The sequence below is a fragment of the Salvia hispanica genome, chromosome 5 (assembly GCF_023119035.1).
Source record: "Salvia hispanica cultivar TCC Black 2014 chromosome 5, UniMelb_Shisp_WGS_1.0, whole genome shotgun sequence".
NCBI classification, from domain to species: Eukaryota; Viridiplantae; Streptophyta; class Magnoliopsida; order Lamiales; family Lamiaceae; genus Salvia; species Salvia hispanica.
In genome coordinates this window covers 7,554,954-7,686,409 of record NC_062969.1, presented here as the reverse complement: position 1 = coordinate 7,686,409, position 131,456 = coordinate 7,554,954, and the positions used below count along the sequence as shown (strand labels likewise).

At 36.5% G+C, this 131,456-nt stretch overlaps 15 protein-coding genes and 3 long non-coding RNA genes across 28 annotated transcripts in view; 8 read left to right on the top strand and 10 right to left on the bottom strand.

Annotated features, from left to right (window-relative positions):
- Positions 1–1,479: 1,479 nt before the first annotated feature.
- On the bottom strand, positions 1,480–2,108 carry LOC125188979. The gene is made up of 2 exons (XM_048086118.1): positions 1,701–2,108; positions 1,480–1,591 (listed from the first exon to the last, which is right to left on the bottom strand). Exons 1-2 carry the CDS (start codon positions 2,103–2,105, stop codon positions 1,490–1,492), a joined length of 507 nt encoding a protein of 168 aa, XP_047942075.1. The 5' UTR covers positions 2,106–2,108; the 3' UTR covers positions 1,480–1,489.
- A 200-nt stretch (positions 2,109–2,308) lies between these two features.
- On the bottom strand, positions 2,309–2,809 carry LOC125189320. The gene has a single exon (XM_048086607.1). It carries the CDS (start codon positions 2,807–2,809, stop codon positions 2,309–2,311), a length of 501 nt encoding a protein of 166 aa, XP_047942564.1.
- Positions 2,810–3,706: 897 nt separating this feature from the next.
- On the bottom strand, positions 3,707–6,785 carry LOC125188977 (probable beta-1,4-xylosyltransferase IRX10L). Its single transcript, XM_048086115.1, has 3 exons — positions 6,640–6,785; positions 6,164–6,552; positions 3,707–4,575 (listed from the first exon to the last, which is right to left on the bottom strand). Exons 1-3 carry the CDS (start codon positions 6,743–6,745, stop codon positions 3,820–3,822), a joined length of 1,251 nt encoding a protein of 416 aa, XP_047942072.1. The 5' UTR covers positions 6,746–6,785; the 3' UTR covers positions 3,707–3,819.
- A 3,027-nt stretch (positions 6,786–9,812) lies between these two features.
- Positions 9,813–11,366, top strand: LOC125188978 (phosphatidylinositol transfer protein 3-like). The gene is made up of 6 exons (XM_048086116.1): positions 9,813–10,166; positions 10,237–10,495; positions 10,578–10,614; positions 10,716–10,821; positions 10,902–11,012; positions 11,101–11,366. The coding sequence occupies exons 1-6, from the start codon at positions 9,999–10,001 to the stop codon at positions 11,215–11,217; spliced, it is 798 nt and encodes a 265-aa protein (XP_047942073.1). The 5' UTR covers positions 9,813–9,998; the 3' UTR covers positions 11,218–11,366.
- On the bottom strand, positions 11,119–15,655 carry LOC125188976 (glycine--tRNA ligase, mitochondrial 1-like). 4 transcript variants are annotated; one of them, XM_048086112.1, is made up of 11 exons: positions 15,457–15,655; positions 14,892–15,055; positions 13,924–14,306; positions 13,704–13,821; positions 13,306–13,500; positions 13,001–13,225; positions 12,742–12,801; positions 12,439–12,519; positions 11,896–12,301; positions 11,553–11,793; positions 11,119–11,213 (listed from the first exon to the last, which is right to left on the bottom strand). In XM_048086112.1, the coding sequence occupies exons 1-10, from the start codon at positions 15,578–15,580 to the stop codon at positions 11,576–11,578; spliced, it is 1,974 nt and encodes a 657-aa protein (XP_047942069.1). In that variant the 5' UTR covers positions 15,581–15,655; the 3' UTR covers positions 11,119–11,213; positions 11,553–11,575. The 4 variants fall into 4 exon arrangements, with proteins under 4 accessions (XP_047942069.1, XP_047942068.1, XP_047942070.1 ...); XM_048086111.1 differs by lacking the exon at positions 11,119–11,213 and having other exon boundaries at positions 11,310–11,793; XM_048086113.1 differs by lacking the exon at positions 11,119–11,213 and having other exon boundaries at positions 11,310–11,793; positions 14,892–15,047; positions 15,457–15,589.
- A 732-nt stretch (positions 15,656–16,387) lies between these two features.
- On the bottom strand, positions 16,388–20,405 carry LOC125187973 (glycine--tRNA ligase, mitochondrial 1-like). The gene is made up of 9 exons (XM_048084676.1): positions 20,208–20,405; positions 19,635–20,017; positions 19,402–19,519; positions 18,615–18,809; positions 18,300–18,524; positions 18,152–18,211; positions 17,782–17,862; positions 17,237–17,642; positions 16,388–16,823 (listed from the first exon to the last, which is right to left on the bottom strand). Exons 1-9 carry the CDS (start codon positions 20,373–20,375, stop codon positions 16,606–16,608), a joined length of 1,854 nt encoding a protein of 617 aa, XP_047940633.1. The 5' UTR covers positions 20,376–20,405; the 3' UTR covers positions 16,388–16,605.
- Positions 20,406–24,177: 3,772 nt separating this feature from the next.
- On the top strand, positions 24,178–26,693 carry LOC125187974 (mitochondrial import inner membrane translocase subunit PAM16 like 1-like). The gene is made up of 5 exons (XM_048084677.1): positions 24,178–24,339; positions 24,975–25,028; positions 25,517–25,604; positions 25,980–26,110; positions 26,227–26,693. The coding sequence occupies exons 2-5, from the start codon at positions 25,026–25,028 to the stop codon at positions 26,350–26,352; spliced, it is 348 nt and encodes a 115-aa protein (XP_047940634.1). The 5' UTR covers positions 24,178–24,339; positions 24,975–25,025; the 3' UTR covers positions 26,353–26,693.
- Positions 26,694–26,991: 298 nt separating this feature from the next.
- LOC125187972 (protein BONZAI 1-like) lies at positions 26,992–37,628 on the bottom strand. Of its 5 annotated transcripts, XM_048084672.1 has the most exons (19): positions 37,433–37,628; positions 35,961–36,008; positions 34,774–34,922; positions 34,641–34,689; positions 34,384–34,440; positions 33,803–33,988; positions 33,569–33,703; positions 33,218–33,279; positions 33,039–33,141; positions 32,847–32,961; positions 32,224–32,300; positions 32,008–32,145; positions 31,764–31,928; positions 31,456–31,569; positions 31,236–31,332; positions 31,068–31,142; positions 28,949–29,025; positions 28,715–28,825; positions 26,992–27,524 (listed from the first exon to the last, which is right to left on the bottom strand). In XM_048084672.1, the coding sequence occupies exons 1-19, from the start codon at positions 37,574–37,576 to the stop codon at positions 27,270–27,272; spliced, it is 2,157 nt and encodes a 718-aa protein (XP_047940629.1). In that variant the 5' UTR covers positions 37,577–37,628; the 3' UTR covers positions 26,992–27,269. The 5 variants fall into 5 exon arrangements, 4 of the variants coding, with proteins under 4 accessions (XP_047940629.1, XP_047940630.1, XP_047940631.1 ...); XR_007170686.1 differs by lacking the exon at positions 28,949–29,025 and having other exon boundaries at positions 27,452–27,524; XM_048084674.1 differs by lacking the exons at positions 26,992–27,524; positions 28,715–28,825 and adding an exon at positions 30,350–30,405 and having other exon boundaries at positions 28,948–29,025.
- Positions 37,629–42,537: 4,909 nt separating this feature from the next.
- LOC125190542 (transcription initiation factor TFIID subunit 5-like) lies at positions 42,538–49,992 on the bottom strand. 2 transcript variants are annotated; one of them, XM_048087870.1, is made up of 19 exons: positions 49,786–49,992; positions 49,401–49,479; positions 48,560–48,638; positions 48,391–48,488; positions 48,254–48,310; positions 48,016–48,103; positions 47,782–47,891; positions 47,037–47,144; positions 46,784–46,920; positions 45,741–45,851; positions 45,585–45,654; positions 45,464–45,503; positions 44,131–44,289; positions 43,977–44,053; positions 43,720–43,836; positions 43,354–43,619; positions 43,155–43,250; positions 43,008–43,086; positions 42,538–42,923 (listed from the first exon to the last, which is right to left on the bottom strand). In XM_048087870.1, exons 1-19 carry the CDS (start codon positions 49,959–49,961, stop codon positions 42,870–42,872), a joined length of 2,001 nt encoding a protein of 666 aa, XP_047943827.1. In that variant the 5' UTR covers positions 49,962–49,992; the 3' UTR covers positions 42,538–42,869. The 2 variants fall into 2 exon arrangements, with proteins under 2 accessions (XP_047943827.1, XP_047943828.1); XM_048087871.1 differs by having other exon boundaries at positions 43,008–43,062.
- Positions 49,993–54,320: 4,328 nt separating this feature from the next.
- Positions 54,321–55,473, top strand: LOC125190112 (trihelix transcription factor ASR3-like). Its single transcript, XM_048087312.1, has 2 exons — positions 54,321–55,068; positions 55,163–55,473. Exons 1-2 carry the CDS (start codon positions 54,450–54,452, stop codon positions 55,471–55,473), a joined length of 930 nt encoding a protein of 309 aa, XP_047943269.1. The 5' UTR covers positions 54,321–54,449.
- Positions 55,474–55,521: 48 nt separating this feature from the next.
- On the bottom strand, positions 55,522–57,389 carry LOC125190110 (magnesium protoporphyrin IX methyltransferase, chloroplastic). Its single transcript, XM_048087311.1, has 2 exons — positions 56,790–57,389; positions 55,522–56,209 (listed from the first exon to the last, which is right to left on the bottom strand). Exons 1-2 carry the CDS (start codon positions 57,336–57,338, stop codon positions 55,802–55,804), a joined length of 957 nt encoding a protein of 318 aa, XP_047943268.1. The 5' UTR covers positions 57,339–57,389; the 3' UTR covers positions 55,522–55,801.
- A 265-nt stretch (positions 57,390–57,654) lies between these two features.
- On the top strand, positions 57,655–65,693 carry LOC125190756 (probable alpha-mannosidase At5g13980). Its single transcript, XM_048088145.1, has 29 exons — positions 57,655–58,063; positions 58,566–58,649; positions 58,740–58,828; positions 59,019–59,193; positions 59,359–59,478; positions 59,578–59,664; positions 59,744–59,815; positions 60,012–60,125; positions 60,453–60,553; positions 60,633–60,726; positions 60,804–60,971; positions 61,074–61,163; positions 61,369–61,434; positions 61,541–61,597; positions 61,692–61,905; positions 61,977–62,107; positions 62,240–62,299; positions 62,389–62,448; positions 62,532–62,603; positions 62,782–62,829; positions 62,941–63,060; positions 63,178–63,243; positions 63,685–63,797; positions 63,955–64,039; positions 64,313–64,423; positions 64,505–64,597; positions 64,691–64,738; positions 64,895–64,963; positions 65,264–65,693. Exons 1-29 carry the CDS (start codon positions 57,866–57,868, stop codon positions 65,486–65,488), a joined length of 3,030 nt encoding a protein of 1,009 aa, XP_047944102.1. The 5' UTR covers positions 57,655–57,865; the 3' UTR covers positions 65,489–65,693.
- A 386-nt stretch (positions 65,694–66,079) lies between these two features.
- LOC125190757 (signal recognition particle subunit SRP68-like) lies at positions 66,080–72,869 on the top strand. Its single transcript, XM_048088146.1, has 13 exons — positions 66,080–66,371; positions 66,455–66,521; positions 66,675–66,785; positions 67,313–67,508; positions 68,136–68,221; positions 68,407–68,602; positions 68,782–68,893; positions 69,856–69,983; positions 70,153–70,359; positions 70,442–70,551; positions 71,010–71,139; positions 71,443–71,592; positions 72,376–72,869. The coding sequence occupies exons 1-13, from the start codon at positions 66,281–66,283 to the stop codon at positions 72,595–72,597; spliced, it is 1,806 nt and encodes a 601-aa protein (XP_047944103.1). The 5' UTR covers positions 66,080–66,280; the 3' UTR covers positions 72,598–72,869.
- Positions 72,870–100,925: 28,056 nt separating this feature from the next.
- Positions 100,926–106,307, top strand: LOC125187563 (auxin response factor 2B-like). Its single transcript, XM_048084178.1, has 15 exons — positions 100,926–101,312; positions 101,402–101,520; positions 101,817–101,912; positions 102,036–102,092; positions 102,174–102,329; positions 102,420–102,504; positions 102,661–102,751; positions 102,834–102,998; positions 103,271–103,390; positions 103,474–103,549; positions 103,656–103,827; positions 103,933–104,873; positions 104,959–105,149; positions 105,276–105,459; positions 105,766–106,307. Exons 1-14 carry the CDS (start codon positions 101,222–101,224, stop codon positions 105,442–105,444), a joined length of 2,529 nt encoding a protein of 842 aa, XP_047940135.1. The 5' UTR covers positions 100,926–101,221; the 3' UTR covers positions 105,445–105,459; positions 105,766–106,307.
- A 17,298-nt stretch (positions 106,308–123,605) lies between these two features.
- Positions 123,606–125,021, bottom strand: LOC125189319 (protein FAR1-RELATED SEQUENCE 5-like). The gene has a single exon (XM_048086606.1). It carries the CDS (start codon positions 125,019–125,021, stop codon positions 123,606–123,608), a length of 1,416 nt encoding a protein of 471 aa, XP_047942563.1.
- A 2,915-nt stretch (positions 125,022–127,936) lies between these two features.
- On the bottom strand, positions 127,937–129,240 carry LOC125191044. Its single transcript, XR_007171018.1, has 2 exons — positions 128,682–129,240; positions 127,937–128,589 (listed from the first exon to the last, which is right to left on the bottom strand). It is a non-coding gene; the product is annotated as an uncharacterized LOC125191044 (long non-coding RNA).
- LOC125191043 lies at positions 127,948–130,319 on the top strand. Of its 2 annotated transcripts, XR_007171017.1 has the most exons (4): positions 127,948–128,265; positions 128,334–128,399; positions 129,534–129,594; positions 130,047–130,319. It is a non-coding gene; the product is annotated as an uncharacterized LOC125191043 (long non-coding RNA). The 2 variants fall into 2 exon arrangements; XR_007171016.1 differs by having other exon boundaries at positions 127,948–128,399.
- A 395-nt stretch (positions 130,320–130,714) lies between these two features.
- LOC125191045 overlaps positions 130,715–131,456 on the top strand; it is a 1,089-nt gene continuing 347 nt past the window's right edge. The window contains exons 1-2 of one of the 2 annotated variants that reach the window (XR_007171020.1): positions 130,715–130,883; positions 131,196–131,282. This is a non-coding gene — a long non-coding RNA (uncharacterized LOC125191045). Of the gene's footprint in view, positions 130,884–131,195; positions 131,283–131,456 lie in introns of those variants that run through there. The other variant, XR_007171019.1, reaches the window with a different exon arrangement.

Genomic DNA, 131,456 nt, shown 5'->3' with positions numbered 1-131,456 from the left:
CTTCAGATTTCCAACTTCGACTTTTTACTTTCTTTTTTGGCTCATATATGCACATTTCTCACAAAACACGTCAAAATACCAAACTAGATAAAATATGCAAAATATGTACATGAATTGTGATTTTGACATCAAAAACTGACCAAATTAAGGCTTTAAAACAGTGCAAAATCCGAGCGTATCATTTTGGTTCATGAGATTCAATCTCACAGCTCAATTCTAGATGGATAATCATGGGATAATTAGTCATAGCTAACCTCCTATGACTAAAATAATCTCACAACTCAATCTTAGATTATATCTTGGCATTATTTTATCTAGGAAACCGAACACCACGTTATTATAGTGTATTAATAGTCCCTCCGTTCCAATTATCAACCATCTTACGCAATTCTAATTATCAATCATAAATGAAGTATCCTAGTTCCTAGCCAAGTATTACCTCCACTACCTCTTTCCACTCACATTCTAATAAAGGAGAACCAATAATTGGACATGATATATTCCGAGTTCCCCCCCAATATAATAGTACTTTCGATGGTCAAATCCACCAAAATATTAACCATGTTCTCCATGAAGAAAATAGAGAGTCGTCGACCCCCAGCATGACCCACCTAAGGATCGTGTCGTGCTCGTGCATCTCCTACACCACCTCCATGATCCCGTCTACCATGCAGATCATTATTGGGGCTCGTGCATTTGTCTCTTGCAAGAACTTCGTTAGGTCGTCTGAGACCCTAACAGGTGGCGAGGCGTCAGATCAAGGCATGATCTCCCCTATGGGGGCCTCATCCAAGTACAAAACTCCACGTGTCACATTAGGCCTCCACCACGACTCTTTATATAGTGTTTTCTATCATGCCACGCCTTCTCGGGCCCTAGAAGTCCAAAAATGATGTGGTTGAAATTTGTCTAGGGCTCTAACATACTAACATGGGCACAAAGAATTTGGATTTGTTGTAATCATTGGGAAGGGAAACAAAGATAAAACATGTAATAATGCCAAAAAATGAAGAGGAGTTTGCACACATTTCTTGCACCTATCTTCAAATTACTACTAGTTGTCCACACACAAACCTTTAATTATTCATGTTATTCCAATTTTGAGACAATTATTTCAGATGAAGAATAATTTTACTATACAAATAATAATAATAGTCATACATTTATATAAAATATTTGAAGTATAGAAGAAATTACTATCAAATCTCATAAATTTGGGAACATATTCAATGCACATGTAGATGTTTCTTAAAATAAGTACAATATTCAATCCACTAATGATACGATAATGACATGTAATAGGGACTGCTTCTAGCCTTGTTTTATGATTTTAAAGTTTCATTAGATTTGAAGAAGTGAATAGATTAGCATTTGTAACACTGCTCAAATAGCATTAAAAACAAATAAAATTCTTATACGGTGTAATCGATCTTATAGATAAAATTTTCATAATAAGAGTAGTAATATTTGGTGCTATAATACAATTAGATTAAGCAATAACTTCATTCACCCTGCATTCCCTCAACTTGACTTCTACAGATGTGCCAGTGCCACCCACGCCAACAACATCACAACATTCGCATCGATCCATCTAACAATTAAAGATAGAAAACAATAGTTAAAAATAGAATAAAAGATGAAAATGAAATTTAGGTGAATTATCAAATGTATAATCTATTAAAAAAAAAACACACATTTACCTCTTTCCGCTTATTTGGGGGGGAAAGGACAGTGATTTGGGAGATGAGATCTGGTTTATATTGAGAAGTTAGAGAGCAAGGCGGTAGGCCTCGAGGCTTGGCTCGAGAGTAGGTGGCGAGGATTCCCATTGAGACCTTGTCTAGTTTCTCAAAGAAGAAAACATGGGGGGCATGACATGAATCATTATAGGGTAATCTCGTATCGAACATATAAAACGGTCGTGCGGGTCTGGCCTTCAATGGCAGGAATGTCTCGAGGGGCTTTTGCAGGACGCTTCGAGGCATGATTGCCTGGTATATGTGGGCGGAGTAGCCCCATGAAATGGACAAGGACCAATTGCTCTCCCTATTGTAGCAAATGGTCTGCTGCAGCATACGGGACTGATCAGCAGTCGCCGCCTCCATGAGGTGGCGTAAGGACTGGTAACGGTCCATGCCCGGGAATATTGGTTCTACCAAGTCTAAATGATGTAGTGAGAGTAGAGGAAATTTTGGATGTGAGGATAAAAATTCAGAGAGGTCGCCGCGTAAATCGATCTGCCAAAAGGATATTAATGTGCAATAAATAAGATATTAGAGTGCTATAAATATAATGTACAACATATTAATTATAATACCTGATGAAATCCTTTGAGAGGAGTTAGATTGACACCAATATCAGCAATACAACACATAGTATGAGTATCAGATGCGACAAGTTGAGTATATCGTCTTAGACAATTCTCCATATCACTTGCAAGAGCTTTTGCAAGAGGATAGCTTAAAATAAATCCAGCCCCGCCATAACCTGTGTTAAAGGAGTACCAAAAATTGGCTATGATGAACTCTGATTGCCCCCCAATATAGTAGTACTTCCGATGATCGAATCCTCTAAGAACGTCGATCATATTCTCCACGAAAAAAATAGAGTCGTCGTCCCCCATCACGATCCACCTAATGTTCGCATCGCGCATCTCCCGCACCACCTCCATGATCCCGTGGACCATGCGCATATTTTTTGGGAACCGTGGCTTGGTCTCTTGCAATAACTTCGTTAGATTGTCCGAGACCCTAAAGGGGGGCAAGGCGTCGGACCAAGGCATAAGGTCTCCTGTTGGAGCCTCGTCCATGTACAAAACTCCACGTGTCACATTAGGCCTCCACCATGACTCTACGTACTCTTTCCTATAATGCAATGTCTTCTTGGACCCTATGATACCGAAAATGACGTGGTTGAAATTTGTATTTGTCTGGGGCTCTACCAAAGGAACAGAGAATATGGATTTGTGGTAGTCATTTGGAAGATAAACTAAAATTAAATATGTGAAAAGGCTAAAAATGAAGAGGAGATTGCGCAAATTTTTTATACCTAAGCTCATAACCGTTAATGAGAAAGTCATTGATTTAAAAAATACGACAGTTGAATGTAGGACACTCCATTTAAATAGTACTTAATTACTAGTGTTCCACACACGGTCCTTTAATTTTATTAATTTTTTTCCAATTTTGTGACAACGGTTTCATATTTCATTATATAAATAATAATCATATATGGGTATAACACAATTAATTATAGAAAAATTGCTAACAAATCTATAAATTTGGGAATAAATCAATGCACGTGCACGTTTATGATAATATACTATCTGAAATGAAAATTGGAGTACGTATAATAGGGATAAATGTGCATAACAAAAAATTAAGTATAGAAGAATAAGTATATTAGTAAAATTTTGTAATTTTTGAAATAAGTCAATATCAAATTTTATGTTTCAGACCTTTCACATTTCATATATGTACATTTATTATAAATCATAGATCTATTTAGAGAATTTCATCACAATTTTTAATATAAGATACACATAATATATACTGCTCCTACATTTATTGTAGCTAGTACCATATCATTGTCCCTCCATTCCAATTATCAATCATAACTTAATCAATAGTAGATAGGTACATTCAACTATATCTTTCCACTCACATTCTATTATAAAATTAATTATATAAAAATGTGACACATTCAATATCTTTTTCTAACTCACTTTTATATATATTATTAAAACTCACACATAATTCAAATGAGACTCCTATTCGCATATAGTTTTTAGTCGCATATGGGATTGGAAACATTGGCTAGCTACCACGGTTTAAGGTCGGCGAGGGGCCCCGCGGTCCAGTTCAAGAAGGGCTCCCCAGGCTTCAAGAAGACGTCGTCACGGTGGGGCAGCTTACGAGCAAGTCCATTCAAGATCTGATGGAAAGCATCTCCTGGCTGAGCAGGCTGCGGGAACAACATGGCCTGTTTCATGGATGGATTGGCGAGCAGCCGCTGTTTCCTCAATATCACATCAATGGGGATTGTGGTGAGGATCGTGTCGAGCTTAGGTACGTCTCTTTCGTGGACGAAGACTCCGATGTCCTCCCACGGGATGGCGTCCGCGAAGGGGAGGACAATGTGGTCCGCGATGATAACGGGGATGCACCCGAAGACCACGGCCTCTACGAGGCGCGGGCTCCAGGGCGCCCACCCGAGAGGGCAGAGGCAGAAGATGGCTCGCTGCATGTCCTCGTAGTAGGTGGGAGTGTGCTCTGTTGAAATGTCGAACAGAGGGTTGTTTTTGAAGTTCTCCCACACCGATGCTCGCGCCCCTCGTGCGTAGTATCCGCCTTGAGGGTCATTCCCCGCGTCATAAAACAGACCGCGGAAGTAGACGAAGATGGCTCGAGGAGTCGTGGGAGGGATCACATGGGTTTGCATTTTTTGTGGGGGAGCGTAGGGCGGGATCGTGATCGAGCCCTCCCTTTGGCACACGTGGTTCCGTTGTCCAAACGTTTGAACCAACGTGGCACGCTCTAGCAACGGAAGAATCCCCCTCTCCACCGCTATGTCCTCCTGTAAATGTCAGGATAGTTACTGTAAGGGTTAGCAATGCACACTCAAATTCTATATTAGTATAAGAGTGAACTACAAAAATGGTCCCTGGACTATGGGTTTATCTCGCCCATAGTCCCTGGACTTTAAAAATATCGCCAGTAGTCCCTGGACTAAGGGTTTATCTCGAAATTGGTCCTTTTAGCTTTTTTTGGTACGAAAATACCCTTTGATATTATTTTGGGGGTTTGGGCAATTTAGTCTTTTTACACTTTTAACATTTTAAATCTGATATTATTTTAGTTATGTACTAACTTTGATATTATTTCAAATTTATCATCCTTTTTCCCTTTTTTTATCCTTCACTTTGTTTCTTTATTTCAATATTAGATTTAATTTTATAAAATTTTAAATTTTAATTTTTAAATATCAATAAATTTTTTAATTATAAAAATTATTAAATAGCAAAAATTAATAGTTATAATCAATATTTGATAGTGTATAATACTATGTAATCAATAAGGTATGACAATGCCTTAGTTTTAATCAATATTTAATACTCTCTCTGTCTCACGTTACTTGAGTCATTTCTTTTTTGCACTCGTTTTGGAAAAATAATAATAAATAGTTAAAATGGAGAGAAAAAAAGTAAGAGAGATAATAATGTAGAGAAGAGTCTTAACTATATTATTTTTTTTTTACTTTATTTTCTCTTCACTTTAATTATTTATTATTATTTTTTCAAAACGAGTGCAAAAAAGAAGTGACTCAAGTAACGTGGGACGGAGGGAGTAGCTTTAATCATAAATAGATTATATAACACAATTTATTCTGAAATAAATATGCATCTAATGTAAGACTAATATAATTATCGTTTATTAATTTGAAAACAATCAAAATTTACTAGAAAATTTCAACAAAAATACTCCTATATAAAATTTTAAGTAGGATCAAATTTTTAGTCAACTTCATAATATTTAATCACAAGCAATTATAACAACCGAACGGAGGCTAAATAGAATAACTCTTATTTTTCCATCATGATTAATATTATTTTTCTGTACTTCTTCAATTCAATTGAATATTATGTTAAATAACAAAAATTAATAGTTTTAATCAATATTTATAGTATCCATGAATTAATAGTTTTCATTAAAAAAATTTATTGATATTTAAAAATCTAAATATTAAATTTAATTTTATATAATTAAATCTAATATTGAAATAAAAAAAAATTCAGTGAAGGATAACAAAATGGAAGAAGAATGATAATTTTGAAATAATATCAAAGTTAGTACATAACTAAAATAATATCATATTTAAAATGTTAAAAGACCAAATTGCCCAAACCCCCCAAAATAATATCAAAGGGTATTTTCGTACCAAAAAAAGCCAAAATGACCAATTTCGAGATAAACCCTTAGTCCAGGGACTACTGACGATATTTTTAAAGTCCAGGGACTATGGGCGAGATAAACCCATAATCCAGGGACCATTTTTGTAGTTCACTCTTAGTATAATAATACCCACCCAATTTGGGACCAATAAAGCAAATATTGCACTTATATATTGTTTGCACATTTTCTAACATGTACTCCTATTATCTTACTTGATAGTGGAAGCAGGCGCCAAAGTCGTGGGGCACGATGAAGAAGTGGTCGGCGCCTTGGGTCCGGTTCCAATAAGGCGAGGTGGTGGAAATGAGTTGGATGGCGCTCCTCATGACGCGGGGCGACTTGAAGGGCAAGGGGAGGCCGTCTCTGGTGAGGTCGCAGGTTGTGTAGACGGGGACGTAGAACCAGTCGGCTTCTTGGGGATTGAGAGTGCGGACGGGGCTGGATAAGAGGAAACGGTGCATGTATATCTCAGCTGCAAACATATGGTGGAGGCATCTCTCCTCCTTTTCTACCATCTTCTTGTTGTATTTGCTAGGGAGTTTGTACACAAACACTTTTAGCCTTCCCACTGGATCATCTTCCAAGACATCACCAGCACTTCCTGATAATATATTTTAAAATATGTCATACATCAATCTTTGTCATTTGGATACAAAACGACGTCGGTGATGCTGAAACACATTCTTACCAGAGATTCTCTCGGTTTTCTGACTCCTCTTGAGCTTGAAAGTTTCAGCCCTCAAAGAAGATTCAAGAAAGAAACACATTATCAAAGCCCATCTCAGATTCCTCATTTCTGAATCAACAGAAAAAATATATATTAACAAAAGCTGAAATGTGATACCTTTTCAGTGCGGAATTAGGGAATTAATCACCAATTTATAAATGCCATTAATGAGTGATTAAAGGAGGGAGCTTTTGTTATAGTTAGGATGTCACAACAAAGAGTGGTTGCAAGCAAACACTTTTCTTTCTGACTTTGCAATAAAATGAAATCTTGATTCAAGTGTTTTTTCGTTGAACATTTATAACTATAATGAGCGTAATCAAGTTAATCACAACTTTCACCGATTAAGAAGTTACTTGTAGTACATTTATAACTATAAATTTTTGCATCTGTAAAAATAAAATGTCTATATCAAGAAATAAAAAGAGTACCAAGTACAAATCAACATATGAGGAAAATTAAGCTAATATGTACAAACTTTTTAATGGAAAAGTTTTGTGGGTGGCATGTCTCAGAAACATTAATAAGTTCCATTCAATAGTTTGATCGATGATTTATCAAAAAATAAGTTTTGCAGTTGGCATGTCTCACAGACTTGAACTTAATATAGCTGTTTTTAGGGTTATTGTGGCAACATTTTAAGTGTCGTTCGATTACTATGACTAATTAACATATAATCTTACAAGGTAGCAGTGACCAATATTTATTTTGGGTCAATAGCCATTTAAATCATGAATTTGGTCAAATTCTAGTTTGTCCATGAACTTTAAAATTGAAAACTAATCACAAAGTTTCAATTTCCTCAATTGTTTCATCCATGCACCAAATATCGTCTTTTAACGATATTAAAAACAATGTGTTCCATTAAAATAAGTTTTTTGTCTTTTATATGCTTATATTTTCACATTTCTCTTCTTATTTTATCGAAATATTGTCATTTTTAGTAACACAAAAAGATGTCACTTTGAACATGGATTGGACAATTGAGAAAAATTGAAATTTCGTAATTTAATATTTCAATTTCGAAATTCATGGGACAGAACAGAATTTGACCAAACTTAATTTTTAAAATTGCTATAATCCCTTTATTTTATTCATTCATCTCTGTGCTCGTAAGAAATGCACCAACATTAATGAAATTGAAGAAGTATTAGTTTCTCGATGACCATCTCTTCTAAGTTTTAAAGTTGTCAATTTACATAATTCCCTGAGCAGCATGATTCAATAATTTGTCATCGTGGCTTCACCTGCCAAATGAAACTTCTTCATGAACTAAAATAGAAAATTATTCTAAACTTTTATAAAGAAATGGAAAGTTTCCTACCTTTATGGCCATATATATATAGGGAGAAATGATATGCTACATACCTTATACCTTATGTGAGCTCCTTATATGAGCACTACTCTCGTTTGACACACATTTAGGGTTGTTCGTTTCGATTTATCTATTTAGTTTTACTCTAATACATTAAAAAATGTTATTACAATTTTTAATTTCACAAAACTCATAAAAATCAAAGCTCGATTTGCTCGATTTCTCAATAATTTCAAATAAATGAATAAAATAATAAATCAAGCTTTGATTTTTATGAATTTTGTGAAATTAAAAATTGCAATAACATTTTTTAATGTATTAGAATTAAGCTAAATAGATAAATCGAAACAAACGATACTAAACGTGTGTCAAACGAGAGTGGTGCTCATATAAGGAGCCCACATAAGGCATGTAGCATATCATTTCTCTATATATAGGTATCTATATATATATATATATAGGGATGTATTCAGGTCAGAACGCTAAGTATAAGTAAAACTCAAAACACTTGCAATCCATTGGATCTTATGATCTAACGGTTAGATTAATGCCACGTGTCATCTAATGATGTAGAATTTTAGACTAATAATGTAGCTCGAATAATAATGTAGCACTTTAGTTTAATAATGTACAGTTTTAGTCTTACAATGTACATTTCTAGTCTAATAATGTACATCGGCTAATAATGTAGATTTTTAGTATGATAATGTAACTAATCACAACCATCCAATCTAATGATCCAAGGGCTGTGATTAGTGCTGTGTTTTACACTAAGATGTTGTAAGGACCCTAACACACCCCTATATATATATATATATATATATATATATATATATATATATATATATATATTAAGATCAAGCTCAAGGTCACGAATCCGGTGTCTTTACCATTTTGCTTACTTTGAATCTCCACCTAATCTGGATTTAAAACTGTGTTATATTCACAAAAGCTAATCAAATGAGTCCATCGATTTGGAATAAATCTAATACGAGTTAGTTAATTTCTTTTATATATGTTGTAAATTTTGGTTATGATCCTAATTTTCCATACATTTTATCATGTATTTCAAGCTAAATTGATATCTCTAGCACCTTAACACACTTTTATGAAATATTAAAAATTTTAAATATTCTTATAAAACATTAATTGAACTTCTGTGTCTTCACGGCTAATAATTCATATTTAGTTTTTTTATTTATAAAATAATAAATTAATTAATTTTAGTTTAACTCTTTTCGTCTCCAATGCGTCTTTTTTTTTTATGGCTCATGCTTTAAGAAATGTGAAAATATATGAATTAAAAAAATTACGTGAGACTCATTTTTACTAATTTTATGATGAGATATAAGTAGAATGAGTTAACGGAATGTGATGTCCAGTAAAATGAGACAAGTAACAGGGGACATATCAGAATGAGAAATTTAATTGCGGACAAAGATGATATATATGGAGTAATTTTTTTAAAATTTTATTGTCCATAAATTTTAATTATATTTTATCAACCACTAAATTTTAATAATTATTGTATAATTATTTAATATATTTCTTTTACTAATTTTATTTTATTTTTATAATTATTTAAGTATATATGGATATTTGCTACAGTATTCTTACTCAATCATTTGTGAAACTGGTCCAATCGGTCAAGTTGTGGATCAGTAATTTCGTCGGTTGTGTTATCAATCTCAATTGACTAAAGTTTAATACCCATAACAACTTCTAGAAAGCTATATTCCAAACAAAAAACATAGCATTAGCACCAAGACAGGAAAAATCAACACAAATTGCCAAACAAGTCAATAAATATGAATTTCCAAACTTGATGGCCAAATCACATGACTTTTCCTTCTCCCTTGAGCCCCCTACCTCCATCTTGCCTAAATGTAATTAATCTGCCTAAGCTCTTTCATTCTGTGACTGAAATTCATCACAGTTTCCAAATTCAATAAACACAACTACACATAGAATATTTCCATAATCTTACTTCATAATTAAATCCCAGATGGAGAAAACTTTGAATCAAGAAGTAGAAGAAAAGGAAGAAGAAACATTTTACTCTCCCAATTGTATAGAGGAGAAAAATGAAGAGATGCAAAGCAATGGTGATGAGGAAAAAAAGAAGACTCATCAATTGAGAGAGTTAGCTGCAAAGCAAGATCCAGCTTGCAAGGTATGTAGTACAGCATGCTCCAAACACACACACACAGAGCATGAGATAATGAAAACTGGAAATTATGCAGGAAGTAGATGAAGCGACATTGAGAAGATTTCTTCGTGCTCGTGATCTTGACATCGGGAAGGCTTCCGCGATGCTGATCAAGTACATGGCATGGAGGCGAAAATTCGTCCCAAGGGGCTCGATTTCAGCATCTGAGGCTCCCAATCACATAGCACACAACAAGGTGTTTATGCAAGGCACGGATAAGAGAGGCTGTCCCGTTGCACTCGTTTTCGGTGCTAAGCATTTTCCCAGCAAAGGAACATATGAAGAACTCAAACGTTAGTACTATACTTACATATATATTCTATTTTTTGCAACAACAGTTTATGAATTACTGTATTATTTTAATTGTTTTTTCAGGTTATGCAGTTTATGCTTTGGATAAGATATGCTCGAGGTAATAATGAATCTAGTCATGCTACATATTTCTGACATTTAGAAATTTCTATGAGCATTTTCTAATTAAGTACTAATTTGGTTTGGGTTTTTTTATGCAAGAATTCCTTATGGGGAGGAGAAGTTCACAATAATTGTGGATCTTGAAGGATTTGGCTACTCCAACAGCGATGTTCGAGGGTACATTGCAGTTCTTTCCATTTTACAGGTGCGAGATAACAATCGTCATCAAAATAAGTTTAGATTGCATTGACGTCCCTACTAACTGTTTCAATCCGTATGTGATAGGATTATTACCCGGAAAGACTCAAGAAACTATTCTTTGTTCATGTATCGTATGTATTCATGACGGCATGGAAGATTGTGTACCCATTTGTTGACAAAAATACCAGAAAAAAGGTCAATTTCGGCTTCACATAAGCTTTGATTGGAATTATACTATGCTTCTTTTTTGAAGAAATATATCTGATATTTTAGTGCTATGCAGATCACATTTGTTGACAACAAGAAACTACAAAGTGCTCTGCTGGAAGAGATAGATGTAGATCAGCTTCCACAGATTTATGGAGGCAAACTGGAATTAATCCCAATTCATGATGCCTAAATCAAGAAAGGCATATATTTATTAGAATTGTGTAATTGGTATAGCATGCTACATATTTGTAATAGTAACTTGTAAAAGGGGTAAGATATTGATGACAGATAACATCATCCCACATTAAGGAATTGAATTCATCAATCTTGCATGACTAATATACAAAGTTTAAGACAGGAATGGAATTGGCACAAAATGTGTAGTGACCCAAAAAAACAAATCAAAGTAGCTCAACCACTTTGGCTGAAAGAGAGATTGTGTGATTAGATAAAGAATGTCACTATTATTGTGTGAAAGAGGTAAAAGAATGATAACATTTAGCGAGGATTGTATGATAGGCCTACCTAACGAACCAACTCAGTGTTGGTCACGGCAAATGAGTTGGATACCTCAACAAAACACCACCCCAACTGACTGAGCCATCTGTCAGTTGCTTGACCACAGACACCACCTCATCAACCTTCACACGAATCTGCTGCTTGCTATCTCTCTCTCGAACAGTCACAGAGGACGTAGAATCAACTGTAATGGCAAAAGGAACTCCAAGCTCATCGGTCCTAGCATATCTCTTTCCTATAGAGGTCCCTGCATATTTTAGGTTCGCTGTAATTAGGGTTTATTGATCAACTATGGATAATGGAGTGTGCACAATCTTCAAGATAAAGATAACTCTCCACAAGAGAGTACCTGTTACATCAATCTTGTACGAAATTCCAGAAGCCGTCAGTGACTTGGCAATCTGCTTAGCAACCTCCTCATATTCTTGGTTCTGAACGAGGGGAAACACTGTGCATTTGATGGGAGCTACCAGTGGAGAGAAACGGAAGACGTTCACTTGCTCATCACCGCATTTACTAGGCCTCGTGTAAAAAGAGTGCTCATAAAGACAGTATATGATCCTTCCAATTCCAAATGATGGCTCGATGACCGATGGTGTGAAAACCCTTTGATGTTCCTTTCTCTTCTCTTTGGAAATGGACACCATACTATTCTTTATAGTGACAACTTTGTTAAGAGCGCAAACACGGAAGGTGGCCTCTCCCTTATCTTCCAAACTCGCTTTCATCTTCAATGCTTCTTTCTCGCCCATCACCTGATTTCAAGTTGAATCAGTTTTTGCAGAAGTGGTAAATCATGAGTAAAAAGATAAAGCAAACATAAATGTGATGCCTCATTGAGTAAATAAATAATGTTGAAACATGAGATAATACTACATATATAACAGAATACCTCTAATGCTTCCACCACCATCTTATGATCACCTTTGAAAGCAAGACCGAGCTCCTTTTTAACTGGAACTATGGTAAGTTTCTGAAGAAGATGAAAAAGTATCAGAAAGAAAGCTTGAAAAACAAACATATGTTTCTGAAGATAGGGCAAATCAATGCAATTTCTCCCAGTTATGAAGTTATGATAGTGAAATATGAAATGCCTGACACCCTCCGATTATAGAAAAAGACGGGCCTTTTGACACTTTAATCATGATCTCTATAAGAATGTGTGGTGTAGAGTGAACTAAGAGCGAAGACAGACCTCGACTTCTCTAGGCTGTTCATACTTTTCGTATGCCACCAAAGGTACACTGCTTCGATCCTGCAAAAGTAGAACTATAAACATCATATCTCTCTGTAGCATAAAGAGAAATATTTCTGCCTCTCACAATTATCACTTGACGAAATGCAAATGTTTTCTTCTAGAAATTGCTTGAGAAACGCTCTCTCACACAAGACATATCTGCCCCCAATAAATAGCACAGGCACAAAGAAGATTAGTAAATGAGGCGAACACTTACCGCATGAGCCTGCAGATCATATGCTGATCTATCGGCAATTCCAACACACTCGACCCAACCATAAGAGCTTTCTATTTCAGCATCCCAACAGTCTACGGAATAGTGTGCCATCTCATTTCCCAGATGCTGGCGGAAATGCAGACGATCTTTTGCAATTCCAAGTTGAGTTAAAAATAAGTATACTCTCCCTATATAATAACCAAGTGTTTCATTATCAATGATCCCCTGAGACACGGAAAGCACACTGGTGATATTAGGAGTGAGAGAGAGAGAGAGAGAGAGTCTCAGCAAGAAGATATAGAAACCTGAGAAACTGCTTCGCCAATAGTCAACCTTCTTGTTGGTTGTCCAGACATCTGGTCTTCTCTTGGGAATATAAATAATTCCAAGTCTGAAACCTCGGAAAATTTAGGAAAGGACTTGTCTTTAGGATCCACAAAATGTTCAATCTCAGCAAGCGTAAATTCACGGACCCTTAAAAGGCCTTGCCTTGGAGAGATCTGCAAAGTTCACATGTTGGTATATGCTGAATCGTATTAAAAGCAACTAAGAAAAAGAAGAGAAACTAAGACGGAAAAAAGGAATAGCTATCCATATAATTAGAAATAGTCGCAAGACTTTCTTTGTCTTTTTGGACATAAAATTGTATATTGGACTTTGTGGGTCGTGTGTTGTGCACTAATAGTAAGATTGCATACTAGACCTCATTTCTGAAAGCTTGACCAATCTGTGCAGCTGCAAAAGGAAGCTTGTTGCCATTATAGTAGTATAAGTCCTTAAAGTTCACAAATATACCTTGAGCCGTCTCCGGACGCATGTATCTGCAGCAAATTCGACTAGCTAAGTTAATCGAAGAGTGTGCATATCCATTTTGTATGTTTACGTATTGGTGGAAAATAAAAATCAGACTTGTAGATTCTCACCCAGAGCTGGATCCAGATGGCCCAATTGATGTCTGAAACATAAGATTGAAAGGATACGGGTTTGAGAGAGAGTTTTTAGTATCTGGAGCAGTAATGCGGTACTCCTTAATCTTCGCACAGATCTCCTCTGCAGAGAAATCATCCAAAACAGCGAGAATGTGTCTCAGTTCAGCTGCCTCCTCAGCGCTAAGTTCATGGTCTTTCTCTAGCTTGTCTTTGCAGAAATCCTTGAGCAAATGATCTGCTCGGTGACAGGCTCCTGTCTTTTCATCTTTGACCATAAGGTCAGTGAACTTATCGACATGACCGGATGCCTCCAGTACAATGCCTGGCGTGACACATGGGCAATCAACTTCTAACATCTTCTCTTCAAGTACAAAATGCTGTGAAATTCAAATAGTTATGAACAAAAACATCATTTATATTTTTTGTTTGTGAACAAATAACGTGACAGAATTAAGTGAACTCAGAGATGAATTGCAGTTTGCAAGTAAGAGTTTTACTATGTCAGGGAAGAACGAAATTTCAAAGAGTGTATATCCATGAAATCTAGTATTCTGTTTCAAATACAAAGACGTAAAGCGTGGAAATAGAAAACCTTAATATACAAATGCAACCAGTAATCTAACAAACATACAAAAAGTTAATACCAAAGAATCTCATTATATCTCGATTTTTCACCGTCAGTCCTTGCAGTCATCATATACACGGTTAACATCTTTTAGTCAATAAAATAACTACTGTAGGAAATGATTTATCTCAACTGAAGTGAAATCCTAATCAACATTGCAAAGGAATTGGTTGTAACATCTCCATTGTCCATACTAAACCAACATAAAATGACAATCACGTGGTCATGGAAGGAAAACTGAAACAATCTTAAACCATCAAATCAAACCATATCAAACTTCCTATCCTTCGACTATGACACAAACCAAAGTATATGGAAAAATGGGAAGTGTGCTAACCTGGCGCCAAAAGGCAAGGATGTTGGCCTTGACAGCGCAACCAGGTGGGCCATAATCGTAAAGTCCAGCAACACCACCGTAGATTTTGAAGGAAGGGATATAAAACAAACGGCGCTCTAGTGTGTTAACAACAGCTTGCCTGAATGCCTCTCGGTTCTGGGATTCTTGCACGGCATTTTAGATTTTCAGCATACAATAATAAGAATAAGATCTGAATCCACCAGTTTCCATCAAGAAAGATAGTAGTTCTTCACAAGAATAGGATTATACCGAGTTATGCAATCATTATTCAAATTCTAACCAAACTAAGACAGACATATCAACCTCAAAACATAACAGCTGAAGTCGCAGAGGATTACTAATTAATCATGTAATTCATGATAAATCAACATCGCATTTGACAAGCTATAAAAATTGAGTCTTGATCAGCAAAACAGTCTCCTTTTTCCCATACTCCACTAGAAAGTGTACATAAGCAAGAAAAGGGCTAAATCATTCCCAAAACTACAATTAACCTTAAACCCCACCAAAAATTACAAATTGAGTAAAATGGGAGGCAAATAACCTGTTCTAGAACAGGGGGGTTGAGGTGAAAACACGGTTGAATAAGCCTTGGAGGTGAAACAAACAGCACCACTCCGACCAGATGGCGGCCACAGACAAAATGCTCTCCTCTTCAAGACTTCCATTAACGACGGATTTTCACAACACTTTGCACTAGCATAGCAGGGGTCGAAGCTGATTTTTTTTTCTGCTGTATCACTGAATTTTATTTTTGGCAAGGAGAAAGTTTTAGTTTTTGGCCCAAAATATTTATATTTCCGCATGTGCAAAATTACAAATACAATTAATTTTACCCTACAAAAATTGAAAATAATAGAAGCAAATGAAAATCGACTAATAAAGTGGTTTCTGTTTATTTTATTTTTATTTGTACATTATATTGTAAAATAACACAATAGATAGATCTGTCTTAATTTTTGTTGATTCCGGGAGAGGATGTACATAGTATAATTTCCCGAACAAATACCAGATGTATTTGCAATCGTTCTTTGTTTATTACTTATAGGGGGTTGTGATCTATGAAAAACTAAATATGGAGTAATACAATACGGAGAGCATATTTAAGTTATTGTTAGTTTATTTTTAGGTCATTTTGATCTAAAAATGACATTAAACCGGAATTTTGTTAAATGAGACTGATTAACAATAACCTTTCATATTTTTGATTAATTATTGACCATTCGATTGTCTAATCCTAAGACCACAATTTGAGCTCATTTATATACTAAGATGCACTTTTGTTTTGATCATTTTCCTTACTAGTATCCTAACTTACTAATCGAGTGCCAACTTATGTTATTATATACTCATTGTGGACGGAGGCTATTATTTCAAGCACCCTTCAGAAAATTTTATGCAATCGGAAACCATCTAATTCATGAGATGCCAACTTAAAAACACTACAACAGAAACAAATTTTGATCGTACAAGTCTTTGCAGCAAACAAACCATCAACAATGTCTTGAAGAGTAGAGTTTGAATAACATAACATGGTCGTACAACATCTCGATATGAGTATATAAAACAAAATTGACAAGAAGTCATCAAGTAATTCTTAGCGACAAGTCAGCCTAGATGTAAATAAATTCAAATTTTAGTGAAGATAATTTTACCAACTCCGTATTGTATTGTGAGACGACGGAGGCTCGACTCAGGATGAATGAGTTGGGTATTTCCACAATACATCCGGCCATGTGCTCACACCATCAGTTACCTCTTTCATCAGAGATGCCACCTTATCCACATCCACACGAATTTGCTGCTTGCTATCTCTTTCACGCACCGTCACTGAGGTTGTAGAATCAACTGTGATGGCAAAAGGAACTCCGAGTTCATCAGTCCTTGCATATCTCTTTCCTATCGAGGTACCTGCAAAGTAAAGCTTACATGAATAGCTGGAACTACATGTCAAATTAAGCTCCCAAGATGTGTATGATTTTTAGATAATAAAGCCAATTAAGTTAATAAAGGACTAGGGAACTGCGCTAGCTTGAATGACATTTGGTTCAAATTGATAGAACCAACATAAGCCCAAGGTACCTATCAAGTACAGACTAGAAGCCTGAGTTCATAATGGGAGTAAATCACAGAGTAAGCCAATGGTCAAACTAAACTGTGCACCTCCTATAGGTTTACAAAAAAAAATTGCTGAAACAGATAGAAAGAATAAGAGAAATAAAAAACGAGAGAGAAAAGGCATACACACAGATTGGTATAACCGTACATAAGCATGTTTAACGTATAAACAGATTTATGGTAAATGTCATATGCCAAGGTGTTACCTGTTATATCAATCTTGTAAGAAATCCCAACAGCAGTCAATGACCTGGCAATGCTTTTGGCAACTTCCTCGTATTGTTGGTTTTGGACAAGGGGAAATACTGTACATTTGATTGGAGCTACCAATGGAGGGAAACGGAAGACATTCAACAGTTCATCCCCATCTTTACTAGCTCTCGTGTAAAAAGAATGCTCATAGAGACAGTATATGATTCTCCCAATGCCAAAAGAAGGTTCAATCACAGACGGTGTGAAAGTCCTCTGGTGTTCCTTTTTAATTTCTTTGGAGATAGACACCATGTTCTTCTTTATAGTCACAACTTTGTCAAGAGTACAAACACGGAACTCAGCCTCTAATTTTTCTTCCAAAGTTGCTTTCAACTCCATAGCCTCCTTTTCTTCCATAGACTAATCAGAAGTAGCAAAATGAGAAAATCTTTACAAAATCTCATAAACAAGAGTAATATAGTACACCATATGGACTTCTAGTAGTAACTTCGAAAGGGAATGTAAAGCATGATAACAAAAAGAATGAAGTACTGCATACCAGTAATGCTTCAACTACCATCTTTTGGTTTCCCTTGAAAGCAAGACCCAGGTCCTTCTTGATAGGTGTTATGACAAGTTTCTGCAGAATAAAGCAAAGACGTCAGAAAGCAAGATGAAAAAACCACTATAAAGGACATAGTCAGACAGTCAAAGAGACGAAACTGAGGAGAAAGGTCGGCAAGGTCAAGATATCATGTTATGAGTGTAACAGAAAGTGTAAGGATAAATCTCTCCTCAGACTCTAAAAGAGCATTTATATATATTGCATGCTAAATCAACATACTAGAATCCTGATTTCAGTAATATGGGGTATGCTCAGAGTGATGTAACAAACTAGGGAAGGAGCTAAGGAAAGACGGAGTAGAGACCTCCACTTCTTTAGGTTCAGCATACTTCTCATGTGCCACTAGTTCTACACCGCTTTTATCCTGCAAAAACATAGGTTGAGCACTTAGATATCACAAGATTTAAAATTAAAAAATACAATGTAGATGAGCAAACTTGATGAACTCGTACCGTGTGAGCATGTAAATCATATGCTGATCTGTCGGCAATACCAACACACTCAATCCACCCATATGAGCATTCAATTTCAGCATCCCAACAATCGGCAGCATAATGTGCCATCTCATTTGCCAGATGTTGGCGAAACCGTAGGCGGTCTTTATCGATTCCAAGTAAGGTGAGGAACAAGTACACTCTTCCAATAAAATAGCCGAGAGTTTCATTATTGACAATACCCTGAGCATACAGGATGTGATAAGTTGATGTTAGCAAAGAGAAAATTATATGCCACAGTAGAGATTAAAAAGCAAAATGAGTGCCATGGACCTGAGAAACTGCTTCACCAATTACTATTCTCCTAGCTTGCCGTCCAGACACCTGGTCTTCTCTTGGGAACATTAAAAATTCCAACTTGGATACTTCAGCAAATTTAGGGTGCGACTTGTCATCAGGATCCACGAAGTGCTCAATCTCAGCCAGTGTAAATTCACGAACCCTTAAGAGACCTTGTCGCGGAGAAATCTGCAGACCATGAGTAAATGTCAAGCATTAATGTCATGCAGTGACAGTGACACAGATACAAAAGATCTCATGTGTCTGCAGCTATGCTGGCACAAATATAGGTTAACATAAAAAAATACTTAGTAAATAGGATTTTCAAAATGTGCATGCTCAATAGAGCTCCAATAAAACAAAATTTAACAGAGCAAAAAAGCCCAAAGCTACTTATAATCTGTTCTGTCCTTCCTGCTGGACATTTCTTAAAATACCTAAGCGCCAGTTTAAGTGATGCCATTTTTAAAAGTAGATCCATTGTTAGAATGCTTCAAGAACTTGTACTCAATAATCCCAAAAGGTGGTAAGCATGCTGCCAGCCTGCCACACAGACCCAGCCAACTAGACAAATATGTGCTAATGCTAAATAACATCAAACTATGTATAAAGTGTTGGATTAGGTGGGACATGTTAAATTTTAACAGGCATTTCTCTGAGATGTGCTGCAGTGACTGCACTCTTTAATTACCAGATACATATACAATCACCTAATATCATGTTTATCATTTTACAGGAAGCAACAGAGCCTATCTGAAAATAATTCAGAAAATGTACAAACCTCATTCCTAAAAGCTTGACCAATTTGTGCCGCTGCAAACGGAAGCTTGTTGCCATTGTAGTAATATAAGTCCTTAAAGTTCACAAAAATACCTTGGGCTGTTTCAGGACGCATGTACCTGTATCAACCTGAGCATTAAAACACCGAAGCAAAAAAGGAAACAACCAAGAAATCGTGTTTCCACTGCCTAAAGAACTTTTAGGCTTGAAAAGGTAAATATATTGGATTCTCACCCAGTGCTTGCCCCAGATGGCCCAATTGATGTCTGAAACATTAGGTTAAAAGGATAGGGGTCCGAGAGACTGTTTTTCGTATCTGGAGCAGTGATTCCATATTCTTTGATCTTTGCACCAAGTTCTTCAGAAGAGAGGTCATCCAGCATGGCAAGTACATGCTTCAGCTCAGCTGCCTTCTCTTCGCTCAGCTTCGGATCTTTCTCAAGCTTTTCTTTGCAATAGTCCTTGAGCAAATGATCTGCCCGGTAACAAGTTCCAGTCTTTTCATCTTTGACCATAAGGTCAGTGAACTTGTCAACATGGCCAGACGCCTTCAGCACAACCTCCGGGGTAACACACGGGCAATCAACTTCCAACATGTTCTCTTCCAGAACAAAGTGCTGAAACATCAAAACAAGTTCAATCAAGTAAAATCAAGGAAGCATAGTGCAGTTATAAAATAGACTAATTGGAAATAAATAACGCATACCGATAACTAAATTAAAAGGAAACAATTCGAGCAACTATAAAAAAACAGAGATTCCAAAATCCAAAATCCAAAATAGACTAAGGGAAGGAAATTCTGCCGACCTGACGCCAGAAGGCAAGGACGTTGGCCTTGACGGCGCAACCAGGTGGACCATAATCGTAAAGTCCGGCGACGCCGCGGTAGATCTTGAAGGAAGGGATGAAGAAGAGGCGGCGTTCGAGCGCGTTGAGAACGAGGTGCCGGAATGCCTCCCGCTGCGCAGCGTCCATTTTCTGAGTGAGTGAAGAAGGTTTTGGGTTGAAGCCTTGAAGGCAGGAACCCCCAATTTCACAAATATATACTCCTTCAAATTGCGATGTAGCCCCTATAGTTTGATAAATTACTACTTTAGTCCTGAACTTAGCTCGACTTCTTTCTACAAATTTACTGATTGGATTTTTTTTCACTCAAAATTTATATCATACTCTTTTTTTGACAAAAATTATGCAGTGATTTTCTCGACTAAAACAATTAATCTACTCCTATAAAACATAAATATCATAGTAACTTCAACACCGATAACTTGATTTTATAAACTCAATTTTTAAATTATTTTTATTGGACTTCAAGTGTTTTTAATTCATAATCATGTCAATCGGACTTTATTTTATGTTATGAACTTGGAGTCTGAATCTATTATTTGTCCATAGTGAAATTGCAAGATATTATTCATTTTGCTTTATTGATTTCTCTAATTTAATACTCCTACAGTCGCAAAACTTTTTTATTTTCAAGATATTATTCATTTTGCTCTATTGATTTCTCTAATTTAATACTCCTACCATCACAAAACTTTTTTATTTCTTTTCAACGCTGAGATGGTCTTTTCTAAGGGCATCACAATTATCGTCTGTCTGATGCATCGGGCGGACTATCGTCCGCCACTGTAGCTATGACGATGGGTAATCCATCGTTCGCGCCCGATAGATCATCCGCGGATGATATGCATCTACGTCGCATCGTCCGCTCCACTGTGGGCGACGCGAATGATGCAACGCGTTTTCGAATTATTTTTTATTTTTTTTGAATTTTTATTCTATTTAAATACTCGATTCCCATACAAATTTATCCCATCTCCCAATTTATTCTCTCCCGTCTCTCAAAACTTTCCAACTTTCTTACTAAAAAAATGAACCCCAGCGAGGACTGGAGTACATCGGAAGGCACTACTCGGGCCTTATTCAATTGCGTTCATGAGGTTGCGGCGGAAATGGAGCGTGAGTGTGAAGCGGCAGAGCAGGCGGTGGCGGCAGCGCAGATTCCTCGGCCGATTCAACGTCGGACATATGTCCACCGCGAGCACGACGTAGCTCACTAGCGTCTGTTGGCCAGACTATTTTGCCTAGCAACCACGGTGGGGCCCGACGGTTTTTCACCGCCGTTTTAGAATGCGGCGAGATCTTTTTGTCAGCATTGTCCAGACGTTGGAGACACGTGATGAATACTTCCAGTATTGGGAAGATGGCATTGGCAGACCTGGACTTACGGCGTTGCAGAAGTGCACGGTTGCGCTCCGGCAGTTGGCCTACGACACCACGACAGATATGTTCGACGAGTACCTTCACACCGAGAAGACAACTGGCCGCGATTGCCTCAAGAATTTTTGTAGGGGAGTTGTGGAGTCTTGTAACAACACATATTTGCAAAAGGCCGACTGCTGAGGATTGCCAGGCCCTGATGAAGATGCACGAGACGGCGCACGGCTTTCTTGGAATGCTAGGGAGCATTGACTGTATGCACTGGGAGTGGAAGAATTGTCAGACGGTGTGGAGAGGCTAATGTACTAGTGGATACAAGGGTAGCCACCCGACGATGATCCTCGAAGCCGTCACTGACCATCAGCTCTGGATCTGACATGCTTACTTCAGTGTAGCGGGATCGAACAACGACATCAACGTCCTCAACTCATCCAACCTCTTCGCCAATCAATGCAGGGGTCGCGGCCCGGCCATCGAGTTCACTGCCAACGGACGCCAATATCATATGGGGTACTACTTGGCTGATGGCATATACCCAAGGTAGCCTGTTTTTGTGACGCTGCCTAATGGGTGGCAGAAGAGTGTTATTTGCTGCAAAGCAGGAGGCTACGCGGAATGGTATGGAGCGGGCTTTTGGGCTCCAATGGAGGTGGACAATTGTGAAAGGTCTGACGTGTTTCTGGTTCAAGGAAGTCATCGCCGATGTCATGTATGCGTGCATCATTTTGCATAACATGATAGTCGAACAAGAAGATGAAAGGTGGATCTAGCTGCAGCACGGCGACTCTGCCTCACGTTCGAGGATTACCGATGGGCTTCAATGAAGTTCTATCTAGACAGACTTCAATGCGCAGTCAACAAGACAATGCTCAGCTTATGAACGACATGATTTAAGAAGTTTGAAAGCATAACCGCCATTAATAATTTGTAGTTTTTTAATGCTCTAATGAATTCGAGTTCCTCGTATGATAAAACTAAGAGTTCCAATTATAATTCAATTGTTATATTAAGAGATAGGCAAGGCTAAAGTTGGGGGCGCGAATATGTAGCAATTGAGTTGGGGAGGGGCTAGAAATAAATAGCTCCAGATTTATTGGAACCTATAAAAATTTATCTCAATCAGGATATTCTATTGTGTAGGGTTAGGGGATATTTTCCAGTTGTGAGATATGGACATCTGTGAGATATTTTCCAGTTGTGATCTCTTTTGCTCCTATTTATGTAAATGTTCAATTATAAAGTCAATTGTCTTGACTTTAAATATCACATTGATTATTAAGCTAATAACTAAAATACTAAATGCTAAAGCACTGTGGAAAGAAAATGTCAAAATTACTCGGCATACCTCGTCTATGTTTTGTAGCATATGGACTTTTCGAGAATCAGAAAGTAAAATACGTTCTCCATCTCATTATAAATCTCATTTACAAATTTTAACTTTCTTTATTAAAATATACTAGTGCTCTTTACTTTCTTCACCGAACTCTTTCAATTTTAAAATTCATAAGTAATGATGTCTAATTCTGAGCGGGATAGTGAGAGTACTCTCCGTTCTATAATAGTGGAAAATCGTTTTGCCGTTTCAATATTTTCCATAATAATAAGGTCAGTTCTCTCTTTAATAAAAGTCAATATACTTTTTTTCACTTATTTTAGTCTCTCATAGAGTAACCACAATAAACCAACCGCGGCAGTCTATTGCAAGTCGGAGAGGAGTCGTGGCGCATGGAGGACTGTCGGGTACCCGACTGAGCCGTGTGGCGGGCAGCCGGCGAGACGGCAGTGCTGCGGCGGTCTATTGCGAGCCGCGCAACCGCCGGGGCGATATTTTCTTTATTTTTAAAAAAATTTTATCTATAAAATATATATTTTCAATTCATTTTTTTCATTCCATTAATTTCTATTTATTTTTGTCCAATTAATTTTGTTCTAATCCAATTAAAATACACCAACAATTAAAAAAGATATGAGGCGTGACTGTGACGTGGCTAGACAAATTTTATGTGGGCATGGCTGTGATGACTAAACGGACAAGTTATTTTTATTTTTTTTTCCAGACTATTGCGGACACTCTTACTCTATTCTCTCTTACTATCTACCTTTTCTATTTCATACTTTATTATTCTTAATTAATTCACTTAACACAATTTTTTTTAAATCATGTGTAATGGAGGAAGGGGTCGCGTTAAAATAAAACCAACCTCCTAATCCAGAACCCAGAACTATCTCAATATTATGTATTAAAATTATCAACACAAAGACAAAACTTTCTCAATAGATTTGTGTTGATAAAATTATATTTTTGTGTTGAGATTTAAATTTATATGTTATGTTGATAAAGTTATATCTACATGTTGAGAAATTTCCAACGTAATGTTGAAGTTCTGGTTCTGGATTGGGAATCAGTTAGCACATGGAGGAAGTATTCATTTTAAGAAATCAATAAATAAAGAATAATTTTAATGAATCGAGAAAAAATGGTGTTTTTATTTAAAATAGGCTGGAAGTTTCGAGAACTTTTCATATAAAAGCAAAATAGTATACGCAGATGCCGCCTTCTTCATCATCAACCCTCACACGAGATTAACTCTTTCCCAAGAAATAAAACGAAACGAATCCAACCTCATTTAGTTTAGGTCGAACCCTTTCGCGAATCCTAATCACAGAAAAACTTCCTCTTATTCTCCTCTGATTATTTTGTTTTCTGTATTTTAAGGTACGGATTCTGCTCGATCTTTTCTTGAACGTATTGGAGGTCTCTTTTTTTTTTCTTCCTCTTTTGTTGGGATTGGTCCTTGCGAATTTGGTTTTCTGATATAATTTCCCTTTTGACTGTTTTCATATGAAAGCTCTAAAAAGATTGATTGACCCGATTATGTAACTTTTTATCTGATTAATTGATTTTTTTGATATACGCGTACAGAAAAAACGGTGGTTATTGTTTTTTCATCGGTAATTTAAACTATTTTGTGCAAAAGTTTGCTATGTTTTTTGCCGTTTGCTTTTCCCCTTGACGATTATGATGAACGGCGGCCTTAGGTTATCTGATTATAGCTTGTTCTCTGGAGAAAAAGATTAATTCTTGGGGAGCTCTAATGATAAATGATGTTTGAAGTGATGGCGTGATGCAAATTTTGATTGTGAAAAAATAAATTCACGTGTCCTCAGGGTTCACCTCGTTAATATAATTGGTTGAGTTCTGTGGTCAATCGGTGATTCGTGCTGGATCCAGATTTACTGTTTTGTTTTAGTAATGGATTATGTACATAGATATGAATTGGGTCTTACTCGTTTTAGCCACGTTTGTAAAATTTAAATTGTTGAATCTTATCGATTCTTGTTTTGATGCAGGTTATTCGGAGTTCGTTAATCGATTGGTGATTGTGTTTTGCACTTCTAGCCATGGTATGTATCTGGGCCTGACCTTGTTTTCTCTAAAATTGGGCATAGATTTGCTGCAAGCATAGTTCTAGACAATGTAGTACTATTAGAATGATTTATTCTAGCTTATATATTAATATATGATGGAAAAGTATCTCAAAGTGGTTTTCTAAACTTTCCAGGATTAGGAAGTGTGGTTAATTGATTAATTGTAGTATTTTTTAAGTTTTCACCACAACAATTTCACATGCTGTTTCTTGAATATAGCTGAGGAAAATTCTTTCTGATGATTGTCTTGCACTTCTGGTTTACAGCAGTTGTGTGTTTAATTTCCTAGAGCCTCACATTTTACAATCCAGAAATTTTATTTGCAACATTCTATTCTGTTGAGGCATTGTAATGATATTATAGTTGGATCACATACTCAAAACATACTCTCCGCCATCCATGATATAATACGTGGTATCATTTTCATTGCAAATTTGTAACTTTATAGTTTTGTGTGGCTGCAGGCAGCCAGAATTCTTGCTAACTTGATTGTCATGGGTTCTGGAATAATGATCAGAGCGTTTGCTCAGGCATATCGTCAGGCACTTGCAAGTAAGTTTTTTCTCTGGGTTGTTATTCGATTTTTGACTTTTGGGAGAATGACACAAGACTGTTTTGGGAAGTAGTTGATCCTCTAATTATGTATTCTAGGCTTCTAGCATTGGCTCCCTCTCCTGACTAATTATTCCTGTTAGTGCCCAATTTGACTATTTTTTTGGTGGAAGGATGTGAGACTTAGCACACGTACATAAAATGTTTTGAAGCTATTGAAATGTGTGCCAATACTATGGTATTCATGGGGAGTAATAAATAAGTCTTTAGTGCTTGTGCATGAATTGAAATGAATGCATTTTATGCATTGGCATTTAAAAAAGTGAACCGATCTCCCTCAACCATCTGACGCTATATTCTCATGGTGTATTGCAGACGCCTCAAAGACTGGTGCTGCGCAAGAAGCAGTGGAAACTATCAAAAGAGGTAGTAAAATGATGACTGAGGCGGAGGCTAGGCAAATACTTGGTGTCACTGAGAATACACCATGGGAAGAGATTGTGAAGGTCTCCTTTCTCTGATTTCTTTTCTCTTTTTGCTTGCTTTTTAGATAAAAGTTGGGTTTTCATATATATATATTGATAGTAATTCAATGATTAAAAATCTCCCTTAATTTTATCAGAGGTATGACAAGTTGTTTGAGAGGAATACTCAGAGTGGCAGTTTCTATCTCCAATCGAAGGTGGTTAGAGCGAAAGAATGCCTGGAAAGTGTTGAGAAACCAAAGCAGCAGCAGAACCCGAGTTAAATCATTTTCTCGTGGTTCGTGAGAAATCTTTTACCGAGTTGTGAAATATAGGTAGTTATATCACTCTCTGAGAAGATCGTTGTTTCTCACATAATTCTTTGGGTTTTGACACCTGGAATATGGTACGAAAAGTTTCAAGTGGCTTGAATGTCATATATTAGTTGAGGATCGGAATGTGCTATCCTACTGCTGTTTGTAAACGCAACTTCGTATCCTAGCTATATCATTATATATGCGCGGCCAACGAATAACCCTTGTAACTGTTTTGCACGAGCTTGGCTGTCTATTCAGAAGATGGCCTATGTTCTCATAGCTATTGATTTGATGATCTTGGTTTGGAAGTGCTGTATTTGGTGTGGAACATGGTCTAATGAGACACTCATGAAGTGACTTATCTGGCACTCTAAACGGCCGTATGACAGTTTTTGTCGAAATAGCAACTACTAAATTAAAAAAATCTTGCAAAAATTGGATACTTAGTTCGTCACTATTGAACGCTTTGGTATACATTTCAGATAATAAGCCTGCTAATTTATAATGTTGGGAGTAGCCTTACCCAAACCTAATCAAGATTTTTTGAAATTGACTAAAATATGGCTATAGCCTATAGTTCTATCGCCTCAAAAGAATGTTTCCGCCTTAACCTGAAAGGTCAGATGTTCACTGAACATGGAGTATAAAAATATGATACACGAAATCACCATACAGAAAATGCAGCTCAGAGAGATCATTGCTACTTAGTAGAACAATCAACAAAGTGTTTTTATTTCAGCCTGACATACAACAGATTTGTGTGGCTGTACTGCTGCCCGCAACACCTACTCACGTCCCATCACGGTAATGGCAAACCTAACTAAGCCTTTGAAAATTGGGCAATGCCTTGTAATTCAAACAAGTGCGAAAATTGTTTTGAGGATTCATCGCATTCCAGACCTCTTGTCAACACGTTCTGGTTCAGGTTCTGCCTCCTCAACTTCTTGGTCTGCTTTTGCATTCTTTGAATTTGCAAGTGCTTGTGCATCTGCTTCTGCTTCAGCTTTCTCAAGTAGAGCCTGTCTTTGCATGGTTGCAACCATCTCTCTCATTGTCTTCTCTTCTCCTTCAAGCTGAGCCTTCATAATCATTTCTGCTTCCTTGTCAATCGGCTTGAAGTAATCCTCTATGGCTGCCTCCTGCAATTTTTTCACCTTATACAAGTGGACTAGATAACCAAATATTGCTGGCAAGAGATACACAACATAATTTCATCATGCCTCTAGATGAATAGTGAAAACATATTAAGAGAATAAACAGGGGAAAAAGAGGAGCACTACATGATTTGTATTTTTCAGTGTGAACCAAAGGTGCGAAAACACTTGTCTTCAGTATCAAGTGTGAAAGGATGCAAGATGTTATTCTATCCAATTAATGGACACCAATCGTTAGTTTAAAAAGGGAAGGTCAGAAGCAAGTTGAAAATTTGTATTGATATCTTTGTATTTGAAGCTATAAATGGAAATAGATTCTTGATTTAAAAAATATTGAAACTCTCCCTTGACATAGACCACGAAGCTGTCTAGACAGCATATACAGGAAGGCAGAGAGAATTAAGCGTCCAGCTAGCTATCAATTGCCTGGTTCCAGTACCAATGTGCAAAAACAAGAGATTGCCTAATTTCTTCCCTGACCAGACGAAGATGAAAATCTATCAAGATTCTAATGGTATATGGGGGGTAGCTTTCAATCATTTGCTCTCTATAGGAAGGTCGGTGGTTACTGATTAATTAATCAGATTTTCTTTGTGGTTTATTAATGTCTATAGATCATGACTCACGACACATTGTACACTGACATGGATAGTTCTCTGCTAATCCCTATAAATCTCTTAGTCTTCAATAAGAGTGACAGAGAGCTTCACACCAGCATCTGCCAACCACGAATTAAATTAACAGTAACAAGAACCATAAAGAACATAGGGGGAAAACAATATTCTGAATCTAATGAATGGACAAAGAACGAAATTTGAATTGGCCTGCTGATTGAATGAGGACCATGTGCCTTATCCCATTTGTCCTGAATAAATTATCTAGTGTAGATTTCAATTTTATCTTGACATAAATCTTGGAAATGCGCCACAACTGTCTGTGCAGTGTACTGATACAGAAATAGTCTCACAAACAGTAATTTTAATGTAAATCCCAAATTAAATTCCTCTCTGGACCAAATTATGAGATATCAAATTTTAAGAACCGCAGTTCAAGAAAATCCATATCCATGAATGAGTAATATTGGTGTAGAGGAAAATGTTATCCTCAAAATTTCATAACATATAGCCCTATAACTGTAAAATCAGGCAACAAAACTGAAGAGTTTAGATACTTACCGTGTCCTCTAACTTCTTATTCAAGGACTGCATTTCCTGAACCATCTTCCGCACCTCTGACAAAATAATCTGTTCGGGTACCTTATTAAGAGCAGCTTTCCTTAATTCTGCCTGTCAAATGACAAGAACAACAAAGTAAGAAACGGGACGAACTTAATGAATACATTAACTGGTAGATACATAAGATATATAGGCATGTAAATGTAATGACACATGAAATATAATTGTTCCCACCTTTTCATTTGTAACTAGATGTGCATATACATAACTCAGTGGCTCACAGTCCATGACAAATATCGACGCAACTACATCTTCAGAATGAACAATTGTTAAAATCTGTATATCACTCGCAAATTTCATTTGGCAAGACAAATCATATTATGAATAATTTCTGATCCCACGGAACTTAGACAACCAAATCAAATTAGAAGTCTTGTTTTTAAATACAGTGGTGGTATCTCAACAGATATTTGCAGCCTATATTATCAATGCCTATCAAGATTAGGTCCTACCGCCAGCTCAATCAAAGCAAATTACGAAGAATTACATGAGCTGGATACCCTACTCTTCAATCATTCATACCAAGAAATTCTTCATTTTCATACTCCACTTTGTCCAATTCAATTATTTTTGTTCTTTTAAATCAAAGTAGCTGCATTAATGACAATGATCCAACAACTCCACTCCAGCAGTTTATTTCAATTTCAATAATGATAAGAGAAAATACCTACTACTAAAAACCCATTTCATGTCATCGAGGAATGTAATTAAGCAATAGATGAGTGCATAAGTATAATGAAATTAAAAAAATGAATTGAAGTCAGAGCAAATTGAAACCTCCTGGAGACGTTTTTGAAGCTGCAATCTGTAAGATCGGATTCTGCGCTCTTCGTATCCGGAAAGAACCCGAGCGTAGAACATAGTTTTCTTGAAGAATTCCCTTAGTTTATCCATTTTATTCTAATCACTCTTTCTTCGTTTTTCTTTGACGTATCAGAAATCAGGATTACACAGCTTCAAACAAGTCGTTTGATACTGAGATGGGATTTTGGGCGTCTCCCGGATTGCGCAAAGTTTTTTTTTTTAATTTTTTATTTTATGGAGAAACGAATTCGATCAAATAAGTTTATTATTAACTCGATAGAGGAATTTGGAAATGCAATTAAATTTGTAATTAAGATTGTACTAGGTTAACCGATTTAGGACTATAACAATTTTGATTTAAAAAGCATAGTACTATTCAAGCAAGCAACTGTATATTTCATGACACGCTGACTCAAATTATGACAAAAAAATTGGTTCAGATGGGATAATAACACCATTCATAAAATTTGATATTTTGATATATTGCTTTTTAAGTTCATAAAAAAAATTTGCACAATTCAAACCAAATTGATAGTTTTAAGGACTAGTATCCAATTTCATAGTTGATTTTAGAGACTAGTAACTGTAATTTTAATTGATTGGATTAGATCATCGAATGAGAAATTGATCAAACCATTGCAACATTAACTATACCATCAAAGTAAAGAGTGGGAGTAAACTTTCCCCTAATATAGGATAAGTTGTGGATATGATCAAAATATATAATGAAGTTTATATGCGACTCGATTCACATTCTAGATCTACAGTTACCTGTGGATGAAACAAAGTATTGTGGAAGACTGGAAGTACTTTGTCACATGTAATAACTAGCATCCATCAAAATCATGAGAAATTGCAACGCATATTACAATACTACTTGGCAAAAAACTTCATCAAATCCAGTAGTATAATCTAAAACATTGATTTATTTTATACAACGCATAAAACAGTAAAATCATCCATGAAAATGTAGATCAAACCTCAAATTGTGGTCAGAATTTACATACACCGCCAAAATGAATTCTCGGGCATACAGCTCCCTCTTACAACCATGCATCAATAATTACTGCATCTACCCATGAATGAAGTATGATTTCTACTCCAATCACAAGTCGAAAAGAAACAGTGTCCTTTGCAAAGACGAGTCGAAGATTTCAGATTTCAAGAACCAATGCAAAATGTTGTGATTGTATCAAAATTTGCAACAATTCATGTCTACGTGAGAACCGTTCTCAGATTTTAAAAAATGAAACTTCATGCTACACAATGAACAAGAATGGTTTCTTTTAGCCATTTCCAGATTTATGAACCCTGACAAAGTTGGGCACGTTCCGTGGTGAGATAAAAAAACCTAACCAGGAACTGGACGTAGATCATTCCGGTGTTTATGAACCCGGTCATAGGCTCTGGAAGCAAGCTAGGCACAAAATATCCAGAGAGTAATTTTGTATTTACAATTGTAGATTTGATTATGCAGTTGGGCCAATACCTCGAGCTCGCACATAAGTTAAAAACTGTGTCGGTAATTCTGCTAGAAGTGATTGAACGACAGAGCCTTCTCCATCTGCATTTCAATAATTCCCCGACCAGTTCAGACTACTGAATATGGTCATATATGAACAGTATATTACTGGAATTCAATAAATTTGCTCCTTACTTTGTGCATCTCTGAAAGGAACAAACTGGACAATGTCGCGTGATGCAACCCTTCCAGATGAACTTTCGAGTCTCTCCCCTTTGTCGGCGTCCAATATCTGATAAATGAATGACAAAATACTATTCAATAAGTGGTGTGGGAAATGAATAGAAGATATCGCTACATTGGTTAAGGGAATAACCCAATCAAGTACAAACCATACAAAAAGAAAGGCATATACCTCCATTTCTTTAAAATCAGCTCCCCCAACCCCAACAATAAGTATTGACAATGGCAGATCAGATGCCATAACAAATGCATCCTTTGTTTCCTGGAGGTCTGTTATAACTCCATCCTGAGAATTAGTATGGTAAATGAATTAGTGAAAAGTGAGGTCTGTGAGGATACAATCAGATTAACTTATGATATCAGTGATTCTAAAAATGCAAACTTCACTCAGTTTCTCTATACAGCATATGAATAGGTATGCTAGAAGTCTAGACTATAGAGCATACAGAAAAAAGTATAAGTTCAATGCTATTAACATACCGTGATAATCAACAGCACAAAATACTTTCTTTCATTTCTTGCAACAGATCCACTGGCTATCTGTGCTGCCTGCATAACTACATGTCCAAACAATGTTGGTCCTGCTAATGAGACATTAGGAAGAGCGCTTGCATATGCTGTCATAATTCCATGGATTCCATCAACCTGGAAGGAAATGGAATGCTTAACAATGAAAATGGAACCTTAAAAAGAATGCTTAATCAGTATGTAGCCCCAGTTTCACCTCACAATAGGTACTGCTGCCATTTAAGTTAAAGCAGTGAGATACGGGACCATCAATTGGCCGGGCTCCGAACCCCCAAGCAGGAAACTTTTTATCATAATCGTAGAACTGCAGAACTCCTCCAACTTCCAAAATTGCCTAAACTAAGAGAGAGCATATTAGCTTTTGCATTCTTCAAACCCAGAAACTGAAATGGTAATGCTGAATGCATCTCACTCTCTGATATGCATTTGGCCTCCCTGATGGATCGATATAGTGCAAGGAATCAGGTAAGCGTGGATTACCATTTGAAGCTGATTTAAAGATATTGAGAGTTAGCAATAACCTCATCAAACACTAGGATAAAAGAAATTATAGTACTGTGCATATGGACGTCCATACATTGCACGCAAACTTAGGACAGCCACAAGTGTGCAAGAGAAACAAAGAACTCTTCACATGTTAACGAGTCGCTTATGACAGCAGAGTCTCTTTTACTATACTTCTTGGCACATGCTATATAAAATATTGCGGCAGCAGAAACCGGATGACCTAGTAAGGTAAGGAGGACATTTTCTGTTCATTGTATAAAGATCTTATGACACAACAAAAAATTGTCCGCACACAGCACCAAGGGATACTACACAATCATAGTAGCATATTTGATATCTAATGATCTGACCACTCAATCAAAGAGAAACCAACTCAGTTAGTAAAAGCCACTCCTTTAAGGCTTTAATCATACATTGACACAACCAAACAGAAGGAAAGAAAAGTTAAAAAATATGTAAGTTGAATATCAAGAGGCACTCAACAATCAAGTCCAAAGAAAGCATGTTTAGCATAGACTGAAGGTATACCAGTGAAATCAATAGCAACCATAAAATTCAGCTCATATCCTCCAGCCAAGTAATCGAGGAATGTGTGCTTGATGTTCTCTGAATACTTATCCACAATCAACTGGCTCTTTAAATCCTACAGGAAGAAAAATGCAACTTTTAAATAGGTACATATATACTGAAAATACTCTTTCTAAACAGTCTGTTTCTTACCTTGCGTTGGTGATTTTGCCCAACTGACGTTGGGATAAACAAATTTTCTACGGCGCCAGTAGAGTGCAGCCTTTCCAAATCTGCCAGTGACTTCTGAACTTTTCTGAACAGTTATAGTTCAGGGTCAGGCTCAGCTAGAAAACTGTTAAAGAGCTGGTTAAATAAAGATAGCTGCTTACCCCAATAAAGCATGCTTTCCATTGCTGTTGAAGTCAAAACATTCAATAAGTAGTGGGCTGTCCTGCATTAGATAAACCTCGTTAGGTAGAAATCTCCAAGTAATTACTGAAAAAGAATAAAGAACATCTAAATGGCGAACTAACAATATCACAATCCAACATTATTATTCATGATTTATTATAGAAATGATCCACACAGAATTTAACATCTGAAAGCAAATCTACAATCTAAAAAACTGTATATTCTGTATCAAGCTTGGGTAGCAACTCCATCTACTAAATATTTATCTGAATGAAATGTTTCATGCTACTCAAGTGACATAGTGAACTTTCTAGAACCATCATTGGTACCTTGCTTCCTACTTGCTGAATGCTCAGGAAAATTGGCTTCCATGTTGGTTCATGATCATTTTCCAGGGCTTCAGTTTTACAAATTGGAACTAATATTCCATGCTCTGTAGCTTTTGATATTACAAGAAATGGGTCCTGAAAAAAAGGGGACAAAGATTTTAATGAGTTTTTCTGACTTCATAAAGAATCTGATATTCTGATTATGAGATAAACCAGGAGAAAGAACTCTCTTACACTTTTTGAGAACAAATCCTTGGATTCCAAGTCTGAACATCGCAATATCAACTCTACTGTAGTCTTTGACGCAACACTTTCTTCAGCGTAAACTGTAAGCTGGCCACATTTTCGAGTATGGCCTGGAGCAGAAACTTCTTCACGTGCTAGATCTACAGTTATGGTTCTGTATAGTTTTGTGGCAATCTACAAAGAGGAAATGGGGGAAGATGAGTGAAAATACAGTGATAACCCCCCCCCCCCAAAAGAAAAAAAAAACTCTTTCGAATGCTATATATCCATTGGAAAATGATTAAAAGGTCAGAAGCCTAAACCAGATAGAGGTTACAGCTATAGAGTCAAGGATTGCCCATTGTCCCACCTAAAAGTCAAAGGGCTGCACAAGTACCGCTATACGGCTTCATGGGGAAGATATTATCAATCAACCATTAAATACAATTTTAAAAATTAGTTCCTAGAGTAATCACAGGAGAGATGGGAAAAGGAGTATGTGTGTAACTGTAACAAAGTTGTAGATTTTATTTTCTCTACACATGCACACATTATTAAATGCAGAAAACAGAGATGAAGAATAAGCATACCTCAGATAATGTGCAAGTAGCCTCACCAAGAAGCTGCTGCTCCTCCAGCTTAATTGCCTATAGCAAGAAAAGAAAACAAAACCGAATAAAATCAATCAGGTATATCTTGTTCTTATGAAATAGGCAATGAAGATAACATAGCGAGGGACATCAAAGTATGATGTGACGTTAATGAAAGATAATAAAGTATTGTTGGGCATTCAGTTAAATTTCTACTCTTCGTAACAGAAAAAAGTTAATTAAGGAATTCATTCTACCTTCACATCCATGCCATGAAACTGAGTGTCAACATCATAGACACGTAACCTGCAGCAGAGGAAGCTCTTGAGATGCATAATACCAAATCATAAAAATTATTGGGTATAAAAACTAATTCACAATAAAACTCACACCAAATTCTGCACCATTTCGAATTGGTAGGTAACAGTAAATTTGTTAATCCATTTGGGGCACAATGAATTCAGAACAACTTCTGTCCGACCAAGCTCTCGTAGCGAACCATCACTTCCTTTGATATACAGAACCGCCATAGGATCACTCTAAAATTATACAATGATAGTCAGTGGAGGGTGAGGGTGTCAAGGTGAATCCATTAAATTTATCCAAACAGCATCATACCCCTCACCAACTCTAGTAACCAAATTCAAGAATAACAGGTGTAAAAGAAAAGAGGTACATCGTTATCCAAAGAAACTGGATACAACAAACAAAGAAGTCTAGAAAAAGCTCATGCTTTTCTTTTGTAACAAGATGTGATAGAATTTTCCTTGTATATATCTACAATTTTACCTTTAAATTAATTTTGTACATTGCATGCCTATGTGAGTGTAATTTTATAATACAAATGAAATAATATAACATAAACAAGTAGTAGTATATCATTGCAGTGACCAATCTCAGTAGTTAAGGTCTGGTGTAGTGTAAAAATGTTCATCAACATGTAATATATGAGAAAATGCTCCCTCAGTCCCTTATAAGTGTTCCCATAAATTTTCAGTACGGGTTTTACTAAATATTAGGTAAGTGTGTGGATGAGTGGAAAAGGGGGCCCTCATTTATTTTAGGGTAGTGCACTGTATTGTAGTATATTTTAGTTTAGTGTGTAGATGAGTTGTGGCATTGTGGGCCATGCATGGTTTGTTCTGAATAAGTTGATATAGCCAGAGTATAATATAAAGGGTTAGTGGTGGGTAGTAACCAAAAGTGGAAGGGCAACACTAGGGAAAACTAAAATGGGAACACAAACTTGGATAATATCTCATAACCAAACAATACTTTATATGCCTTAAAAATTTACATTATCTACATTCTGGCCCGAAAATTCTATCTCATATTATCTTGTTTATTCCCATCTATAAAACCAAATGAGTCCTTTAGTTACAATACTAGAAAAACATGGCAATTCTAAAATCAAAATCAACACATTGAAGCTTATAAAGGTAAACAGACATGCATAGACTGTGAACACACCAGCAAGAAAAGAAAAGAAGAAGCATTCAGAAAATGATATGGTATTCTAAACCAAGAAATTAATATAGCTGAGATAGTTCTTTTTTCTGATAAAGTAAAAAACAAACCTTGGAGAGCACATCCCGATCACGTAAGTCTGTTGCAGAGAGAGATAGCTGCAAAATATTTAAGTTTGATCAAAAGCTTGATAAATCACCAATGAAACATATTACAGCAATACAAGTGAAAAGGCAAGAAGTCATTAAGATGATTCAGCCAAGAAGTCATGCGTTGCAACATATGGTGCATCAACAGCGGTAAACAGGACATGTTAACAAAATTGCTAAATGAAAAGGCAACAAGCCATGAAGCTGATCCAGGTTCCAGATTACCTAAGGACAGGCAGTTATAATTGTCGCTATTTAATTTGTTATAGTCCAACTTTGAACCAATAACTTGAGATGAACAGTAGACTACAAACCATCCTAGTATATCACATGTCTATGAACAACCTAGGGACAGCGTGTTTAAGAAAGTAAAATCCAAAGTAGTGGGTTAATTGTACTCGGATCACAAGAAGATTGCAGTATGTGCATGGAAAATATATGTTTACATCCTACGGAGTACAATTTTGCATACATTAACAGCAAGCAAGACTGCAAGAGTGGCTATTTAAAACCCTGATCACTTTCTAATCAGTTGATAGTGAGATTTTATTCATTGTAGCCACATGCAAACTTTATGCAGATTTATTCTGAGAGACAGCCCTAGAGAAGAGCTCAGATGCCTTTCCGGGCCCAATTTGATTAAAACTCTTATGCGTATGGGAATCCGATTACAATATCTACTACCGAATATTTCAACGTATGGTGTGGACCTAATAAAACACATTTCATATTGAAGCACCATTTTTCCAGCAGGTTCCCTATTGGTCTTGCCAATCCCTCACCCCCAAACTAATACCTCCATTATGGACTAACCTAACTAATTTCCTCTACTAATACCTTGTAGTAGTAGTTTGTAGCATTACTTATCTTAGGAATTTGTGCAGAAACATGTCCTATGATACTTGAGCATTGCAAACTCTCCAGTGCCTCCAAGGAAAATAGGGATCAGTCGAGGTATGTATTATGCATATGTTACCAACAACACCTAAAATCCACCTTCAGGTACTAATTGCTATGCCAGAGTTCCTGATAATCATACAACCCCATCATGTAATCTAACATAGCGCCAAATACATGGTAATACTCATCCATTTTGGCTATTTTTACAAATTCATACTTCATTCCTCGTATTAGGGTAGAACTACAAACACGTTCAATTACTCAATCTCCCCAATAATTTTCCCTAATACGCGAATACCAAACTAATTGTCTTCGTAAGAAATCACAACGCGGAAAATAAGTTAGCAAACATTTCCAATTGCAGTAATCCAATTCCAATTACCTATGCAACATCAATACCTAAACAAACACACACATAAATAAAAATAGCAAACTCCACCAAAAAAAAAGTCAAAAATACAGTTCAGCAAGCAAATGCCGAACACATAACCGATTGAATACACATATCCAGTGTGCAAACATTTGGCACGGACCTCGATCTGAGAGTAGAGACCATTGTAGCCGCGAGACTTGAAGAAGGCATCAACTGCTTCGTTAGAAGCGTTAGCTGCATCGGTAGAGTTGGTGCCTCCGACCGCCGTCTGGCCGCCGGCCACGTCGGAGCAGCAATTCCCCATCGCCGGCGTCGCCTAATTATTGGGAGATAAATAGAAAAAAGATGTACACTAGTAGCAGCTAAAATTACGTAAAGATATTTTACTGAGGCGTTGCCAATTATATAAAGAGACCAAAGAGAGAGAAAAGAGTCAGAGCAGCTGTGAGGCGGGGCCCATCTGTTCTTTGAATGTCCACGCGGTAATACAATGATAGTACTCATTCCAAAATTAGTAATCTTTCATTTTTAATAAGTTGAAATTTGATTGTCATTCCAATAAAATTAGTTTTTGTTACATCTCATTGGAAAATTCATTTTAAGGAATAAGTTCATAATTTTCTTGATTAAATTTTAAATATATAAAAAATAAGTAGACCAAAATATATGATTTTAAGGATCAATAGCCTAATTTAGAATTTATCATATATATAGTATAAATTTTCTTATTTTAAATACTGTTTAATTCTTAATTAATTTTCTTGTTATGTTGAATATTTGTAAGCAAATATTTTATGAGTTTTAACGTAAGATTTCAAATCCAAATATCATATTCATTCATCTAATTAATATTATTTGCCAGATAGGAGTAATATTTATTGTGTAGCAAAGAGAGTATTATTAGTTCTAAATGAAATGTGAGTGAAATGAATTAATGGAGTGTGAGATATATTATTATTTATATTAAAAATGAATTGGGAATTGTGTTTATGGACGAACCAAAGTGGAAAAACGGAACTCTTAATCGCGGATAAATGGAGTAAACAAAAAAATACACATTCGTTTGCACATTTATACACTCACAAATAATACTATGATTGTATTACGTTGATAAACATTAACACATTATTCAAATTAAAATTCAAATAGGACTACGAAAGAATACTAGATTAAAAGGGTATCATCTACGTGCTGTGGCGGAGCCAATATAGAATATGGGGGTACAACCGTACAAATGTACCCCCAAACATTGACTCCTTAAGCATATATTGATACAAAGATATCAATGAGTGGTCGTGGTGCAGCAGATGAGTAGTAGTTATACTAATATAGGGTCTCAAGTTCGATTCTCAGTAGATGTGGTTTATTTTCTCCATCCCTTCAGCTAATAATAAAGTTGATTTTAGAATTAAAGAAAAGAGATAAATGTGGAAGTGACGTAATTTATTGTGTATTTCTATATTTATGTACCCCAAATTAAAATTACTGGATCTGCCACTCTCTTCAGCTAACTACCAATTGTCTGAAATCAAAATTTGGCAATCAAACTTTATAATCATGAGAATAAGAAGAATATGAAGTACTAGTACTATATTTATATTATATTTCCGTGAATTATAATTATACCATTTACCAACAATACTAATTTCCTGACAAACAACAGTCATTATGCTTAAAATTGGATTACCCAGCTAAAATCAATCAAAACGGATCATCGAAAAATATGAGTATGTGAGCAATTACCTGTAACACGACAATGGGGTTTTACCAGTAAACCTTTTTACTTTATTATTTTGATGATTAATAGGATAATGATCTTAAACATGTGTACAGGTGATGGATGTTCAATTTATCACATGCTATGTCATCGCATACAGCCATGAATGGAGTATAAATTATACTAATGTTAACTTAAGATGTAAAGGAAATGATCATTTTTAACTTTAACTTCAAAATACGAAAACTTAAGATGTAAAGGAAATGATCATTTTTAACTTTAACTTCAAAACCTTTCGTATGTACACCTTTTTATTATATTATCTCTAGAAATACATTAACTTTTTATTTGCTACACTATATTGTTTGAGAGTAGTATAACTTTAAATTAAGTAGCAACTCTAAATTAATAATGTGGCACGACGGTAATTCCAATTTCCAAGTCTTTATATACCAAAATAATTTATATTATAACCTTCTAAGTAAGTTTATTACATCTTTGTCTATTAATAGAGTACTTACTGGAGTACTATATTACAACAATATTCCCAGATTTCGTAACGGAAAACGACCCTAGTAAGTAATGACAAACTTCCCGACCATCAAGGCAGGGATCTTGCGACATTCTCATTATCACACAATGTCTACCTATCACAAACTAGCTAGTGATGCATGGTAGATTAGAATTGTCGGTTTATGTGAAATATATCTGACCGCGTGTTCCATTTTTTTTACTCGTAACTGGTCTTGGCTGCACAATCAAATCCAACTTATCAATTCTACAGTTCCAATGTTTTCGAAACATCAACCAATGCTTAACCACTAATTTTGGCCCAAATCGCAAAAACAAGAAAGGAAACACTGAAAATTGGTAAAAAGTCGAGAAAAAAATGTCGCTTTTGTACATACACCATCAATTAAGTTCAACACTATAACCTCGAAATTTCTTTCCGAGTTTTACTTTTCCGGAACCGGAACCACCAAGTTTTTTTGTAACCATTCCATAATCTTAGCGCGAGAAATATTGTCTTAGTTTAGACGCAAAGCAATTAATTTTAGGGCCGGCGGCTAAGTAATTTTTACGTGATAAGAGGAGAAATAATAATTAGATCAAATTAGTGACATCGCAAATGCTTTAGGAGACATCACTTTTCGGTCACTTTTGGTTGAGATTACTTTAGCATTGCCACTGTACTTTCACCAACTTTATACACTATTAACCTGAAAATAATCATAAACTATGAAAAGTTATTAGCGATGTTTGCTTTAGTTAAAATAAGTCTAACTTGACAGAGACCTAGACTTTTACATTATATTAAAAGGAAATTGATAACCTCTCGGTATATTTATTTAGCTTATTTTATGTTTTAGTGTTTACTTGTTATGATTGATTGCTTCATGTACTTAGGTTAGAATTTTATTTGCTTTTCTAATTTTAGGAGATTTTTTGTATTACATATAAATATGTGTGAAGTTTTTAAATATTATTAAGAAGAATGAAGAATGAAGAATGAAAAATTAAATTATTAATCTCATTCTTTCTCTTGTGCGAAATGCCTCCCTAGCACCTCGAGCAAGGATTTTCTATCTTGTTCATGTCTTTTCTCCTACTTTCTTCAAATAATTTCTCGATAGGAATTAATATGAGAATTAATATCAAATTGGTGCTTTCATTAAGTTCTTATCTCCAATTGATTTATTTTTATTCCACCATGTCTGTCATGCTGTCGGGTTTCCCTCATTTTGCTTGGTTTTCTGGTGTTAATCTTGTGATTTGATTTGTTTTCTTAGTTTATATGAAATCTTTTGGTATTATACATTTCATAAATATTAATATACTGGAGTTTTTTTAATATTATTAAAACAAATGAAGAATTAATATTAATTTCATTCCCTCTCTCTATGTGTAATGCCTCTCTAGCACCTCAACTAGAGATTTTCTATCTTATTCACATCTTTCTCCTACTCTCTTCAAATAATTTCTCGAATAAGAATTAATCTCATATTAATTCATGTATCAAACTTCGTAGCAATAATTAACATTATTAGGAAAGACGTGTACCTACTATAATGGAGGGTAGTGGCTCGAAATCGAATATTTGGTAATTTGAATGTTGATACGATGTTGCAACTTGCAATAATACAAGTATATATGTAATATCATGGAAAGTGGATACTCTTACAACTGATGACATGGATACACGTATGAAATTTGGTGGAGAGGTATATATAATATATTATTAATCAAAGTCAAGGTCAAGGTCAAGGTCAAGGAGTCAACCACTTAAGGCAAAAGAATAAAAATGTTGTAGTGGGCAATATGGCACGATCAAGAATGTGCCTATTTCCTTTTTTGGCTAATCATGTCCACCTAGAAGTTTTGTAGGATCGATTTTTAGTCCAAAATTAGATTTAGAGATGAAACCATGAAGTGAATCTTATTTTATTTGACTAGTGGACTGGATATACATAGACATCTTCATTTGTGTTTACTGCTCATGTTTCATATACTCCTATAAATATAAAATAATAGTATTAAAAAAATATGCGAGACCATATAACAAATTGAATATTGTTTAATGTATTAGAAAAATAGAAAATATTGTGTGTGAACTAAATGAAATATGGGGCTTTACTTGAAAGTGACAAATATTTACCATGATAACTCTTTCTTCCTAACATATCTCGTTTACCAAAAGCAATAAAGAAATTTCTGGAAATTATTTAACGCGCATGTGATGTGGTTGGAAATCATTAATTTACTCAAAGTCCTATAAACTTTCTCGATACAAGTAAAATGGTGGTGTGGTGATCGCTGGATTGGAGTTCGCTCGTGGCATTTTGCTGATGGACGATACATACTAAATCATGAACGTAGCTTCTATTAACATCATGTTTTTCTCATTGTGTGTGTGCGCGCGCGCGCATGTGAATTTTTTCTTTAGCACCACAAAGAGAGAAATGAAAAAGCTTTTGATCTTTAAATTGAATATTGTGGCTTGTGTTATAGGATTTTAAGATTGCAAGGAACTTCTTCGTTAGCTTTTGATGATCTTCGTAGTCCCTCCCTACTCTATATAGTGGCATACGACTTATTCAACATGTTTTGCATGCGGCGTCTCAAACGAGTTTTCACGGAGTAAGCTACATTTTCTCATCTAATGTTATGAATTCCATGCTATATTGAGTCGTTCCTAATCTTCTTTCAACTACTTTTGGATGAAGTTGGTAAGTGCATTATAATTTATAAACCAATTTGATCAGCTTATTTGATTTAAAAGAATAATTTAATTTTGTTGGTGTGTATTTGTTACTCTTTTTTGTGTTAACCATGGTGTTTGCTTCCATCTTCTTGGACTCCTTGTGTACTAGTAATAAACAAGACAAAGTATCATTTTGATTAAAATTGAATAGTCCCACTTAGTCAATTTTAATCTGTTAATTATCTTAGACATTACCATTAGTTTTTTCCTCTTATTTTAATTTTACATTGTACCAAAAAAAGAAATAAGGAAGAAATAAAAATAGGCAATGAAAGAAAGAGGAAGATGAAGGAAGAAAAATAAGGAAGTCTTATTTAATTAGTTTACATAGTTTAGATTTTATGGAAGCTTGAACTATATGGCACTAGCATTTCTATTTGACAAAGCCCTTCCTCCAAATATAGGTTCAGGCAACAAAATAAAGCTACATATCATAAAACGAGCTAAGAAATAAGAATACAACCAATATACCTCATAAAACTAGTTCTACACCATATAGAAAAAAGATTGGACGAATGAAATAGCTCAGTTATCAAAACTGATACTCAGGCAAAAGCAATATGGAGAAAATGTCGTTTCACAGCTTAGCTTCCAAACTCGAGGCACCACATAATTGATCTACAACTGCTTTGAGAGAGAGCCGGCAGCAAATAAAAGGTTTCTTCTGGAGAACTGTTAAAGCAAGCAGTCACCAAAAGCAATAGACGTGATTCAGTTAAACGGAGTGAAGGATTAAAGGTGAAGTGATGGGTTTACCTGCAGAGCGTAGACAGGAGTAGATTTGGTGAGCAAGGTTTTCAGCGATCTCGGTCTGCTTGTGTTCCCCATTTTGCCGCTGAGGATGAAGACCCAATTATGAAACGATAATGATGAAAAAAGTACACATCTTCTAGTTAAACTTACTTCTCATCTGATTTTGGCACTCTTGAGCTTGTAGCTACATCCCATATCTTCACAGTGCAGTCAGCAGAACCGGAAGCTAGAAGCGAACCTTCACAGCTGAAAGGAAAGTAGTTCACAATTGAAAGACTGAAAAGCCGTCTTCTAGTCGACACAATACCTTGAAGATTTGAGTAGAAAATGCAGGAGAAGCGCAGTCTACCTGAAAGCCAGTGACCAAATGCAAGAGCCATGGCCGACGAATGGGGCAAGGCAGCGTCCGGATGCAAGATCCCACATCATTATTGTACCATCTTCATCGCCAGATGCCATATAGCGACCATCAGGTGACATTGCCAAACTTAAGATCATACTTCTGTGACCTATGAATATTCTAACACACTCGCCACTCTGGACATCCCATAGGCGCACTGTTTTGTCACTAGATCCGGTAGCGAGATAGTTGCAATTTGCATGCCATTGCACACACTGGAAGATGGAAACCAAAGAAGGTAATAAAACTTCTTTAAGTTACTGAAGATCATACTTGTAGAAAAAGCATTAATAGCCACCCAAATAAAATACTTACATCTACATCAGATAAATGACCTGCCATAATCCTTAGAGGCTGTATTCTGTCCATCGACCAGATCCTTGCTGTGCGATCATGTGAAGCACTAGCAAAATAGTGGCCAAGTGGACTAAACTGCATGAGATTATCACAGATACATTAGTCCAGGCATGCACATAGCAAAATTTATATAAAAGGTGAATATCTTCTTTTCTGTTTATCCAATAATAAAGAGCAGGTTCATAATAATTAGAGCTATAAGCTGTTACTCCTACCTGTACATCCCATACAGGGTAATTATGACCCTTGTAGCAGACAAGATTTGCATTCAGTTTTGAGCTCCATAGTCGAACTGCAATCACATGCCATTGATTGCTTAAGGAAACCAGCAGAGGAGCAAAAAAAGAATAATTGTGAACTATAACTTACTTGTAGAATCTGATGAAGAAGACAGAATGAAATCCCCAAACGGACTAAAAGTGGCAGAATGCACTGGTCCCGCATGACCTCGGAATAATGTGTAATTTCTTCCCCCAGCAGTTGAGCTAGGCTCATTGGCAGCCAAATCATTTTCACCCTGCGAGGGAGCTGGCATTCTAGAGTCAACATCAGCATACATTGATAAACACAAAAATTATGTTTTGGCCGCCAAAAAAAGGACTCCTATATACAAACCACTTGGTAAAAAAGGGCATGATGAAAATCACATACATTACTTCAAGATAACATCAAGAATCTTGCCAAAAGTTTCTTTAGAATCAGAATGACAAGACTGTTCAGATCAAACTTATCCATATGCATGACAAAAACTGCATATAAAGATTGAGTGGGGATAAGATTAACATAAGCAACTAAAAGGCTGAAATTTGACAGGGGATAAGACACACTAATCACCTAATTATAGCTTGACTTTATGAATGGAAGTCCTCCTACAGGAGGACCTACACTGAAACAAAATCTTGCCTACGATAAATTCATCAGATATTAAAACTAGAACATAAAACACAAGAATTTTAATGCGTTGACAGAATTTTACAACCCAATTTGGCTAATTTAAGAAAGTACTACCTCAGTACCATAAGAGTGCTCATTTTCCATTTTAGTCCGCCGCGCAGGAGCCTGCTCATTCCTTTGTTAGAAACTCCCCTTATATTTTTACTCTATTTTTTACACTTATGTACAACAAAACCAAGAATGGCCCACATCCTTTATCCTTTAAATACATAAGTGGGACCCTTCTCCACTTACCCCTATAATAAAAAATGGGAACGGGTTCGCTTAAAATCAACACCACCCAACTTTTATTATAAACCTCTTGCACATAAACAGTGAGCACATTGTTATTGGCTGGAGGGAGTATAACATACTCTCGACTTTAACATATTAGTACCCATTACATGTATTCCGCATTCACATCTAGAGTGGGTGAACTTTTCCAATACCGGATAGTTGCTTTGGCAGTTTGACACCCTTGAGATATTTGAACAAGATAGAAAATAGTGACTTGGATCTAGATAGTAAGGATCCTTCCACATATTATATATAATAATATATTCCACATGAAGTTCAGACTGCCAATGCTAGTATACGGTACTGGAAAATTCAACCCGGTCTAGATTTGAAAACACGATACATGTAATGGATTGTGCTAATACGTCAAAGTCTAAAGTGTGTTCCATTTCTGAAAAACTGAGACATACTTTGGGTGTGAAAGTGTAATTGACCCTTAGTTAAAGGTGGAGATAAAAAAAAATCAACTTACAGGTTACATTCTGTTGCCCAAGCTTTGCCATGTCCCAAACCTGTCCACTGAACTTTGATTAGCACATCAATGAGCAAAGACAATTAATTATGAAAATAGAGTACATAGAACAATAAGAAACCTTCAACGATGAGTCTGAAAATCCACCGGCTACCATTGACCCATCATGAGATATTGAAGCACAATTCAAGCTGCAGAACAGTTCCATTTATCACCATGATTCTGATATGCATAGACTGCCAGACAATTAATAGTTATTTCTTTATGAAAAGCATACCTGTCATGAGTGTTGATAAAAGTGTATAAGCTAATGGAAGGCAACGCCATGCTACTCAACTGCACACGGTTCCTCAAATCTTCAAGAATAGAATGTTCCACCTCTAGTGGTCTAAATGTACAGAAAACAAGTATTAGTCCAAATTATTTACCCAAATTAGCTAGCAGATTCAGTTAAAATAAGTTAATATCATTCCATCACATGAATCATTTACAGAAAGCGATAGGAATATGCACAACTTCACGATCATTTCAATAGTGGAAGCAATTAGTTGATTATAAAACAGTTCAAAATAACTCCAGGCAGACAATAAACCAACAAAACCAGTCAATCATCTAGCCCCTTCCCTCTTCTTTCCAGAGGGGAAAGAAAATAAAAAGCAAATATATATACCACTGTAGCAATAAACATCTAACCTTAACCCCTGAACCACAACACTTAAAATATGCCAGTGCATGTATACCACAACATCCTCCTTATCCTTTAACTCAACATTGGAAGCTGATCATCTAACACCCCCCACCCTTTAATTCAACATCGTAAATTGATTAATCGCCGAAGCCGCTAATCAGTTTCGTAAGTAGGGTATACTAAAACAAACTCTATAAGCAACATGATCATATATACCACATTCTCCAACAAGAAACTACAGGTATTATGATATCTATAGAACCCTGTAAGTTGACCTTGCAACATGGTTTTAGAATTATCTCACATGCCTGTCACTGGAGCATTGCATAATCTCATAATCTAATTGAGTTGAGACAGAATAGATCACCAGTACTCGCATCAAAAGTAACATTATATACATCCATAAAAAATAATCTCATGTATCTCAAAGAACCAAGGAATTCCAGATTTATACTATTATAAACACTGTTTTAGCAACTTGGCATTAAATGGACAAATTGAGAGGTCAGGAGTAGCAACTGTCCAAATTAATATGCTCCCTAGAATGATTAAGCTACTATCGACCATGAAACAGGAAATGCATATAAGAATTAATCATAAAACACAACTTGACAAGGTCATTTCAGATATACATTACTGGCTGTGCTAGCTCAGGTTTTACACATGGTGCAGTAACACTATCTGAACGATGAGCTTTTGCTGTAGCACTAGCAACCTTATCCTTTTTCAACTTTTTTGTTGTAGTGCCTTGCTTGACATCAGATCTTTTCTGGAAATGAATTGTAGAAAATATTGGTCAGCTAGACGAAAAAGGAAAAGAGAAGGTTACTTCCGCCAGTAGTACAGTTTGAGAGAACTGTGAAAATCTCTATACAAGTAAACAACCTTATTTTCTTCCAGTTCACCTTCTCTCGCTTCACTATCTGCCATTTCGGAATCCATACTAGGAGCACCAATCTTTTCCAACCTTTCTTCCAGAGAATCTTCAAGCAACTATCACATTTATATAGCATAAGAATGCCAAGATAAGAAGATACTCTTCTAGCTAACATATGCTCTAGTATAAGCAATAAATGAGAAGTAACTGAAAGTCCAGCATATAGAGAAAGGTAAAGTTTTCATTCCTACACTACCAACACAACGGAGCAACAGCTTGAACTATTGATAAGTAAGATCCTGCATGAACAAACCCGACTTCATATAGGCAGTGCTACAACTAAAAACAGGTGCTTGAGAACAAGCCACTAGTTTGATTGCATCTTAAAATTTTATAACTACATGCATTAAGATAGCATTAAGTGAAGTGAGTAATAAAATTAGTATCAAGTGGGAATCAACACTCAACAGACTACTCCTTGTTCCATGATCATCAATACATGCTAAAACCAAAAACAATTAGAGGTTTGTCTATTCATAAAGAAGTATAATTAGCTATCATGGCATCACACCGCTTGCATAATAAGTCCAAATGAAAGCTGTATCGAGCCAAATCTCTCTCTTAGTATTCTAAACAACGCAACCATAAAGATCTATAGCATTCACTTAGTGAATAATATGATTTCATACTCAAATCTAGGGAACAAAGTGCAAAATTGCTAAAAACAAAGTCCTATGATTACGGCTGACTCACCCCCCAGTGAATTTCTTTCTGGTTTAACAAATTAGCAGTATCCTGGTCACCTCCGAAAAATGTGACATATTCAGCATCATCAGCAATGGAGTTTGGTTGTCCAGGAGAAACTGCAAACAGACCAAACTGTAGTTTGTGATTCCCCGTGAAGAAGATATGCACAAAAAGGGAAGTCAAAGCAGATTAAAAGCAACAAGAAAATAATAAATAACCAGGAAGAAGAGGGAACTGCACCTTGGAAGTTGATGTGTTCATTGACAATTCCAAGCATTGTAATTGATTGAGATTTATGCAAGTATTGTAGAAGTAGGTCATAGGAGTACTGAAATGAAAATTGGAAAAGGTAAGCATGTTTTTATGTGCCCAGTACAGTTTTTATGTGAATATGCATAACTCATGCTAGAGCATCCATTAGTTTATAGTATGTATAACTAAAAGGAATTCGCATGCGAAACAGATAGTGAGAGATTACTTGGCATATCTTGATGCCCACTTTTTTCTGTCTTAGAGAATGTGCAAATTCCATTTCCTACATATAAGATGAGATTTTTAAGATTGTTGTGCCTGAATGCATCAACTTAGAGTCATCATTCTAGGAAAGTGATGGACCTTCAGATGTGAGGGAGAAAGAACACCTTCTAGCTTTTGAAGGTCGCGTATGTGCATAACTTCATGATCTCCTCGAAAGCTATTAAAAAAAGATCGAGCTGGAAAGCAAGCGAAGATTTCAAGAGATTGCACTGATAATGTTTTAGAAACTTAAAAATATGCATCTCACCATCTTGAATATGACCTTTCGCCACAAGATCCATAAATGCATGGATAAATACTGGATACAAAACTCTAACCAACTCATGCTGCATAGCAATAGGAAGCATTGTTATAGAGTAAAGTTAATCCAACTACGGGGTTCAGAATAACCATGCCGCAACCCTTTGGTTATTAACGGCATGAATTGAAAATTGTTGTCAAACAACAGCTTTATTACAACAAAAGTCATGAATAGGAAATTTAAACCATGTCGGCAAAACAGGGGAATGGCAACCTGCAGGGTAAAAAAAAAATACAAGCTATCTGCAATAAAATTAACAAGGCAACCGCATATCAATATAAGGGAGAATCTTCAAAAGGGCAGATGATACAATTTCAAGATGAGAAAATCTTAAACTGAGATATCTACTTCTTGTCCTTCGAATAGCCTCGGGATCATTCCCAACTCTTAATCCTATTCTAAACAATTTTAAAAGCACATTGTTACTCCTTTGAAGCTATGATGCCTTCCTTCCCATCTTTACTGTCTCTTCAATTTCATGCAAGACAATGCTTTTTATTCGGTATTATTGTATTAGAAAAGGAATACCAACCACAAATCTCAAAAACAAACTGAATCAGTATCGCACAAAATAAACCCATAGATGAGAAGGCTATTTTTTAGACATAGGAAGATAGCTTAAAACCTTTAAGTACCAAGAGAAGCAATGTTAGTTGGACCGAGCGCAAATAAAGGTACATTAGCAGCTGAATAGTAACACTGGCAATGTGTACAAGGCAGCAGAAGGAATTTTCTTTCTACTAGTGCAGAAAGCAATAAGAAGCATGAGAACAGAAGCACTAATCACCTGGTACTGATCCAGCGAACTATAAGCCCATGACCGTAGCTTGCTATAACCTTCTTGGTACTGAGCGGGACCATCCACTCTGAAAGTCACGATATACACCAAATCGTCAAATACCAAACACCCTTAAACGAGGCTGCCCACTCTTGTTCAGTTTTACTTTCATAAATTCCAAAAAAAAAAAACATCACCACTCACAACTTGTTAGTATAATACTAAGGAAGGAGATGAATCTAATTAAATGAAAATCGTCAGTTTGCAGCTCAGTTAAACTCCCGTACTAGTATTCGAGCTGAAGACCAGCTCAGAGAAATACATTTGAATTTGTATCCTCAACCAAACAAAGAGTAAGGGAAATTGAAGAATGCGGGCAAATATGAGTTCGTACTCAGAGAAAGAGAGGATTTGTTTAGCAATATCAGGATCAATCTGTGCAGTGGAGGATGCATTGCTGCCTTTGCTGCTGCTTTGCTGCTTCTCTTGCTGAAGAACGAGACCGGCTTGCTTGAAACCCCTCTTGTCCAAGTAGGCGAGAACCACTTTATCGATCTCTTCTTGGTCCATTCGTGTTAATTGTAAATCTGTTATTGGTAGACAACCCTAAAACCCCATACTTCAATCTGAAAAAATAGGCCTATTAGAATTTCGCTTAGGCCATCCGCAACGCTATCTCTTATCCGTCTCTTAACCGTCTCATCTCTTAACTATTCATGGGCCCCACTGTACTTTTCAGCTCATCTCTTAACTAAGAGACAGCACCTGCAACCCTCCATCTCTTAACCATCTCTTAACTATTCATTCAATTTTATTTTTTATTTTTAATTCCAACAAATTCAATTAATAAAAACACACTTCATTAAAATAAAATAAATATTACAACTTAAAAAAGCCTAAAAAATAGAAAAAAATACATAATTTAAAATCCTAAAAAATAAAAAAAGTACATAATTTAAAATCCTAAAAAATAAAAAAACTACTCCGCCGGCGAATCATCATCCCCCGAAGTCGGCGGTACAACTATACCAAGTTGACGTCTCATATACTCAATTCCGGCCATATGGGCTTCAACTTGGCCAGGATTCATTTTTGAGAGGTCCGCCATCGTGGCGACTAGGTACATGGACATTAGGGTGTGCGAGCCCGTGCCCGTGCCGGAGCCCGAGCCCGAGCCCGCCTGGCTTGGTCCGCCGCGTCCCATCCCTCTCGCTCTCGCTCTCCCCCTGGCTCTAGCCGCCTTCGCCGCCTTGGTCCCTTGCGGCCGACGTCGTGCACCGGAAGAAGACCCCCCTACATCATCGGTTGGCGTGCCCTCACGTGAGGTGTTGCCTTCGCCGCCATCACTAGACGAGTAGTGGCCACGCGCCGTGCGCTTCGTGCGTTTCGAGCCCGAGGCCGACTCGACACCGCCAGCCCACCTGTCAAGGTGGTGGACTTGCGACCAAATATCGACAAGCTTGAAATCTTTGCCGACGTCGTCTTTGAAGACCCGCAACGCCGCTCTCAGAATGTCGGCTCCACTGGCTCCGCTCTGATAATTCGCCTCTTCTCCCCTGTATATCGCGCAAAAATTTTTGACATCTTTGTCCGTTCGGTCCCAATGACTGCGGAGCATCTTCACGTTGCGGCGAACGGTAGTCGTCGGCCTTCGGGCGTTGTAAAGGTCGGTGACTTTTTCCCAAAAGCACTTGTGGGTTTGTTGATTCCCGACGACAGGATCGTACGAGACGTTGATCCAAGCGTCATACAAAGCCAACGTCTCGGCTTGGCTGTATGCATGCCGAGTGCCGTCTCCACCAACCTCTGCAGCCGCTGCCTCCTCTTCCTCCTCTTCCTCCTCGGCATTGACGCCGAGACCGAGGTTGATCCTGCCGAAGCCGGAGCCTCCACCGATTGGCCAGTCGGGCAAATTGCGATCAGGCGCCAAAAAATTCTCCGGAATTTGGGATAATCCCGGCGATTGCCCGTACCTGGGGGGGGGGGAGGGACGATAGTATGCATCCACATCAAAATGTGGTGTTTGGTACGCCGGCGGGGTGGTCGAGCCTTGGGTGCCCGGCGACGAACCGGGAGTACCCAAACAGTTGTACATGCTCGCCCTAATCGTCGAATGAGTTCAAGTCGAACCCGACGGAGCGCCGCCTGCCGGAGCCGCCGCCGCTGGAGTTTCCATCGCCGGACATTTTTTCAACAATTTGAGAGTAGTGTTTGTGTGTAAAATGGAAGAGGAATGAGGAATGAAAGTTGTGTTTGTGTGTAAAATGGAGTGTGGAGTGTGGAGTATATTTATAGAAGAATAAAAAAAATAAAAATAAATAAAAATTTGAAAAATTCGACCGTTTGGTCCCCAACGGTCATTTGACCGTTTGAAATTTTCTTTTTTTTTTAATTAAATTCGATTTTTTCGAATTTATAAAAAAAATAAAAAATTATTACGTCATAAATACGACGCCCACTCGCGGGGCGGCGAGTGGGCGTCACGCAACGCTCCAGCGCGCGCCACGTGGGCGCGCGCGTTGTCTCGCCAGCTCGAGGCCGGCCTCGCCGTGTCGCGTCGCGCGACGAGATGTCTCGTCTCGTCGAGACGAGACGAGCCTCGCAACGCTGACTCGATGCTGGCTCGTCTCGTCGAGACGAGACCGAGCCAAAATCGAGCCCGCGTTGCGGATGCTCTTATGAGTTTACACGGATTTACATACAAAATATTTCACTAATGTTTCACTGATTACAAAATATTTTAAGTTAATAAATATCATATAAAATATTTAATTAATATTACAAATTAGTAAATTCCATCTAACATCACTAACACTATTATTTTTTCTTATTTTTCTCCAAAATTATGCCTAAAAAACATGATATTATTTCTCTAAATAATACCATATGGGCATTTTATCAAGCAATGAATTCACATTTAACTTTCAGCTAATATTTGTAGCTAATTTTAGAGTCAAAAAGAATAAAAAAGTAATGATGTTAGTGATTTTTAGACGTGATATACTACTAATTTGAAACGCTAATCAACTTTTTGTATGATATTTGTTAACTTAAAATATTTTGTACTCAATTAAAATATTGGTGAAACATTTTGTATGTAAGGTGTAATGACCCCAGTTTATACATTAATATCGTTTTCAATAAAAAAATCATTATTTTATAAATATCATGAAATTTCAAAATAATTTCTTTTATTGTACGAAGAGTGGGAATTCATTTTTTTATTGAGTAGTTATTGCGATTATGTACAAGTTACAACAATACTATAATGTGGAATATAATACTAGTAACTAAAAACATCTACTATTATGTGGAGTATGCTGTAGACGTTAAAAATGAAAAAAATGTGTAAGTATTATTATTTCGCGGACAGAGATTGTTTTCCATAAACCAATGGATAGTCGTGATCAGTGGCGGATTAGGGGTGGCAGGAGGGGGCGGTTGCTCCTCCGTGCGACTTATTTCTTCTTATCCGGACGTAAAATTACCATGTTCGCCCCCTCCGTTTGCCCCGAAGTCGCTCTGAAAATCGAAAATTTTCGCCCTAAACCAACCTACTAATATATATTTCGCTCCCTCCGTTTATCAATCCTGGATCCGCCACTGGTCGTGATCAAATATTTTAAATTGTAAAAGAGTATATGATTATAATGGTAATCCAACTACGATCATTGGAGGTATCACGAGTTTGATTCAATGGATAATGAAGTTATATAATTCTAATTGTGATACTTACAAAATCTGAACATTGATAATGTTTTAAGATATTACACGGCTACACGATAAATTATTCGTACCGCAATTTATTAATTAAAGGAAAATAATTTTACCAATGTAATTGCATTTTGTCGTTTTCAACATCTATAGTACTAGAATTTTGTAGTAGTAGCAATAGTTAACTAACTAACTATTTAGAAATATAAAATACTTTGTTTTTTAGCAAATTAAAGATATTTTACTGTGTAACGTTTTCTATAAATAGAAACTCTTTTCTTTTTTATCCATTTTCCTAAAAATAGAAATTTTCCAATTTGAAAACTTCTTTCACTATATGAGGTATGACTCGTTTCTACTACACGTTTTTTCTTTCTATATCTCTTTGACTTTACCAATTTTGTATTCAAATCTAAGTCATTTTAAAAGTTTCTACTTAAAACGGATGAAGTATCTATATACTAGAGCAAACAATTTTTGACGTACTGCAAACAATCATAAAATCAGCGAGAGAGCATTGGGTCTTATTATCGTGTGCGGAGTGTTTTCGTCTAAATAATCATACTAGTATTAATTACTATATCACACAATAATATTTGTGCATTTTTATTATTACACTTTATATAGTTAGCATTTGAATTTATTGTATTGTTATATCATAATGATACATATCATGTTATATATTATTATCATTTTTACGTCTGTACCACATCAATGTTTGTAAAATCATGTCGTATTCGTGACTAAAAAATATTTGTCGATGTATTAATCTCATATCGATGTTTATGAAATCGTGTCACATTCGTATCAAACAAACTTTTATTGAATCGAACTCGTTTTATTATCGCATGATTTTAGTTAGTACTTAGTACCATGCGCCAACTAGGTCTGATTTTAGTTTGTATCATGCGCCAACTAGGTCAACCGTTGGATATGTGATCTAAAGATTACCAAAAGATTAGAGACATTCACACAATCAACAAATCCGGTCAATGAATGTGCCGATCAATTAGGAAGGTGACAGAATCAATATTGATCGAGAAAGTGACGTTAAAAATAGTCAATCAACAGAACAAAAGATTTAAAGAATGTGACATAATTGCAAGCAAAAATGATCAATATGCCTTAAAAGATAACAGGATTCATCACATAAATAAAATAAATTGAAAGAGAGCGATTTGGTAAGCATGTGCATTCGATCCTGTAATAAAGACTGTTGCCCTTTTTAGGACACTCAATCACAAGTGCATCACAGAATAAAGACACAATTGAAACCTTCTAAACCACACCCAAACACACATTTGATCTGTCTGGCTAAGCACACAAGAGATCCAACTCTCTAGAATGGCGGCGCAAGGACAGCAATCGCCCGCTGACAGCAACAAAACACCGCGACATCCTAGGTGGAGCCGACAGGAGACGCTGGTGCTCATAGAAGGTAAGAGGCTGGCAGAGGAGAGGGGGCAGAATGGCAGAAGATCTGGTTCGGTTTTCGGATCAGACCAGGTTGAGGCCAAATGGGACTACGTCGCGTCTCACTGCAGACGAAATGGAGTGAGCAGAGGGCCGATCCAATGCCGGAAGAGATGGAGCAATCTCCTCAGCGATTTCAAGAAGATACGGACATGGGATTCCCGCGTGCCACAAGAAGAAGACGAGTCTTTCTGGGATATGAGGAGTGATTCTAGAAGGGAGAGGAAGCTTCCTGGTTTCTTCGACCGAGAAGTGTATGAGGTGCTGGACGGGAAGGATTTCGTAGGATCTGCATATCAGCTTGCGCTGGTCGCAGTGAGTCCCCATGAGAACAGTGTCAATGGTGATGGCTTAGACGACGAGGATGGGATGGTGGACAGTGAGGAGGCGGAGGAGGAGGCAGAGGAGGTGCTCGTCACAAGCCCGGGAAAGGAAAACGTTCAAGCAAATGACAAAACATACACAATTCCATCCCCAGTGCCTATATCAGGTAAACTAAAACATCCCATAAATCAATGCTGCATTAATCAAGAAATTTACTCAAACTTTTCACAGAACTCACATTTTCCTATTGTTAACAACAGAGATGAGATATAAGCCATCATATACAAACCAAGGTACAGGAAACAAGAACAAGGATTTCAGGAGAGAGGAGGAGTTTCAAGAAGGCGCGAAGAAGAGAAAGCGGTCATCGAGTGACTGTGTAAAAACTGATGTCGACAGCATACTGATCAAAGCTCTAGAGAGAAACAATGAACTGCTGAGTGCACAGCTCGAAGATCAGAAGTCAAGTTTCCAGTTAGCCCGAGAACAGAATAAGGAACAGCATGAAAGAATAGTCGAAGCACTTACCAAGATCAATGCTGCTCTAGAGAAAATTGCAAATAAACTGTAAACTACTTACAATTTAGATGGATCTGATAATGCAGTATGAGAGCAGAAGTCGAAGAAGAAAACATTTACTAGAATTTTGCACGAATAGAGTAAAACTGTAAATACACATTTGAAACGATGCACAAGGCAAGAACTTAGTGCAGACAATATGCATCGCTCAAGTTAGTTATAAACGGCAACCCTTTACACATAAAGCACAACTCGAAGTTAGCAAGCAAAATTTCCCCACCACATTACAAGATTGAGATGCACAATCTATCTCTATACACGATTTGGATGCCAGAGATAATAGAATAGGTCGAGGGCGTCTCTAACCTTAACTTTCTGTGCTATGCAGGGATGGCCTCGACAATTCTGGAAAAGTAGAACTGCGTAGTGGTTAGCCCCCTCTTCCGTATCCTCCATCCAGCTTTTTGCAGCGCGCTCTCGACATCAGCCTCAGCGTGAAGATATGCTCTCGTAGCCTTTGAAGGTCCGGGAAACAACTCCCCCACCCTCTTCAACAGATCATAGTAGAATGTTTTAGGGGCAAAACTTAGAATCAACCGCTTCTCAGCCAAAGAGGCGAGATGAGCAATCATAGCATCCGCCTTGTTTTGTGGGTAGTGTATCAAGACATCTAAACAGACAACAGTGTCATACTTCCCATTCAAGCTCTCCAAGTCGCTCACTTCAAATCTTGGCAAGACCAGTCCGGTGGGCAGCTCTTCTTTGCCTTTCAAAAGCTCGTTTCGGGCCTGCACCAAAGTCCATGAATAAGCAACTGAAGTGCAGATTATCAAGGTGAGATTCAGCCAAACATATCCTCTTCTCACGATGGCCGTCAAGAAATATTGCAAAGGTCTAGTAACAACAACATTTTTTGATTAAATACCAGATATTTTAACTAAAACGCGACCATATGCATCATCTGGTCTTAATACAATCATGAAAACACACTCTTTTCAGTGCAAAATAGCACTAATAGGCCATGGCTCCAAATCCTCGAAAATCATCACGTGTAGGCCGGTAATGACCCTCAACTACTACTTGTGGACCAAACAACCCCGATCGACTTAAGCTAGTTCTGATACCATATGACCATATTAGAATTGAGCCCATCATATCATAGACCGTATAAAGAGAGAGTTATCCAACATATAACCAAAATGCAATACCAAGAATTCCGTACACTCCAAAACATCAACCAAAATGCAAAATTCCCCTCCCACGAATCATTTCATTCATATAAACCAAAAGCGAATACGAAACAGATACTATGACTGAAACATTGTAAAATTTGTTATGACTAAAATCAAGAATGCAGCCGCCACTAACCTGTTTCTCAGCCTCAGCAACCATAGCGGCCGAGATATCACTAGCTGCCACGACCGCCCCTTCCTTGGCGAGCGGAATCGACAAGCTGCCCGTCCCACATCCAGCGTCGCACACCGTAACGCCAGCCAACGGCCCTTCATCCAGCAACATCTTCATCACATTCTCCACAGTCATGGAGTGGCCGAGCCTGATATCCCTCTGCACCTTATTGACATCGTCGCCGTCGCCGTAAATCCTCCGCCACCGCTGGAACCCGTCGTTGTTGAAATACTCCCTCACCACCTCCTTGTCGCCTCCGCCCACCTCCTCCGCCTGCATCTGCCGCCGCTTCTCGGGGTCGGACAGGGAGAGCACCGCCGCCAGCGCCGCGACGGACCCGCCCCCGATTACGGCAATGGTGGTGCCGTCGATGGCGTCAGCCACCGCCGCGACGTCGGCGGCGGGCGGAAGGGCGGCGGCCACTGAGAGCTGGCGGCTGCGGGGGAAGTGGGAGCGAGGCTCTCGGAGGGGGAAGTGGACTGGAGAGTAGAGGATGGAAGAAAACGCCATTTTTGATAAGCAAAATTTGGAGCAGTAGTTGTGGTCGTTTGAGGCGGTGGTCGAGTGGCAGTTGGGATAATGTAATCCCGGGAAAGGATAGAATGTGCCGACGTGGCTTCAAAATCGACATAAAACGAATTCTAATCAACTGAATTGGCTCTAATTTTGATTGAACTCTTTATGTTTTAATTGAGAATAATTAATAAGTGACAAACATCATAAATTTCAACAAAGATTAAATTTTTAGTATACTATTATAAAGAAGATGCTGATTAGATTCCACGAGTCGTCTTCATTCACAGTCACCACTCCACTCCAACGCTCCACCTCCAAAAATCTAATTTTGAAGTCAATTTATTTACCATTGGCATGTCAAAGCGGCAAGCCTTATCCGCAATTAAATAAAACCCACGTTTTTTCCGTTGTTACCAACGCTTACAATGATTATGGGACAATAGTCTTTCTTGTCCGCTTTTCTGGGGTTGCTCTATTTGCTCATTTAGCTGCTGCCTGGGCCGATTGCAGCTGCCGCGATCATGGCAGCCTTTGGGGTTTTAGCGATGATGGTCTTGAGTGTGTGTTTTGTGGTGGAGGGGAAGTACATAGTTTACAACACCTCGGCAGGCGTTGTGCCCGGGAAGATTAACGTGCATTTGGTTCCTCACACGCACGACGATGTTGGGTGGTTGAAGACTGTTGATCAATACTATGTTGGATCGAATAACTCCATCCAGGTAGTTTGATTATTCTATACACGAATTGGGGTTTTTGAGTTTCCTGATGTCAGTTGACTTATTTTGGTCAGAGCATTGTGTATTGTTACCAACTGAATAGTTTTTGTTGAAGAAATGGACTAACTGATTTGTTAAATTCTTCAAATCATTGTCCCACATCGGCTTGGTGATGATCCTAGCTTATCTATATAAGTGTGGATAACTCTCCCCCTTATGAGGCCTTTTAAGGGGTGAGTGGCCCATTTCTAATATGGTATCAGAGGGCCCAAGTCGATGATGGTTTATCTCTTTATCTCTTCTCTTGCCTACCCACGTGATGGAAGTCCGATGTGTCATTCCGGCCCACACGTGAGGGAGCGTGTTAAATTCTTCAAATCATTGTCCCACATCGGCTTGGTGATGATCCTAGCTTATCTATATAAGTGTGGATAACTCTCCCCCTTATGAGGCCTTTTAAGGGGTGAGTGGCCCATTTTTAATACTAGCATGTGCGTGTGTGTAGGTCGCCTGTGTGCAGAATGTGTTGGATTCATTGATTCCAGCGCTGTTGGCTGATAAAAACCGGAAATTCATTTATGTTGAACAGGTATCAGTGTCATGAAGTATGAACCGATTTATTTAGTTAACAACTTTATGAAATGCATTGCTTATGGTAGATGCTTTTATGTTGTGATAGGCGTTTTTTCAGCGGTGGTGGAGATGGCAGAGCGATGAAATGAAGGAGACGGTGAAGATGCTAGTTAGCTCGGGTCAACTTGAGTTCATGTATACTAATTTATATACATTCTTATGAATACTTATAATAACCAAAATAAAATCTTGTGAAGGTAGTAGGATGTACCGCTGTTTGTTTGCTTTCGAATAGTTTTTTCGGGTGTTAGAAATATCACTTTAGCGAATAAGAATTTTGGTTCATAGTTTTACCTCTCATGTCCTCTTGAATCTGCATTTGCAGAAATGGTGGTATGTGCATGCACGATGAAGCTGCAGCTCATTACATTGATATGATAGACCAGACAACACTAGGCCACTGGTACATTAAACGGGACTTCAATGTCACTCCTAGAATTGGTTGGCAGATTGACCCGTTTGGTCATTCTGCTGTACAGGCTTATCTTTTGGGAGCAGAGGTACCATATTTTAGATTATGTACTCGTGTTTTTGAAGTTCTGACTTACATGTTCTCCAGCTCTTAATTTTTTCCCTAGTCATACAGATGTAATGTGTCATAACATTATATAGTAGTAGGTACTATTTTCTTATCTAAGCTGTATTCTTCTTTTTTGGGCTTCTAGGTGGGATTCGACGCTCTATACTTTGCACGAATTGATTACCAAGATAGAGCCAAGAGGAGTGCTGAGAAGAAGCTTGAGGTTATCTGGCAGGGTTCCAAAACTCGTGGTTCTTCCTCTCAGGTTGCAATAATTTCAGCATCATGTTATTTAACAATTTGATAAAAAATCTCAAACTTTTTGACTTTACTTGGCTGTCTAATTTTCTTTTGATCATTTCAGATATTTACAGGTGCTTTTTATGCCGGAAATTATGAGCCTCCAACTGGATTTTATTATGAAGTCAATGACGATTCCCCTATAGTACAGGTAACTTTTTGAGGACCATGTATCGCCTGAATTTTTGGGTTATGCTGATACTGATATTTTCCAACTTTCATGACTGAAGGATGACATTGAGCTATTTGATTACAATGTTCAAGAACGTGTTGATGCTTTTGTAGCTGCTGCCTATTTTCAGGTGTGGTTTAACTTTCATGGCCACCAAACTATCTTTATCATGGCCTTTTTGTTGATGCATGTTTCTATGTTGTTATCTGCACCATGTTGGTTTCCTTTCTATTTTTAGTTATTGTGATTTGAAACTATTCAAATAAGTGCATTCCTTCACAAATCATCTTTGTTTACTTCATAACTTCAATTGGTTTTGTTTGCAGGCTAATGTTACTCGTTCGAATCATATAATGTGGACTATGGGAACAGATTTCAAATATCAATACGCACATACATGGTTCAGGAATATGGACAAGCTCATACACTATGTGAATCAAGTTAGTATCTATAGAACATGTTCTATAATAAGCTTCTCAATGGTGGATGATTATTGGCAGAAATCTCCATATTTGAACTTCTTACTTACCTTCCCTTTTGCACTCTTAATCGTTTGTATACATGAAGATTTCGATTCTACTAAAAACCTAGTACATACGTGGGAGTGCATAATTTTTCTCTATGGTTAATAAACCACCGGATATTGTTTTCTATGGAAGTATAAAGTTGCTAATGAATTGTTATTTCCAACAATTACTATATGAATAAAATTGATCTGTGTTTCTTTGTTTTCAATAATAGTATGTATTTTCCGAGCCTTCTTGCAGGATGGCCGTGTCAATGCCTTATATTCGTCTCCATCCATATACACCGATGTGAAACATGCTCTGGATGAATCATGGCCTCCTAAACTTGACGACTACTTCCCGTGAGCTCAAAATTAAATATATGCGGTTTATGTATTGTTCTACTTCAGTTTATAGTAACAAAATTAAGCGGTGTATCAGGTATGCTGACCGTATAGATGGTTACTGGACTGGATATTTTACGAGTAGGCCTACCAGTAAAGGCTTTATTAGAGAGCTGAGTGGCTACTATTTGGTATGCCAAAAACTCCTATGTATGTGTCAGATTAAATTGTGATCTATATGAAATCTCAAACTTGCATACCTTATCAGGCAGCAAGACAGTTGGAGTTCTTTCGAGGAAGAAATAAATCCGGCCCTACAACTGACTCCTTAGCTGATGCTTTGGCAATAGTACAACATCATGATGCAGTTTCTGGTACTGCAAAGCAGCATGTGGCTGATGACTATGCAAAAAGGCTTTCAATAGGTTATGAGGAGGTAAGGCTTTCCCCTGATATTATGAATCCTTCATCAGTAAAGTTGCTTGCCTCCACTTTCTTTTTAGTAAAATCATTACCTTCTGTCTCTGAATCCATGCAGTCCAAGGATGTCGTAGCGACTTCCCTTGGTTGTCTAACACAATCACCATTTTCTTCAGAATGCAAAAGTCCTGTCACAAACTTCAACCAGGCAAGAACTCATGCACTTTCCTTTCTGTCAGACCTTATGTTTTGTTGTTAACAAAAACATGGAGTCACTGAATATTGTCTTTATTTCGACTTCTATTATGTTTCTGTCACTGTTTTACTTTTTGTTACTAGTTGGATATGATATTTTTCTTGTGGAACTAATTATATGCATGAAATGTTTATTTATTTATTTACTGTTTTTTCAGTGCCCACTGCTGAATATAAGTTATTGTCCTGCAACAGAAGTTGATCTTTCTGTTGGGAAAAAAATAGTAAGTATTATATTGACTGATCGTGTGTCGATTAATTAAAATATTAATCACAAGGCTACTTTTCACTATGTTCTAATTTAACTTGCTGTCTGTTATCCAACTGCAGGCAGTACTTGTTTATAACCCTCTGGGGTGGAAAAGAACATCTGTTGTCAGGATTCCCGTAAGCTTCTCATGTTTGCTATATTTTTTACTAAACTCATTAGTATGGTTTAATAAGATCTTGTTCATTTTCATTCTTGATGAACTTCACACAGGTCATCAACGAGAATCTCTCCGTATCAGATTCTACTGGAAAATTGATTTTGTCACAGCTTCTTCCTATAGTTAATGCTTCATTATCCATGAGAAAATTCTATGCTAGTGCATATACAGGTGAATCGCCTTCGTCCGTTGCCAAATATTGGCTTGCTTTCACAGCAGTAGCTCCACCTTTGGGTTTCAGTACTTATGTGATCTCAAGTGGTCAATGTAAGCCTTATTTCTTATTTTTAAAGCAGTGAAATATAGTGCATTACTAATACTCACATGTTGCAATCTAGCTTCTGTTTCGACAAAATTTGTACCAAACTCCTTTGATACTGGTGGCATTGAAGTCGGGCAAGGCAATTTGAGGCTTATATACTCTGGAAAGGATGGCAAGCTTATGAAATACATTAATGGAAGAAACTCGGTAAGACATTAAGACAATGCCTTATATTTGTCATTTTCATCAAGTCTGATACACTAAAGGTCAAACATTCCTGTTGTCTATTACTGGATATATTCTCGTGAATAATGTTAAATTGTGCAAATTTTTTTGAAGGTCAATGTGTCTCTGGAGCAATCCTATAGTTATTATGTTGGGAGTACTGATGAACTTCAGGTAATGCTTATGTGGTGTTAAGAGTAACCTCGTAGAGTTGTTGCGTTGAGTACTTGAGGTTAATCTGTCATATTCTTTACTGCTTGAAGGCTTCTGGAGCATATATTTTTCGTCCTAATGGCACATACACAATACAGTCTGAAGAAAAGGTATTTGTATTTCGTATAGCGCTACAGCTTTTGCCTGTCTAAATTTGCATGATCAAGCTGTAACTTTTCATCTCATGTTGTAGATTCCTCTCACAGTACTTAGAGGCCCACTCTATGATGAAGTTCATCAGACATTTAGTTCGTGGGTATATCAGGTATGTTTACAGATTCAATATCTGACACTTTTAGAGATCACATGTGACAAACTTTTAATGAAGAATTGGGACCTCATGTTGTGTAAGAATTTGTAGCTATATATTATAGACACATGATGCTTTCAAAAATATTTACGCAAAAGCTCAACTTATGTTTTTGATTGACTGTTATGCATAGACTACAAGAGTTTACAAAGAGAAGGAACATGCTGAGGTTGAATTTACTGTAAGTTCTTATGCTATCAATCTGTTTAACTTGGTTATATTTCTAACTAGGAACAGAAAAAAAGTATAGAAATCTCATATTAGAGACTCTATTACATTTCCTCGATATTAGGTTGGACCCATACCCATAGACGATGGAAAGGGAAAAGAGATTGTGACAAAACTCAAAACCATGATAGGAAACAACAAAGCATTCTATACAGACTCAAATGGACGCGATTTTCTGGAGCGGGTATGTATTTCTGCAGTTGAAGATTTAAGAAATATTCCCTGTAAATTAAGTACATTCTTACTGATTGCTAATGTCAAAATTTATGCTGACATAGTAAGTTTTTCTGGCTCTGCTCAGATTCGAGACTACAGAACTGACTGGGACCTTCAAGTCAACCAGCCAATTGCTGGAAATTACTACCCTGTATGTTTAGACTAAAGCCATCACACTCTACACCTTTTTCCCCTTTGTTTATGTGGAGTAATTTTTTTTTAGGACTACATTTTTTCTTACAATGATAACTAGCACTTATCATGTTATGTTGTGATTCATGAATGGATGATGTAATCTCAGTTAAAGCCTGATAATATGAAATCCATTAAGCTCAGAGAAAGGATTTATGGAATCGTATAAGATATATGAACCAATCTAGTAAAAGTCCTAGTTTTGTTAGATGTTGGTAGGAATACTCATGATTTCGTAAGGTTCATTTCACGTCTATCTTGCTAAAACTTGCATTTCAGCCAAGCAATCTGAATGCACAATTTCCGCATCAGAAGTTGTGGACCAGTCCGGAAAGCAAGTTTAAAGACTAATCTTGGTTCACCTTGGGCCATCTTATGTATATTTTCATTTTTCTTTCAGATCAATCTTGGAATTTACATCAAAGACGATAGCACAGAGATGTCAGTTTTGGTGGATCGGTCGGTTGGGGGATCAAGTATTATTGATGGTGAAGTCGAGATAATGCTGCACAGGTTAATCTGCTTCTCCTGTCCCCTATACAGACTTATTTCTATAGTTACTCATTTTCTTTTGCCGCACCATTCCTTAGTTTCCTTTGTAGAAATAGTAGTTATTTTTTCCACAAATGCATGCAATTTTAAGATAGTAACATAAGGCATCATTTTGCAGGAGACTGCTAAAGGATGATGGTAGAGGTGTTGATGAGGCTCTAAATGAAACCGTCTGTGCTCTTGATACATGCACGGGATTATCTGTAAGTGAAAAAATGCCTGCACAGATTATCCTAATATCATATCCTTGTTCAAGATGCCTTGTTATGTGAATATGTATGTTTGCAGCCATTTATGTAAAATTGTTGGAGTTGTTACTTCAGATACTACATCGAACATTATTCTGCTTCAATGTGCGACAAAATTCATCTAACATGTTCTAAAGAGAAGTGGACAATAAGAAAAAAGAAGATGATTATATTGTGCATGGTTTTCACTTTACATGCTTAAAGGTTTATCAATAATATTCAACACAGGTCCAAGGAAAGTACTATCTCAGATTTGATCCACTTGGAGAGGGATCCAAGTGGCGTCGATCGGTTGGACAGGAGATATACTCACCTTTCCTTCTGGCCTTCAGTGAGCAGGTAAAAGCCATGGCTAAGCTGTCCCTGTCACAGATTCTTCGACATTTTTGTGCCTGATATTTTGCATTCGTATACACACAGGATGATAAGTGGACAAATTTTCCAACACCAACTTTTTCAGCCATGGATCCTTCTTACAGCCTACCTGACAACGTTGCAATTATAACACTCCAGGTAATGAATAACTGAAGATTCTTGATCTTTATATATACCGAAACATGAAGTAGTATTATGCAATACTTAATTATTGTTCTTTTGTTGCCTCAGGAGCTTCAAGACGGCGCTGTTCTCCTCCGTTTGGCACATCTATACGAGGTTCTGTGTTCTTAAATCATGCACTAAGTTACTTCCCACTTTGGTGCACCTAAGGATCCATTTCTTTTTCCTGCAAAATGCAGCTAGTTTTCTGAAAAATAGCATCACTTTGTATAACTTCATATACTGCTCTATTTCTTGTGTGGTACTTATCAGGTTGGAGAGGACAAGGACTTATCTAGCTTGGCAACTGTGGAACTGAAGCGAGTTTTTCCACATCGGAAGGTGAAAGCGACATATATATAAATTCCATACTATTGCCTGTTATTATTTGGATCACTTATTATCAAGTCATGGCCTTGAAATGTGCCTGACCTATGAAATTACACACAAAAATAAACAAAAAGGAAATGCGCATGTCTCGGGCAATTAACATTTTCGAAAGCCTTTTTTTTGGCATATTCTGAAGTCACGGCATTTTAAAACGCCCCAGAGTTCACACCATAAGTTGATAATAATAACCCTTATCATCATGACTCACTTGCAATATTCTTTTTTATGATGTGATCTATTTTTTTTCATCAGATCAATAAAATCAAGGAAATGAGTCTATCTGCCAACCAAGAAAGAGCAGAAATGGAGAGGAAAAGACTGTCTTGGAAAGTAGAAGGCTCTGACACAGGACACCCCTCTGATTCCAGAGGGGCCCCTGTAGATCCCGTGAAGTTGGTAGTCGAGCTTGCCCCCATGGAAGTACGGACATTCATCCTCGACTTAGACTCAGATATCATCCAGTACTCCACGAGGTGAATGAAGTGAACGTGGATGCATCATAAGGCTGAGAAGTTTCAGCTGTTTTTGTGGTGAGATGTGATAATTGTTGCTTTGTTGTCTCCATCTCTCTATTGTTGTTGCCTTGAGAAAACATGGATAAGTTTCTTGTGTTGTAATAACTGAAAGTGTAAATTGTGTAACATGGCTTTTTTCATGCAATATATCAAGGCGTCAAGATCAACAGTAAGTTAATTCAGTCAATGTAAGTGATAACAACAAAAGAATTGAGGATGAAAAGAGCTCTTCTCTCTCAAAAAAAGGAAAAAAAAAACAAGTTAGAAGCACAAAATTTGGCGATCGATTGAAGATTTAATTGTACTTTAATGCAATTTTCACTTAAAATAAAATGAAATCCCACTGTTGAAAAATGTTGTAGTAATAAATGTGATTGCCCTCTTTCTGTTGAATTTGGTTAAGAAATGTTACCTTGAAAGCAAAGAATGATGTTCAAAAAAATTCCTGAAAATTTGAGTTGGATGACCTTTTTTTCCTCACATTTTCATTATTGCTAATAAAAGGGCAATGCACTTAAAATTAATAATCCTATTTACAAATTCTCTATCCAAGCAAATTACGACCCGATCCGACCCGTCAACAGTAGAAGGAGACATCAAGTCATCATCTTCGGCGTTACAAAACTGAACCCTTTCCCAAATCCGCTGCTGCTACCGCACCGTAGCTTCTGCCGGAATATTCCACCGTTTGCCCCCACTTTTCTCATAAACCATTAATCGGTGTCAGTCGGCCACCGAATCTCCAATTCAATTGATGGCGAAGGGAGACGACGTCGCAGGGATGGAAATCGATCAGAATTCATCCGCCTTGGATCAGATTAGTAACCCTAAATTCTCTATCAATGGTGCTTCCCTCTCCTTCTGTATTGACTTATTTTGTTTATGTGTGTGTGGATGAGTTTCCTCATTTTGGCTGTGAATTTCCCAGTGCTGCAGCTACTGAAATCAGCACAAATGCAGCACGGATTGCGATTCGGTGATTACGCTCGTTACAGGTAGTGCTAACTTGTGTTTGTTTGGAATTCAGTTTACTTGTGTAATGTACCTATTCGAGGTCTCCTGTTTGGTTGGCAAGAAGGTTCTGAGCATTTTTGCATTGAAATTGATGTTATCATCAATCATGAGATATATTGATTTTGAATTCTCAGGCGGTACTGCACTGCACGTTTGCGGAGATTGTACAAGTCCTTGAAATTCACCCATGGCCGTGGAAAATATACCAAGAGAGCCATATCGTCATCTACTGTGACTGAAGTCAGGTACGTATGAAGGTCCTCTTGCCTTTCTCAATGAGACAATCCCCTTGCGACCGGTGGATCCTCTTTAACGAGCTGATTGTGATACATACTCTTTGTTTTTTTGGCCGAAAAGAAAAGCTCTCTTCGAAAATATGATGTTCAGCCAGTTGCTGTGTATGTTCATGACTTTCCATTCAACATTAGATGTAAATATATATTCTGAAGTAAGTGGATACTTTTCTTGCATGATATAGGATGCAGCCCATAAAAGTAGTAGTAAATTACTGATGATAGTTATGAAGTTAAGATCATAAACAAGCTGAGGGTCTGCATAAAGTGTTGATTGTTGCTCAAAAAAGGAAATTATCACTTATCTTGGATCGTCCCAAAAAAGAATCTGAATCACTTAACAAGGGACGGAAGTAGCATAAACATGGAAAGAAATAAGTTTGTGCTCCTTCATTTTCTTGTTCATCTTCAAGCATGGAATGAAAACTAATTTTCTCCTATATTCTCTTAGTTTATGAGGCTCTTTGAATTTGTTCTAGGTTTCTTCATTTGGTTCTATATGCTGCTGAAAGAGCATGGAGCCATGCAATGGAAAAGAAAACTTTACCAGATGGCCCAAATGCTCGTCAGAGGATCTACCTCATTGGCAGGCTAAGGAAGGCCGTAAAATGGGCTACCCAGTTTCAAGAGCTGTGTGCCATCAAGGGAGACTCGAGAACATCTCTGGAAGCTGAGGTGTGAATCTGATCTTTTTCTCAGATGCTATTATTATATTTTCCCACTAAATTTCAGATTTTTTGTTTTTTCCTACTATAATGATACATTAACGAATCCTGTACAACTGCTGTGACTCTTGGCTTGTTAGCCTTCAGTTAGACTGTTTTCTTTAAAGATGTTTCATCCTTTCGATTAGTTGATATTGAAAAACGGTCTTTTAGCAAATATAGCCAGTAGTTCTTTCTCCTTTTGATTGCTCTCTGTAAACATGAAAAAGCCTGTGGGGATATGATATAGTATATTTTTTTTGTGGCTCCACGAGCCGTTTCAAGAACATTTTAAGACAAATTGGTCGGATAGTTATTATATCAGGTTTGAGCTCTTGTCCGAAAATTTCTCTTTTTACAAAAGAAGGGCAGGAAAATTATTGAAATGTCTTCAGTTAGTAATGTCCTGAGTTTAGGAATCACTTGTTATGTTTCTCTTCCAAGCAGTGTAGACCACAGATCCTTTCACAATATTTCTTACAGTATAATTTTGTTTTTCGGTCAGTGGTCAAAGTTAATCTGTGGTGGATGCTTAGAGTTTTACAAAAATATGACATTTCTTATGGAGAACCTTTTTTATTTGGTCTTTATCATCCAGGCTTATGCCTCTTATATGAAAGGGAGCTTGTTATTTGAGCAAGATGAACACTGGGACATTGCGCTTAAGTGCTTCAAAAGTGCCAGGTACATTTTTATCTCTAATGATTTTCTGGATAAAGAAAATAAATTAATGGCTCTTCTTTTGACTAATAAGTGAACTTAATGGCATGTTTTTTGGTAGTTGATCATCTTCTAATGCTTCATTAAAAAATCTAAACTTTCCCAGAAAAGGAGTACTTGTTGATGGCTAACGTACTACGTTTTGACAGGGCCGTTTATGAGGAACTTGGAAAGTATGGAGATCTAGAGAACCAAGTTTTATGCCGGGAGCGGGTTGAGGAACTTGAGCCTAGCATAAGATATTGTCTGCACAAAGTTGGGGAGTCAAATATAAAAACTTCTGAACTAGTCCAGATAGGAGAAATGGAAGGGCCTGCTCTGGACCTTTTTAAGGCTAAATTAGAGGTGAGTCTATTTCATCAAGTAGAGGTAGCATACAATATATATTTGATAACTGCTAGTGAAGCACACCCCAATCTTCTCAAAGCAGAGTGTTCTGTCCTTATCAAGTTTTCTATCCTTGCTACATTGCCTATTCCATGGATTGTTATTGATAATTTATCTTAATTTTCCATCATCACCAGGCGGTCATGGCTGAAGCTCGATCTCAACAGGCGGCATCGTTGACTGAATTTCATTGGCTTGGTCACAGATTTCCCATATCAAATGCAAAGATTCGGGTCGCCATACTCAAAGGTACATGCCTTTTATTATAAGGACTGTGGCTCATAGTGTTTTAGGTGTGGTTCTGCCCTCAAGTTCACACCCAACTTGGTTAGGATTTGTTAATGTGTAAAAATCTTAGTGGACTTGAGCAAATGCCTTAGGAAGGTGAACTGCACTGTACATTAGCTCTACCATGGTCCAGGAAATGTTACCTTTGACCTTAATGTTTTGATTTCCCTTTCGGGTTAGTTGCAGCAAATGACACAACCTTTACCCTGAATTCCAATTACAACGCGACTTTGGAAATGTTGTAATTACAACAATGCAGTTTACTTCTTTTAACTACATGCACTGTGAAAATGACTTTTGAAAAAACTGTAGATGTTGTATTGCAAAAGCTTAAAAGATGATGTAGTTTTAATATTGTAGAAATTGGGCTAGTGCTATAATTGCAAATTGCATCAACCTTTCTTTTCCTGCCTGATACATAATGGCATGATAGGAAGGCTAAAGTGAGTTGTGTGTTTGGCTGTTATATAAACATGACCAAGTCATGCATCTGGGGACTGGTATGGTGAGCCCTCATGTAATCGTATTTTGTGCAATTATGGATGATCATATTTCCTGGGGTTCAATAACTTAGTTAGTTACTGGATGCTCCTAGTACTGCTCTCACAATGTGTTTTACATCTTTTAGTAGCCATTTTATCAGCCTAGGTTTTTTTAAAATTTCCTGCTGTGATTGAGCTTAGGTAGTCACAGGTTTTAAAAGGTGAATACTCATAGTGCAAGTTTTAGTCTTGTATTTGTGAAACTCAGCTTATACTTGCATATTTGTATGTATTTGCGTTTGCTGTATAGCTCTGTTTATGAATGTGCAGCAGTTGTGGCAGTTAGATTTTACCTGGTTCTGTCACTGCTTTGATTATACTCGTGAATTCTTAAACTTGCACCCAAATCTCAAACCCTCTTGCTTGACTTTATTTGATCAGCCCAGGAACTGGAGAAAGATACTAATGGTCCAGGAGCAGATTCAGTACCCACAGAGAAAAAACTAGCCATATTTGACAAAATATTTGCTGCTTATAGTGAAGCCAGGAGCTGCATAAGGAATGACTTGGTGAGTTGGGCTTTAGTTATGAAGTTTCTGTTTACCGTATGTACTTTCTATGAGAACAGTTTTATGAATTATGGAGGCGGAATATTGGCAGAAGGCATTTTTTTCCTGAAAGAGAAGGAAACATAATTAGGGTATATATGGTGAGTTTGACAGTATTTTTCTGCTGTAGGCTAACACAGGTAATTCTGAGAGCATTAAGGATGACCTGAGTGGCCTTGATAAAGCTATTGGGGCTGTCTTAGGAGAGAGAACAATTGAGCGTAATCAGTTGCTTGTGCACATTGCAAAGAATAAGCTCAGTAAGGTTCGTGATGACAAAAACGAAAAGGTTACAAAACCTGAAGAGCTTGTCCGGCTATATGATCTCCTCCTACAGGTGAGAGTACCTAGAAACTGACACTATCTTCATATTAATATTAACATTAAGTTTCATAAAGCTAACCAGCTTCTTCAAACAGAATGCTGCTGATCTTTCTGATCTGGTTAGTTCGGGTAGAGACCGAAAACCAGAAGAAGTGGCTCTCAGTGAAGAATGTGAACTGAAAAGTTTAGTTTTCCGAGCAGAAAGGTTTGGACCTTGTAATGTTTTGGAGTCCATATTTGCTTCTTTCTCCCAACGGCTTATGTTTCATGCTGCTTTAGTTCCACTTCAGTGGCCAGAAAATTAATTTTAATTCTAGAAATTTTCTGCCTCTCCTCATAAAGTAAAAATGATTTACCACTTAATTGTAATTCTAATACTATACTACCCTCTTCAACTCTAGCAGTTCAGAAATTTGTTGTTTATGAAACCATTTCACATTTGTAGTTGGGTACTTATGGCTTATGAGATAATAGTCATATCTCATTCACCAGATTTAGCTTTTCTTATTTACTTGTTTCTTATGTGGTACAAATAGTATACCTAGATCTTTTTGCATAGCATCTTCGAGATCCCTGGTTAACGAACCTGCTGTATATGCTTATCTCAACTTTGTCTGTGAATGGCATCCTCTGGGTACTGATCTATTCGTCACTTTCCTGTAGGTGCTTTTACCTGGCAAAATCTTATAGTTTGGCTGGTAAGAGGGTAGAAGCATATGCTTTGTTCTGCAGAGCTTGTTCCTTAGCTGATGATGCTCTTAAGAAGCTTCAGAGTTCGGCCAATGCTGATCAGGTGCTTGCATTCTCTACTAACTCAGTATACTCCTTTTCACGACCAGCTGACAATATGTTACCTTTACTCGCCGTGCTTCCATTGTAGCCTAAACTCCTTACAGTTAAATGGAAACACTGTTCTTTAATCATAAGATGACCAACTTAGATAATATATCGGTTTTCCAATTACAGTCCATAATTTATTTGAACATTTCGTTGCAATGTGATCAGTGCAATTTTCTTGAATCTAGTAAGATACACATATTTGAATCCCTACTTTGGGACTTCATTTCTGACTTGAGCACAATTTAATTTATTACAGGTTGCTATCAAGGAACTGAAGATGCTTTACAATGATTGTCGATCCAACATTTGTATAGAACATGCAACAGGAGTTATGGAGGAGGAGAAGGCTCCAGAAAATCTCTCTGAAAAGATCTCAAGTATCTCATTAACAGGAAATTATAAGAAGGTATGTAGCATAACTTTCCTTGGCTTTTAATCTGGAAACTAGTTAATGATTTTGAGATTCTGGTATATCTTCTTTACGCTAGCTTGTTGGTCAGAGTACTTAAAGTATCTTTTGGCCTATGTTTATCTGATAGAATTTGTTAAATCAATTAGTTGAAAACTAAACTTTTAGCAGCTAGGAATTTTCAATATAGCATAATATATTGGTTTCTTTGATTACTTCCTGTAATAAGCTCTCCTAGTTATTTGCCTAACCCTACTATCTCCAGCAACCCTGATTTAATGAGATTCCATATTCAATTGCACATTTGGATCGTGATCAGTGTTGCGTCCATAAACAAAACAAAACAAAACAAAAACTGAAAAAGTGATCCTCGGTCTTTAGCTTAACTTAAGTTTTTCATCTGCAATTTTGTGACAATTCCACAAGTAACTTGGGATGGAAATAGGACCTGATAGATCCAACACGCCTAAGAATCTTTCCACTCACATATATATCTAAAATATGTATCGATATACTAGGTTCATATTGTCTAAATTTATTTAATAAAATGTTTGTGTTGTGATTCTACAACAATAACTAACTATGAGAGCAAAGTTAAGGATTAATTTCTTTGGCTGGTCTCTAGTATGGGTTGGGATGGGTCTGAGTCCAGACTGAAGTGGGTTTTCTCATGTTTGAGTGGACCTGTCGTACAATTTAGGGATGGTTGTTTTTTTTTTTTTCTATAATTATCACCACCTTGAGATGACTCTTTTCTATGTTTAACTCTGTTTGCTTCAGCTTGAAAAGCTGCTCATGGAGAACCTGGAGAATTACGAATCTGCTGTTGGTGACCCGACCACAAAATCAACCCCACATATCTCAGTCTTCCCGCCTGCCTTTCAAGCAGTCCCGCGCAATCCAGTTATCATGGATCTCGCCTACAACTCAATTGACTTCCCGTCACTGGAGAACAGGATGAAGAAAGACAAGAAAAGTTTACTTAGTAGGCTTTGGGGATGAGCTTCATTTACATTGCCTCTGGATTATAGAGGTCTGCGGACAAAATCTAGATTTTGGCCCTTCTTACTTCGACTTTAACTTGGAAATTTTGACTTATCAGGCTGTAAAAGAACTTGTGTATGGGTAATGCTAATTTGCGAAAACACATTCAAGAAACTGAGTTTTTAGTTGGGGCTGAAATTTAGCAAAATATACAATGTGTAACAAAGACCATTTTCTTATTAGCTTGTGGATCTTTCCTGCTGTCTGCGTGGGAAAACTTATGTGGATTATTAGGGAAGCTTAAATCTTGATTTCTTACAAGCTGCCAGATGAGGAAAGTTTCAAGAAATTTACCATATGCTACAAATAATGAGAAGGTAAATATCGTGTCTGCACTTGGTAAACTAGTATGACTTCCCAATTCAACTCAAACATTTTTTCATGCGTTGGTCATCGAAATGTAGCTGCTAATATACATATATATATAAACATATTCTGAAGAGGATTGGAAAAAAACAGAGACAAGGATCGAAATAGGAAAATATTCCTACCTTTATTGTGCGTGGAGAAAATGGGTGGACCTAAATAGAGCGATTTCACGAGATATATATTACTTTGGTATTACATGTAAGGCGTGTAATGAAGATGGATGGGATAGTTGTGTGTCTGTGATATTGATTAACCATTATACCCTTTTAGTTCATGCAAATGATAAAGAATGGAGGCCTCTTTTCCATTTAAAAGAGTAAGGTTTACCCACATAAATATGTGGAGTGACCACACAAGTAAGGATGCTTCATCCTTAAAAGGCAAATATAATTAGGTGGGAGTTAGATAAATTATCATTACCCTTTGTGGACCATCAACCAATATATAATAAATTCCATTACATGATTCAATTATTCTCCTTTTTCATTTTTCATCAACACTATGCAAATTGGTTGGGCGTCCTTGTACTATATTTGAACCAACCAACACTACGTTTGGAGGTTAGTCCAATTCTGTAAATGCAGGTAAAGCACCAAAGAAAATCAAATAAGCAAAACCCATGAAGAAAAATGTGCAAAATGCACTAATTAGTGAAAAGTACAGCTAACAAACGTGCGTAAGCTGGATTAGTAATAGCATATTGATAGTATGAAATTACCCAAGTGAAAGTAATAGTTATTGTCTACGTATATTAGAGGAAGAAGATAAAATATGTGATGAGTGAAAATCAAGAGAGGTTATTGATTTTTTCTTGATATTTAACTATCACATAGTATAAAAGTAATTACTAGTGCTCTTTAGCATAAAACAACCATTTATGTAATATTTGTAAAATAGTAGTAGTAGTACCTTTTCTCCAGCTCGTCCGGACTATTTAGTCAAGACGCGATTTTATAAAGTAGGAGTACAAAATACTAGCCCTTATTGTATGTTGATCGGCATTAATCAAGATGACTCTTTTTGTCCCACTATAGTAAAGTCGTTGAAGAGTGCGATAAGTCAGCGAGGTGTGTTTGAAATTAAATCTCTCGATCCAGAGAATCCACTAGGCACCGGGTCTATGAACTCAGAGAATCCTTGGGTTATCTGTCGTTGGACACACAATCACTTCCTTCGCCTTTCAAAACCCTCAACCCGTTGTTGCTAAAAAGATTAGTACATGGAAGCAGGGATCGAATCCACAGAGACAGATGTGCAAGTAAACATGCTCAAAGACCTGGAAGCTATTTTTGGTTGCTGCCACGCAATTTTCGGGGTTGAGATTTAATTCCTAGACTTGGTAAATGAAATATTCTACTCTAACAGCTAGATCTAGGCAGGGACATGCATAATAACTAAAAGTATTTGAAATAACTACTTGACTGGGTAAACGACTTCCTAAGCTAGCCTAGACATAGGAAAAGCTAAACATGGGGACCATTTCCTTAAACGGCATAGTACGACGGAAAAAAGCTGCAGATTAACCAACTAAGGACTAACTAACAGCGACATCATCTTCTCTAACTTTTATCACGAAACAACCGGTGAAAAAATAGAGCAAACAAAGATCGAAACAGGGCAAACGAAATTAAACCGATTGACACAAAGAACTACTGAAACTAACACAGATCTATGACTACTAGACGAGGCAAACAAGTAAATAGAATTCAAATTATCATAACCATGCAAATGCGAACAGATCTACACGTCGGATGCTTCATCCACTCCGAATCCAAGCCATCCGCAACAATCAAACACCATTTCCATCTCCGATTTTCACAGATTCAACTAGATTCAACCGACCAACTACAAATTTCCATACAATTCAAACTCCAAACTCAGATCAGCCAACAATATCCACCAAAACAAACAAATAAAAGGACAATATCATAACTGAAACCAAAATAGCAATCTCCATAGAAAAATACGAAGTATCCAACGAGAGAATAACAAAACACAACCGAGCTTCGAACAGCGAAGACTCGGGGAAATACGGAATGTAAACAGAAAGCAAATAACGATTGTATCTTCGCCTCCGTGGAGACGGTGTTACACCACAACTAGATCCGAAACGTGATCTCCCCAAGATGATTCCCCTCAAAGTGTGTGTAGAGAAAAATGGAAAAGCTAAGCTAAGAGCCGAAGTGGAAAAAGAGATATCTTCATGTTGATCGCGTGCTCTTATTTATAGTATGTAGAGCTTCTAGACTGTTCTTGTGATTCCCATTTTGCCCTCCATTTGGATGCTCCTTAGTCTAGTAACTCTTCCTTCTTCGCTCACTTTTCCCGCCAACTTCTTCTTCCAGGCAATCTTCGTCTTTTTCCTGGGGCTGACGATTTCTCTACACACCTGGCTTATAAAACCTTGTTAGACCCAGGAAATCACAAAATTCATCCCCATAACCAATGCATGAAATTAGCCTTATCAAACTGCTCACACTTAAACCATACTTGTCCTCAAGTATAAAGACAAGAAAAAAAGAAATATGGCGAATTTCAATGCATGGTTATTCCCTGACCGACACACTAAAAACTCCTAGACCTAGACATCCTATTGACACACAAAAGAAACAAACACTTAAGAAAATAAAACACATCGGCATGAATTAGTTCAGATTTTTAAGCATCCGTCCCCACAAGTTTAAGGTCAATCCAATAGTCTACACTCTCCAAATCCTCCCCTACCCTTCTTCCACCTAGTCGGTTTGTCAGCTTGTCCAGATAGCCTTTAGCTTCACCAATTGTTGGATTCGCTCGATCACTCATTCCTCACCAGGGATGTTAGGATTAAACGCTCAAAGTTATTTTCTGCCATCGATGCTTCGGGTTATGAGAATTTCTCCTTCTAACCTCCTTCTTTTTTTTCTCTAATTTTTTTTTTTTTTTTTTTCTCTGGACTTCGTCCAGCTTATCCCTCCAGATAAATATATATTTTTTTCTTTTTCTTCTCCTATTCCCCCTTCTATATTCTTCTCCCTAAGCATCAGGTGGCAGTTCCCCTTTTTAGATTGTTAGCACTCAATGTTAAGGATTATACCTTACTGATATTACGGGGTTTCACAACTAGGTCTGCTAAGGCATCTTCTATCTTCCTTACTTCTTCCAAACCGATTTTAGCTTATTGATAAGGCTAATTTCATGCATCGGTTATGTGATGAAAAATTACCATTTACTGGGTCTAACACAATTTTTAAGCTAGGTGTATGAAGGAATTCGCCAGGTCCAGGAAGAACTGAAGGCAGTGGGCCAGCGAAGGAAGGAGACGAAAAGTGAGCAGAATCAAGGAAGAAAATGGCTAGACGAAGAGAGTCCAAAGCTGAGGGAAAAGAAGACTATTCACACAAAAGAGCCCCTGCTGGACCCACTTCCACGCCTATATAAGGAGGAGCATGCAACACACAAGATATACATGATTTAGCTCTCAGCTCTCACACACACACACTCACACACTTGGGAAAAATGAGAATTCTGGGGTAGCGTAGTGGTTCATCTTCGGGAAATTCTGTTGCAACACCGTCCTCAAGGAGGGCGAAGATACAATTGTTTACTTTTCAGCTTTCGCGTTTTGATTTCTGTCGAACTTCACCGTTTTCGAAGTCGATTGTCCGTTTTGCTACTTGCTTTCTATCTATGAATTTTATTTTACGTCACGATGGTGTTGATTCTGTGTTGATTTATGTTGATTTTATGTTTTGAGGAGTTGTTTCGGAGGTTGTTGTTATTCTCTGTCTTGGATGTTTTGTGTACTTGATCTGGGAAATATGAGTTGATTTGTGGTTGTTGCTGTTGATCTATGGTGAATCGGCGTATCCTATAGTTATGGAGATGATTTTGATCAGAGTTTGTCTTGGATGCTTGGATCCGGAGTGGATTTAGCATCCGAAGTGTGGATCTGAACAAGGGAACTGAGTTGTGCATGGATTTTGAATTTCTGCTTTCGTTTTTGCTTTACTCCATCCAGGAGATAGAGATCTGAGTTTTTGTTGGGTTCTCGGCATTTTTCTGACGTCCGATCGGTTGCCATTGAGTTGCTAGCGTTGTTCTGTTTTCATCACGTTTTAGTTAAATTCCGATGATGCTCTGCGTTTTGTAGGTAGTTAGGCTTAGGGTTGGTTATTTTGCAGCTTTTTGGTAGTACACTTCTATTTCAGGAAAATGGTCCACACTGCATGCATCGAGTCTGTCTAGCTAGATTAGGTAGTGATGTTACTAGATCTAGGAAGTTTGTTTGAGATAGTGATGATATGATGTCAATTTGTGTTACGTGTTTGTTTTCCGTTTCCTAGATCTAGGTATAGTTAAATTTCTTTTCCTTGTCTAGCATAAGTTCCTCAACCCCAAATTGCGTGGCAACAGCCATACCACCCCAAAGCCCTTTAAATGCATGATTTCGCATCTGTCCTCGTGGGATCAATCCCTACTTCCCTATACTAATTCTAGTATACGCAGGTTGAGGGTTTTGAAGTGATATTCTGTGTGTCCAACGACCGAGATCTTTCAGCATTCCGCGAGTTCCTAGACCTTGTGATCTAGTGGATTCTCTGGACCCAGGAAGCTTGATATCCATTATTGTGCACGCAGTTTAAAGATATCTCAGTATCAAATGGCGTCGTTGCCGGGGATGTATGGCGTTTGTTTCAATTGTGTTTAGATGGTTTTTGGTGTATATAGTTTAATTTCTTTCTGTTTCGTTGTTGTTTCCAGTTTAAGAACGCGGGCTCCCATTTCGGAAGTTGGGCTAGTTCATCTGGGTCAGGAAATGCCCGATACAAGTGGCAGGTCAAGGAGTCTACATCCAATGTCACCACCAGATCAGGGTTAAGGACAGTAGATCCATTCCCATTCGAATCAGAATGTGAGAAGGAGTGGAACTCATCGGGAGAAGAGGACCCGAAGTCGTCTACAGAAACATAGCATTCCGAGACCGAGGGAGAGGAAGACGTAGATATGTCACACTTGGAAGATCCCGATCCGGAGATAGGTTCACTCACCATGCATCTGGACAGTGAGCCCGCCCATGCCATAGTCTCGAACCAGCGCCGGAGGTCTATTGATATCAAGACAAATGTGCTAGGAGTTTTACCCACATTCTCTGGACGAAGGAATGAATGTCCTTACGAATTCCTAAACGAGTTTAGTAAGCTGTGCAACATCCAAAAGCGACCCAACGAGGCGACTGAGGAGGACTACCGTTTTCGTGCAATCCCGTTTGTTCTTATGGGGGAGGCTAACACTTGGCTGCCGAGGCTCCCACCAGACTCGATCAACACATGGAAGAATTTCAAGCTGGAATTCTTGGATTATTTTTCCCGTCCAACAAGACGAACGCTTTGAAGAAGGAGATCCAGGAGTGCAAGCAAGAGTATGATGAGTCTCTGAGCTCTTATTGGTCCCGATTCAAGGGACTGTTGGATGCTTGTCCGAACCACAGGATGATCGAGGCAGAGACTTACTATCTGCTTTACGAAGGTGCAAACCCTCGAGTCAAAGGATTTGATGAACTCCTCGAGCGGGGGAAATTTTACCAAGAATAAAGCAAGTGAAGCCAGAGAAACTTTGGGGAGATTGATCGAGGCGAAGAAGGCCTATGATAACCCGTGAAGCATTATGAGAAGGGGATCGGCCAATGCAGTGACAGAGCAAGATGATAAGAAAGTGGAGGCCAGGATAGATAAGTTGGAGAAAGCACTTTTAAATGCAATTGAGAAGTGCAACCCTCATGCCCCATAAGAAAATGAGAAACCCCCTGGTCCAAAGGAAAGACAATTTCAACCTTATTACGGTCAACCCTGTGAAGGAGAGTACCAAGCCCAGACGAATTCGATGGGGAGCTGAAATCCAGATGGAAGTTGGAATCAGGGAAGGCAAAAGGAGGCCCCATGGAGAACTCACCCTAATTTTAGATGGACTGACAATGATCCAAGTCAACCGCCTCCATTGCAGATCTCAAATTATGCACACCCCCCAGAGAGGCAGTCCAACTGGTCAGGGAGAAATCAGGAGGGACAGCAACAATTGTGATACAGGGCTCAGGATCATATTAATTGGGGAAGCAGAAATCAGAACAATCCAGGGAGCTCCTATGTGCCACCACACCAGAGGAATAACCAAGGAAATTACCAAAGTTCCCAACCTAACAATCAAGGGAATCAAGGATCTGGCAACCAGTACAATAACCACCAAGGGAATCAAGGGAATTATCGGCAGAACCAGGGACAGAACCAAGGTCAAGGGTCGAATTCAAATCAATTCAACACCAGAACACAAAGGAGTTTGGATGACATGGTCCACGACCTAGTGAATTCGCAACAATTCATGCAGAATAACATGCATTCCAACAATGACGTGGTGCACAAACTGCAAGATGCCCAGTTGGAACACAAAGCAGCCATGGACATGATGGCAAAGCAGCTGTCTCAGATTGCGGTTTCTTTGAATGAGATGCGGGGAAATGAAGGAAAACTTCCTGCCACCGTCAAGCCACCTGACCGAGCAAACATTAGTCAGATCACCTTGAGATCCGGGCGGGGCTATGAAGGACCGTCGCTGGAGATCAAGGAAGACGCACCCGCACAGGCAAGTAAGGGGAATGAGAGCCAAGTGTTTCACAAGGACAGCCCTAGACCCAGTGAAGTTCATACTCAGGATGACCTCCAGAAGGGAGATTTAGAGGGATCTTTACCTCGAGCAGCTGATCCATTTTTCCTAGATCCAGAGCCTGAGTTAGAAAGTAAGGAAGGTGAGTAGGGAAACTGGCGAAACCCCAGCTGGGAGTTCCACAAATGCGGTGAAGCGAGCGAAGCCGTTTCCATACCGAGGGGAAGCCAAGAAAAAGAAGGATGATACAGAGGACCTCATGGAAATTTTTAGCAAGCTGGAAATCAACATGCCTTTCTTGCAAGCCCTGAAGATGCCTACCTTTAGCAAGTTCATCAAGGAATTCATAGCTAGGAAGACAAAATCGGACGGAAAGATTGTGATCGGAGAAAATGTATCTGCTGTGATACAAAAGAAAAGGATGCCTTCAAAATGCACAGACCCAGGTATGTTCACATTACCCATTTCTCTAGGGGACATTAGAGTCGAGCATGCCATGTGTGATCTAGGGGCGTCTATAAATGTTTTACCACTTTCAATCTACAAGAAACTGACAGGAGTTAGGATGGTCGCTACCAAGGTGGTAATCCAGTTAGCGGATAGGACTTGCATCTGTCCTGAAGGTGTGTTAGAAAATGTCATAGTTAAAGTGCATGATTTTCTATATCCTGCTGATTTCTATGTTATCAAAATGAATGATAATGAGTCTGCTGAGTCTAGTGGCGTGCTCTTAGGGAGACCGTTCTTACGCACCGCTAAGACCATTATCGATGTCTTTGATGGAACGATTTGCCTGGACTATAATGGGGAAAAATATACATTTAGCATAGATGAGGGAATGAAAAGGCCATTAGATGTTGAAAATTTGTATGCTATAGATGTTATTAACCCCCTGGTCCAAGAATATCTTGAGACGGAATTGATACAGGAACAAATTGACAACTCGGAGTTGAGCCATTTAATCGACCGAGAAGTTGTAGGGTGGTGTGCAGCAATGAACACAATGGAATTGACAGATGAGGAACTAGCAGAAGCCATCATGGAGTTTTGCAAAAATCCCAAGTCAGCTAGATCAAGGGGATCAGCCCATGTGGCCAGTTTGGAAAATTCTCCTGGGACTGGGAAGGAGACATTACCTGATCTTGCAGAAAAAAATCCCTTGCCCCAGGAGACGAATGACACCAAGAAGGAACTAAAGACACTCCCACCAGGTCTCAAATATACTTACTTGGAAGAGAATGAGACATTCCTGGTGATAGTCAACAGTAACCTGACCGAGGAGCAGGAGAAGGAATTATTGGAGGTAATCAAGCGGAACAAGAAGGCAATAGGATGGACCCTCTCCGATTTAGTGGGAATCAGCCCTGATCTCTGCATGCACCACATCCGGTTAGAGGAGGGTGTGAAGGCTCACCGAGACGCACAACGGAAGTTGAATCCGAACATGCGGGAGGAAGTTCTGAAGGAGGTGTTGAAATTGCTCTCTCTAGGGATCATCTACTCCATCCCGGATAGTGAGTGGGTCAGTCTTGTCCATATGGTGCCCAAAAAGTCAGGAATACAGGTTGTCAAGAATGAAAAGAACGAATTAGTGCCCACTAGGCTGGTGACTGGGTGGAGGATGTGCATTGACTATAGGAAGCTGAATGAAGCCACAAAGAATGATCATTTTCCTTTACCCTTCATTGACCAGATGTTAGAAAGGTTAGCTGGCAAACAGTATTTTTGTTTCCTTGACGGATACAGTGGGTATTTCCATATTTACGTAGACCCAGAGGATCAGGGGAAGACCACATTCACGTGCCCTTTCGGTACGTATGCATACCGAAGGATGCCGTTTGGGTTGTGTAACGCGTCAGGAACGTTCCAGCGGTGTATGATGAGTATCTTTTCGGATTTGCTTGAGGTATTGATAAGTCATATTCTAAGCCTTGGTTACTGGTCAGTATGTCATGAAATGCATGTATTATCTGCAAAACAGTTGCTTAAGTGTGCAGGATTGAAGGATCCAAGTCGGTAGGAGACGATTCGGGTGACGCAAGTGAAAAGAGCGCCAGAAGGGTGCGATACTGACCGGAGATGCATGCCGGAGAAAAGACTCGAGATGGAGAAGGAGGATAGGTGGGATGATCATTGACAAGGGCAAAAAGGTCAAAACGCTAGAGAAGTCAACCCTAAAAGCAAGGGCAAGCCTCCCTATAAAAGAAGCCACTTGGAGAGAGAGAAAGGGATCGGACAATCACACTTAGTAGAATTCTCTCTAGAAGATCAGTTCCTTCAGCATTATCCCACCTCTCGTTCCTCGCCACAGCCATGGTCACTTGACATCAAGAGTTTGCCGGAGAAGTCATCAGTCCGCCGTTCCAGCCAGTTATCGTAGCAGAAGTAGTAGTATCATCGCCCGGAGTGGCACAAACAATCTTAATCGCTTCCTTAGTTTAAAGTTTACTTGTTTTCGTCGTTAGTTATTTGCAAACACTCATCGTTGTTGCTCTTTTGAAGTACTTTGTTATTTTCCAACATTTACATTATGAAGTTTCTATTTCGCATGTCACTTTGGTTCGAGTTTGCTTCATTCTGCCTAGGAAAATTAGATTTAGTTATTGCTTTCAATTTCTAAGTGTTTTCTTATCGGGAGTTGTTGATTCAAAGTGGTAGCTATGTTTAGTCAAGTTTTCGTGCATGAGTTTCTTTTCTGCGCCGTGATTACCACCTTGCATGTCAGTCAGTAGAAGTAAAGTTGCAGTTTCACTGTTTAATTTAAGTTTGAGCATTTAAATCGATGGATCTTGAGTTTGAATTTGTGAATCTGAAGTTCAGTCATGGTGTTTGTGTTTATCTGAATTCTGTTAATACTTGGTAAAGAAGAAAACGTCAAAATCAACTTTAGTTTGAACCACTTTACTTTTAAGTTACTTTTGCTTTTGTTCCCTACTTTTCAGATGTACTGCCCAGACCTGTCAGAGAACCACCCAACCACCAAATATGCCTTGTAGTCTAAATTTCCCCTTTTAGTAACTGTCTACTTTTCATATGTCTCTGAGACACCTTGTCCCCTATTTTCACGTACACTCCCACATGTCTGTTATTTTCATGCCTACTAGTCAGTAGAGTACCACCTTTATTTCCTGTCTAGGTAAAATCTCAACCCAAGCGTGGTAGCTAACCAAAACACCCAGGAAAGTCACCACAGTTATCTAAACGTGTCCATCCTCGTGGAATTCAACCCTTACCTCCATTATACTAATCAGTAGAAGTGGGTTGAGGAAACTTGTTTGAAGCCAGGTCCTGGTTATCGTACCAACGACTCAGCTGGGTCGGGAATCTCTTCCTGATCAGTTGGATACACCGCAAATTACATACGATAAGCCACCAACACTCGAAAGAGTGGGGAAAACCTAGAGGCCGTCAGGTATGCATTGAGATATTCATGGATGATTTTACCGTATATGGGAATTCATTCGGCACTTATTTGGCCAGCCTTGACCTAGTATTGAAAAGATGTCAGGAGAAGCACCTGGTCCTGAATTTCGAAAAATGTCACTTCATGGTGACTGAAGGTATTGTCCCGGGTCACGTGGTCTCTGAAAGAGGGATACAGGTGGACAAGGCAAAGGTGGATGTGATATCGAAGTTAACTTACCCCACAAACCAAAAAGAAGTTAGAGGCTTCCTAGGTCACGCGGGATTTTATAGGAGGTTTATTAGGGATTTCGCAAAAATTGCGCAACCGCTCACCCATCTGTTTCACAATGATGTGGAATTCGTTTTTGATGAGGGACGCAAGCAGGCTTTTCAATTACTCAAGGAAAAACTCGTGTCAGCACCAATAATCAGGGCGCCAGACTGGAAACACCCTTTTGAGATAATGTGCGACGCTAGTGACTTTGCTGTAGGAGCCGTCCTAGGTCAAAAGATAGATGGGAAAATTTATGTGATCTTCTATGCACCCAAGACTCTAAATCAAGCTCAGAAGAACTATGATACCATGGAGAAGGAAATGTTGGCTTTCGTGTACTCATTTGAGAAGTTTCGACCCTATCTGCTTGGGTCGAGGGTTATTGTTTTCACAGATCACGCAGCGATAAAGTACTTACTGACAAAGAAGGAGTCTAAGCCAAGGTTAATCCGTTGGGTGTTGCTTTTGCAAGAGTTTGATTGGAAAGTGAGAGACAAAAAAGGAACATAGAATAGAGTAGCCGATCACTTGAGCAGAATTTTTCAAGGGGAAACGGAAGAAGCCATACCCGATGCTTTTCCTGAAGAGCATTTGTATATCTAGGGGAATTCCCTAGACCGATCAGTTGGGAGGCAGTTTTGGCATTAACCGGTCTAGGAGAATCCGACAAGGGGAAGCGAACACTAAACGCAGAACCATGGTTCGCTGATTTGGCAAACTACTTGGTCACGGGAGAGGTGTCAAGTTCAGAAGAAATTTCCCGGGCCCAGAAAATGAAAACTAAAAGTGAAGCCAAATATTACTTTTGGGATGATCCTTACTTATGGAAGATGTGCTCAAATCAAGTGATCAGACGCTGCATTCCCAAATGAGAACAAAGAGATGTGTTGGATCATTGCCACACCTTGGCGTGTGGAGTGACACCTTGACCAAGGAAAACATCGAGGAAAGTATTGGATAGTGGGTTCTACTGGCCGACGCTTAATAAAGATGCCTTCGAGTTTTGTCAGTGTTGCGAAAGGTGCCAACAGACAGGGGGAATTTCAAGGAGGGACGAGATGCCCCAGGTCCCGGTGATTGTCTGCGAAATCTTCGACGTGTGGGGGATGGACTTCATGGGACCGTTTCCATCATCCTATGGGAACACATATATATTGGTCGCAGTGGACTATGTGTCTAAATGGATAGAAGCCAAGGCCACCACGACATGTGAATCGAAGGAGGTAGCAAAGTTTCTGAAGGCCAATATCTTCAACAGATACGGAGTTCCTCGAGCCATCGTCTCGGACCAGGGAACACATTTTTGTAATCGCACCATCGAGGCTCTGATGAGGAAATATGGTGTGCACCATAGGGTATCTACCCCCTACCACCCTCAGTCTAACGGCCAAGCAGAAATTTCTAATCGAGAGATCAAGGCAATACTAGAGAAGACAGTCAATCCCTCGAGGAAAGACTGGAGTAAGAGGCTCGGTGATGCATTATGGGCTTACAGAACTGCTTTCAAGACTCCTATCGGAATGTCGCCTTATAGGTTGGTGTTTGGCAAAATGTGCCACCTGCCCGTGGGTATAGAGCACAAGGCGTACTGGGCAGTCAAAGAGATGAGTATGAAGCCTTCGGCTTGTGAAGAGGAAAGGAAGTTACAGTTACAAGAGCTGGAGGAACTAAGGCTGGAGTCTTATGAGTCTGCTATGTGGTATAAGGAAAGGACAAAGTTATGGCATGAGAAGAATCTCCGAGTCAAGGAACTCCATGTGGGACAAAAGGTGCTCCTTTTCCAATCCCGGCTCAAGCTTATGCCAGGAAAGTTGAAGTCTAAGTGGATCGGTCCATATACCGTTGTCGGCCTCTGCGCGAATGGAGCTGTAGAGATCCAGGGAAGTGCCTCTAACTCTATCCCTTTCCTTGTTAATGGTCATAGAGTAAAGGTCTATATGGATAATTCTGAGTTGTGTGTAGTGGAGGAAGTGCCACTACGCGCACTCCCTATTATCACCTAGACAGACAAGGAAGTGTTCTCGATGAATTCCTGGGTCAGGTTAATTGGTTTATATTTTTTTTAATACATACATTGAACCATGGGATCTCGGGAATACACAAACGGATTGTGTAAATAGTTTAATTGCGTTATGTAAATAAGTAAAAATCCAAAAAAAAGGAGAAAATCTAAATCTTCCAAAAATATTTTCGAAGCACCAGACTCCGTAGGAAAATCGTTTGTCTTGTATTTTATCCTCGACCTGGGAGTCTGCGTTTTTTTTATTTTTTTTATATAAGTGTAAAGTCGTGGTCAGGGAAATTAGCTAGGGGAAGGAAGTCTAGAGAAGGAATTTTAGGGGGGATGGAGAAAATTTGAATTTCAAAATTGGCCGATATTTATGGGAGGTGTATGGTTGCTTACATCACGCCTGCAAACGCACCATCTTTTCACCAAAAGGGCTAACCGTCAATTTCTCTCTCCAATAATCTCAAACGACAAACGCCGATTCTCTCCCTTCTCTCTACCTTGTTTCTCTCTCAAGAATTGCAAACCCTAACCCGATTTCTACCATGTTTTCTTTTGATTACAGATTACAGTGATGGATCCAACTCATACCACAAGGAGTTCATGGCCGGAGGTGTCAGCCACGGGAGCGGAAACCGTCCAGAGCTCATACGACGCGGTTCTTCTGGCAGAATTGACGCAAAAATTGGGAAGCGTCGAGAAAGCAAAGGAGGTCTACGCCCTATTCTCGGCTAGCATGATGACATCCGCGGTTGCCGCACCACCGCCGACGATCCCTGTTGATTCGATGGCTCAAACCGCAGTTCCCCACGACGAGAGGCCTCAAATATCAATAGACCTATGGCGCTGATTCGAGACTATGGCATGGGCAGGTTCACCATCCAGATGCGCGGTGAGTGAACCGATCTCCGGATCGGGGTCCACCAGGTGTGCCATATCTACGTCTGTCTCCTCCTCTGTTTCGGAGTGTTCAGTTTCTGTAGACGACTTTGGGTCCTCTTCTCCTGACGAATTCCACTCCTTTTCACTTTATGATTCAAACAGAAATGGATCTACTGTCGTAAACCCTGATCTGGTGGTGACTGTGGATGTAGATTCCTTAACCTGCCACCTGACTTGAGCGTCGCTCGATCTAGATGGGTTACTCCAGTTCCCAAATCGTGAGCCCTTGCTCATAAACTGTCATGAAAAAACAAATAACAGAAATTAAAAACTATATACTCCAAATCTTTAAACACGTAAACAAACTACGCCATCCATCCCCGGCAACGGCGCCATTTGAAGAGCGCGATAAGTCAGCGAGGTGTGTTTGAAATTAAATCTCCCGATCCAGAGAATCCACTAGGCACCGGGTCTATGAACACAGAGAATCCTTGGGTTACCTGTCGTTGGGCATACAATCACTTCCTTCACCTTTCAAAACCCTTAACCCGTTGTTGCTAAAAAGGTTGGTACAGGGAAGCAGGGATCGAATCCACAGAGACAGATGTGCAAGTAAACATGCTCAAAGACCTGGAAGCTATTTTTGGCTGCTGCCACGCAATTTTCGGGGTTGAGATTTAATTCCTAGACTTGGTAAATGAAATATTCTACTCTAACAGCTAGATCTAGGCAGGGACATGCATAATGACTAAAAGTATTTGAAATAACTACTTGACTGGGTAAACGACTTCTTAAGCTAGCCTAGACATAGGAAAAGCTAAACGTGGGGACCATTTCCTTAAACGGCATAGTACGACAAAAAAAAGCTGCAGATTAACCAACTAAGGACTAACTAACAACGACATCATCTTCTCTAACTTTTATCACGAAACAACCGGTGAAAAAACGGAGCAAACAAAAATCGAAACAGGGCAAACGAAATTAAACCGATTGACACAAAGAACTACTGAAACTAACATAGATCTATGACTACTAGACGAGGCAAACAAGTAAAATAGAATTCAAATTATCATAACCATGCAAATGCGAACAGATCTACATGTCGGATGCTTCATCCACTCCGAATCCAAGCCATCCGCAACAATCAAACACCATTTCCATCTCCGATCTTCACAGATTCAACTAGATTCAACCGACCAACTACAAATTTTCATGCAATTCAAACTCCAAACTCAGATCAGCCAACAATATCCACCAAAACAAACAAATAAAAGGACAATATCATAACTGAAACCAAAATAGCAATCTCCATAGCAAAATACGAAGTATCCAACGAGAGAATAACAAAACACAACCGAGCTTCGAACAGCGAAGACTCGGGGAAATACGGAATGTAAACAGAAAGCAAATAACGATTGTATCTTCGCCTCCGTGGAGACGGTGTTACACCACAACTAGATCCGAAACGTGATCTCCCCAAGATGATTCCCCTCAAAGTGTGTGTAGAGAAAAATGGAAAAGCTAAGCTAAGAGCCGAAGTGGAAAAAGAGATATCTTCATGTTGATCGCGTGCTCTTATTTATAGTATGTAGAGCTTCTAGACTGTTCTTGTGATTCCCATTTTGCCCTCCATTTGGATGCTCCTTAGTCTAGTAACTCTTCCTTCTTCCGCTCACTTTTCCCGTCAACTTCTTCTTCCAGGCAATCTTCGTCTTTTTCCTGGGGCTGGCGGTAGCTTATAAAACCTTGTTAGACCCAGGAAATCACAAAATTCATCCTCATAACCAATGCATGAAATTAGCCTTATCAGTTGTACGTAGTATTTCTTTTTCTAGACATTCCACTGTAATTCTTCCCTTTATAGCAAAAACTTAAACACATTTAATATTTATTAGTACTTTTATTCTCTTTCATATTTTACTTTTTATATTGATGTATTCTATCTTTTATGACTTATTATCTATTCTATTTTCTTTTCTAATCATTACATGGTCTATGTTATGTGCCTAAAAGATACACCTAAACTATAATGAGATGGAGGAAGTATTATCAATATTTTAATTTTCTTTTTTTTAGCATGATAAAATTATTTTTTTAATTATATTACTATTTTGGAAAACAATTTATTCAAGATGGAAATCAAATATGAAGTCAAATTATGATATAGTGCGTACTCCCTCTGTCCCGAAAAGAGTACGCACTCTTTCATTTTTAGTCCGTCTTATAAGAGTATGTATTTTTTAATTTTAGAAACTCTTTTCTCTCTAATGAGATAAGACTTATTTTTCACTAATAATATTTTAATTACTTTTTCTTTCTGTCATACTTTAATAATCGTGCATTAAAATTATACTATCACCAAAAGTGCATAATTGGGATGGAGGGAGTATACTGTTACGGTATAATAGTACTAAAATCATGATTGCTTGATCCATTAGTGGTGGAAGTTGAAATTGAGAAATTTGCTACCATGCGACACTCTGGTGAATCGTAACAATAAATGCCCTTATATAGAAGATATAGTATATGTGACGAAGATATAGTATATGTGACTTTAATACAGTAGTATTATTTGTATAATTGTATTAAATGGTACATATGGTACATTGTGGTCCATTGTACAACATTTTCTGCGCAGGGGACGACAGGTGTTTCTCATTTCCTAACTAGTGGAAGCCATCCATTACTCTGATGGAGGTACGTTGCATCATTGCACTCTTCCTATTTGTACATGTTTCAAAATTCCACTTGTCAAAATATGGTTGGTGAATTGGCGATGTAGCCATTGATGAGATAGGAAATGGAAACACAAGTCAAGTTCATTTTTGATTCCATCTTCACAAAATGGCCACTCAAACTTTCTAATTTTGTGAAAATCTTTTACTAGGCTCGAGCCAAAATACTCACCACAGAACAAAAACTGAGTAGAAGCAAATTGTAGAACCACCCACTCAAAATACCACTAAGCACGACAAGGCAACGAATTAAAAAACAAAATAGTTTCAAAAGTTAATCAAGTGATCAGGTTAAGGACGAAGTAACAAACACCTTAGGAAAACTAAGTATCAACTTGGCCAGTGGTGGATCCAGGTGGTTTGGGGGATCGACTGCCCCCTCCATGCGACTAATTTACTCTTACCCGGACGTAAAATTTTCATATCTGCCCCCTTCGTTTGCCTCCGACGTTGCCCTGAATGCCAAAAAAATAGTCATGTTTGCCTCTTCTATTTCCGAATGCTGAATATGCCACTGAACTGGCTAACCTTTTTGCCGCTTCTATAGTCACAACTAATCCCAAATTTCATCAAAGCTAGTATATTACTCAAGACAGAGTGTGAGGTTCTAGCACCAACCCTTTGCTATCATTGCTTGTCATAGGGAAGAATGGACTAGTTGATTACTCTCAACACAAGAAAGACTGTCTTTGTACGACTGTATTAGTATTTGGTACAATGAAAGAACGATTGGTATTCGATATAAAAGTCTTGAATTCGAATCCACCGTGACATGACCATTAAATATATGTCATTTACTAGTACTCCGTATATTAAGTGTATGTAGAAAATAAAAAGGAGTTGTCCCATGGCCATGGACCATGTCACGTTTGATTGTTCGACTAAAAAAGAGAAAACATTATTGCACTACTGTTTATCAGCTCATGTAAATAAGCAACTAAGCAGGCCTCATTTCATTTCATTTCATTTCCAATGCTTTTATTTATTCTCTTAAGATAACATTCTATATAGTAATTTCATTTAGTAGGGTTTTTTTACTTAATCAATAAATTACTCATACATGATATTTCCAAAGTGGATGACATGTTGCCAGATGGCCTACTTCAGATTTTATTCTTCAATACTTCGTACTACCATTTTTATTTTTTTGTTTTTTGTCGAAGGAACTTCTAATTTGTTCTTCAATGTGAATTTCTCGTGTTCTAGGTTTATTTCATAAATTTGACCTTGTGTTCTAGTTTAATTATTTAATTAGAATTTTATATCCAACCAGCGTATTCTTTTAGCATTTCATTTTTGATTTATTAGTTTGCTAATAATTGATTATCACAATTTATAAATTCATACATAATTTTTTTAAATTCGATTTTTATTAATAAAAATTTAATAAAATCGAACTTTAAAAAACGTTCTTCTAAATGGTGACACTGATATGATATTAAAAAATAACGTTAAATAATGAGAAGAAGTTAAAGTAAAAATACAACTCCACGTAGCGTTTCATCGAAAATGACTTCCAACAATACGGGCATTTGATTAAGCAATCTGACCAACTTCTTATTTATTACTATTAATTATCTTTGGATTGAAACTTTATGATTATCATTTGCAAAAGATTAATTACATCTATCAATACCTCATACACGGAAAAGTGAGGTACCGACCAAAACTTAATCAATTAAGTACTTTTTTGTTTTAAATATAATTTATTTGAGTAATACAAATGCTAGTTCTTTTCGTTGTAGCTTTTTTAAGTTACATATACTACTAGTAAAAAATTATTCAATTAATCAGACCGTTTTTAACTTTAAGCGAATTTAAATTTGGCATGATTGAGATCAAATCCTTGTCTTCATGTAATTTAATCTAACTGCACCCTTTTTACCAAAAGAAAATGACAAAATTTTATTTGATGTGTTCAGTTGTTTGACAAAAATTGAAATCGTAGTATATATGAACTAACAAAAATTAAAATAATAACTTTAGAGAAAAATACATACGTGACTTATTATGAATAGTTAAGAAAATGGTGCGAATATGCCTTGCGTTGTGAATGCACAAAATTCTTGTAACCAATAATTGCCATGATAAGACTCATTCTCAACTGCAATATATGTTTGAATAATGAATACTAATATAAGTATTAAAGATGGCAAGCAACCTTCTAATTTTTCAACTTTCATGTGCATTTTGTATCGAGTCAAATTGAATGAATAAAATTACTTCCACGCTACAAACATAAAAGAAACATTTGAATTTGTGTAAATAAAATAATTTGATTGGACAATATATGGGTAGGCCATCTTACTATCATTACCACAAATCACTGGACACTTCACACTTGAACATAAGAATTAATTATATTTTACAAATGTCGACTCAATCATATAAGAGTGGTTAAGACCTATATATTTAAGATTATCGTGTAATTAGAGAATAGCTGTCTCAGATTATGTGGTCTAATCTTGTGGAGTGCAAGAGATAACTAAACATGATTCCATCATCTTTGAATAGGTATAGCCCCTCAACAACTGGTTTCTATTTTTTTAATGTTTGTTTGTCAAATGCGAAAATGTTGGATTCAAACCAATTAGATCATATAAAAATGTGAAGTCACAAATTTAAGGAATTTAATAGAGCCGACTATATATGTACCTTTCAAGCTTTGATTCTTATAAAATAGTAATCAATTATGTATGCATACAAAGATGATTAAAAGAAGTGGATAGTCTTATTGAAGCTAAGCATTAGGTTCGAAATTCACCAATTCTTTCAAGGTCAAATACATCACACTTGATTTTTAAAATGCGATTTGAATATCTTGTCCTGTGTGATAGTACTAATGTACTATGGTTTCCAAATAATTGTAAAAGCATGAAATGTTGATTGTACATACCTAATTTATGTAATTATCCCTCATCTTATGACTGCATCAGTCCCTGGAAATTATGAACATTTGGTTTTGCATGAGTTTTAATGCATAATAGGTAAAGTATGAGATATAAAAAATAGTAATTAGAATATTGTTAATGGATAATAAGTTTTACCTTATTGGAGAGAAAGAGTTTCCAAAATTAGAATGTTCATACTTTTTAGGGACGGATTTAAAAAGAAATTGTTCATACTTTTCATGGATAAGGGGTAGTACTATTTATCTAATGTGTGCAGCTTACCCCATGTAACACAGGGATACGCCACATCATCGAATTATATATTTACTATATTTAGAAAATTTATAAATAATAATAATAATAATAATAATAATAATAATAATAATAATAACTTTCACACATATAAATATTGCATATATTGTCAACAAAAATCTTAATTATAAAATATGTACTTATTCAAGTGTTTAAGTAAATTATTAACATTATAGAATAATATTGTTACGAAAGCAATGATTTTATCATGTCTACTAGTCCGTATATTAGTTATTCTTAGCAATATAATCAAACTAATTATTTTGAAAATATTACTCTACGTGCTTTTAAAAAGTATGAACTACTATTTTATTAGTTCGTCCTTAAAAAATATAAATTTTCTAATTTTTAAATAGTTAAACAACATACATTATCCTTACGTATCATTTTATTTATAACTTATACATATACACTATCAATAACAAAGAATTCATTCTTCATTAATAATACTTACACTATCATTTATTATCTTTTCTCTTACTTTATTAATTATATATTAAAATATGTTAAACTATATGTTTATATTTTTGAGAATGGAGTAATAACTAAGGTATTGACAGATCTGAAGATAATGAAAGATATAAATAATGAAACCTAGGATTAGTGATTTCTACTGTTGGAAAAGGATGACGTCATAAGAAGGTGCAACCGACATCATCTTGACCGTTTCATCGACCTAACCTATGCAGTCACTACTCGCCACGTGTCTCAGATTTAGACTAACGTGTCACCACCTGATTGCTCACACGATGCCTTGCAAAATTAATACACCTACCATTCCAAGACAGTATACTAATACTACATGGAGTATAAAATAACGTAAGTGTAATTATATATTGCAATTTGAATACAATGATCACTTACGTGATTGTGACAAAATATTCAAGTCTAAATATTGCCAACCGCAATATTGTTTTATATGGACTATGGAGTATTACTTGGTTGGCAATAGTGTTTTATATGCTACGTCGTATTAAAACTAATTTATTCCAGTGATGTAACTCGAACTAGTATATACTTTTGTCTTTGATATTGCTAAATTGCTATGAGAAAAAATAATTGAATTTTGTTTTTTCCGTAATGGCAAAACATATGGGAGTGGATTAGACCTATGCATAATTTCAACTAGGACAAAACGGTGGTGGAAGACGTCAGAATTGGTCTCGTGCTATTTTTGGCATGCCGTGCACAAATTAATCTTTGTCATTTGCACAAGTTGACGAAATGTTGACTTGGTTCATTCTAATAATTAGTGCTTCAATCCTTGTATTAGTGGAGTGCTTTTTTACATTGATCTTATTTGTGATTTACTTAGTAAACGAATCCATCTAGAATGATTAACAGCATTCCATATAGTACTTGTTGTGTACATTGAATAAATACTTAAATATTAATTCAAAAGGTTAAATTAGCAAATAGTGAATAAGGATTTGTTCGGTGTTGAGCGGAGGGAGGCAGGCTAATGTAGGCCCACAAATACGATTACTGTCGTATTATAAGGAAACACAAATCTAGGAATGTGGCAACGCACCACCTTCTCATGTTCCACTTTTTTATTCCTCTCTACTTTTTTTTTTATCTTCTTTTCGATTTATTGTGCAACTTGCAATGTGGAAAATGCAAAAGATCCATTGATTTCTTCAAATAATTTAGGGGACAACTTGTAAGTTTTTAATTCTCATTTTCAACCTCATGAAATTGGCATGCGTGTACTTTTAGGTTCTTTTTCTATTAAATCCACAATTAACTTGAACATTGAATCTTTGATTTTATGCATTAATCAATCTAACGACTGATTGACGCGCATATACTTTGCATGACTTTTCTACTACATTATCTCAATGTTATGTAAGAATATGTTACACAATTATCACTATATCTCAGTGGACACAAACTTAATTAAGATCTTTGGTCTTACACATTAACAATTCTACCGCTCAACTAACATACTTGCGTGTTTTTTCTACTTTATTTCAAATGTTAAATAAGTAGTTTGTTACACATTAACCACTTTATCTCAATTAATTCGAACTTGAAATCTTAGTCCTACCACTCGATTTACGCACACTTTTTTTGCTCAAATGATTTTCTACTATATCTCAATATTATATAAGTATACACATTAACCATTATATCTTATTGGACTCAAACCTAAGATTTTTAGTGTTACACCACTCTACCGATTAGTTAATACATTAATTATTATCATGATTTTTGTATTATATCTCAATGTTTTTGCCCTCAAATGTATATGTTGCACTCGTACATATTTAGAATCTAATAAATCGAGATATTATAAATATCAAAAGTTAGGTAGACACTGACAAACGGGTACAAATGCAAAAATAAGAGTCGAATTTTAACTATTCTTTACAACAAAAATGTGCTTTTAAAAATATACTACTCCTATATTATATCCATTTGATGTATTTATATTAAATTTTTTAGAAAGTAATGAATCTCAAATTCAATTGAAACAGAGAAATACACATCCGTTATCATGGTAAACATGATATCTTAAAAGAGTTACCTCGCATAGTAATTACCAGTGTTTTAAAACGGGACCGGACCGGCCGGTTCGACCGGTTCGGCCGTGAACCGGTCGGTGATCCGGTCCGGTTCTCTCTATAAAACCGCCTGCACGTTGAGCCGCCGCGAACCGCTGAAACCGGCCGGTTGAACCGGTCTAGCCGGGAACCGGAAACCGGTTTACTTCATTGTTTAAAATTTTTGTAAAATAAGTGCTTTTGGTGCGGGTCGAACTCATGATCTCTTGGTCAAGAGACCAAGTCCATTACCACTCTACCACAAGCATTTCTTGTTAATAACATAAACATTAGTTATTATTATATTAAAATAATTTTTTTTATTCACACAAACTAATAATTCAAGTTTAAATTTATATTATAGTGAGCAGGTATTAATATGATAATATATTTATCATCTAAAATTCACTCTTTTTTACTAAAATTAACTATTATTTGTATAATATAGATACTTATGTAAATATAAGTAGTTATACCTAAGGTTTATAATAAATTATTTACTATATAGTATATATTCATCAAAACTAATTAATCATTAATATTTATTTATATATTTTATCATATAATTTTTTTGAATTATTATGAATTATCTTTTTTCATATCTAAAATATTAAAAATTTTATCCATACTAACTTGTAATTTGTACATTTAATTATATTTATTGATAAAAAATTTATAAATTATATCATTCATTGAAATTGAATATATTTTATATATTATATATAATTTGTAACAGTAAAAACGGTTCGACCAGTGATTGAACCGGTTGAACCGTGAACCAGTAGCCTCGCCGGTTCACTGGCCGGTCCGGTTTTTAAAATATTGGTAATTACTGGTATCATTTTCCCCATCAAAGCTACTTCTGGTTTAAACGCAATCGAAAAGTATTCTCATGCCAAATTAAAATCTTTAATTCAATAACTATTTTCCCAAAATGTTATTGAATTATTCTTCTCCTCGATGTAAAGGTCTACAAATTAAAAGGAAAATATTATACAAGTAAAATGGTACTAAAAGATTAGGTGGAGGCACATTTATTTCCTAATTTGTGAACTCTACTTTTTCATGTTTCACTCAAAACGACTAACTCACATCTTTGCTGATGTTGTAGTGGAGTCTATTAGACAAAGTGTATTTTGACTAAACGACATATTTTTGTATCAATTTATTTGTGATAGTGAAATGTACAACCAGAGTAGAATTACCAAAAAAGAACTGGTAATTATATAAGATAGATATATCACAGGATCAAAATCTTACAGTTATCAAATCCTGGTTTCTACTAATAATTTTATTATAATGATTTAATTGATTGAAATGTGAACTCGCGATTGAATTTCAAAGTCCAATATTTGAATTTAACCAAAACATATCACACACGACTTACAAAACATAGTTAATTTTAAAAAAACACATAATATAAAAACTAATCTAAATATGTTCTCACTTCTCATATGTTCTACCATCCTTATCCATAATTATTCTATGCAAAGACACTTGTGCCCCGAGCAAGTCAAATAAGTACGTACTTGTTAATTTCTACTTCTATAAGTTGCGATAGTGGAGTAATAAATTTGAGAAAGAAAGAAAAAATTAGCCAATCACCACACCACATCTAATGGGTAAAATAAAAACGGTAATCAATAAAGGTCAATTTTTCAAAGCCCTTTTCAAGTGTTTGGCCGCATCTTTACTAAGGCTAAATATAAATTTGAAAAAATTGTATATACAAAATGCTCTTTAAATTTAAATAGGATAAGACTGATTTATTTTTGATTTGGTAGTATCATTAATTATATATTTTTATGACTAATATGACCCTATTTATAATTATAGGAGGAAAATTATATTATTACAATTTTTTTCTTATTAATTCATTTATTTAAACTATCACATAGATATGAAGAAAAATAAATAGTTCCTTTTACAAAATAAAAATTAGATAAAATACTCTTTTATTTGGAAGTTCTCTTTTATTATGTCGTATATATACTTAAACTATTGATATTTTACTGTTAATTTCAACTTTTAATTTCACAAGTACTATTAGGAGTAGTACATATTGGTTGATCTTTCAAAGAAGAAAAATTATTAGTTTACAAAATTAAAAAAACATGTCATTTAAATTTCTTTGTAATAAGTTATAGTACTAAATTGTTTATGGAAAAAAAAAAAAGTTACGCAGTTTGATTTAATTAATTTAAATTTACTTATCAATATTTTCACTATCTTTTTTTATTTATATTTTTTACTTTTTTAACTTGTTTTCATAATTTTTGTTAGAAGTAGAAAATACATGATGTAAAAAATTTCTGAAAATAAAATATTTTTGTTAGAAATATATATAAGTATTTTCTTTTTGAATTTTAGTTGAAAGTATTATTGTTTATTCTTTAATTAACATGAGGATTATAATGTAAAACTAAAGTATAATTGAAATAGGCAAGTCCTTTAATTGTTGCATATGATAAAAAATGACAAAAATACCCCAGATTTGTACATACAATTTTGTTAATTTATCACTACTCTTTTTTTTAATCTTTTTATATCCTCTTCATTCATTCTTTCTTTTTTTCTTTTTTTCTTTATTATTCTCTTAATTTGATATATATTTACGTGAAAATGAGTGACACATAAAATAAGGAAACAATCATGTATATCTATATTCAAATTATTCAAATAAGGCTACAACAATTTCAAGCTCAAATTATCAAACACTTAACAATTATGTCATCGGATTTGTTTTTCGGCAACAAAAATCCCGCATTGCACGTCGAAAGTTAAGACCGATTTTGGTTAAGATTAGTGACAGTTTGGTACTGGAAAGATAAATAAATAAAACATGACAAGAACACACATTTTAAGTTATTTTTGATTATATAACTTTAAGATAGATGAGTAATCTGTCCTATCAAAACTTGAGCTTAGAGTATTTGATTGTCTTTACCGTTAGTTTGTGATGTGATAATAAAAAGTTACTAATAATTTTAGGTATTAAAATGTAATTTTTCTCTAATAAAAAATCGATATTTTAATTATTAATCCGATATTTTAATTATTAATCAAAATACAAAGAGGTTGAAACTATTGGGACATATGGAATAAATAAAGAGAAGTGAGTTCATTAGTTTCCCAATAAGTCCAAGCAAGGTGAAAAGTGGGCAGTGTTTCGGCGACAAAAATTATACTAGTATACACTTAATTTGCATGTTGGATCGCTAAAACAAGATAAACTAGAGTTAGATTATAGAGAAGTATTTTGATCATAATAAAAAAGCGAGAATTCAAGATTTAGGGAAAATTCTTTTAAAGAAATGAGGAATGATGCAGACATAATTAGACATTAATTAGTTTTGGTTGGTTTTCTTTCAATAATATAGTGTTTTTTTAATTCTTTAAGTTATTTTGGTTTTTATTTTGATATTTTTTCTCTCTACTAATTAGTTTTCAGTTAACTTCATTTTTAATTTATTTTCTTTAAATATTATTTCTTTATATCTAAAAGTTAATGTTTATATAAAGGTTTCATTATGATGGATCATAAAATTCAACTTTAATCAATTATATTATATATGAGTTTAATTGTATTCTCTTGAGATCTCTTCAATTTAACAATTTATTGAGATTTTAATGCAACTTATCAAATTTTTCATACTCTTTGTGGCGTCAATCGTTCAATATCCATGACTTATCAAATTATCCAACTTATGAGGCGTCATTCATCCATCCGTCAAGTTTTCCGTAGCGCGTTCTTCACATAATCCTTATTTTTCACCAATCAAATGATGAGGATCATATCATATAACTTAAGTTATAATTGGATGTTGAATAATAACCGAGACACCTAAAAAGTTAATAAAATAAAAACCCTGGACTGATTGATTTGTAAGATTATATCTCATGATTAAATATGTACTGTGTCTGGTTCATGTGATTCAATCTCACAACTTAATCTTAGGTGAATAATATCGTGATAATTAGTCATACCCACCCCTTCCAACTAAAATACTCTCACAATTTAATATAAGATGAATAGTTATATGATTATTAGTCATGACAACGGAAATACACCTTAGTTAATTGTTCAAAATCCATGTTTTTTTATTATCTTTAATTATTAATGTTTATTTCTTAGTACTTTAAAACAATCCTTGACTTATATGATACCCATTACTTTAAAACAATCCTTGACTTATAAATTTTGTATTTAATCCTAATTTTAATATCCTACAACATAATTTTGTACATACAAAAAAGTTTACCTAAAAACATAAATGAACATCTTTTCTTGGCACGACGGTCTTAAAACTTTGTTGCTAGAAAGTGGACCACGAAAAGCAAATAACAGTAGTAATGTATAATTATTTATTGAAGGAGTGGTGGCAATGGCAAATACTTCTCCTATTTCTTCATGAATTTATCTGCCACTTTAATTTTGTTTACGCTTTAGGCCAAAAAAACTCATTGAGTGAAAATTATTAGTTAGATGAAATTAAAATGCCGCTTTATTTGTATCGCAATTAATTAGTTAATTAATTTAAGGACCATTATAATATTACGTACTCGTAATTTGTCGGTCTTCTTATAGTAGTAAATTCTTTTTATATGACACGTACTCTATTTTTAATATTTTTAGTCCATTTCAAATTTATTACTAGCATTTATATATTTTGACAAAAGGAATTGTAGGGGCTGTGGATTAAATGACTAGAATACTACTCACGTAGGGTTTTATCCATAAATAAAATAAAACCCAATATGAGCCATTTTTCAGCTACATGACAGATACAATATTCAATTCTGTTTTACCGTTTACTTTGATGGATTAATTAAAATTTAAATAATCTTATCCTTCAATATTGGTGTGTAAATCAATTTTAGCAATTTAGAAATAAAGGTGTTTGATTATTTTAGGCTTCGTATGAATGAATTGATTAGATTCGAAAATGTATGAAAATATGTGATACAATGGTAATTACGGAAGTAAAATATTAGAAGGCATTATGATTTGTTATTTTTAATTATATATTCCATAGAGACAGTTGACATGGTGAAATAATAATTAGTTTTAATATGATAATTGTCGGTTTTTATTTTTAAAGAAAAAGTTTTACCTGCAAATTAAATTTGGGTATAAGAGTGCAATCAGAAAACAATACCATCAGTTTTTTTAGCTTCGTAGTTACACAACGTCTACTTAATTTGTAAATTTAGTTTAATATAAGTTGATAGATGTAAATTATGATACATTTAATTATTTGATCCTTAGATGCTGTTGAATGCTTTATTTATAGTTCTATACCCTCTATGTACTTCAAATTTGTTAGGATTATAATGTTTTTCGGCAATTAGTTATCATATGCTAAGCGAGAATTGGTAATTTTGTTATCAAGATTTTTTAATTATTTTTATATTTAGATGTTTCTTTGTAGTTAACGTTTTTTTGAAATATCAAAAAGTATTCTTGCTAATTTACAAATGTTTTACAGTAGTATTGTTTTTCTTCTACTGAACATCTCCATTCTAATTGCAAAAAACCCTAGACCTTAATTTCTATTTATATTATTTTACTTAATTTGTAATTTATAAGTATCACATTTATTTAGAGATACAAATACAATTGACTTATACGTAGGACCACCCTGCCAATATAAGGGGAAGACTGGAAAAAAATGAAGAATTAGGCACATCATAATATTTATATTTAGCTATTAATTAGCCAACCAAACCTACTAATGAAAAAGTTTCATTTCCTTCATTGAATGATATTAATAAAATGTTAATGCATCTTTGTCACACGTACACTACATTAATGACATATCAACTGGGGCTTCATATTTATTTTTCTAGCTAGCTGTCTTGTACATATTCTCGTATACCACAATTTATTAAGCTAGAAAATTTAAAATACTTACACAAAATATCTATTATATATGTTCAACGACTCAATATAATTTTTCCGAGAAATCCGAATTTTAGAAGTTAGAAATGTTTTATTACACATAAATGTCCTCAATTTAATTTATGAGAAAAGATAAATGTACATAAATTGTACGTGTACATAATATTTTTAAAATTTAATTAAATTTAAAATTTATTTTGTTATTTATTGTATACTTGTACTACTAGTTTTTTTACTAAATCATTTTATTATTATCATAAAAAATGAAAAAACTAAGGCTCAAAACATCACCCGTTTAAATCGGTCTGGTTGTCCTGAGCCCATGACCTTTCTCTCTCCACAGTTTCTCTCTCATCAACTATTTGCTAACAGTGAATCCCACACCTTTTAAGCTCTCCGTGCTTCAGATATCCTCACACACACACACACCAACTCCACTCAAAATATCTCATAACAATACCTCTCAATTTGTGTTACACTTACCGTTTATAACCCTCACTGCTAGCGTATAATTGGCCGGAATTTTGCCCTATTTCGCTTGTTTTCCGGTGGATTTTTTGTTTAATCAATTTTTGTTGTGAGATGAGAGATCTGCTTATTATAAATTAAGGCGCCTGAACCAATGGGTTCTCCCGAGGTTTTGATGAAAGGGTTTAACGACGCCGGCGGTGGCGATCCCGCGCCGGGGAACATGAATTCCGACGCCGGGAGAGGTAATTCCTGATGTGTTACTCACGGTTTTGTTTATGCGTTGCTCGTGTTTGTCGGCTTTTTTCTGAATTTGCTTTTTCCGCTTTGGTAGCGGTGGATGCTGAGAGAGCGTTGTACACAGAGCTGTGGAAGGCGTGTGCGGGGCCGCTGGTGACGGTGCCGCGCGAAAATGAACTTGTTTTCTACTTCCCACAGGGGCACATAGAACAGGTTTTCTCCCTTTTGTTCTGTTTTCATTTTTTAGGGGGGAATTGGCTGGTGTCGAGGGCTTTAGTTGATCTAATTTAGTCACGATTTTAGTTTATTTAGTTTCGATTTTGAGATTCATGACATTCACATGTGAAATTCAGTGATTTTCCGGCGGTTTTGGAACTGAAATTGTGGTCAGATTGAAAACATCTCTGAATAAGGGCTTCCTTTTTTATCGTAAACATTTGTTAGTTCTTCCTGATTGGAAAGGTATTTATTTAGCTCTCTACTTATAGTTTGTGGATTCATGGTTGTAGGTGGAGGCATCGACAAATCAGAGCTCGGACCAGCAGATGCCAGTGTACAATCTTCCTCCTAAGATCCTTTGCCGAGTGGTTAATGTCCTGTTGAAGGTACTCTATAGTTTGGTCTTAGTATTCGTGAATACTTCTAAATTGAGCTATTGGATTTTTGGGTCTGTATATAATTTGTTTGAAGGTTTTCTGACCGGGATCTTGTGCTTTTCTGGTGATTAGGCTGAGGCGGATACTGATGAAGTGTTTGCTCAGATTACCTTGATGCCTGAAGCTAATGTAAGTTGATCTGTGTTGCACAATGAACATTTTATGAATTTCCGTATTTAGTTTTAATTTACTTGTAATTGTCTGTTGCAGCAAGATGAAAATGCAGAGAGGAAAGATTCACCCCCTTCTCCTCCACCACATGTCCGTGTCTATTCTTTTTGTAAAACTCTTACTGCATCAGATACTAGCACTCATGGTGGATTCTCGGTCCTCAGACGGCATGCTGATGAATGTTTGCCACCACTGGTTAGGATGAAGCCTCCTAAACTCTATGAAGTTCTAACATATCGAAGCTCATTTTTTATGTTATTAATAAGGTTTTGTCTTCTATGATAGGACATGTCACGGCAACCTCCAACCCAGGAGTTAGTGGCCAAAGATTTGCATGGACAAGAGTGGCGGTTCAGGCACATATTTCGTGGTATGTAAATTTGCAACAAAACTAAGTTCCCAGTTTAAACCAGATGTAGAACTGAATGCAACCGTGTCATATAAGTCCACAGATAATTTTCATTTTGAAATGTAAAATGCTCACTTGTGGGGGGCAATAGCACTAATTTTAGTTGTGGAATGCCAGGTCAGCCACGCAGGCACCTTCTTCAGAGTGGTTGGAGTGTCTTTGTTAGTTCTAAGAGGCTGGTTGCTGGGGATGCCTTCATATTTTTGAGGTGTGATACTGCTCTAGATATTAATATATAGTAATATTTTCACTAATATTCATAATCTTACTAATGAGTAACAAACTTGCAGAGGTGAGAATGGAGAGCTGCGTGCTGGAGTGAGGCGTGCCATGAGACAACAGGGTAATGTTCCATCATCTGTCATATCTAGCCACAGCATGCATCTTGGTGTGCTTGCAACAGCTTGGCATGCTATTCAGACCAATACCATGTTCACTGTTTATTACAAGCCGAGGTACGTGATGATTTGTGATCGAATTGTCTATCTTGTATCTTGGTGAATTTCCCCATTCATGTTTTTGCTGATTCGCTAGAGTAAAGCGTTTGGGTGTTACTCTGTAGAAGCAGCTGATGGTTTGTGTTTTCTGTCCTTTTTTTTCCTTTTTGGTGAGAGGTTATTTTATCTTGTTCACCTTTGTCGAGTGTTGATTAAACGTAGATTTCTTGTGCATGTGATCAGTAAGGATGCTAACTCAATGTCCTTACGATATCTTGTATCTGTTACAGGACGAGCCCAGCTGAATTTATTGTTCCTTATGATCAATACATGGAGTCCATTAAAAAAAATTATTCAATAGGAATGCGATTCAAAATGAGATTTGAAGGTGAAGAAGCTCCAGAACAGAGGTAGGGGAGCATATTAGCATTTGTGCATTGACAAGAACTCATTGAACTTGAGTGAAAATTTTATTCTGATGTTGATTACGTAGGTTTACTGGAACTATTGTTGGTTCTGAGGATGCAGATCCAAATAGATGGAAAGATTCTAAATGGAGATGCCTTAAGGTATATGATTGGCCCTCTAATAACGACTAGGATCCGAACTTGCAATCACATTATTAATTTTTTATCCCATCATTTTGGTGAGTTTATTACATTTTTCTTTGTTAAGGTGCGGTGGGACGAAACTTCAGCAATTGTTCGACCTGAGAGAGTTTCACCCTGGAAAATAGAACACACGCTTTCTCCTCCTGTATTGAATCCTGTTCCAGTGCCCAGACCGAAAAGGCCTCGATCAAGTGTCCTACCCTCGTTGTCTGAAACCTCTGTGCTTACTAGGGAAGGTTGGTTTTTTCTGTTCTCTCTGCTTGAGAAACTTCTGTGATAGCTATATTTTGTTATTTATCAGCTGTTGAGTGGATCTCTTAATCATCTGTTGTGCAATACAGGTCCTACGAAGATGACTGCAGACCCTGCACCTGCTAACCATGGGTTCCCAAGGGTCTTGCAAGGTCAAGAATCATCGACCTTGAGAGGCACTTTCTCTGAGACCAATGAGTTGGACTCCTCTGAAAAGTCATATTTGTGGAAGCCCTCATTAGAAGATGAGAAGATTGATGTTTCTGCTTCAAGAAGACATGGAGCAGATAACTGGTCAACTTTTGGGCGCCCAGAGTCGTCATTTACTGATCTGTTATCAGGATTTGGCTCAAAAACTAATACACACCGTGATTTCAGTATGCCTCTTGGCAACCAATCAAATCCTAAGCGACAGACACAGGAGTGCGATGCAAAGTTTAGCTTAATGGGGAATATTTGGTCGCTAATGCCTTCTGGTCTCTCACTTAATCTGATGGACTCTAGTACTAAGAATCATGTTCAAGGAACTGGCACTTCTTATCTTACTCGTGGAGATAGTAGACATGGAGCCTTTAGAGACTTTTCCATGATCAATGATCCTAGAGGTGACAATCAAGGATCAAACTGGCCAATGCCCCCTCCTGTTTCAAAATACCTTCACATGAGAACTTCTCAGCCAAGAGAGTTGATGCCGAAGCGTGTATGTGCAGAGCAGCATGATACCATGAAGCAAAAGGAAGGGAACTGCAAGCTCTTTGGTATTCCCCTCATAAGTGAATCTGCACCATCAGAACCAGAAATCTCAAATAGAAATGTGCTAAACTCACCTGGTTTTACTCAAAACTCTGGACATCCTCATCAGTTCCCTGCATTTGAATTTGATCAAAGGTCTGATCAATCAAAGGGATTGAAAGCGGGAGATCATGGAGTTGCTGCTGGCGAGCAAGAGAATCAATTCCCATCCTTCCCTCCTTCAGCAACAGAGAGAGAAACCAAATGTCATTCTGGTTCATCCAGGAGTTGCACCAAGGTTTTCATCTGGAACTTAATATTTCTTTTTTGCAGGAATGTTTTATATTCACTTCTCCTTTTCTGAGAGAGTCTTGTGATTTCAGGTTCAAAAGCAAGGGTCTGCCCTTGGTAGGTCTGTGGATCTGGCCAAATTCAACAATTATGATGAATTGATCTCTGAATTGGATGATCTCTTCGAATTTGGTGGTGAACTCAAGGCTAGGAACAAGAATTGGCTAGTTGTGTACACTGATGATGAGGATGACATGATGCTTGTTGGAGATGATCCTTGGGGGTAAGATATTACCTGGAATATGTCATAGAATTTATTTTTAAAGTTTGTCCTGAGAATGCTGATTTCGTCAAATTTCATTTTAAAATTGTTGCATGCTCATATCATCTGGTCTCTGGTTTAAAACAGGGAGTTTTGTTGCATGGTCCGCAAGCTCTTAATCCTTACAAAAGAGGAAATGCTACGGATGAACCCGGGGACATTAAACTCAAAGGGAGAAGAAGACACTTCATCAATCGCAGATGGTGTAGATGCTAATGTCCAGAGTTTTCCATCATTGAGTCCAGATGACTACTAGTTGTGCTGTATCCTGGTAAATTTTTTCCCTCTACAGGAATTTCCTTTTCAAATCACCGGCTTTTCTAGCATGTCATCCTGTTGTGCGCATGTGTTCTTGATCATGAAAGCATATGTATACTCCTATGATTCTATTTTTCTTCCCTTTACTTAAGTTGATTTTTTTTTTCATTTTCTTGCTGGTGCGGGTGGGTTGGTAATTGGAGGCGATGCTTCAACGTACCTTTGTCGTCTATGGATGATCGATTTCTCAATCACCAGTAATTTATGTACTAAGTAATTTGGAGTGTATTCTAATTTTAGCTGTTATGCTCCGTTACAGGTGTGTTGGAGCATGGTCTGACTGTATAATCCATCTAACCGTTGAATCTTGGGAAACGTTGAATGGTGAGATGTGAATGGAGTCCCTTCAGCATGATGCCAGATGCTCTTATATATAGAATAGATACACCTAAGAAATTTCAATTTTGGATCCCTTTTCACATAATGTGTTTGACATTATATAAGATTGGTACGTGCCACCAGATATTCGACCTCTGTAAATAGGTGCCAGTCGAAAATCTCCAGCATCGATGTAATGCAGAATTCGTGGTTTAATGTCTAGGGGTATATAGTGTGTTGCCGGCATTAGTATAAATCTGGTTGGCCCATGAGGTACATATTATGTCTGCAGTCATGTACAGGTAAGTAGTTTGTGATCTCGTTCTAATCTGCAGATTGTTAAAAGTTTTCAAGTATTGGTCAGCTGTTTTGATCTTATCCTTATATTACCCAATCATACTGCCCCAGAGTGTCTTTAAACTAGTCATATTGATGTGTAACTCAATTTTAGCAATTTAGTAATAAAGGTTTTTGATTATTTTATATGGCTTCTTATGAATGAATTGAGTAGATTCGAATATGTATGAATATATGTGATACAATGGTTATTACGGAAGTAAAATATTAGAAGTCATTAAGAATTGCTAATTTTAATTATATATTCCATAGAGACAGTTGACATTGTGAAATAATAATTAGTTTTAGTTTGATAATTGTCGGTTTTATTTTTAAAGAAAAAGTTTTACCTGCAAATTAAATTTGGGCATAAGAGTGAAATGAGATGCAAACAGAGATTGATCAGAAAACAATTCCCTTATTTTTTTAAGCTTCATAGTTTGTACAACATCTACTTAATTTGCAAGTTCAATTTAATTAATATGATAGATGTAAATAACTATGTTACATTTAATTATTTGATCGTTAGATTCTGTTGATGCTTTATATATAGTTCTATATAGTTCACTATGGTTGGGCCCTCCCAGAGGGGTTTTTTTTAAAAAAATTATTTTCAAATCATTATTTTCTGAAAGGGCCTATATTTATGTAATGGAAGGGCCCAAGACCTATCTCTTTCCATTTCATTTCCAAATCGTCATTATTTTGTTTTATTTTTTCAGCACTTATATATTTAATATAACAAATTTAAATGCAAAAAATGTTAATACGCAAATCTTCATTGTATTGCAATATTGGAAAATATAATACAATGAGATGCAAAGTGGAGGGATGATCGAAAATGATGGGAAGTGGAAGTATGTATAGAGAAATAAAAATAATTTTCAAAATAATAATAATAATAATAATAATATGAGAGGCTGGTGCTCCACAATGGAGGGCAGATCAAAGGGCCCTTCTCATCGGCATGAGCCAATACATCGGCCATATGGGGGAAAGGTGAGGGAGCCGATCATCGACCCCTCCGTCGCAGTGGTTGGCCGATGGGGAGGCCTCTCCATCTGTGACATCCCTAACCCGAAACATGCATTATTTTGCATATTATCATATTATATATTGGCATTGCATATTAAATTGTCATTTTTACTACCGAGATATTAACTGTGTCATAGAGAATATATTTATTGTTATGACGACTCAATATAGTCAAATATATGGATAGTTTTGATTTACGAGAATTGTTAAAAGGGATGTGGGTATATTATTTTATTATATAAATTAGTATATATATAAACATATAATAATTATGTAATTGTGTGTGCATGTGTACCATATAATACTAGCACAGTAGCACTTATGTACGTAAATATAAACATATAAATATATTAAGCTCCTTTTACCCCTTTAGATAATATTTCCTTTTTAATATCAACCATTAGATTGATAAAATGGATGGACAAGATTAAAATGTGAAATCTGAGCCCGTGTTGCATTATTGGTTCTAATGTGTGCATTATAAGGGTAAAGCTGTAAACACGAAAATATATCAGCAGTTTCAAAACTGCAAGTGCGAAAATTACGTGGTTATTTGGAGATACGATTGACAAATCCCTCATTCCATTCTCTTTCATAGTCGCGACCTCCTCACTTCTCCCCTCTTCCCAAACCCTAACTGTGCCGTTTTACAATCCTATGAAGATCGATGTTTCTCACCACCACACCGCGAATAACCGCTGCGAGTCAATGACTTTTCTCGGTGAGGATTTCTCTTTCCACTTCCAGCAACAGCAGTTGGAGATCGATTGAATCAATTTTGAATTCGATTTTTCAGTGAATTTATGGTTTATTCTGCCGTTGGTTTTCGCAATTTTGAATTCGATTATCAGTGAATTTATGGTTTATTCTGATAAATTTGTGATGAACAGACGGAGAAAGTGAGGTTAGAAACCCTAGCTGCTTCAAAATCGGAGAAACTCCATTGAAAGAGTCAATTTCTGCCAGCTTAACACCTCGGTCGACGCAACACCATTTTAATCGGTGGAAGATTTTCAATCGACAACAAGGTATGGTTCCAAAGTTTCGATTTTTGGTAAGAGAGCAGTCTCCGAGTCGATTTTAGCCGTGAAAACACCACAAAGTCGACGATTTAGAGTTTTATACTAAATATAATGTACAAATATTTCCGTGTAATGGATTTTATTTACTCAGTAATGGAGTATATGTTTCTGAGACGTTTTTGTTATGATTTTATGAGTATTTTTAACTTGTAAAAATAATGTGAAAATATTTCAGTGTAATGGATTTTATTTACTCAGTAATGGACGATTTGTGTCCTGTAATGTATATATTTATGAGACGTTTTTGTTGTGATTTTATGAATAGTTTTAACTGATAAACATAATGTACAAATATTTCAATGTAATGCATTTTATTTACTCAATAATGGACGATTTGTGTCATGTAGTAATGGACGATCTGTACATTATTAACTGATCCGTGCACATTATTAGATACTATTAAAACATTATTTACTGTATCAGATCTTAAACGCATTAAAAATAAAATTTAATTCATGTTGTGGTGCTATAACCTAGCCCCATGTGTTGCTAAACCCAAGGGGAATGATTCAAACTCTCTGCCCTTTGTGATGGTTCCGTTTGTGAGTGGGTACTGCAACCTAGCCCCATGGATTGCTAAACCCAAAGGGCATGAATTCAATTTTCTTTCAACATTATTCTATTCAATCTGTACATTATCCACTTATCCGTGCACATTATTAGATACTATTGGTACATTATAGCCACTTTCGTACATCAAGGATTATATGGAACCAAAAACAAAGAATAAAAACAGAATATTTTTATGGTAATAAATAACTAAGTGGCGATTTTTATGGTCAATACTTTTACAAGAAATCAAACTAAGATATTGTAAATCTTTATATATTAATTTAAGTAAATTATAGATTGACTATTCGATGTGCTAGTGGCGTGATTTTAGGTAATTATGAAAAATAAATCTGAAAAATATATTTACTAAACTTAATTGAGAAAATTAAGGAAGTGAAAAATAATGGAGAGAATTAAGGAAGATAATAAACCGTTGCAAAAAAGAACTCCCAACATTACCCTTTTCTCATTTTTTAAATATTTTAATTAAATACATATGGCATGATTTGGAGCCATCAGATCTTGAAATTGAAGGGCCAAGATTGAGAAGGAAAAAGAACAAAAGATGAGAAAAGTATATGAATACATCTATATATATATATATATATATATAGGGTTTTGATCTATGCAAACCCATTTTTAATACAAAAATACAGAACCAAGCATATGGAGGTCATTTTTAGGTCATCGTAAGCTTATTTTTATGTCATTATTATAAGGATGACATAAAAGGATCTTAACATGACCTCAACCCCAAAATTTATAATATGACCTAAAACTGCTTTATAATGACCCTCCGTGTTTTTCTTTAATTATTGACCATTAGATTGTCAAATCTCATGGTCATGATTTGGTCTGGATTTTGTATTGGGATCAATTTTTGTATTGATCATTTTCCTACATATATATATATATAGAGTCCCATTATCCACAAATCCACTCTTAAAGACCGAACCACCGAACCCTACCAAATTAGGGCTTTTAGATCTAGTTTTTTATGGATAAGATACAGAGATTTATAAATTATTTTCGCCTTCATCACGAGCCTATTTTAATTCATCCGAAGGTAAATAAGTCATACTAATATGTTACGAAGATTTAACTTCGTCCAAAATATATTACTTCATTCTAGTAGGTTTTTACTTCATTCTAGTAGGTTTTTACTTCATTCCAGTACGTAAATGTGGTTTCGCCGTCGCGTGCCGTTCTTTCTCTCTACAATATCTATCACCACCGCCATGGCGCTAATATGGTTTAATAAACACATGGAATAATATAATAAATTATTGGAATGAAGTATGTGTAGAAGCATTTGAAGTCCCACTAGAATGAAGTAAAAATCTTATCCAATGAAGTAATAACGTTTCTGAATGAAGTAATAAACTTACTTGAATAAATTACATATTTAAATGTTAATCAAGCAAAAACTCACGTCAATGAATTTGAATGAAGCATATGTTGAATCATTTCAAAACCTACTGGAAGCAAGTAAAAACATGTTGTAGTTTCAAGGTATTACGTACAGAATGAAGTAATAAACCTATACAATGAAGTAAAATGAGCTAGTAATGAAGCAGAAAAAATTTTCACAGCAGCACATCTCATCAAAAAAACTAGATCTAATGGCCCAGATTTGGTCTCTAGTTCGGTCTTTAAAATTGGTTCGACATTGATCACAACTCTCTCTCTCTATATATATATATATTATATATATATATAGAGAGAGAGAGAGGAGTGATCAAGGTCTAACTAATTTTAAGTGTATAACCAGAGAATAAATCTCAGCCACACATCTTGTTACTCTAATTTAATCTTAAAGGTTAAACAAATTTTCAGATTTTTGTTAAAAATAATAGCCCAAGGGCATTTTTGGAAATTGAATGTCAACATCTCAAACTCAAGCAACGATTTCTCCCAAATTCAAAGTGCAATTTCTTCCAAAATTCAAGCGTAGATTCCTCCAGAATTCAAGCGCCGATTTCTTCCAATCTTCACCAAATTTGTTCGCAAAATTAACGTGAATTGTGTTGCGTGATTTCTAAACCAAATTCAGCTTCTTGTCCAAATTCGTTCACGTTTGATCGCGACGTCACTTCCCGGTCGAATCGCGACGTCTGGAGTCGGGACTGACGGCGGGCATCATCCAATGGCTGAAGCAAGAAGGACAGGATGGCGTACCGGCGGCTGGCTCAAATGCCACAGCCAAGCTTCGCCTCTGATTCGCAATGAGGCAAGAGACCAACACCGTGCGCTGCCGCTCACCGACGATGGTGACGGTGTCGACTAGGCCTGCGTTGAGGTCGAGAGAGAAATAGTGATAGAGTGAGAGAGAGGGCAGTTGGGGAAAGAGGAGGGAGACGCCCGCATCGCCACACGCCGGTGACGGCGGTGGTCCTCCGCGACCAGGCGAAAGAGAAAAGAGGCGTTGCTGTTGTGAGAGAGAGAGATAAAAGTTGGGCGCATTGTTCAGGGTTTAGGAATATACTTCACTATATGAACAATATACTTTACTTAAATGAAAAAACGGTACATTATAAGGCATGCAAAATATACTTCACTATAATCATAATATACATCACTATATAAAAAATATACTTCACTGAAATGGAAAAAGGGTACATTATAAGGGATGCAAAATATACTTCACTATAAACACAATATACATCATTATATGCTCAATATACTTCACTGAAATGAAAAAATTGTACACTGTAAATTATATTCTTCGCTGAAATATTAAACATCATATTTTTAGTTCACTTCTTACTTATTTTTAGTTCACTGTGTACATATTTTAGTCCACTAAACGTGAGTTTTATTTCATTGTCAGCTTATTTTTAATTCACTTTTTACTGGTTTTTAGTTCAATGCGTACATGTTATGTACGTGAGTTTTATTTTGTTTTTAGTCCACTAAACGTGAGTTTTATTTCATTGTCAGCTTATTTTTAATTCACTTTTTACTGGTTTTTAGTTCAATGCGTACATGTTATGTACGTGAGTTTTATTTTGTTGCAAACTTGTTTTTTGTTCACTTCTTACATATGTATAGTTCACTGCGTACTTGTTTTAGTTCACTACTATAGTTGTTCACTTCGTACCAAAACTTATCAGATTACAATTTTAAGTTGTGAACTATATTTTGTTAAATAATTAACAAGTATTCATACGTGAACTAAATAGATTGGACATAAAGTGAAGTATATTGTGCATATAGTGAAGTATATTGAGCATAAAGTGAAGTAAATTGAACATGCCTTATAGTTTATTATTTTTTTCACTACAGTGAAGTATATTGTGCATATAGTGAACTATTATATGCTTATAGTGAAGTATAATAATTTTACAGTGAATTACAGTGAAGTAAATATGTTTTATAGTGATGCAAATATGCTCTACAGGAAGTATATAGTCTAACATAATATTGAATTTAATTGAAAATGATGAGCTTTATATTGAACTAAATGACACATATTATGAACTATATCAGTTTCAAACAAATGGTCATGAACGCTTGAAGTTTACAATCATTTTTCCACATCTATCTCCATGTTGTTGCTACATTCTCGATAATGTTTTGATGTTGTCGTCAAGATATTCAATGACTCATGGTTTGTTTCCAACAACATTAATGCGCTGCAATTCTTTACTCTTAGCCTTTGGATATTTCCTTGCTGCTTCTTTTAGGCAATACATTTCCAATCTTGTTCCCGCTCACCATAGTAACAATCATCATATACTTCACTCTAAGGTCTATTCACTTCACTGAAATAAGAAAACACAAAACACTGTAAGACATACATCGTATACTTCACTCTAAGCATAAACTGAATCACTGCAAAGGTAGAACACTTCACTCTTAACATTTATTAGTTCACTTTAAGCTCTATACACTCTAATCATGAAATACTTCACTCTATGCACGTTTTTACTTCATTGAGATTAAAAAATAGTGCACAATAAGCATGGATCACAAACACTTCACTCTAACCATGGAATACTTCACTCTATGCACGTTTTACTTCACTGAGATGAAAAAATAGTGCACTTTAAGCAAGGATCACAAACACTTCACTCTAACCATGGAATACTTCACTCTATACACGTTTTACTTCATTGAGATGAAAAAATAGTCCACTATAAGCAAAGATCATAAACACTTCACTCTAAGCATGAAATACTTCACTCTATGCACGTTTTACTTCACTGAGATGAAAAAATAGTTCACTATAAGCAAGGATCACAAACACTTCACTCTAAGCAAGTTTTACTTCACTGAAATGGAAAAACAAAGCACTATAAGCATGGATCACAAACACTTCACTCTAACACTAGAATACTTCACTCTAAGCAAGTTTTACTTCACTGAAATGAAAAAACAAAGCACTATAAGCATGGATCACAAACACTTCACTCTAACACTAGAATACTTCACTTTAATCATGTTTTACTTCACTGAAATGGAAAAACAAAGCACTATAAGCATGGATGACAAACACTTCACTCTAACACTAGAATACTTCACTTTAATCATGTTTTACTTCACTGAAATGGAAAAACAAAGCACTATAAGCATGGATGACAAACAATTTCACTCTAACACTAGAATACTTCACTCTAAGCAAGTTTTACTTCACTGAAATGGAAAAAAAAGCACTATAAGCATGGATGACAAACATTTCACTCTAACACTAGAATATTTCACTCTAAGCAAGTTTTACTTCACTGAAATGGAAAAACAAAGCACTATAAGCATGGATCACAAACACTTCACTCTAACACTAGAATACTTCACTTTAATCATGTTTTACGTCACTGAAATGGAAAAAAAAGCACTATAAGCATGGATGACAAACATTTCACTCTAACACTAGAATATTTCACTCTAAGCAAGTTTTACTTCACTGAAATGGAAAAAAAAGCACTATAAGCATGGATGACAAACATTTCACTCTAACACTAGAATATTTCACTCTAAGCAAGTTTTACTTCACTGAAATGGAAAAACAAAGCACTATAAGCATGGATGACAAACACTTCACTCTAACATTAGAATACTTCACACTAATCATGTTCCGATCAGAAACCCTATATTCAATGATTCATCATCCGATATGCCGGTAAATAATTCAACTTAAGAATCAGAAGATGCAGTTCGATTGACGCAGACAGAAAAACCAGAGGGAAAAAAAGGAGAAATAGAATCAATGAAACAATAGTCGTTTAATTTAACGAAAAGCTTCGAAACTCAAAAATATCAGTGAATGCTTGTTAATCAGAGTTTTACTGTATTAAAGAAATGGATTGAAATCGGAATGAGAAATATAAATCAGTTGAAGAAACCAGTTAAACAACTCACATTTTGAAAAAAATTTCTGATTTGAATCCACCTGTTTGACGACAGATTGCAGCGACGGGAAGACGGCAGCGATTGCAGCGACAAAATTTCGAGAATGGAAGAGAAGACGGGAAGAGGAGTGATGGCGGGAGATGAATTCTGCAAATGAGAAATTAATTCAAATGTTAACCCTATTTTTATTTGTGAAATGTCCATTATACCCCCGCCTTCTTATAGTGAAGTAAATCTGTGATAGAGTGAACTGATTTCTCCTTCAAATTCGAAAATCACATGTGTTAAAACTAGCCCTTGATTTTCTTGATCTTGTGGCTGTGATTTGTTCTCTAGTTATATACTTAATGGGCACTTTCCCTATATCACTACTCTATATATATATATATATATATATATATATATATATATATAGGGATGTATTCAGGTCAGAACGCTAAGTATAAGTAAAACTCAAAACACTTGCAGTCCATTGGATCATATGATCTAATGGTTAGATTAATGCCACGTGTCATCTAATAATGTAGAATTTTAGACTAATAATGTAGCTCGGATAATAATGTAATTTTAGACTAATAATGTAGCTCGGATAATAATGTAGCATTTTAGTTTAATAATGTAGCATTTTAGTTTAGAAATGTACAGTTTTAGTCTTACAATGTACATTTCTAGTCTAATAATGTACCTCGCCTAATAATGTAGATTTTTAGTATCATAATGTAACAAATCACAACCATCCAATCTAATGATCCAAGGGCTGTGATTTGTGCTGTGTTTTACGCTAAGATGCTGTAAGGACCCTAACACACCCCTATATATATATATATATATATAGGGGAGCACTAGGGTGCCCCCTTATTTAGAGTCACAACGTACATCCAATCTGGTGCTGCCATGTGGCACAAAACATGCAATATTTTAAACACAAAAATGCAATCTAGTTGTATATGCATTTTCGCAGATTGCATTTTAGTTGTATGTAAATTGCATTTTATAGTGTTGAGTTTTGCATTTTCACATAAATTGCATTTTTTATTGTTAAGTTTTGCATTTTCACATATAAAAATGCAATTCGTCTATATATAAAATGCAAATTAAACAGTCAATATCAAAAATGCAAAACTCAATGATAAAAAATGCAATCTGCATATAACAAAAATGCAATCCGCCGAAATTCATTTATAGCTTCTACAAATGTGTATTGCATTTTTCTGTATACAATATTGCATTTTTCGTGCCACATGGCAGCACGTGGTTGGATGTACGTTGTAACTTTAAAATTAGTTGTTATACTAGTACATCCCTATATATATATATATAGTAGTGATATAGGGAAAGTGCCCATTAAGTATATAACTAGAGAACAAATCACAGCCACAAGATCAAGAAAATCAAGGGCTAGTTTTAACACATGTGATTTTCGAATTTGAAGGAGAAATCAGTTCACTCTATCACAGATTTACTTCACTATAACAAGGCGGGGGTATAATGGACATTTCACTAATAAAATTAGGGTTAACAATTTCTCATTACGGAATTTAATCTATTCCGCCATCACTGCTCTTCCCGTCGCTTCCATCCATCATCGCCGTCGCTTCCATCCATGCTGCAATCGCCGTCGCTTCCATCCATCGTCGCTGCAATCGCCGTCGCCTCCATCCATAGTCGAACAATGAATCCAAATGAGAAAGATTTTTCAAAATGTAAGTTGTTCTACTAGTTTCTGATTTAGATTTCTCATTCTGATTTAGATTTAGTTTTAGAATAAAAGTTAGTTTTGAGAATTCTGCAAATTCAAACACCGAGAGTTTTTAATAAGTGAGATCTGCAGTAGTTTATTATGGAATCCAAATTGAACAGAACAGATGTTAGCTTACATTTAATTACTACAGTTAACTACTTCTATGTTTTGTGTAGGTTTTGATCGACTAGAAAAAAAGAAAAACAACAACCGTAGACTCCGATCGTGAGTAACAACTACATGCTCTGTTTTTCATTTAGTGAAGTATTACATTATTAGAGTGAAGTGTTTGTGATCTATGCTTATTGTGCTCTGTTTTTTCATTGGTTTGAAGTAAAACAGTGTTAGAGTGAAGTATTCCAGTGTTAGAGTGAAGTGTCTGTCATCTATACCTGTAGTACTTTGTTTTTTCATTTCAGTGAAGTAAAACATGGTTAGAGTGGAGTATTTCAGTGTTAGAGTGAAGTGTCTGTCATCTATGCTTGTAGTGCTTTGTTTTTCCATTTCAGTGAAGTAAATCATGGTTAGAGTGAAGTATTACAGTGTTAGAGTGAAGTGTCTATCATCTATGCTTGTAGTGCTTTGTTTTTTCATTTCAGTGAAGTAAAACATGGTTAGAGTGAAGTATTCCAGTGTTAGAGTGAAGTGTCTCTCATCTATGCTTGTAGTGCTCTGTTTTTCCATTTCAGTGAAGTAAAACATGGTTAGAGTGAAGTATTCCAGTTTTAGAGTTAAGTGTCTCTCATCTATACTTGTAGTGCTTTGTTTTTCCATTTCAGTGAAGTAAAACATGGTTAGAGTGAAGTATTCCAGTTTTAGAGTGAATTGTTTGTGATGCAATACAATGAAAGGTCATAAAGATTCAGCAAATGAAGCAGTTGCCGTCGAGAAAAGGATGAAGAATCGGGAGGATGAAGCAGCTGCTGTCGAGAAAAGGATGAAGAATCGGGAGGATAGACCTTTCAAACAAAAAACTACAGCTTTTAGTACAAATGAAGCAAATGTTGCGGAGAAAAGGATGAAGAATTGGGAGGATAAACCTTCCAAACAAAATACTACCGATTATACTGAAAAGAGGTCGAAGTATATTCATGATAGACCTCAAGGTGAGTTATTTAATTATTTAGTATCTTAATCAAATATATTATGTATATGGCACAAATTAGAGTTAAGTGCCTGTCATCTATGCTTGTAGTGCTCTGTTTTTCCATTTCAGTGAAGTAAAACATAGTTAGAGTGAAGTATTCCAGTAATAAGGTGAAGTGTCTGTCATCTATGCTTGTAGTGCTCTGTTTTTCCATTTCAGTGAAGTAAAACATGCTTAGAGTGAAGTATTCTAGTAACAGAAGAGTGAAGTGTCTGTCATCTATGCTTGTAGTGCTCTGTTTTTCCATTTCAGTGAAGTAAAACATGGTTAGAGTGAAGTGTCTCTCATCTATGCTTATAGTGCTTTGTTTTTCCATTTCAGTGAAGTAAAACATGGTTAGAGTGAAGTATTCTAGTTTTAGAGTTAAGTGTCTGTCATCTATGCTTGTAGTGCTTTGTTTTTCCATTTCGGTGAAGTAAAATATGGTTAGAGTGAAGTATTCCAGTGTTAGAGTGAAGTGTCTGTCATCTATGCTTGTAGTGCTTTGTTTTTCCATTTCGGTGAAGTAAAACATGGTTAGAGTGAAGTATTCCAGCATTAGAGTGAAGTGTCTGTCATCTATGCTTGTAGTGTTTTGTTTTTCCATTTCAGTGAAGTAAAACATGGTTAGAGTGAAGTATTCCAGTAATAGAGTGAAGTGTCTGTCATCTATACTTGTAGTGCTTTGTTTTTCCATTTCAGTGAAGTAAAACATGGTTAGAGTGAAGTATTCCAAGTGTTAGAGTGAAGTGTCTGTCATCTATGCTTGTAGTGCTTTGTTTTTCCATTTCAGGTGAAGTAAAACATGCTTACAGTGAAGTATTCTAGTAATAGAGTGAAGTGCCTGTCATCTATGCTTGTAGTGCTCTGTTTTTCCATTTCAGTGAAGTAAAACATGCTTAGAGTGAAGTATTCCAGTAATAGAGTGAAGTGTCTGTCATCTATGCTTGTAGTATTCTGTGTTTCCATTTCAGTGAAGTAAAACATGGTTAGAGTGAAGTATTCCAGTTTTAGAGTGAAGTGTTTGTGATACAATACAGTGAAGTAATTTTTTTGTATTATTTCTTCCAGCCTCAAAGAGAAAAGGTTTAAATGATGACAATAAAGAGCCTGCTGCAAAGAAGCAGAGTAAGGCTAAAGGAAAGAAAAAAATGGTGTCGGATGATTTTGAAAATATTAAAATCAGGAGACCAAAACTTGTTGTCAAGGTAGGAGTTAAAAATCTAGTTGATGCCATAGAGAAGATGAACAAAAGACAACTAGCTGCGCTGGAAGAGATGGGATTTGGGCAGCTTGTCCATCTGAAGATCAGAAGTATTCCTACGGAAATGACATTTTCACTCCTGGAGAATTTTAATCAAGACAACTGCACAAGAATCAAGTTAATTGATGATGAACCGTTGCACATCACTGAGGAGGATGTGCATGCGACCTTAGGATTGCCAAGAGGGGAGCGGAAGATAAATATTGAAAAGAAGTATTACATAAATGATGATATGCAGAACATTGCAAAAGCTGTGAAGAAGGACATAAATTCAATATACGCAACTGATTTGCAAGACCAGCTTGATACTGATGTAGATGGTGGTGAATTGTTTAAAAAGGTTTTTCTTGTACTGTTGGACTCTGTGCTGATCTCACCATCTGCAAATGGGATATGTGATGGACGTATTTTGGACTATATAGACAACATTTCCAATGTGAGAAAGTACAACTGGTGCAACTATGTTTTGAATGTGCTAATCACAACACATGATAGCTGGAAAAAGAAGAACAAATCCACTCCATTCACTGGACCCATCACTTTCTTATTGGTGAGTTTTCTATTTTAAGCACTCCTTATAGTGAAGTAAAACATGGTTAGAGTGAAGTATTCCAGTGTTAGAGTGAAGTGTATGTCATCTATGCTTGTAGTGCTTTGTTTTTCCATTTCAGTGAAGTAAAACATGGTTAGAGTGAAGTGTCTGTCGTCCATGCTTGTAGTGCTTTGTTTTTCCATTTCAGTGAAGTAAAACATGGTTAGAGTGAAGTATTCCAGTGTTAGAGTGAAGTGTCTGTCATCTATGCTTGTAGTGCTTTGTTTTTCCATTTTAGTGAAGTAAAACATGGTTAGAGTGAAGTATTCCAGTGTTAGAGTGAAGTGTCTGTCATCTATGTTTGTAGTGCTTTGTTTTTCCATTTCAGTGAAGTAAAACATGATTAGAGTGAAGTATTCTACTTGTTAGAGTGAAGTGTTTGTTGTCCATGCTTGTAGTGCTTTGTTTTTCTATTTCAGTGAAGTAAAACATGGTTAGAGTGAAGTATTCTACTGTTAGAGTGAAGTGTTTGTCGTCCCAGCTTATCATCCATGTTTGAACCTTTTTGCAGGCTTGCTATGTTGATAGGGTTGTCTACAGGATGAGAATGGTGGTTTGAAGATTTCCCACTCCGGAACTGGACAACTACCCTTCTTAGGGAAAGAGGTCAGTTGGAATTCAAAAATGGTGGTGTTATAGGCCGAGGAAGCATAGAAAGCATTGTTGACCTGGTCTCCATTGAAGCTTTATATGTCAATAATGATTCAATCATTGTCACTGCCCCTGTCCCTTCTACCACTGGGAATACTCTCCCACTAACTGATGAAGCTCCTGGGAATACTCTGCCAATAACCCAAGCTCCTTCAACTAATGAAGCTCCTGGGGATACTCTGCCAACAACAAAAGCTCCTTCAAATGATGAAGTAAAAAGTTCAATAAGGGAGGCTGCAGCTTCTATTTAAAAAATGATGAACTTTATAAAGAATGCTCCGGCAACTGGCAAAGACATTAATTGCTTCAAGGTTGTAGCTGTAACTGCCCTTAGGATGGTGGGTGTCGAGGTTGCTCAAGGCGACCAAGCTGTGTCAAATCCAATTAATAATATGACACATGCTATGGAAGTCGATCAAGAGGATAATCCAGAGTGGATTGATCTAATGGAAAAGATGATGGAAATCTATGATGAAAAGAGCAAACTAGTGGCTGAAGGCACATCAATTTTGCCTGAAATTAACTTGGAAAAGAAAGACGTAAGTTGAAGTGTTGGAATGATATAAACAATTTGATTTTGATTTTGGTCTGTTGTGTTTTAAAACTTGACATTTGATTCAGGGTGAACTAAAAACATTTGTATGATGCTGTATTCTATTTTATAATACTTTTTTACTTCTTGTTTATATCTACCTTTTAAGTTTTTGTATTTATGGTTAAATACACATCACTATATGCAGGAGACAAATGAATTTTGTGCAGATCTAACTAAAGGAGCATCACAAACCACACAGTTGAAGGTATACAGATACCTAATACATGTGTATTGTGGTATTTATATTTGATATTCTTTTCTTATTATGAAAATAGGACGACAATGTGGATGCCCAAATTGCATCTGCAATAGAAGCATTCATGGCGATAGGTGATGATGATGACTACATTCAGTCAGAATTGAAAGAAGCTGACCAAAATCCTTCGGCCCAATTAGTAGTTTACGATCCGGATATTGTAAGAATTGATAAAATGCTTATTATTGCTCTTTTTTTCCATTTGAGTGAAGTAAAACATGACTAGAGTGAAGTATTCAAGGTGTTAGAGTGAAGTGTTTGTCATCTATGCTTGTAGTGCTTTGTTTTTCGATTGCAGTGAAGTAAAACATGGTTAGAGTGAAGTATTCTAGTGTTAGAGTGAAGTGTCTGTCATCCATGCTTAAAGTGCTTTGTTTTTCCATTTCAGTGAAGTAAAACATGGCTAGAGTGAAGTATTCTAGTGTTAGAGTGAAGTGTCTGTCATCTATGAAGTGCTTTGTTTTTCCATTTCAGTGATGTAAAACATGCTTAGAGTGAAGTATTATAGTGTTAGAGTGAAGTGTCTGTTTATCGATGCTTGTAGTGCTTTTTTTTCCATTTCAGTAAAACATGGTTAGAGTGAAGTAAAACTTGCTCTATTTTTCCATTTCAGTAATGTAAAAATACACATCCAGTGAACTATATGTCTTATAAAGTGAAGTATATAAACAATATAGTGAAGTTTTCATCTCATTCTTGCTCTGACAGGCAAGTGCTAGGATTGAACAAATGGCAATACGTTCAAAAGCTGAGAAGAGAATATCCGCTGCACTGCGATCTCCATTCCATGAAAGAATGGTTCATGCAAAAACAAAGTTTAGCTTGCAAGAGTCACATATATTTTTTTGGATTATGACAACACCTAAATTAAATGAGTAAGATTTATATTATAGTTCTTATTTAGAAGAAAAAATATACAAAAGAAATCTTAACACACATACATGTTTGAACAGGGACAACATATTGTTTGATGATGATGTTGTAATCGTAACAAAAAGAGAATTTTGTTCACTGTTGCCGCATGAGCTAGTAGAAGTGGGTGTGATCAACGCGTGGGCTTCTTATTTGAATAACATGGAAGAATACAGGGCTCTATCTTCATCGAGGCGCCTGTTTTTTACAACATACCAATGTGTAAGAATAGTATAAATTTTGAAAAATGAACTGCATGGTATATGTTCATTATAAAGCATGTTTACTTCACTATATGTTCACTATAGTGAATTATTTCTATCCAGATTTGACTTGTCTCATCTTTCAGCTGTATACAGTTGTACAACGGCCTGATGGGGTGGACATCAACACCATAATTGATAGATTCTGTAGCAATCTAGAAGATGAGATTAAACAAATTCCGTATTTCAAGTGGGTCGACGTAGATTTGGTAAATATTGAATACAAAAGATTCTTTGTTATATTCACTGTTGTTTTTATTCTGAAATTGTTATCATCTTTGTAGGTGTTCTTTCCAATTTGTGCTGCGGAACATTACTACACCATATGCTTTAGATTTAGCACTAAAAGCATAGTGGTGATTGACAATTCAAAGAATGGTAGCGATGAGGACATCACAATCAATTATGGTAGCATACCTGAAACTGTGGTAAGTATACATGATATATAGTGAAGTATTTTGTGATTACAGTGAACTAGAATACTCTTTACAGTGAACTACCTCTGATATTCATAATAATATATTGCAGAGAATGTATTTTTGTCATTATTTGACAAAAATGGGTTATCACGTGCAATGCAAATCAATAAAGGATGTGAACATAAAGAGGCTAAAAATGTCTTGGAGAACAAAATCAAATGTAGATGATTGTGGAGTTTTTTTGATGAGACATATGGAATGTTATTATGGTGAGCGGGAACAAGATTGGAAATGTGGATTATCTACAAGGAGCAAGGGAATACTCCAAAGACTAAGAGCAAAGTATTGCAGCGCATTAATGTTGTCGGAAACAAACCATGAGTCATTCAAGAACTTGGCAACAACATCACAACATTATAAAGAATGTGAGCAAAACATGGACATAGATGTGGAAAAAATGATTGTAAACTTCAAGCGTTCATGAACTATTGTACAAAACTTCATTTAAATTCAATAGTCAGTTCTTATTTTACATTAATATCCCGTTCACTATTTACTTCACTGTCGAGCTATTTACTTCACTATATGCACAATATACTTCACTATATGCACAATGTACATCATTGGAGTGAAGTAAAACTTGCTTAGAGTGAAGTATTCCACGGTTAGAGTGAAGTGTCTGTCATTTATGCTTGCAGTGCTTTATTTTTCCATTTTAGTGAAGTAAAACATGGTTAGAGTGAAGTATGCTAGTGTTAGAGTGAAGTGTGTTTATCCATGCTTGTAGTGCTCTATTTTATCATTTCAGTGAAGTAAAACATGGTTAGAGTGAAGTAAAACATGGTTAGAGTGAAGTATTCCAGTGTTAGAGTGAAGTATCTGTCATCTATGCTTGTAGTGCTTTGTTTTTCCATTTCAGTGAAGTAAAACATGGTTAGAGTGAAGTATTCTAGTGTTAGAGTGAAGTGTCTATTTATCCATGCTTGTAGTGCTTTGTTTTTCGATTTCAGTGAAGTAAAACATGGTTAGAGTGAAGTATTATAGAGTTAGAGTGAAGTATCTGTCGTCCATGCTTAAAGTGCTTTGTCTTTCCATTTCAGTGAGGTAAAACATGGTTAGAGTGAAGTATTAGAGTGTTAGAGTGAAGTGTCAGTCATCTATGCTTAAAGTGCTCAGTTTTATCATTTCAGTGAAGTAAAACATGGTTAGAGTGAAGTAAAACATGGTTAGAGTGAAGTATTCCAGTGTTAGAGTGAAGTATCTGTCATCTATGCTTGCAGTGCTTTGTTTTTCCATTTTAGTGAAGTAAAACATGGTTAGAGTGAAGTGTCTGTTTATCCATCACTGTACTCTCAATATACTTCACTGATATGGAAAACAGTACACGATAATCAATATTACTTCACTATAAATGAACCAAAACATGTAATAAGCGAACTAAAGACTTGTAAGCAGTAAAACGAACACATATAAAAGTGAATTTATTCGCAATTGAGCTTAACATAAAAACCAAGTTTGCATTGAGATAAAAATCACTCAAAAGTGTAATAAAAATGAGTCATTAGTGCTCTAAAAAGGCTACAAAGTGAACTGTTTCTTTCCAAATCCTCACTGCCTCTGTTTTGTCTTCTCATTCACCTTTTTGCAGTTCCTCGAATCATGGTGTCCAATCACATGACAATTTCCACACTTTCGGCCTGGTTTCATTGCTAACTTCATTGCCGACTCCTTCTTCGATTTCCTCCTACTTCCACTTCCCTTTGTACTGACAACATTAGGAGGATGAACTTCAATAATGTTTGGAACTTGTGAGCCATAGAAATTCTCAATCAATGCTCTCTTCTCTGTCGAAGACAGAACAACACTTCCGAGAAGCTGCTTCTTACCTTCTTCAATAATTGCAGTAAATGCATTGATTTGGTCAATGTTCCCTTCAATACTTTGTGCTATTTCAAAGAATAATGCATACAAGTTTTTAAATGCAATCTTCTTCTCGTCCACAACAGAGAGTATTTCTTCATCATCACAAAAACCTCCATGTATTGGCTTCACAAACTGTGACTTCAACCATCTCCATCCACGCAAATTCTCGGGTATCAACTTAACAAACTTATATTTCAACACACAAAATATATGGCTGCACAATAGACCAAGTCTCTCAAACTTTTTACATCCACACAAATAGGTGTCATCGCCAATGGAGTAAGTCACTGTCCATGAGTTTGAATCCTTGTCATTTATGTTATATACTTCATTCTCTCTATTGGTAGACATTCCTAGAGTTGAACAAGACAAAGAGAAACATGCATAAACTATCTCCTCTTGAATTGCATTAAAAGCACTACCACTATATATCGTTGATGCATGTTTCTCGATTTCCAATTCTGTTCGCAATATAGGCACTTTTGTTGAATCATAGTATTCAAGCTTTGCGCTATTACTTCTTTGAGCCTCCAAAGCATGGTTATAGTTCATATAAAATAGCATAAGGTTAGCCCGACACTTTGAGTACCTTTTAAAGAAGCTATTCTGTGATTCGGACAAAGATGTTGTCTTTATCAACGAGCTCATCGGAAAATCACGGAAAAAGGCTGGAACCCAAAACTTTCTAGATGCAAACATTGATGAAAACCAGTCATTATTGGCCAGCCCATATCTTTCCATTATAGCATGCCAAGATTCTTCAAATGCATCAGGCTCTATCAACTCCGACCAAACACATGCATTCAATTCCTTCTTTAGTTCTTCACTACCAAGCATGTTCTTTGGCAATTTGTCAGCAACTTTATTCATTATATGCCACATGCACCACCTGTGTCTCGTACTAAGAAGAACCTCTGCAATAGCAACTTTCATTCCTAAGTCTTGGTCGGTTACGATTAGCTTCGGAGCCACACCCATACATTTCACAAATTGTTTAAATAACCATGAAAAGGAGTCGGCATTTTCCTTGGACAAAAGGCCAGCAGCAAATGTCACAGGGCGACCATGATTATCCTTGCCCGTAAAAGGAGCAAATATCATGCAGTACCTACATGTTAAAATCACTATAAGACATGAAGAATATACTTTAATCACAGACACTTCACTCTAACACTGGAATACTTCACTGTAAGCAAGTTTTACTTCACTGAAATGGAAAAACAAAGTACTATAAGCATGGATGACCGACACTTCACTCTAACTCTAGTATACTTCATTCTAAGCATGTTTTAATTCACTGAAATGATAAAATAGTGCACATAAGCATAGATGACAGAGACTTCACTCTAACACTTGAATACTTCACTCTAAGCAAGTTTTACTTCACTGAAATGGAAAAACAAAGCAATACAAGCATGCTCAATACACTTCACTGTAAGCAAATATTGTAGTTCACTAAATGCTCAATATACTTCACTAAAATGAATAAAAACAGTACAATATAAGCCATGCTCAATATACTTCACTGTAAGCTTATTGTAGTTCACTAAATGCTCAATATACTTCACTAAAATGAAAAACAATACACTATAAGCATGCGGAAATAAACATCGTTGTAATCATATACTAGTTCACTATATGAACAATATATTTCACTATATGCTCAATATACTTCACTGAAGTGAAAGACAGTAAACTATAAGGCATGTGAATGTAATTAGTGTGCACGTACCTATTTGTTGAGTATGTCGTATCAAAAGAAACAATATCACCATACAAATGATAATTTCTCTTGGCAGTTGGATCACACCAAAACAAACGTGTCAGTCTATCCTTTGAGTTGACCTCAAATTCATATGTAAATGCTCCACAAAGTTCCTTTTTCCTGCGCATCTCATTTAATAGCATTTGTGCATCAGCTCCGTCCACGTATGCTCTAAGGTCGCGTCTGTAGTTGCGTACTTCTAAAACAGTACACCCTACATAATCTAATCCACCAAGTACTTCCTTGAGTAAGCTAAAACTTAAAGTTGGACCGATATTTGCATTAGCGCAATCAAGTATGAATTTCTGATGGACTAAATCCAAATTGCGGTTCAACTTCATAAAACGCTTATGGCGTTCCTCAACCATCTCGTGATTATGTTCTTCAACAAAACTTTGTATAACATAACCAACACCCATAAAAAACTTCCAAGACACTTTAGCATTACAAAAGCACTTAATAGAAGAACGCTTGCGTTTCACCTGATGTTGTTCATTCTTTCTTTGCTTTGTACCTTCTCGGCTACACACCACATAAATCCAAGTAATGACATCTTTTTCCTTTTTCGATCCCTTTTTACGAGTGTCAAACCCAACATATCGAGCATAATTATTGTAGAAGTCCAATGCACGATCAAGGGTCATGAAACTTTGTCCAATTTTTGGTTTCAAATCATCGGGGCATTTTGGTACATAAACCACTGTAAGAAAAATATACTTCACCGTGAGTATAACTCTAACCATGTTTTACTTCACTGAAATGGAAAAACAGAGCACTATAAGCATAGATGACAGACACTTCACTCTAACCATGTTTTACTTCACTAAAATGATAAAACAGAGCACTTTAAGCATAGATGACAGACACTTCACTCTAACACTGGAATACTTCACTCTAACCATGTTTTACTTCACTGAAATGGAAAAACAGAGCACTACAAGCATAGATGACAGATACTTCACTCTAACCATGGAATACTTCACTCTAACCATGTTTTACTTCACTCTAACCATGAATCACAAACACTTTACGCTAACACTGGAATACTTCACTTTAATTATGTTGTACTTCACTGTAATGCATAATATATTTCACTAAAATGAAAATAATTCACTAAATGCATAATATACTTCAATACAAACAATATTTACTTCAATATAAAGCATATTTACTACACTACAACTCATATTGAGCATATTTACTTCATTGTTCGTCACATATAGTTCACTCTAACGTTTTTTCACATCATACACAATCTAATCATGCTGAGCAACAACACTTAATTGATAATAATTGATAATTACCTTTAGATTCAGTTTCTCCTTCCTCTCCCGATGAAGAGGAATCAGAATCGAAATAATCTTCCAATGAATGTATCGGAATTGAATCCATTTGAAGGTGTCCAGACGTCGCGATGAAAGAATGAACGTGAAGAATGAATCAAATTGCGTTGGTCAATCGTGAGCGAATTTGATCTGTTGTGATGAATTCAATCAGAATAAAATCACGCTGATCGATCCAAACTAATTCGCGCTGATCGATCCAAACTAATTCGCGCTGCATAAAACGTAGTTGATAAATCGTGAACGAATTGGATCGGGAAGCTGAATTTGGTTCAGATTTGAGAAATCGCGCTTGAATTTGGTTCAGATCGGGAATCTCATATTTTTGGAATAAATCCTAAGCTAAATTTGGTTCAGATTGGCGAATGATTTGGGAAGGTTGGTTCACGATAAATTCACGATGATGATTATAACATTCATTAATTCATGTTGAAATATTGAATTCTCAAAATGCCTTTGGACAAGTATTTTCTCATAAAATTTTGGAAGTTTGTTTAAACCATATGATTAATTTGGAATGTTAAGATGTGTGGCTGAAATTAATTCTCTAGTTATACACTTAATATTAGGTAAACATTGATCACTTCTCTATATATATATGCATGTATTTTTGAATAGATTAGAGTTTCATGCATTACATAAATTGAATTGTGTAACACCCGCTTTTATTAGTACCTTTTTGGCGTTGAGTTTTGTTTTGAGAACGAGCGAGTGATAGATCTTAAATAAAATACCATCTTTGTTTTGTTTGGTTGCGATTGGAAATAGTGAATGCTTGAATCGTTGTTGTTTAATCGTGTGGTGAAAATAGTCGACGGGACTAACGTGAGATTCGTCGATGGAAAATTTTGGACGTCCGTTTACGAGTACTTGGAATAACACCAAGATACTAAAATAAAATACCACAATTAAATCAAGGTTCTAAATTAAATATTTGGCCTGACATCTTATTTGTTCTTCCTCTAGCCAATTATACTTATTCAATTGGACTACTTTTATTTTAGCTATTTATTCCCGATTCCTAATTTAAAATCTGCAGTCAAATCCTTGGTCAACACTGATTCCTTCTCCTAATTTCTTTCTACACGCTTTTATTTCCTTCCTCAATCTCCACTCCCTAAAATCTCTCTAACAAACAAATCAATCTCTACATTATATATCTTCCCCACAACTGCATCTGTTAGCATCTGCCGTTCCATTCCACAATTCCAGTGCAGTTTTCTTCTCTTCCACAAAGGTAATTCTCCTCATTCCATTGAATACGAAAATGTGCATACTTATTGACTCCATAATTTAACATCACAGTGTGAAGGAGAAACCGAGAGAGCTCTGATTACTTTCTGTTGTGCAAATTTTGCTTCTTTCCAAAAGGTATATCCACAATTCCTGAAAGTCTCTGCATTCAATTCTATGACATGCTTTCACATAATCATAGTAGTTCACAAAATCGAACTTAGGCTCTTGTTGAATTCTGGAAATTATTGAATGGTTGTTCTTGATAAAGTTGCAAACTTTAATATCAGTAGAGCTTGTTCTCTTGTTTTCTCTTCTAATCTTAGTTCTGCAAATTTCGTCGGCCCATTAATAACTGAAGTCAAACGATTAGAAATTTAATAAAAGATTTAATTTTGGGAAAAGAGGAAAGTGACTTACCGATTGTGAGAGGAGACGCTGTCGACAAAGGAGCTGACCGCCTGGAGCAGCGGCGGACAACGGCGGAGAGGCAGTGCCAGTGACTGCGGCTGCTCGGAGATAGAATCCGACCGTGGGGGGTGGCAGTGAAGCGGCGCCGATGTTGGAACGTGGGAGATGAGAGTTTTGTGTTGTTTCTGTTTTTGTGTGAGGAAGAGAAAAGATGCAGTGATGAATCTGTTTTTGTAGAAGAAAGATGTGAGTTTCCGAGAAAGAGAGAATTTGTTTTGGTGGAAGAATGGGACAGAGTGAGAGAGCTGTTGTGTTGAGAAAAAGGTGTTAGAATTAGAGAGGGAGAGAAATGGTGTTTCTGTGGGAATGAAATTTGGGGAAGACGAAGTGTACTGTGTTAATATGTTCTCTCTTTATATTTGCAAATGTGTGGAGTTGAATATGTAAACATGTGTTGTGAAAGGAGTATATACGTGTTGGTGGCAGGGAGTATAGTAAAGTACTTGTATTTTTTTTTCTTTTCTTTTACACATAGGCGTGTGTTGGATAGGAGTATATACGTGTAGACGTAGTGATGTGGGAGTATAATTTTACTTTATGTAGTTGCTGCTTTTATTGTTAGACTAAACTAATTTTTTTCTTTTTTGGACTATATTATTTAATTGTAAGCTTGAGCCGTAGATAGGAAATATTGCTGGGCAAATTTTTGAGCGATGATAAAGCCGAAAAGTACAAGGTTAATATATATGTTTTCTCTATAAAAGAACGATGGATAATGGGCACACACTTAGGATGCATGCATTGTTAAATTGATTTATTTTGCAAAATCTGATTTTTACATATCATGTTATTTCGAAAAAGGTGAACTTGTGCATGTTGGTTGCGGTTGGAAAAGGAAGTGATTGAGGAGTAAGCTTGTGAGGTGGGCTTTCGTTTTAAATAAGGACTATGTCCTAAATACTATTTTTATGTGAAAGGAGGTGAAAATTGTTTGTCTTGCCATATTTTGTGTTGAATAAACCTATCTGAAGTGGCTATGCCATGTATGTTAACGAATTCGGGTCCCAGTAGGGCCGCAAACCCTGCTCGGACTGGTGTACACCCAGTAGATCGTGCGCTATCTCATTGGAGTTGGCCGGTCTAGTGGCTTGGTTCGTGGCCACGTTCCTTGTCATGTAGTTCAGATATGGTGATGGTGATGTGGATGGAAAATGGTTGCAACCGAAATTTATGTAAAGATGATTTTAGTGACTTGGGTTCTTTTCAATTAAAACCCCCAAGATCACTCGTTATGGCTTGACAAACTGATTTGGCATGTGTCCACTGAGTGCATCAAGTACTCAGCCCTGCATATTTGTTTTTCTTAATGTGCAGATTGAGCGACGACGGGCGTGGAGGATGTTGAGCATAATTCATGGATTATTTATGTTTGGCTTAATATTGTTGGATATGTCGTGTCTTCATACTCGGCATTTTCCGTGTCTTGAACGCTTCCGCTAGGTGTCTTTTCTTTAAAATTGTTTTAGTATGGAGAACCTAACTCTTTTCAAAATTGTCTACTTTCTAGTCTTTTTTTTTTAGAATTGGTACTTCGTTGAAATGATACTATGTTGTTTTCCAAGTTATTTCAATTATTTAAATATTTTGGTCAAAGATGTGTGTTTCCCCTTTTATTCCTCGCTTCTTTAATCATCCTCTAGTCGCGATCAACCGTATTTTCTATCCTTAGAAAATACGGGCGTGACAAAGTATGTGTACATGTTGTTACTATATTAAGTGGGTATCAGAGGTTACAAATTGATAATATAAATGTGTGTACATGTGTTCCTAGTGTGAGTATATATATATATAGATAATGCATGGAATTTTAAAGTACTAGTTAATAAAATATTTTGAGAAATATGAGAGTATAATTTGATTTCCTTATTTTGAGACGTGTCATATTTATGTTTCACCTAGTATGAGTAATGCATTTTTATAGAATGCTGAGTAATCATATTAAGTCGGTTGCTGCTTTTTACGAAAAGATGGATTAATTTTTCTATTAGCATGCACCCATTTACTCTGCTACACATATATGCCGTATCCGAAAGTAAAAATAAATAAAAAGAAAGGGAGAGGTCTCTCACAGGGGATAATAGGATTTGTGAAGCATCGAGTTTAGTGGATAGAGAAAGAACAAGTGCTAGACTAGATTACCTTCCTAATAAGGTGTGTATAAATCACACTTTTAATTTTACATATTTTATGTGATTGATTGCTATGTGTTAGATTGAAGTGATTATTTGAATTATATGATGTGAGTCTGAAATGGTTATGTATTATTTGATATTGATGATATAATATGATGTGGATATGTGATTTGTACAATGGATATGTTTGTCTATAGTATTGGAATTAATTGATGGAATATATAGTTATGTAATTGGTGCAATAGATATGTTTGATGTATCATATTGGAATCATTTGAATCATGAGATTAAAGAGGATATGTGACAGTCTTGCTCTGGATCTGATATACAGTGTCATATACAATGATAATAGACCTACGGGTCAATACAAAGAGCAAAGAGGGACCTCCGTGGAAAGGTGAAATTAAAGAGGGACCTTCGTGGAAAGGTCAAAATATGCAAAGAGGGGCCTTCGTGGAAATGTCAAATCAAAGAGGGACCTTCGTGGAAAGGTCAAATAAATATAAGGGACCTACGGGTCGTATACAATGGAAATCCCGGGCAGATACCAGGCTTGACCAGTCACAAAATAATAAACTGAACAGAGTGGCAT

Bases quoted from the DNA above. Each gene is read 5' to 3' on its own strand.
- LOC125187973 (XM_048084676.1), bottom strand. From the start codon at position 20,375: ATGGACGCTGCGCAGCGGGAGGCATTCCGGCACCTCGTTCTCAACGCG. The intron at 20,018-20,207 runs GTCGGCAGAATT...TTGATGTTTCAG, and splicing joins TCCTTGCCTTCTGGCGTCAG to CACTTTGTTCTGGAAGAGAA. The intron at 16,824-17,236 runs GTAACACCTTGG...TTTACTTTGCAG, and splicing joins TTACAAGATTGATATAACAG to GTACCTCGATAGGAAAGAGA.
- LOC125189320 (XM_048086607.1), bottom strand. From the start codon at position 2,809: ATGGACGAGGCTCCAACAGGAGACCTTATGCCTTGGTCCGACGCCTTG.
- LOC125187974 (XM_048084677.1), top strand. The intron at 25,605-25,979 runs GTAAGTTTTTTC...GGTGTATTGCAG, and splicing joins ATATCGTCAGGCACTTGCAA to ACGCCTCAAAGACTGGTGCT. The intron at 26,111-26,226 runs GTCTCCTTTCTC...TAATTTTATCAG, and splicing joins CATGGGAAGAGATTGTGAAG to AGGTATGACAAGTTGTTTGA.
- LOC125188979 (XM_048086118.1), bottom strand. From the start codon at position 2,105: ATGGAGGCGGCGACTGCTGATCAGTCCCGTATGCTGCAGCAGACCATT. The intron at 1,592-1,700 runs GTAAATGTGTGT...TTTAATTGTTAG, and splicing joins CCCCAAATAAGCGGAAAGAG to ATGGATCGATGCGAATGTTG.
- LOC125187563 (XM_048084178.1), top strand. From the start codon at position 101,222: ATGGGTTCTCCCGAGGTTTTGATGAAAGGGTTTAACGACGCCGGCGGT. The intron at 102,093-102,173 runs GTAAGTTGATCT...TGTCTGTTGCAG, and splicing joins CCTTGATGCCTGAAGCTAAT to CAAGATGAAAATGCAGAGAG. The intron at 103,828-103,932 runs GTTGGTTTTTTC...TGTGCAATACAG, and splicing joins CTCTGTGCTTACTAGGGAAG to GTCCTACGAAGATGACTGCA.
- LOC125187972 (XM_048084672.1), bottom strand. From the start codon at position 37,576: ATGGGGAATTGCTGCTCCGACGTGGCCGGCGGCCAGACGGCGGTCGGA. The intron at 31,143-31,235 runs GTAAGGAGCAAA...ATTGAAATGCAG, and splicing joins TCCTTTCAGAGATGCACAAA to ATGGAGAAGGCTCTGTCGTT. The intron at 28,826-28,948 runs GTGGGAACAATT...GTCATTTGACAG, and splicing joins ATCTAGTTACAAATGAAAAG to GCAGAATTAAGGAAAGCTGC.
- LOC125188976 (XM_048086112.1), bottom strand. From the start codon at position 15,580: ATGGAAGTCTTGAAGAGGAGAGCATTTTGTCTGTGGCCGCCATCTGGT. The intron at 14,307-14,891 runs GTTAGCACACTT...TGAATTTCACAG, and splicing joins TCCTTGCCTTTTGGCGCCAG to CATTTTGTACTTGAAGAGAA. The intron at 11,794-11,895 runs GTACTCTCTTGT...TAAAATATGCAG, and splicing joins GTACAAGATTGATGTAACAG to GGACCTCTATAGGAAAGAGA.
- LOC125190542 (XM_048087870.1), bottom strand. From the start codon at position 49,961: ATGGACCAAGAAGAGATCGATAAAGTGGTTCTCGCCTACTTGGACAAG. The intron at 46,921-47,036 runs GTTGTTTACTTG...ATTCATTTCCAG, and splicing joins GTGAACTGGAAGAAAATAAG to AAAAGATCTGATGTCAAGCA. The intron at 45,504-45,584 runs GTTTCTTATTGT...TTCAGTGGACAG, and splicing joins TTTCAGACTCATCGTTGAAG to GTTTGGGACATGGCAAAGCT.
- LOC125190112 (XM_048087312.1), top strand. From the start codon at position 54,450: ATGGCGGCGCAAGGACAGCAATCGCCCGCTGACAGCAACAAAACACCG. The intron at 55,069-55,162 runs GTAAACTAAAAC...TGTTAACAACAG, and splicing joins ATCCCCAGTGCCTATATCAG to AGATGAGATATAAGCCATCA.
- LOC125190756 (XM_048088145.1), top strand. From the start codon at position 57,866: ATGGCAGCCTTTGGGGTTTTAGCGATGATGGTCTTGAGTGTGTGTTTT. The intron at 60,554-60,632 runs GTGAGCTCAAAA...GCGGTGTATCAG, and splicing joins AAACTTGACGACTACTTCCC to GTATGCTGACCGTATAGATG. The intron at 64,739-64,894 runs GTTCTGTGTTCT...GGTACTTATCAG, and splicing joins GTTTGGCACATCTATACGAG to GTTGGAGAGGACAAGGACTT.
- LOC125188977 (XM_048086115.1), bottom strand. From the start codon at position 6,745: ATGAGGAATCTGAGATGGGCTTTGATAATGTGTTTCTTTCTTGAATCT. The intron at 6,553-6,639 runs GTAAGAATGTGT...ATATATTATCAG, and splicing joins GAAAACCGAGAGAATCTCTG to GAAGTGCTGGTGATGTCTTG. The intron at 4,576-6,163 runs GTAAGATAATAG...TGACATTTACAG, and splicing joins GCGCCTGCTTCCACTATCAA to GAGGACATAGCGGTGGAGAG.
- LOC125190757 (XM_048088146.1), top strand. From the start codon at position 66,281: ATGGCGAAGGGAGACGACGTCGCAGGGATGGAAATCGATCAGAATTCA. The intron at 68,603-68,781 runs GTGAGTCTATTT...CATCATCACCAG, and splicing joins TTTTTAAGGCTAAATTAGAG to GCGGTCATGGCTGAAGCTCG. The intron at 69,984-70,152 runs GTGAGTTGGGCT...TTTCTGCTGTAG, and splicing joins GCTGCATAAGGAATGACTTG to GCTAACACAGGTAATTCTGA.
- LOC125189319 (XM_048086606.1), bottom strand. From the start codon at position 125,021: ATGATATTTGCTCCTTTTACGGGCAAGGATAATCATGGTCGCCCTGTG.
- LOC125188978 (XM_048086116.1), top strand. From the start codon at position 9,999: ATGGAGAAAACTTTGAATCAAGAAGTAGAAGAAAAGGAAGAAGAAACA. The intron at 10,615-10,715 runs GTAATAATGAAT...TTTTTATGCAAG, and splicing joins TTGGATAAGATATGCTCGAG to AATTCCTTATGGGGAGGAGA. The intron at 11,013-11,100 runs GTCAATTTCGGC...AGTGCTATGCAG, and splicing joins ACAAAAATACCAGAAAAAAG to ATCACATTTGTTGACAACAA.
- LOC125190110 (XM_048087311.1), bottom strand. From the start codon at position 57,338: ATGGCGTTTTCTTCCATCCTCTACTCTCCAGTCCACTTCCCCCTCCGA. The intron at 56,210-56,789 runs GTTAGTGGCGGC...ACTTTGGTGCAG, and splicing joins TTGCTGAGGCTGAGAAACAG to GCCCGAAACGAGCTTTTGAA.